Genomic DNA, 116,710 nt, shown 5'->3' with positions numbered 1-116,710 from the left:
TACCTTTAACTGTAAGTGCTGTATGAAATATCTTCATGTTATTCATGTGCAAGTATGTTTACAAGAGTTGATGCCAAATTGGAGCCCATTTTTAAGGTCCTATTCCATGGTTTGTTTTATTTGTGTTTTGTAAACTTAATATTTAAAAAAAAAAAAAAAAATTCTAAATGTTTACAGGCAGTTTTACTTTACATTTAGCCACACCCTGGTGTTTTGATGATTACTTAACTTGTCACCCAGCATTTTATACACAACAGATTCGAACCATCTTTGAGGATCATTTCTGCACCATGGCATTAAACCTCGGCCTTGTAGAACTGTTTGCTAACAAATGTAGCAAAATGCAGGAAAAAATAAGTCCTTCCTTATCGTTGATGGTACTTTTGTATGGGCAGCATTTAAACATTATTACTAAGCCTTATTTCGTACATGTAGGTACATTTAAAAGCACACTTAGGACTTAGTTACATACAGTTGAGGTCTGCCAGTAAGTGAAGTAGAACTTATTCTGGATACACCAGTTTTCTTCTCTCTTTTTTTGTTTTGTCTTTTAGTTCTGAACCAAGAGCTCAAGTGGCCTTTTTAATACTTTTTTGTCTGTCATGCATAACTTTCATATTTTTGACTTCTTCTCCAAAACCACTTGACCAATGCCAACCAAATTTTGAGGAAAGCTAAACAAGCACCCTAAGAATGTAGAAAACAAAATTGGTGAATTTGGTCATACCGACTCCGCCCAAAGGACTTGAACATCGGGACCCAAGATGGGAGAATTAAACAAATGTGTTTTAATTCTGTACTTCCAGAATTACTATAATAAACAGTCTTCATACATGTAAAGGTCAACAGATGGTTTATCTAATTTGTAAATGCAATTAATGCTGGGTCCCCATAGTTTACTGTCATTTTATTATTAAAAATGCATTTAAAAGTTATACTGTAATTTCTTCAGATTTTCTATACCATTTCCATCTAAATTTGATGGGTAGCTTTTTTGTCCTATTGAGAAACAAAATTGGGAAACAAACTAAGCCAGTTTTCAAAAATCTCTTCTATAAATGCCAAGCCTTATAGAGAAATAAATGTGTGAATTTAACCATTCTGACTCCTTCCATGAAGGTGTTTGTTTTTTCTTCTTCTGAAACTTTGAATCCATTTTCGAAACCGTCAGAGACTGCTTTGTATGTTAAACAGTTACTGAACATTGATTGAAACCTAGTTTTAATATAATTTGTGTAAGTCCCATGTCAACTGTTGAGTTGTTTTTGAAGGATAGATCTAATACTGGATTAACACAAACTGGGGTATGTATTTTGAGGTTCTATGCACTATTTTATCATTGTTATTGCTAGTAAGACTATGCATGTTTATTCCATACACTACTTTATTACTATATTATTATTGTTCAGGTTAGTGTATTACTTGTATAATAATTTGTTGTTTTGTGACCATGTACACATAACATGAAATAAAACATGAGCATATATGGTAGTCTTTATTGTTTGTTAAATTATTACCAATATAAAGTGAAAGTGCAGCATGTTAGTGTTTGGTTTCTGGGTGGGTTTCTCAAAAATGTATTTATTTTCATTGAACTGAAGACATATTGAAAGTTGTATCTGTGTACTCAACTACATGTATGCAAAACTGACGTGGAAGCACTCGTATGCCCCACACTTTTTGACAAACAAACCACAGGGATATTAGCATATAATTACAAAATTCATGCTGGTTTTAAAGACCGACATATAGTCCTGCTGGGCCCGTGCTTATAAATAATCTTAAATGACGTTACACGCATGCAATTTGTATGGCGTTGTCACGACGTTACTGTTTCAGACTGTTAAAGAGTCTAGACTCTAAATGTTTAATAAGCACCATACCGGGTAGACAATTTGTTTGATCAGGGTTATAGACATCTAAGGACGCCTGTAAGCCTCCAAGGCCTCAAACACTATGCTGAATCTATTTTGCAGCAAAGAAAACCTATTTTCGTAAAAACACTTAAAACTTGTTTTTAGCATTTATTTCCGATGTACGAAACTATCACACAGTAATGTTAATACACAAATTATTTTTACATACAACATGGTGCATCTACCAAGCTAGATATATACATTTTTTTATTATTGAAAAGAGCATTCTGATAGTACTGCTAAAGCAATGCATGTTCCCTACTGAGCCCCACGCATTTTTGCATCGCCTAAATTTAAAGGCCATAACTCTAAAAATGGATAAATCGCCATGAAAGTTAAACTTGATTTGTAACAGTACATGATAAAGTTATACACAACATTTTAATTTCAAGTTCAGTATCTTGAGGTATTGCAACAACATCAAAATTCGGAAAACAATATTTCATATTTCTTAAGTTCAAGGGCCATAACTCTGTCAAAAAATGGGTAAATTGTCTTGAATGTCAAACTTTATTTGTAACAGAATGTGATAAAGCTATACACAACATTTAAGCTCAATATCTAAAGACATTGTGAAAAAACATCCTGCTATATATGGGACAGACGGACAGAAGGATGGAAATAAAAGCAATAATCCCCTCCGGTTGGACCGTAGGGGACTAATAAAAATGTATTTACAATGAACAATTTTCACTTGTGTTAAGACTGATAGACCCTAATTTTTAAAAAACTACTGCATATTTTTCACTAGTAGATCTGGTTTTGAAAACTGAAATCGGACATTACTTAGATTTTACTGTTTAGATTATCACTTTCCGTATATCCGAGTGTTTCTGGTCATCCTGGTGGTTTAACACTGCGAAATGCATTTTTGCAGAATTCTAAAAATGCACGTACCTCAGAACTAGCTTTAGTTTATTTTGAGAGGGTATTTCCCCATTGTAATGTCAAAAACTCTTGTTTCATGTTATTGTAGCTTTATACAGACGTGTTACATGTTAGTAAATTAATTAAACATGTTCACGGGCTAAAACTAGGGTCTGCTACTTAACTACCCATTCTATAGTACGTTTGTGTCAAAAGAAAACCTATGGATTAGCATATAACTAAGCTAAACCCATACTAACTCTTGTAACTTTTTAAAACTGAAATTCTTAATGTAAATTAAGAAATTACCATCAAATTGCCTAGGTAAAATATCTTTTTTTGACAGGGTTATATGACGTCGCACATATGGTTAAGGACTACACAGATTTTGAGAGGAAACCCGCTGTTTGCCACTACATGGGCTACTCTTTCCGATTAGCAGCAAGGGATCATTTATTTGCATTTCCCACAGGCAGGATAGCACAAACCATGGCCTTTGTTGAACCAGTTATGGATCACTGGTCAGTGCAAGTGGTTTACACCTACCCATTGAGCCTTGCGGAGCACTCACTCAGGGTTTGGAGTCGGTATCTGGATTAAACATCCCATGCCTCGACTGGGATCCGAACCCAGTACCTACCAGCCTGCAGACCGATGGCCTAACCACGATGCCACCGAGGCCGGTGATGTATTTGTTGGAACAGCCAAAGTAAAGCAAGTGTCCATGCCGTTCTGTTTTAGTGCATATCGAATATTAACAATAATTCAGGTGTAACTTTCAAACACCCTTCTATTATAAATAAGATTTAATGTATAAAATTTGATGATAATTTGCTAAACGTTTTATTTAAACTGACATTTTTGTTTTTTTTAAAGTTTTTATTACGAGAATTTGTATGGGTTTAAAATATATGAGTTTTAGCATTATTTAGTATATAGCAGGCACATGTGGACAGGTGTGGTTTCGGGGGTCGAACTCTGTGACTCGACATCCTAACACATTGATCGCCATAACTTCCAGCACATGGGCCTGTATAGATGCTTGTCAGATCATCGGTTGCCTTTTGGCGCGGACGGACTAATATGCATGTAAATAGACTAGACTATTTGTAAAGTCACAACAAGTAAGCAATAAAATTCCAAGGTGAAAATCTTTTCTCTGCGCCATTTACAGGCCCGTCCACCGTAGGAACAATATTTGAAGCTATTTATGGGGGTACCCCACACAATTTTAAAGTAACCTAGTCCGTCTGCTACATTTGCTATCACCATTTCTTTTTTATTCTAGTTCAATTGGCCCGAATACTCTGACGGTAAGAGAGCTAGACGGACATTTTAGACAGTTATCAACGCTCTCTCCTGGGCCGTAGCTAGGATTTTTTTAATAATTTTTTTTTGGGGGAGGGGGGGGGGGGGGGGGGCAACTGAGTAGTTAATAGTCTAAAACTCCTTTTCTTTAAGTTTCTATAATGCTTTCCGAATTTTTGTCCATGCCCCCATGCTAGCTACGGCCCTGCTCTCCGCTCCACGTTGCCGGTAAAACTCAATTTGCGACTGCAAAACCAGCATTAACGTCTGAAAATGGTCAAATACAACATAGTTATCCCCTAAATAATTATAGTAAAATTATAAGATTGATTGAACTAGAAAATATTTCTGGCACTCATCCTTTCGTAGTTTTTCTGACTCGTCTCAAGAAAATCAGTCCTTGGAGATCACCAATATAAAGCTCGCCTCAAAGATTTATTTTCTTGAGATGAGTAAGAAAAACCATTTACAAAAGGACTCGTATAAAAATCTATTGATAAATATTTTCATGGCCTCAAAAACGACATCCTAACATCAGGATAACAAAATATTTTGGATGGCAATTTTCATCTCTTTTTCAGGTTATTTTTGTTTATGTAAAGTCGACTTTGTAGTGAAGGGGCACCCACCCTACCACTCGGTTCCTACTGGTCTGGTTTATTCATTTAATGAAGTCTTTCACCAAAAGTACAACGTCCAGTATCAGCACATATTGCACATCAGCACAGTGTCTTGGTCCCTTTCGAGTTCATCCATCCTGCGTTTCGAACAACCCTGAGCCTTCATAATTACATTAACTATATATTCACACGTATATACAACACGTGTTTAATTTATTAACTGACGATTAAAAGTCAAAGTGTATTTAACATTAATCATTCCATCAAATGGAACAGGCAGAACTATGAATAACTGATCTTAAAATGTTATTTACATAAGCAAACTCAGATACGGTGCAGCAACCATGATGATGTATCATGTACGTCACTGCGGCTCGCAACCATGATGATGTATCATGTACGTAACTGCGGCTCGCACGAGCACGGCAGCACTCTACTCAGCTTATACAGGACACCATTTGTAGCCAGCTTTTCTTTTGATTTAAAGCGATACTTCTTGTTGACGGTCAATCCGTGAGTCCTGTGAGTGAAGTCGACGGGGTCGCCTTGCCGTGAGTCGATGCTGTATATTATCTTGGGGTCCACGGAGCACTCCACAACCATTCGGTTGATGATGTGTCGCTCGAGAATCTGAAATGTATCATTAAAGCTACAGTGACAGTCTCGAGTATAGTTGAGCATTTATAATAGATCTCGTATTTCATCCAAGAAACGAATGAACGAGAAATAACCGACAGTTGTGGTCTACGCCATCACTTCAGAAAGTAGGCCCCTAGGACTGGTTTTCCTTCTTGTAGTTGATTTACAGCAACCAGGCTCTGGGTTTCGGTTGAGTCTAGGCATTTCATTTTGACATGCTGTTAAACACTTGTGTAAGATTTGGAGTCGGGGAACGCCTTTTTTTCATACTATGGAATTTAATACAAAATATTTATTTCTGAGCCAATTGTTTTTAAATTTTAAATAGCTTTTTTTTTCAAATTGTTATTTCCAAAACACTTACTTTTCTTCTTATGTCAAACCAAACTTTTTTTTTTTTTTTTTTTTTAAATGGTAGAAAAATGGGATAGATTATATTCATGGGTCGAATTTAAAATTATTTTTGGGAGGGGGTGGGGGGTGGGGGGCACGGCAAGCGTTGCCTTCGGTTTAATAACAAAAATTAGGGCACCAAGGCAAGTTGGAGGGGCACGAAGACAAACTTTTCCTTCAAAAGAGGGGCACGAAGGCAACTTACGTTCTGTCAAGTTTCTGAGACAAAAATTATGTAACCTTATATTCTTGGTATCCTTTGGTTAGTTTTGATACAGATGCATGCCATAATAATGTATTTTACAAGGTTAATAACATTTAGCATATATGCTACATTTTCCTTAAATGCCCAATGTGGCAGATATGCTACATTATTAAAAGTATATACAAATTTATGAAAATTCAAATGTCGACATGGGAATGTTCGATGTACACTAACATATGTATGTTGAATGAATATGATACCACTAGAGGGTTAAAATAAATGAATGCTTCAAATATGTGGGCACGACACAAGACTACTTCATCATTCCTGCACCGCCTATAGGAGGACTGCCACTATCTCAGGACCAGCTTGACAGAATAAAGCTTGTTCGTGACCGCGTCCCAATCATCTTGCAATGTCAAAAAGACATATTTTGGTTAATATGATATTTGAAATCACTACGGCAAGAAATTCGAACCTTGCCGTGATGTCGCGTCACGATTGTCTAACATGCATGTGTAATGTTAAACGTATTACTTGTCGTAATTTGGGAGGATCTTTCATGAGCTTCGCCAGACGCTTTCTACTGATGTATCGGAATGCTTGATTGGTTGGTGCCAGCATTGTATATTGTCCCGGACTGCTCAAAATCTCAGTTAAGCCAGTTGTTTCCAGGGCTTGGTGTAGTATACTATACAGAAAGTCAAAAACACGTCAGATAATTAAACTTATAAATATATCAGCTATAATTAAATCAACAGTTTGACTAACAAAAATACATGTAGTTGATAAATCATGCAAGATTCATACATATGTACCTTCTTGTTCTGCCCCCCCCCCTCCCTCTCTCTCTCCACTCTCCCCCCCCCCCCCCCCTCTCTCTCTCTCTCTCTCTCTCTCTCTCTCTCTCTCTCTCTCTCTCTCTCTCTCTCCATCCATCTACACATGTAAAAGTATTTTTTATTTAACCTTAGTTCATGATCTTTTGCTATGATTTCCATGATGGAATCTTGAGGAGGCATGAGAACCTTGTCAATTTTATGGACTACTCCATTCTCACAGGTATGGTCCATGGATGTGATCCTGGCATTGTTCACCACTAGTCCCTGTAGTAAAAAATTTAACTGTATTAAGACGACCATTCCATCACCACCGTAGCTGGTGTCACATAGCAAGTTCTGGCTAACTGTTTACAATAACTGAGGTAGTACTTTGACGACAGACTTTAGTTGACGTACACATAGCACGTTCTGGCTGTTTACAATAACTGACGTAGTACTTCGACGACAGACTTTGGTTGACGTACACATAGCAAGTTCTGGCTAACTGTTTACAATAACTGAGGTAGTACTTTGACGACAGACTTTGGTTGACGTACACATACTGACTGAAATACTAGTCAACTACTGTTGGAAATCGGTTGGAATTTCATCATTGATCATCGATTATAATAGGTTTGTACCAACCGACCAACTTTAACAATCATTTACAGTTATATAAACATAAGAAGGATTTGAATTATAAGGATCCTCTGTCGTGTTCGACGGAATACACCCTACAAATGGCAAATTTTACTTTCAATAATCGAACATTGATCGGTTGAGACCTACCGATGTGATGGTTGATTATGAAAGTTCTGAATCGATTGTTGCTATAATTGTTCCACTAGCTTAGAACGTGCAATTGGTATAAATATGTTGGAGATGAAGTCCGAGTTCGTGTATACTAGTATATAAATATAAAATATATTAAATAATTAATTATAATAGATCAATGGAACATCAATAATGATAACTTCCAAATCACAATGCATTGTCATTTGAAGCGAATGCACATATGCCTGTATGTTTTGTTGGCCCCAAACGACTAACACGACAGGGCGCCAATTCGTAGTACTTACACCTCTGTAGACATTAACGTGGATCTGCGCAGACAGTCTCGCCTCATCTAAATCGGACGTGATATCCGTGTCTCCGAGAAATTTGTCCGAAGTCAGTTCTCCATGAATCGTGTGATAGTTCATGAATTGTTTGGTCGCCAGCGGCTGTGTTCTCAGCGCCGCCAGATATCGAGGGTGTAAGTCTAGAATATCAAAGTACAATGTAATACTTGCAGCGCGATAGGACATGAGTAAATCACACGCAAACCTCTGGACACCCAGAAATTGAATGTCCTGGGCCTAGATCGTGTATGAAAAACAACAACTGAGTAACCACGTTTTACATACTAACAATTCTACAAATTGCCGAACTAAAGTTCTCCATAATTATATTAGATCCGCTATATTCAAAGATAAGATAACTTATGAGAGGAACACCCAATATAATATTAATGTGATAGTAAAAAATGTTAAAGGGACATTCCTGAGTTTTGCTGCATTGTAAGATGTTTCCAACTAATAAACTATTTCTACGATTAAACTTGCATATTAAATATATTTTCTTGTTTAGAATATCAGTGTCTGTATATTCAATGTGTTTCTGGTCGTCTTAATATTTGTAACAAGTCCAAACTGGGTTTTGTCTTCAAATAATTTCGTACGTACGAAAAGAAATATTTTAGGAAATAAAATGAAATTTAACCTAGTAGAAATATTAGAACGATCAGAAACACGTTTAATATACAATCGTTAAAAAGTCTGTTAGTGATAACATCTTAAACAATAAAAAAAACTCAGGAATGTCCCTTTAACATTTGGGAGAAGAAAAAGTAATTGAACTGTGCAATGCAACTTGAGCTAAACATTTTGTGCTTGACTAAAAAATCACTTTTACAGAAAGCAATGAGTAAGATATAATTCCATATGACAAAACGTTTTCACATAAAAACTCAAATAAAGTAGTGACAAAATAACTTACTCTTAAAGGCACGGTCTGTTGGAGCCAAAAGGGTGATGTTTTTAGAACCTTTGAAGAAACTTGTAAAGTTTGACTGCACCATTAAATCCGAAAATGTGTCGAGGTGTAGGTCTTTCACAAACTCGTCAACAGTTTTTACTGAAATACATATACAGACATATGTATATATAAAAACGATGTCAAGCGAAATGTTCACAACTCAGAAAAATTAATCTCACCGAAACTGGGTCATTTCTAATTAATTTTCGTAAATATATTTAACATCAGCCAATACCATGTTGTGTTAAAAGTGACCTTTTATCGCGAGAAAAAAAAAAAAGAAAAAAAATGTTTTATTTAACGACGCACTCAACACATTTTATTTACAGTTATATGGCGTTAGACATATGATTAAGGACCACGCAGATATTGAGAGAGGAAACTCGCTGTCACCACTTCAGGGGCTACTCTTTTCGATTAGCAGCAAGAGATCTTTTATATGCACCATCCCACAGAGAACAGGGTAGTACATACCACGGCCTTTGATATACCAGTCGTGGTGCACTGGCTGGAACGAAAAATAGCCAATCTAATTAAAATTAGCTCCACTATTACATGTGGATCTAAAGACAGCCAGTTGGAGCTCATGTCCACCAATCAAAACCTTACTTGCAGAATCCTGCCAGTGATTTAAAAATAATTTGAAAACATTCCGAATTATCCTGAGGGTATACGACATGTTTCGTGTGAATTACGAATGCCTTAAAACATGTTTTATTTTATAAAATAAATAATTTGTAATGTAAAACTGAAGACTGATTTAGTTTTGTTTTATTTTATAAATAAATAAATAATTTTTAATGTAAAACTGAAGACTGATAACCCACCCCGTACGTATTGGTATGGTTCGCTGTACTGCGGCCACTAAAATAGACTCGCCCGATATTTTTAGAATTTGTATGCTCCCAAATAACGTTATAAAAGGCGAAGTGTGATTGGTCGATATTTAAATTATTATTTACAGACGAAATATTACCTGGACATTGGGGACTACGCAGTGTTGTTAGTTTTAAATCACTGGCAGGATTCTGCAAGTAAAGTTTTGATTGGTGGAGCTCCAACTGGCTGTCTTTAGATCCACATGTAATAGTGGAGCTAATTTTAATTAGATTGGAAAAATAGCCCAATGGGCCCACCGACGGGGATCGATCCCTGATCGACCGCGCATCATGTGAGCTCTTTACCACTGAGCTACGTCCCGCCCCTTCATAGCGAGATGTAACTGCTCTAAATGCGTTAAATTTTGTCAAATTGTTTCAAGCAGATTTTGATTAGTCAAAATGAAAGGTCATCTTGACATGCTATAAAACTACCTTTGGCTACTTCTGTTGACGGAGATCTAAAGTCAGAGTTGAAAGTAAAATCTCATTTCAATCAAACTGACATTTTTATTTATAGTGGCACACATGCCACCAGATCCTGTTGGCAGAACATTTATCGGCATTATGCTTCATTAGGTTGTTCTGTTTATAATTCCGCTAATAGCAGAGTTATAAATAGAACAATCAAATGGAGGATTTTCCCCATTTACCTTTCGACCGACCGTTCAAAATTGCGCCAAATTTCCTCAACAAAACTGCGCACCTTTTCTCTTTGGCATTAACAGCTCCATTCAAATTCCATAGCACCACCACCACCCCCACCCGCCTGCTACCGATTCAATCGGGCTGCTTGTGCTCCCTTGCACCTGCCAGTGTAGGCGGTCCCTCCTCCCCCCCCCCACCTTTCCTGTCATGGATGGAGGAGCCGGTCAAGGCCGCCTCTTGTGCCCACGACAGGCATGCGCTACAACAGCTTGTTCTGAATGTGCACGTAAAACCGTATGACCTGACCTGACCTGAGGATTTTCAAAAATCTTTATCTTAGAATACTTTATTTTAAATCATCTTAATGTTCGTATTAATAATACATGATTCATTTTAAAATTCAAATGAATCTTCTATTAAGTTTCTGTTGAAAGCAAGAAAGCTTTACCTGAATCTGGAATCATAACTTTATCCACGGCGTGAATGACGCCATTTTCTGCAACGATGTCTCCTTCGACCACCTTGGAATCTCCGAAGTAAACGCCGTCACGCTTGCATCGCATCATTATGAAAGAATTGTCGAGAGTCTTCAGCCCCATGGCGATCACCACGGCGTCGTTGCAGTACACACCCTTTATGATATGGTGTTTGAGCACCTCTACAACAACAACAACAACAACACATTGACATCCAAGTATGTTGTAGTACACACCCTTTATGATATGGTGTTTGAGCACCTCTACAACAACAACAACACATTGACATCCAAGTATGTTGCAGTACACACCCTTTATGATATGGTGTTTGAGCACCTCTACAACAACAACAACAACACATTGACATCCAGGTATGTTGCAGTACACACCCTTTATGATATTGGGTTTGAGCACCTCTACAATAACAACAACAACACATTGACATCCAAGTATGTTGCAGTACACACCCTTTATGATATGGTGTTTGAGCACCTCTACAACAACAACAACACATTGACATCCAAGTATGTTGCAGTACACACCCTTTATGATATGGTGTTTGAGCACCTCTACAACAGTAACAACACATTGACATCCAGGTATGTTGCAGTACACACCCGCTATGATATGGGGTTTGAGCACCTCTACAACAGTAACAAATTGACATCCAGGTATGTTGCAGTACACACCCGTTATAATATGGGGTTTGAGCACCTCTACAATGTAACAGGGTGACATTTGAGTATGTTTGCAATAAGCATTAAGTTATATGTATTTGTCACAGATATATCAAAATTAAATAAAACCTGCAAGATGCACAAGTGTATCTGAATTCTGTAATAAGTTTCATTTAAGTGACAGTTTCTAGTTCAGTCAACTAGCAGAAAGGTGCCAGAAAGCCATCCTAGAAAAGCGTCTGACACACGTAAACTAGACGGTAATGCGTCCTTTTCATTGGTTAATCGTCATTGAGAGGTTTAAACGGGAACCCACCTGGGACAACCTCTTTGCCTATCGTATTGCTAAGGCAAAGGCCCGCAGAGAGATCAGACAAAGTAAGAAAACATCTTGGAGAAAATATGTCTTCAAGTTGAATTCCCAAACCTCTGTGAAATCTGTTTGGAATAGGATCCGTAAAATCAAGGGAAAAGAATCCAGTAGTACTGTCCATCATTTGTCTGTCAATGACACAAACGTCACATCTCAACGTGACATCGCCAATGCACTGGCAGACAACTTTTCTCATAACCCCTCTTCTGCGTTCAGCTCAGATGCTTTTACATCTGTCCGTACTAAAGCTGAAAAGCAACCTATTAATTTTTCATCTGAGAATGCTGAAGTATACAACAGGCCCTTCTCTTCGGAGGAGTTGCAGGATGCTCTTCGAAAAGCCCATGATACTTCGGTGGGACCAGATGAAATGCATTACCAACTACTAAAACACTTACCCAAATCTTCTCTTTTAGTTCTTTTGAAGATCTTTAATAAAATCTGGAGTTCTGGTGACTTTCCTTCTGATTGGAGGAAGGCTATTATAATTCCTATTCCAAAGCCTGGCAAGGATCCTACTGACCCTACCAGTTACCGCCCCATCGCTCTCACAAGCTGCATCTGCAAAACTATGGAACGAATGATCAATCGTAGACTTGTCTGGTTTCTCGAGTCCCACAAATTGCTTACTAACGTGCAATGTGGGTTTAGATCCAGTCGAGGTACGGTTGATCATCTCGTTCGATTTGAAACGTTTTGTCGCGAGGCCTTCGTCAATAATCAACACCTGGTTTCAGTGTTCTTTGATTTGGAAAAGGCCTACTATACCACATGGAAGTATGGGATTTTAAAAGACCTCCATGGCATGGGCCTAAGAGGTCTTCTTCCAAATTTTATTTCTAACTTTTTAAAAGATAGAATTTTTAAAGTGCGAGTGGGATCCACGTTTTCAGATTCCCACTCACAAGACATGGGGTTGCCCCAAGGTAGCATCCTGTCGGTTACCCTATTCTTAATTAAAATTAACAGCATCGCCCAGTGTTTAAAACCTGGTGTCGATTGCTCACTATACGTTGACGATTTTCAGATTTGTTACAGGTCGTCCAATATGAGTATCATTGAGCGTCAGTTGCAGCTTTGTTTGAATAAGCTTCAACAATGGACAACTGACAATGGCTTTCGATTCTCAAAGTCAAAAACGGTCTGTATGCACTTCTGCCTGAAAAGAGGTCACCACCTAGACCCTCAGCTGTTTCTGGACAAAAGCCCGATTCCCGTGGTCGAGGAGACCAAATTTCTGGGAATTATATTTGACAGGAAGCTATCTTTCATACCTCATTTAAAATATGTTAAAAAGAAAGGGCTAAAGGCCCTAAATATTCTCAAAGTTATTGCCAGCACAGAGTGGGGAGCAGACCGTAAGGTTATGCTCCGACTGTATCGATCTTTGATTAGATCTAAACTAGATTACGGCTCTATTGTGTATGGGTCGGCACGCAAGACTTACTTGCAGATGCTTGATCCAATACACAACCAGGGACTTAGGCTTTGTCTTGGTGCTTTCAGTACATCTCCTGTGGAAAGTTTGTACGTCGATGCACACGAACCTAGTTTGGGTGCTAGACGTGCAAAGCTGTCTCTGCAGTATGCTACCAAGATAAAGTCAATGCCAAAACACCCCACCCATAACGCTATCTTTGACAACCGATTTATGAAGTTGTTTGATGCGAAGCCAAATGCAATCTGCACATTTGGTCTTCGCATTAGGCAGCTTTTATCTGCTTCCAACATTGATCTTTCAGACATTTTGGAAACACCTTCATATTTTGTTTTGCCACCTTGGTGCATAAAACCACCTAAAATTGTGTTGGATCTCGTGCATCTGAAGAAAGATCGCACGGATCCAATTATTTATAACCAATATTTTATGGAAATAAAAGAGAAATACTGTGACTACATCCCTATTTACACGGATGGGTCACGGGATGGGAATTCTGTGGCTTGTGCCACAGTTTTTCCATCAGAGACAAAATAATCTCTATGAGATTGCCTGATTTGGCATCTATATTTAGTGCCGAAACTTGGGCAATTATTAAAGCCCTAGAGGAAATCAAAACCTCTAGCTCCTCTAAATTTATAATCTATACTGACTCACTTTCGTGTCTCCAGTCTTTACAATATATGAAGCTGGAACATCCCTTAATTGGGATGCTGATACGAAAGTGTGTCTTTTTATCTATTAACAATAAGAATATTGTGTTTTGTTGGGTACCCAGCCATGTTGGCATCAGAGGCAATGAAGAGGCAGATTGTGCTGCCAAGTCTGCTTTGACTTTGCCACGTGCCAATGCTGGTATTCCCTATAGTGATCTCAAACATCACGTAAATAATTATATCTTTTCTACTTGGCAAGATGATTGGAATGGTGCGGTCGCGAACAAGCTTCATTCTGTTAAGCCAGTCCTGAGAGAGTGGCAGTCCTCCTACAGGCGGTGCAGAAGGGATGAAATAGTCTTGTGTCGTGCTCGCATCGAACATACTTACATTACCCATTCATTTATTCTCAAGAAGGATCCTCCACCTCGGTGTGAGCATTGTCAGTGTACACTGACGGTGCACCATATTTTGGTGGAGTGTAATCATCTGATCCAGACTAGAAACGATATATTCGAAGCAAGGGATGTGGTGGAATCCTTTAGATTCCACCCTGAACTTGTACTAAAGTTTTTAAAAGAAACTGGATTTTATTCCAAATTTATATTTACTTTTGTGTAATATTTGATTTGTAACATGAATTTTACCTTTATAACAAATGTGATATGTATTATTTTGTACAGCTCTTTACACTGTCTTTGACTTAACATTTCAAATTTCATGTACCACCGCACAGCTCTATACACTGTTTTTAACCTAACCGATGTATTTTTATTTTTACCATTGTATGACACCCAATAGCCGATGTATTATTTGTGCTGGGGTGTCGTTAAACATCCATTCAATTCAATTTGTGCTGTATTGGCCATGGTTAATCGTAGAGCACGCGCCCCGTCGTTTAGAAGGCAGACGGCCGTTGTTAACTGTTCATTACGTCATTCCATAATCAAAGGTAATAAATAGAGGCTATTTCATGGGGTTTTTCGAATACGATTTTTATGTCAACGAGTGATGTGTGAAAACCATATTTTCACGAATTGCGATCGTATTCGGAAAAACACCATGAAATGGTCTATTTATTATATACAGATTTCATCATTTTTGACAATATCTTTCGCTTATCCTATGGAACTTTGCCAGAATATTTACTTGACCATAAACTTTTAAAATGAAATTTGAATAAAAATTCTCTTTATTAACATTTATTTAACAATACTGCGGTGCAAACATACCTGACAACGCGATCCTCTAAAAACTCCTACAAAAACAAAACGAGTCGAAAGCCGTTAAATTCTTACACTTACACTCGATGACACTACATTGTGTCATCATTATGCAGCTTCGTATTCAATTCGTTTTATATATTTTATCGTAATTGCACTTCGTATCCCATTTTTATAGGTGCAGTTGTTTAAATTACATTTTTTATTTTTTACATTCGGTCAGATGCATTGGTAATCATCAAATTTAAATACGAAGAAACGAGACAAAGGGAGATAATTTAATCATGCACTTTTACAAAAAAGTAAATACGATTTCTATATTTTCACTGTAGCTAAAATACAGTGAAAATATGACTTTTCACCGGATATGACTTTTATGGTTTCCGTAGATCTATATATTTCATTGCTATGTATATAATAAATGATGTTATGTAATATGTCACACTGCATGCATTCCTTCAAGTGATGTAATATATATCAGCTGTGAGCAGGGTCAAGATGTCACGGTACAAAATTAAAATGAAATTAATTTTATAATAATTATACGAAAATTATAAGTATTATTGAACAAGAAAATATTTCTGGCACTCGTCCTTTTGTAGAAGGTTTTTCTGATGATTTTTCGTCTCAAGAAAATCAATCCTCAAGTGGAGCTCGCTAAAGCTCTCTTCACTAATTGATTTTCTGAAGACTCGTGTCAGAAAAACCTTCTACAAAAGGACTTGTGCCACAAACTATTATTATTCTATAGGTGGTCTAAATAAGCAGAGACATGTTTTGCGCATCGTTGGTGACGTTTTCAAAATGGATACATGCTTTGTGCGGTGTCGGCGTCTGTAAGGATCCTGTCGAGCAAGTCGTTGGGTAGGCGCGCGAACGCCTCGTTGGTAGGTGCGAGCACCGTGTAGGGCCCACCGGCGCGCAGCTGGTTGGCCAGGTCAGACGTGAACAACGCCAGCTGGAACTGGGTGAACTCCATGTCACGGAATATCTTCTCGGCAAGGGAACCCTGTGAATCCAGCGGGTGGATGACCTGAAATCATATCATACCCCGTGTTCATACTCAACGTATCACCAGCTTTAGAATGTCTAAACACATATCAACAAGCTAGCCGTAAAGAAAACCCCAAACACCCTTCTATTTAATTAATTAACAGTTAGATGTTTTTCTTTTAATGTGTTATTAATATACCTTAGTAATTTTAGCTTCTGTATTTTGTATTTGGAGATGCGCTAATGTACTAGAACATGCCTGTTGATCATCATTTACTATAAAGGATTTGTGGTAATAAAAAAAGTTATATGGTTTGAATCAAAACGATTTTATATATATGTAATAAGAAAATAGATCTTGTATTCCCCGTTCCATCATTATTTCTTAATAAAATCTGAGCAAACTTGGTATCAAGCTGGAAGTAAGAAAGTCGTATAAACTGTGATTTATATTGAACTAATTGACCACCTTAATGGCCACCATTTTATTTTAAAAGATTTCTGTTAGTTAAATAATGTAATTAATGATTTCATTTCATTGCTTGTGTTCAAAAACCCGTGTTTGGACACGTTCTTTGCATTTCTACTAGGCCTATGCCTGGTTGCAGAGATTTGATAAAATAAATAGTGGCGACCATTTTGGACGCGATCGTGAATTCCCTAGTTAGCTATTCATGGATTTGCGAGAACTTTTGATAGAACTTTTCAAAACTGTCAGCTTGTTACCAATTTGTTCCAGGTCTGACCTAATGCCCTTGGTCTATCTATTAGGATTCTAAGTTTAAAAATTAAACAAATCAATTGCTAATAGTTTTAAGACAGATGAAACTAAAATAGCATTAATTTCGAAAATTAACTAAAACAAACCCTAAATTGTATCTTAGTACCACATCTATTAATATAAAGCTGGAACATAAGTATATAGGCTAAACGTTCACAGATGGCAAATACTCCCTAGGTCGGAGAATATGCAAGCAGATATACACAACTTACATTCTTCAAGCACACATGCATTTAGTTTGGGACGAATTTCGATGCTGAAAACCTCCAAACGTAACTTAAAATGGTTAATAACCTCTCTATCACTTTTTGTATCTAGAAACACATATAACTACATACAGGTTTTAACAACACACTTCGAAAGTAAAACAAAAGAAAAGTGAAATAGTATATAGCGCCTAGGGCAGAACAACATGTCATTGAGAATTAAAATGATCTATTCCATTTGCAAGAATACAATTATTAATATGTTATTCAGCAATTGATCTTTGGAATTGTGAACGTATAACATGTTTTTAAAAAGACAGTAGCATTAAATGAGTCGAAAATATCATCATTTCATTTACACTGAAATTGAAAACTATTTTACTAGATTCTGTGACATAATTATGTTTTCAACCGATTTGATACATTATTATCAGGATTCGGTTTGGAGGATATGCATGATTAAGGTTTCAACTAAGTCAAGTTCAACAGTTAAGACAATGTCAAAGGTTTCCTTACCACACTGACTGGGGATACGGGGGTTCAAAACCCGAAACCTTACAGAGAATGTGACAGTATCATAAATATAAAACAGATAGAATTCTTTCTATTATTGCATTGACAATATAGTTCTCGTTAAAAAAAGTAATGGAATTTGTTTCAGTTTGATTAATTCTAATGGGAAAAAACACACACCAAAAAGCAACATTTTCCAAACTTGGTTCCATCGATTTTTTTTTAACTCCCTCCCCAAGGGCGTCTTAGCTTTTAGAAAAGTCACGTTTGCAACTCCATAAGTCTCCTTCAAACAATCTGTTAAAGACCGGTATTTGAAACATGTGCACATTTGTAGCGTATCTTGTTATTTCTTTACGGTTTAACGAACAGAGACATTTTACACATACCAAGGAACGTTATTAGTAGTGCTGCCAGAAAACCGGCCTCGGTGGCGTCGTGGCAGGCCATCGGTCTACAGGCTGGTAGGTACTGGGTTCGGATCCCAGTCGAGGTATGGAATTTTTAATCCAGATACCGACTCCAAACCCTGAGTGAGTGCTCCGCAAGGCTCAATGGGTAGGTATAAACCACTTGCACCGACCAGTGATCCATAACTGGTTCAACAAAGGCCATGGTTTGTGCTCTCCCGCCTGTGGGAAGCGCAAATAAAAGATCCCTTGCTGCCTGTCGTAAAAAGAGTAGCCTATGTGGCGACAGCGGGTTTCTTGTAAAAAAATCTGTGTGGTCCTTAACCATATGTCTGACGCCATATAACTGTAAATAAAATGTGTTGAGTGCGTCGTTAAATAAAACACTTCTTTTTTGCCGCCAGAAAATAAACACGAACACCATTAAAAAAAGATTTGTTTACAAACATACATAGACACAAAGGAACACACACACACACACACACACACACACACACACACACAAACACACAAACACGTGTATATACATACACACACACACACACACACACACATATGTGTATATACATACATACACACACACACACGTGTATATACATACACACACACACACACACACACACACACACACACACACACACACACACACACGTGTATATACACACACACACATACTCAAACACACACTCACACTCATATGTGTATACACACACACACACACACACACACACACACACACACAAACTCATATGCATACATACATACATACATACATACATGAACGTAAGGATCGACCGCGTAACTTGTAGACCCCATGCATGTGGTTGAGTTAAAGAGCATCCTTTTTATGGATGCGTCAGTAGCTCAGAATTGTTATATTTATGTTGATCATCACATTGTTTTTCCATTTACCATAGTTTGACACCCAATAGCCGATATATTTTTCGTGCTGGGGTGTCGTTAAACATTCATTCATTCATTCATTCAATAGCTCCGAGCGCATCGTGGTTAGTCTTTCAATTTGCGGGCGATTCGGTGCTACAGGTTCGAGTCCCAGCAACGGCATGGGACAATTTGTGAGGCCAGAAAGGATTTAATTATCCCTTGCGCCAGTGCGTTAATATCTGTGTATGTATCAGTCAACCTCGACATACATACACTATATAGATATTCATACATACATACATTCATACATACATGCATAAACACTGACATAAACTGACACACGTACAATTGCGGTGTTGTGTGTTATTATTGTTTTGACTTGTTCACACTGGATTCTACGTACGTAGCTCTCTCTCTCTCTCTCTCTCTCTCTCTCTCTCTCTCTCTCTCTCTCTCTCTCTCTCTCTCTCTCTCTCTCTCTATATATATATATATATATATATATATACTCTGTCAAAAAAGAAACGCATAGGCGAAATATTCATGGAATTATCTCTTTAATACAAAGTGGCATAGTTTCGTTATCTATGATCGTATCACAGTCACATTTCACATGAGTATGTGGCAATGTTCTTGCTATGAACAGACGGTAGTGGAGGCGTTTTCTTCACCAAACAGCGTCGCACGAGGGCGCTGAAATCAGTACCTTGTGTGGCCACCAGCAGCAGCAATCACTGCGCGACATCTCCTTGGCATAGACTGAAAAAATCTCTGAATCCAGGCACGTGGAATCCTAGCCCATTCTTCCTGCAGTGCATGTGACAGTTGCGGAAGCGTCTGAGGCTCCGGGTCACGCTGACGTACACGTCTGTCCAGTTCGTCCCATAGATGTTCATTGGGGTCGAGATCTAGCGATCTTGATGGCCATGGCAGCACATTAATGTTCTCATTCTGTAGGAAATCCATTGTTACACGTGCCGTATGCGGTCTGGCATTGTCCTGCTGAAAGAGTTCTCTCTGTCGATCCAAAATGGGAAGCATGTGACGGCGAAGAATTTCATCTCGGTAGGGTACAGCTGTCAGGTTGCCTTGTGCGAACACAATTTCACTTCTGCCGGTGTATGAGATGGCTCCCCACATCATGACACTCCCTCCACCGATTCTGTCAACTTGGGCGACGCAGTTGTTGGCAAAACGTTTATTGCGGCGTCTGTAAACACGTTGTCGTCCATCACGTCGCTGTAGAAGGCAACGTGACTCGTCGCTGAACCATACTCGCCGCCAGTTTCCCAAGTTCCACCCCTGTACATTCGTGCACCAGCGAACACGTAAATGTCGATGTTGACGTCGTAGGACGGGGCCAACATACGGTCTCCTAGCCCATAAACTAGCTTCTCGAAGTCGGTTCCGAATGGTTTGTGCAGACACCCTTCTCAAACCAGGTATGCGTTCAGCAGTGTTCGTTGCTGTGGCAGTTCGGTGACTTCTGGGCCGGTCTTCAGCTGATTGAATCTGCTGGTACCTGTCCCAGAGACGTGAAATGGTGCTCCGATGGACGTTCATGTGGCGTGCGACTGCTGAGTGCGATTCACCTAACTGAAGGCAGACTATTGCAATGTTTCTATTCGGCAGGCGTCTTGTAACTCGTCTACGTCTACGTCGAAATGGAAATGAGGCATCACTGCGAGCATTGCAGCTTTAAATAACAATCACTACCCCAATCTTTTCCCCGAGTTTCACGTGCATTCGCCAAAATCTGACCATTTCACGCCGATTTCCTGCAATTGTCGCACAACGTGCGTTAAATTTGTTTTAGAGTGCATTTGGGCATGTTGTCCCATTCCAGGAACATTAACAAACATGGTCATTCAGTAACATTTTACAAAAAGACACGATATTTTGTCAAATCAAACACTTTTCTTCTTTCCCTATCACCTATACGTTTCTTTTTTGACAGAGTATATGTATATAGTATAACCGTGAGGAGTTTGACGAGCTAGTTGAACAGTTCCAACGCTTACACGGAATCAAAGCACACGCACATATTAACGTAGCGCAGTGGGGACAGACTGTGTAGTAAGGGGGTTGGGTGACGACGCATTGCTATCCATGGATATATTGTTGAAAAAATACCATACCACTTTGACACGCCCCCCCCCCCCCCCCCCCTCCTCCCACTTAATTTTAAGGTTCATTTCGCATGAGTTGTTTAATTGTAAACAAGGGGCTGGGAAATATATATTCTTTTAATAATAATAATAATAATAATAATAATAATAATGTTCACTTTTCCAAAAATAACAACAACAACAACAACAAACAATCATGCAGACATAGAGACAAAGAACACCAAACCTACCCCTTACTGATATTGCAATATACCGTCCTTTGTTTTAAACACACACTCAGGTGGTACGGAGTCTAGGATACATTACACAATCCTCGGATGTTGATAGACTAGAGAAAACCACGACATGTATATATGAATCTCTGAGACCTACAAACTCACTTTGTCAATAACATGAACGATTCCGTTGGTAGCAAGTTGGTCTGTGCGCTCCACCCTGGCACAGTTCACCGTGGTTACCTGTAATGGCATACATCAGCGTGTTACACTTGTAAACATATCACACAAGAGTGTGTTACACTTGTAAACATATCACACCAGAGCGTTACACCTGTAATGTCATACAGCAGTGTTTCACTTGTAAACATCTCACATCAGTGTTACCCTTGTAAACATGTCACATTAGAGTGTTACACGTGTAAATATCTCACATTAGAATGTTACACGTGTAAACATATCACATCATTGTGTTACACGTGTAAACATATCACATCAGTGTTACACGTGAAAACATATCACATCAGTTTTACACTTGTAAACATCTCACATCAGTGTTACACGTGTAAACATCTCACATCAGTGTTACACGTGTAAACATCTCACATCAGTGTTACACGTGTAAACATCTCACATCGGTGTTACACGTGTAAATATCTCACATCGGTGTTACACGTGTAAACATCTCACATCAATATTACACGTGTAAACATCTCACATCAGCGTGTTACACTTGTAAACATCTCACATTAGAGTGTTACACGTGTAAACATCTCACATTTGAGTGTTACACGTGTAAACATCTCACATTAGAGTGTTACACGTGTAAACATCTCACATCAGTGTTACACGTGTAAACATCTCACATCAGTGTTACACGTGTAAACATCTCAAATCAGAGTGTTACACGTGTAAATATCTCACATCGGTGTTACACGTGTAAACATCTCACATCAGTGTTACACGTGTAAACATCTCACATCAGTGTTACACGTGTAAACATCTCACATCAGCGTGTTACACTTGTAAACATCTCACATTTGAGTGTTACACGTGTAAACATCTCACATTAGAGTGTTACACGTGTAAACATCTCACATCAGTGTTACACGTGTAAACATCTCACATCAGTGTTACACGTGTAAACATCTCACATCAGAGTGTTACACGTGTAAATATCTTACATCGGTGTTACACGTGTAAACATCTCACATCAGTGTTACACGTGTAAACATCTCACATCAGTGTTACACGTGTAAACATCTCACATCAGCGTGTTACACTTGTAAACATCTCACATTTGAGTGTTACACGTGTAAACATCTCACATTAGAGTGTTACACGTGTAAACATCTCACATTACAGTGTTACACTTGTAAACATCTCACATTAGAGTGCTACACGTGTAAACATCTCACATTAGAGTGCTACACGTGTAAACATCTCACATTAGAGTGCTACACGTGTAAACATCTCACATTAGAGTGTTACACTTGTAAACATCTCACATTAGAGTGCTACACGTGTAAACATCTCACATTAGAGTGCTACACATGTAAACATCTCACACCAGAGCGTTACACTTGTAAACATCTCACATTAGAGTGTTACACTTGTAAAGATCTCACATTAGAATGCTACACGTGTAAACATCTCATATCTGTGTTACACGTGTAAACATCTCACATCAGTTTTACACGTGTAAACATCTCGCATTAGAGTGATACACGTGTAAACATCTCATATCAGAGTGTTACACTTGTAAACATCTCACATCAGAGTGTTACACTTATAAACATATCACACCAGTGTTACACGTGTAAACATCGTCCCTCATTCAACTGTAGACCTCGTCATCAAACCCGCTCGCCATCACTCCCCTGAGACTAGTTCAAGGGAGTAATTTTTAGTCCCCGCCCTCTAGCATGTGAATTTATATGGTATCATTATGGTAAACTCGTAAATGGCTTCTCATGATCTAAGTTATGGAAGCAATTGATGATTAGCCTCAATTAGGTTCACGGCAAGGTCAGCAATGTAACCTGTCTGACTAAAACGTCTCAACTAACAGTTTCTTGCTTACGATGTTATTTCTGCACATGAAATGTGGGTGGATGTTGGGTCTTTCTTTTTTTTTCTTTTCTTTTTTTATAAGAGCCCAAAACCATTTTCTTTTAACACGTCTTTAATAGTATGCATTATTTTTTAATCTAGTGAACCTCGCACGTGTCATCAATTTTATGATTTGTGCTGTTTACATGTTTCCTTTATGTTACTAAAAAAAAGTAAAGTTTGTTTTATTTAACGACGCAACTAGAGCACATTGATTTTTTTATCTTATCATCGGCTATTGGGCGTCAAACATATGGTCATTCTGACACTGTTTTTAGAGGAAACCCGCTGTCGCCACATAGGCTACTCTTTTTACGACAGGCAGCAAGGGATCTTTTATTTGCGCTTCCCACAGGCAGGATAGCACAAACCATGGCCTTTGTTGAACCAGTTATGGATCACTGGTCGGTGCAAGTGGTTTACACCTACCCAGTGAGCCTTGCGGAGCACTCACTTAGGGTTTGGAGTCGGTATCTGGATTAAAAATCCCATGCCTCGACTGGGATCCGAACCCAGTACCTACCAGCCTGTTTATGTTACTAAAGTGTATTACTTGTGACTGTGTTATGAGTGGTGTTCATTTTACGTTTTTGAGACGTCTGTTTAATTAACAGTTATTTTTAACTCCTTGTTATAATAAGGAAGGAAGAACATGTTTTATTTAACGACGCCCTCAATACATTTTATTTACAGTTATATAGCGTCGGACATACGGTTAATGTTCACATAGATATTGAGAGAGGAAACCCGCTGTCGCCACTTCATGGGCTACTCTTTTTCGATTAGCAGTAGGGGAGCTTTTATATGCACCATCCCACACACAGGATAGTACATACCACGGCCTTTGTTACACCAGTCGTGGAGCACTGGCTGGAACGAGATGTTATAATAAAGACCTATGTAACATTATAACCTTGTATCTTCGCTGATGTATTCATTCGAGATTCTTTGAAATCTCGTCCAAAAAAATGTGCCTAAGCAATTTATTTTATTTTTAAGTTATTCTATTACTATTCATACGTACTTACCCCGAAGGCATACTTATTTATCCTTAATTTCTTGTCTTTATAAAGAGTCGTCCTCTCAAAATTCCCACGCTTACTTTTGGTGATGTTAAAACGTCCGGGAATCATATGATACAAAAGTGCTGACGGCTCATTCAAATCCTTTGGTGTCAAAGCCTTCCTTAAATATTGAAAAGAAATATTGCCAATAATTTTAACCAATGGTTAATATGCCGCGTGGATATCGCAAACTACAATGGGGACATAATTATAAAATATATACAAATTTATTGGGCCGTGTATCCCTATAGATCGCATAGGTCTACATTGATAGGTATTAAAACAACTATTCGTAACTATTCTAATATACTGAAAATGACTAAGGTAATAGAATCGCGTTATTTTCCATCTAAAAGGTACAAAACATGACGAAGCTTTGTGCACACTGTTCTTTCTAAAGCAGTGAGTAACGGTATTTACTTTTCACAAATAAGAAACCCCACTAAATCACATTAGAGCATTGATAATTACAGTACTACTGCTACAAGTACTTTTGAGAATAATAATCAGTACTAAAAAAATATTATGTCCAAACAACTACATTTATGATAGCAGTTAACCCATCGGTGATTGACGAAGATGTAGAATAACGTGCTGAGTGTTGAGATACTGATGATGACGATGACTATGATGGTGATGATGATGATATGAAGATTGCACTGGTGATTATAGTGATGGTGAGTTAAGGTGGGTGCCACGAGAAGCAATCAACTCACTTTATATGCTTTGACGCCTCTTGGAATGCGTTGTTGGAGGGTGCAAACAATGTGTAGGCTCCCTGCTCGGACAGCTGTTTAACCAACCCAGCCTTCCGGACGTACTTGCTGAATTCAATGAGACCCACGCCGTGGGCTGTGCGGTACAAATTCTCTACCGGTAAACCTATGAGAGAATAAAACATTTAAAGCTAGATACAAATTAAAAGATGATATCCTTATGTTTATTATCCAGGTACGGCGGAGCAGGTGGGTGGGGGTGGGGGCTGGGGGGGGGGGGGGCTAAATAATTCTCAAGCAAAAATATTATTGGTAGTAAATCTTAAGGCAGAAATGAATTTTACTTGCAGAATGCAGGAAATAGCATTTCAGGACATCTAGTTTTCACAAATTTACGGGGGACCATACCCCCGAACCCCCTTAAAAACTTTACTTTGCACCATTGATGTCAGTCAGGCCCTCTCACCCTCCCAATGTCTATTTGCTTCCGCCGTGCCTGCCATCTTCTGATACCACTTACTAACCATAATATTACTAGCCATATTACTGCGTTTGTTATATCAGAAATAAGCGTCCCATAGACATGGGTGTACGACCCGGGGGGCAGGGTGGGGGGGGGGGGGGGAATTGCCCCCCCCCCCCAAATTCGGGCAAAACAGTGGGGGAAATTCGGGCAAATTTTATCTTGGTAAAATTTCGGGCAAATCAACCCCTCCAGCCCCCCTAAATCAAAGAGTCCCCATACGCCCATGCCCATAGAGCGTTCTGTAAACATTAGATAAAGTAGAACAATTTGATGAGTGTAATTATTTATATAGCAGAATATAAATAACTGATTCCTTTTCACCACCGTACATTAAAACGTCAAGATAACAAATTCTTTGATCATGTTTTAAAGCTTGTTTTCTGTTTATTTATTTTCTTGCTGTCATTCATTATTCATTGTCTTTATTTCATCTCCCTGAATATTTTTCTCTTATTTTATGTCTACTGAAACCTAAGAAACCTTGTACAGGCGTCATACGCCAACTCATTCCCTGTGTTAAGATTAACAGATTGTGAAAGTATGCACAGAACAAATTCAGAAAGTGCATTCGAACGAAAATGTAGCTCTCCTGTATCCTTGCAGATCGACATCTGGACGTTCGAGAATGAACGATGTCAAGACGCCATTTGCAGGTGTGTACACACGCACACACACACACACACAAGAATAGTCTGGAAGTGCCAGTTTGGCGGACTGCCAGCGTTAATTAAAAGCAAGGCAGGTATCAAAGGAAACCCCAGCACATTTTAAACAACCGGCTATTGGGTACGGCCATTACGACACTGGGTCTGCGTTCAGAGACAGAGAGTAAAGCTAACGTTGGCAAACGGTATGATCGGTCTTCGATGTGGCCATTCTGTTTTAACGGGAAGCAGTCTATTGAACATTTTACTCTCCGCCTGGCCGGACTCGGACCATGACAAGACAGTGAGAGAAAAAACCCGATACTGATTAGCAGAAGTGAATCTGCATTTTACATACACGGTCAGGATAGCACACACAATGGCCTTTTTTTTATACCAGTCGTGAACGGAATCTATCAAGTATTAAGATTTATTTTAGAGTTGTAAAACGCCAAAGCGCTTGTTTTTCTTCCACGTTTATGTAAACACTTTAAACATATCTTACTGAACAGTTAATACATTTCTAGTAGACTTTACAATTACAAATAAAACAAGATAAAACAATTTTACATGATGTCTTAATGCAGGCCGGTAGCCAGGTTTGTAACATCCTAACATTGTAACGCCGACTGGCCCTCTAATGATTTAGTTCCATAACATAATTATCATAAAATTTAATAATGCGTGTCGCTCCTTATTTACGCCAGTGGGTTGCATAAATAGTGGGGTATCTTAGGGAAATGTCGGGTCTAGCTGGCCAAAAACACCAAGTTTGGTACTTAGAACAGTCAACTTTTTTTTTAGCGGGGGATACCCATGTTCAACTAATAGTCCTGCCAAACCCTCAGTTGCCCTTTGTAGTTTTTGGATCTTTGGAAGGTTCTAATTGAGGATCCGATGTGTGCAAACATGGTACCATTAGACATTTTGAAATATTCAACATTGTGTCCAAAATGGCTGCAAAAACACAGAACTGGCACTATCTCGGATACTTTCTCAACTATGTCAAATTGTTAATGGGTTTTTGGAGTGGAAGAATTAATTTTAAGGTACCTCAGCTTATCAATACCACCATAATTCCGCAGCGAAGGGCAATGGCAACGGCCTGTTGGGCAAATCTTGAATTATTATCGTTTGAGAAAAAACGCAAAGCATCGCTCAATATGACAAAGTTTGTGAAGAATATGTTTCCCAAAGGCACTGTGAAGTTTGTATCGATATTTTCATTCAGGGGACAATATTTCGAAATGTGAGGGAACCGGAAGTCGGTTCACGTGGTTTTTGTCTAGGTAACCAATTGTTCGGTTACGTGAATTATATTTGCGTAAGCCGTGGGTTACCTGATCGGTTACCTCAAAATTACGTTGAAATTATATTTTAAATACATAGTTCTTAGCTGAAACAAAGTTAAAACAAATACAAAAGAAAACATTTTACAAAAAAAAAAAAAAAATTAAAGTTACATTCTCTGGTTACCATATTATAACATCATGCACAAATATGAAATACAAGCTCAAATGCACTTTTAAAAAACTCGTGTGTGTTCGCTATGAACGGAGATCGTCAAAAGTATACGCTTGATTTGTCGCCAGTGCCGCCATAGCTCGGCAAAGAAAAAACGACAGCCTGTTGTCAGTTTCAGTTAACACGTGCGTTTGCCGATTTCAAATTGTAGAGTTCGTCTCAAAAAATCAAAAGAGAAATCTTGCGCTGTACGAAGAACGTTTGGTTGAGGATACGGTACTAGAGTCTTTCGTTAAAACCGGTTTGATCTTGACAACGTATTATCGACAATCGTACCTTCCTATTTCAGAATTAATATTGTATATAGTGTTAGTAGAACTTTCAAAGTTTAGTTTGTATTCTAGTAACACATTGAACATGTATATATTTTTTTAAATAAAATATACTAAAGTAAACAATGAACGTTTTCACTTCTTAATTTTACGTGTTAAAATCGACAAATTCAAACAAATATTCTTTCGTTTGGAAAGGGTAAAGTTGGGGGGTTGGGTGGTTAACGACATCAAAGTTAGAGCATATTGATTTAATAATCATCCGACGCCATACAACCGTAAATAAGATGTGTTGAGTGCGTCGTTAAATAAAACATATCCTATCCTTCCTTCCATCTGCTGTTGGATGTCTAACATTTGGTAATTTTGACATATAATCTTAGAAAGGAATCGGGTGCATGTGCAGGGGGAGGGTATTGGAGGTCGAAACCCTTACTTGCCCAAGCTTAAAAAAATTGAAATGTATTTTCTGGGGAGCATGGCCCCATATAAACTTCGCTCAACACAGTCTGTAACCCCAACCCCGCTGAAATCCCTGCACACGCGCCTTGGAAACCCGCTACATTTTATTATTTTTTAGCAAGGGATCGTTTATATGTACCATCCCACAGACAGGATATCACATACCATGGCCTTTTATATACCCGCCGATGGGGATCGATCCTAAACTGACCGCGCATTTCCCCAAAACACCTTTTTAGGTTTAAGTAATGAATAAAAATAACATATAGTCTTGAAAAATGTTACGTAAATCGAACACAGTACCCTCTTCCTCTACCCCTAGAGCGTTACGTAATTAGTAACACCCCCTTACATGTAACGCGTATGCCAACAGCTGGCCACTGTCAAAATTTCAAGGCAGATCCCCCACCCACCGACCCCTGAAAAGGCGTTGTACCATACCTCTATGGATATAAATATGTTTTGGAGATATGAGACGACCCCTCAATCAAGACAGTTAAATTTGTTCAAAAATTGCGAAATCTCACATGATCTCTTGTTGGGGAATGGGATAAGCCAATGAAAACCGAGATCGGTAGGAGCCCGTCAAAAGTGTCCCACTTTTGAAATATTGGCTTTGTTTTTGACCTGGATAAGCCAGCGTAGTGAAACCAATGCGGACTGCGGCGTCATATATGCACCAAACGTAATTGGATTTTCTGTTCTATATGCTTAAATAATAAAAATATTCCGGATACTGCCGCTTTAATGCTTGCTAAAGTTATCAATATTATAAAAGAACTGAATATCAGCCCCAGTACTGAAACAAAATATAAGGGCGTAGCCAGAAATTTTCTTAGCATTACGCACGCCAAAGGCGTGCCCGAGTGGGGATATTCGGGGGGCCTCCCCCTGTGAAAAGTTTAAAACTCAGGACGCCTGTAGATGCAATCTGAGCCTTTTCGGAGGTTTTTTCTTTGTGTTTTTTTATGATCTATTTTTCGAGTCAATTTTAAGAGGATATTTTATATAACAATTACAGACAGCTTCGACCTATTCCCGGATTTGTTTTTGCATTATGCATATGCGTACTGTGCGTAATGGGCGCTACGCCTTTGAAATATATACATAATCATTTGGAGGGATTCCTTTTTGCGTTTTGGCTATGCTACTTTCACTTTATCGATGGTACTTCTATACTACAGTGACGTTCCAAATGTTTGTTTTTTAAAAGCTCATTATGCGATGTTAGTATTTTTAAATTTTTGTGACACTTTTGGATTCCTGTTTACGTTAAAACTGTTTTTAACATGTGTATAATTATAGGCAATCCAATATTATGTCTACATATATTCCTTTAGAGATAAAATAGCAGCAGATAATTTAGCCGTCCCCAGCGGTCTGAGCACATTTATTTAAAACGTTTGGCTCGACTCTATACTGAACATTTACTTCAACTGGTTGCAAATTACAACTGTTGAAATTTATATAACGTTGTTTACTGATTTGCTGCGCATCAAGTATCTAAAATTCAGCCTAAAACATTTGTCGAAATACTAGTATGTCTGCGTGAATAAACGTCCTGTAATCGTGAAGTTTGCAAGTTTTAATTTCTGAACGTTTACAGGTCATGACGTAACCAGTTTGCGGTTCGCGTAAATTTAACTTTGCGTAACCGACACGCGAACAGAATGGCGGTTCGCGTGAAATATTGTGCCCTGTTCATTGATGTTATTGTGTCTGTGCATCAGTTGAGTATGCCCCCCCCCCCCCACCCCGTTAAAAATTGAATGACACTCCTAAGTGACACCAGGTGGCTACAGCTGTATTCGGTACATAGTAATCACATGGGCTGCGCAACAGCTTGTTCTGAATGTGCACGTAAAACCCTACGACATGACATGACATGCGCAACAATAAATTAAAATAAGTTGGACTAACACTAATTATTATTTTTTAAAAGGTTATTTGAGATCAGACCTGCTTTAATATATACGTATTTGTGGAATTTTCTTTACAGCCGACTGTACATCGTTGTAAATAGGTGTTTTCGGTTCATAGGGTGAAGTCAGTGGTATCAATATGTCTAGATAAATACCATACACTTGTGTGTATTCCTAGTTTCCGTGGATATTTTGGGTGTGGTGAAGGAAGAAATTCTCACCATGTGTGTGGAGAATGGTAAAGTTGAATCTGGTATTAATAACTTACAGGGATTGTGGCTAGCATGTAGTCTAACAAAAATAAGATTTTGTTATCTGTCTGTGTGACATTAACTCCCAACAAACGCAATACAATGTCAGGTCTTAGTGACATTGCTTCAGTCTGTCAGCTGTCTAGAAGGTACGAACAGCTCGACTGTGTAGGAAAGTAACATGCCTCAGGGAAGTAGATCACATTTTCAAATGACTAATATTTACCTTTGCTCTTATCTTTGTTTTTTCTATCTCAAAATAAGACAAAGTTTCAATGTTTGATGAATGGCCGATTGAAGTTTTAATATCAAACAAAACAGATTACTTTACAGATGTTTTCACGTTGCCACCGATATTACGACTGTTCTTTTCTAACTTTACCGGAGTAACAAACAAACATACATACATACATACAATATATAAATATTCATACATACATACATACATACATATAATGCATACATATAATACATACAATACAATACAATGCATACATACATACATACATACATACATACATACATACCTACCTACCTACCTACCTACCTACCTACCTACCTACATACATACATACATACATACAATACATACATACAATACATACCTACATACCTGCATACATATATACATACATACATACATACATACATACATACATACATACATATATATAAACAATTAACACCCCCCAACCCCCATCCAAAAAAAATAAAAAAATAAAACCCAACAACCTTTCTCAAAATTCACCTTAATTCTGATTGGATAGTTTGCATTAAATTGATATATTTAAACATTACAGAAAATCAAAAAACATAATTATAAATTCTAATCATATTGGTGTTATCTGCATTTTCATGCTGTTAGCATTCGTTAAAATATATAGGACGAGACGCAGCCCAGTCGTAAAGCGCTCGCTTGATGTGCGGTCGGTCTGGGATCGATTCCAGTCGGTGGGGGCAATAGGGCTATTTCTAATTCAGTCAGTGCACCATGACTGGTATATCAAAGGCTGTGGTATGTGCTATCCTGTCTGTGGGATGGTGCATATAAAATATCCCTTGCTACTAATGGGAAAATGTAGCGAGTTTCCTCTCTAAGACCATATGTCAAAATTACCAAATGTTTAAAGGTAGACTAAACTCCAACAAGAGCCTTATGTGTTGGAAAGATGCATACCCGGACCACCAACACATACTGACACTTTAACAAATGAAAAACGCGTAAGTTTAGAATTAATAAAAAACCGTGATTATTCCTGCTAACTGGGAGCAGCCATTTTGTTTCGTTTTTGTGACGTCCGGTGGTATAGCTTGGGGCGAAGTGACGTCAGCTCAGGTCCAACTTCTCTATTATGCACAGTATAAACAAATGCTCTAATTTACGACAAGGCGCTTCGCTTTCATCAACCTGACTTGTAAAACAAGATAAATGACTTGATAGTATAATAAACTATTTAACTAAATATATTTCAATTTGCATCAGTTATAGCATTTTTTCTTTTAAAAAATGCAAATTATTAGGCCTATTGGTAGGGTACGTTCAAGCAAAAACGACCACTCACGATACCCAAGTGATAATTTTCTTTTCTCTGGGACTACGTAATTGGTCAGTTTTGTGATTTTAGATGGGAAAGTCTACTTAATCAAGGGTTTTACAGAATTACTTACAGTAATAAAGCTGGTAAAGTCCATTACGATTTGAGGTTATCACACAATACCCTGTGATCTTAATAAAAGAGGCACGTCTTTTTAGTGTGTCTAAGAGACCGTCTAAATATACACCTGCCAATCAAGAACCACAGGTACAGGCCACGGAACGAAAATACCAATTAAGCAAGAAAACACTCCGACTATTATTTCAGTACGTGGGTTAATTTATATACAAAATATAATACAGTTATTTCAACACTTTGACAATGGTGGTTTATTTTGTATTGAAAAATAAACCACATATACACGTTGCTGTGTTACTGGGATAGATATTATTACAGAACATTGCGATGCATCTGCAAAAACCAGGTACGTTTTGTTTCTTCAGTTCGAAGACTAATTCCTGACGTGACACGTTAGGTATTACGTAACCACCAGCTCGCCAGAGGGCGTATTCACTGGGATGGTACAAAATGGCTGCGCCCGTTATATATAATAGCCGTCATATTTAACCGTTTTATTAATTAACTATACGATTATACTTGTTGATATTAAGCAATAATGTGCATTATGTATCGTTGAATATGCACACCAGTCCAAAAGCCTTGCTTTAGCATTCCTTTAACATCCGATAGCCAATGATTAATAAATCAATGTGTTCTAGTGGTGTCGTTAAACAAAACATTTTTTTTTCATTAAAATATATTGTAGCCAATACGCTCGTTTAAAGAAAGAAAGAAATGTTTTATTTAACGACGCACTCAACACATTTTATTTACGGTTATAGGGCGTCAGACATATGGTTAAGGACCACACAGATTTTGAAAGAAAACGCGCTGTTGCCACTACATGGGATACTCTTTCCGATTAGCAGCAAGGGATCTTTTAGTTGCGCTTCCCACAGGCAGGATAGCACAAACCATGGCCTTTGTTGAACCAGTTATGGATCACTAGTCGGTGCAAGTGATTTACACCTACCCATTGAGCCTTGCGGTGCACTCACTCAGGGTTTGGAGTCGGTATCTGGATTAAAACTTCCATGCCTCGACTGGGATCCGAACCCATTACCTACCAGCCTGTAGACCGATGGCCTAACCACGTCGCCACCGAGGCCGGTACGCACTAAGCTCTGGTTTTCATGCTGTAATGCCAGTATGATAGAATTTCTTTGACAAGCACACGGTTGCCAACGGTTTAAAACGCCAGGCGAATGGCATTTTCTCACTGAGTTAAAACATGGACGCATACTTACTTTCTGGACATCCTCTCTGTCCTCGGACCTTCTTATAACCAGGACAGCACTGAAAGCTTATAAATCTGATGTAAAGAAGAAGAAACAGTTATCATCGAGTGTTCACTATTCGTGAAGATAAAGAGTACACGAAATTGTTATTACTCACCCTAACAAACATAATACATGGCGATGTCACGTTCCTACCCCCCCCCCCCCCCCCCCCCCCCCCCCCCCGTTTTTTGCTGACAATCCATTGACAAAAGAAATGTGGTCAATATTCACCCGAAAATAATCGTAATAAAGATATAGTTATGTCATCGTATGCCACTTGGGACGAGAATTAACGGGTCAAGAACACTCCAACAAAATTAAATATTAATTAGTACTTTTGGCATTTGATTCTTGTTTGTTAAAAAACCCTTTTATGTTCTTATAGCAATAATGTCGATGAATAAAAATACAGAAATATTATGAACAAAGGTATGAAACGTGCAAAGAGAAATGATTCCTTCATAGATTCAGCAGAGTGGTAGCAATAAAAACAATAATTTGGACTTCTATTGGAGCATATAGCATTAACTGTTTCAACAACAATGAATATAATGCGAAACAATGCAGGACTGTACTAGCGTCTATAAATGGCTAAAATAATCCTAAAGACAGGCTAAAAATTAGTTTTGGTATAATTTGAGTGATGTTCAGGTTAGAGAATAGATACATACTTTGGGAGTTACCAGTTACCTGTTACCTATATATTTATACTAAACAGCATATATATACGTGGAACGTTCATTGACAAATTGTACTTAATAAGTATTAAGTTAATAATTGCCAAAGAGGACAAGAAAGAAAGAAATGTTTTATTTAACGACGCACTCAACACATTTTATTCACGGTTATATGGCGTCAGATATATGGTTAAGGACCACACAGATTCTAAGAGGAAACCCGCTGTCGCCACTACATGGGCTACTCTTCCGATTAGCAGCAAGGGATCTTTTATTTGCGCTTCCCACAGGCAGGATAGCACAAACCATGGCCTTTGTTGAACCAGTTATGGATCACTGGTCGGTGCAAGTGGTTTACACCTACCCATTGAGCCTTGCGGAGCACTCACTCAGGGTTTGGAGTCGGTATCTGGATTAAAAATCCCATGCCTCGACTGGGATCCGAACCCAGTACCTACCAGCCTGTAGACTGATGGCCTGCCACGACGCCACCGAGGCCGGTAAGAGGACAATAAAACCCGAAACACATTTCAGTCACCGGAATAACTAATTATTTACATTTCAGTAACCTCGTTTTATAAATACAATTTTACAAATAAATATTATCTTAGTGCATTAAAAACAAAAACAAACAACACAAACAAAAAACAAACAAAACAACAACAAACAAGAACACCCCCCCCCCCCCCCCCGAAAACAATTTAGTTACAATATATCGTTGTAAAGTTTATTTCACTAGGGCAATCAGTGTACTTGTGTGTTCGAGGTTATGTTGTATATAGTGATTTGTGATATGGCGTTATGAAGTTTATTTCACTAAGGCAATCATTGTACTTGTGTGTTCGAGGTTATGTTTTATATGGTGATTTGTGATATGGCGTTATGAAGTTTATTTCACTAAGGCAATCATTGTACTTGTGTGTTCGAGGTTATGTTGTATATAGTGATTTGTGATATGGCGTTATAAAGTTTATTTCACTAAGGCAATCATTGTACTTGTGTGTTCGAGGTTATGTTTTATATAGTGATTTGTGATATGGCGTTATGAAGTTTATTTCACTAAGGCAATCATTGTACTTGTGTGTTCGAGGTTATGTTTTATATGGTGATTTGTGATATGGCGTTATAAAGTTCATTTCACTAAGGCAGTCATTGTACGTGTGTGTTCGAGGTTATGTTTTATATGGTGATTTGTGATATGGCGTTATAAAGTTCATTTCACTAAGGCAGTCATTGTACGTGTGTGTTCGAGGTTATGTTGTATATAGTGATTTGTGATATGGCGTTATAAAGTTCATTTCACTAAGGCAATCATTGTACTTGTGTGTTCGAGGTTATGTTTTATATGGTGATTTGTGATATGGCGTTATGAAGTTCATTTCACTAAGGCAATCATTGTACTTGTGTGTTCGAGGTTATGTTTTATATGGTGATTTGTGATATGGCGTTATGAAGTTTATTTCACTAAGGCAATCATTGTACTTGTGTGTTCGAGGTTATGTTTTATATGGTGCTTTGTGATATGGCGTTATGAAGTTTATTTCATTAAGGCAATCATTGTACTTGTGTGTTCGAGGTTATGTTGTATATAGTGATTTGTGATATGGCGTTATGAAGTTTATTTCACTAAGGCAATCATTGTACTTGTGTGTTCGAGGTTATGTTGTATATAGTGATTTGTGATATAGCGTTATGAAGGGCAATCAGTGTATTTGTATGTTCGAGGCTACGTTTTATATAGTGATTTGTAAAAAATAATTTAAGTGTCACTTGGCCACTATAAATATGTGTGAAAGCTAAAAAAAAAAAAAAAAAAAAAAAAGTAGACAATGATAGCGAATGGAGAAAGGAAGGTTTGTTCTGGAAGTGTACACCACCCAAGCGCTACAAATGCCCAAATACAACAGATGTACTTAATTTACTAAAAACAACAAAAGTATATTCTCTAATTTGGTCAAGCCCCACATAAATAGAAAAGTATATTATCCTCCCTCCACACTTGAAGACGAACATGTACGAGTTCTTGTCCCACTCTATCTAAATGCAAAAAAAATTCGGACTTATGCCCTCCCCAACAAAGACTCTGTACCACTACCAGAGCTTGTGCCCCCACCCACCCCCAACTCCCCATTTGACATGAAAAACATTTTCCTCATGAATTTCACCATGCTAAAAATAAGTCTTGACATAGAAATCCAGAAATGTCCAGATCACGCGAGGAAATCTGGTACCGGAAACACCCTCTGACGTTTAAGCCACAACTCTAAAACCTTGCACTATCAGACTCAAAGTTAGCCTTAATATGCGCACTGCACACTTTTTGAGGCATGTGAGTTAAATATCATCGCTGACACAATAGCATGATTTATTCTAAATAACCGTATATAAGTATTTACTATTTTAACAGGTGGTGTTCCTTAAGTTGCGAACATACTTAACGTGGAACAGCGCCGACAACCGTTTACAAATGTTAGCAGGTTTGTTTGTTTGTGTTTGTGTAATTACCTTGTGTTTGTCGACGCGCTGCATGCAAGTCTGATCAGACGTGGCAGGTAAAGAAAATATTTCTAATTACTACTGGAATCACGTAAATAGGTTAAATTAACAGTAAAGGTTCCACCCAGCCGCTATTTACAGCTCTGCTATTTGGACACCGGTGGAATTGTATATCGTTGCTACTTGCAGTTAAATCTGTAGGCCTACGAATGGTGTTTTTATTTTTTATTTTTTTTAAAGTTTGCACCTGTACAGTTGATATGGAGACGAACACCGAAAGAACTAAACCATCCAAGAAAGACGCCCATTAAAGTAACATGACCACGAGCATTAACGAACATAAACAATTGCTAAAAATAATAAAATTGTTTTAGAAAAGATTTTTCTTAATTGTGTAAAATTATCCTAAACTCAAAGAAAATAACCACAGACATAGCTGTGCTGTTAGAACTTGAAGTTCTATTTCTGTTCTTTGTAAATGGAGACTTACTGTAAAAGTTAAAATAGTTAACAATAAAATGTACAAAATACGCTATTAGCAAGGGTGCAGCATAGTATAAATGAATTGTTCAAAAGTCTTAACACCAATACTGAAAAGGCAGACTTAACAGTATCCCCCAAAGAACGACGTGTGTATTTGTAAATACTTGTCTGCCCTTTCTGTCGATATACTGGATGACGATTTTAAAGATGCATTATCGTACTTGGCCTTTTAACTACACATAATATTTGCACTTTTTTTTTACATTTATGTAATATGTAATGTGTACCATAATATACATTTTGCTAGATGTGTAGCATGTATGTGCATGCTGTACTTTCTATCTTTAATAAATGTCATTCTATAGTCCTTCCCAGCAGTAAATGCCCTTTTTTTCTTTACTGTGGTATGTACTACAATTTAATTATCTTTTAACTATTTGTTTTTAACATTGCACACAAAAATTATGGGTTTTGTTTGTTTTTTTCCAAAACAAAGCCTAGAGTATTTCTCCTATTTTATTTGTTAAATTATTATACTTACGTTGGTTTTTCACAAATTTGTCTGAACGACGTTCCAAGACAATCAGAATAATATTTGTCTTTGGTTCCAAACACTTGTTGAGCAACACATATATTTGGACTGAAACGAAAAAATTTATTTATTTACATTCAAGAAGTATAGAGACATTGGTGGTTTTAATAATATTAAATGCAGTTAATAAAACAATAATATCGTACAGAAACATTCCAAACTAAACGAGTTTAAGACGTGACTATTGTACAAATGAATAGTTGAGTTGTTCCTCGTCGTGGTGCGAACTAACAACATTCCCGTGGAGGTTTCCTACGACGATGGCGAGTACAGCACACAGTCATTGGTGTCTCTTTACAGTTTTAATGTGACTTCAGTAAAACCATTTTCTGTCATATTTAAACGTTTATCTTTTCTCCTTAGTTTGAGCGTTATAAATGCACACTACCCTGTACTGCAAATGTATTATGAAACATTCCGCACTAAACAATATTTAATATTTAATACGATGACAGCAGGACTTGTTCTGTCCTTTAATAGCTTAATTACAAAACGTAAATAAATCCATCTGTTTCGTAGATTTGAAACGTAGCATTATTTCACTGGTTTTCAAGACAACAGCCAGTTGTAGAGCATGAAATGTCATAGGTACATGAACAACTTGAGAATATTTGACATAACAAACTTCAAACGACCACGCCAACGCCTTGGCGTCGTTAACACCCACTTGCAAGATGTGTCGTCGAAAATGTGTTTGCAAAATAAGGAAAACCGTATCGTGTTTCCATATCCACGACACAAGATACAAAGTGTTTCAACCCAGCCTTTAAGTCATGTGGGAGTCATTCCCTCAACCATTGTAAACACGTGAATGCTGGTTAGCCTGACCTGTCTTGTTTACACTTCTGCTGTCAGTTCGTTTTAAACAGCTCATAACAATGTGACCGTGCAAAGACATACTTTATGCCAAGAAACTCCTTACAAAGAAATGGTTTTGGGATATTAGGATATTAACCTATTTATTTGAATTTCCTCTGCATTAATACGGCGGTGGCAGCCAACATAGATGCCGTATGTTCATAGAACTCTGCTTTGTGTAGAGGTAAGATGTTAGTCACAGCTACTGTAATAGTATTGATAGCTCTCCGATTACGTTTCAAAGATAACAATGATTGATAACTGAACCGTATTAGTGGAGTGGCTTAGGAGAATGATCGTGACTTGCTGGCCCAAAGCCCTAATTTGGCACAGTTGTACTTTAGGATAATACAAAATTATTTAGAGAGGCTACCCGACTTTAGAGGTCAAGATTGGATCAAAATCAATGGTTAAATTTAAACAATATTCAGGAAAGCTGTTTCAAAGTACTACATAAGATATATATTTACCCCAAAATTGTACAAAACTCCCCCAATTTAGGCGTCACGGTCCAGTCAATCAAAGGTCAAACTAAAATGGTATTCAAGAATGCAGAAAAAAGCACTACATTTCGCACAATTAAACTAGTACTTTGATTGCAAAACCCTCGATTTAACACAAAATGTGTTTTTTTTGCATCTTTGGAAGGTGAAGATTTGGAAAATACAAACTTGGCGCTCTTGAACATTTTGAAATATTTAAGATGGCATCCCAGATGGCCGTGAAAACAGAACTGGCAAAAGAACAGATATTGTATCACTAACTAGTATGACAAACCTTTGATGGCTATTGTCGGCTCCTAGGGACTCACAGAATTAATTTTGAACTATTTTCAGCTAATTAAGACATTGCAATATCACTTACATCCAAGATGGCCACTACAATATCAGTCACAACAAGGAAATTGTAATTTATCGCATTTTACATTAACAAGGGCATGATTTTTGTGATAGTGATAACGTTTTAGGTAACATGGAAATCATGTATCACAACGTTTTGTAACTGAGATATTGCATCATCATTTAAATGCAAGATCACCACAAAAATGAGTACCAACAGAAAGAAGTGACCATATCTTACATTCTGTTTTGGGTCCACCCCTGATTCTTATACCCAACACTCTCGTCTAGATTCGCCACTGAGAGTCTCTTCCTATCCAAATCCGGTTTTTGTTTCAAGATGAAGACATTTTTACCTTAGCTCTGCTAAAACGCCCATAACAGAATACTCGCGAGAACAAACCAACTCTTTCTCACCTCCTTTTCTTTCTTCTTTGTTTCCTCCTACAGGTGGAGCAGGAAGAGTGAAATTGTCTTGTGTCGAGCTTGCATCGGTCATACATACTTGAGGCATTCATTCGTTATAAAGAAGGATCTTCCACCTGAATGTAGTACTTAAGGAATCGGGCAAAAGAAAACCGGCTCCATGTGCCCAATTGCAATCATCCAGAGCTGGTCGGACAAAAGAATACCGACTCCCTCTACTCAACCCCTAAAAAACAGTACTTGCTGCTTTGTGGCGAGGAAGGATGAACATCAGATTGGAAGAGAATAAAAGAAAGAAAAGGAGACAGAAGGATATCGTCAAGAGCTTGCCGGCCTTACCTCCCGTGTAGATACACAATTGCAAACGAGTCTCCCATGGGTTGTCCTGGTGCAATCTAGGGAGACACCCAACAACAGCCATCGGTAGGCTAGGTTCCAATAACGAGCTACTCTCGGCATACTAAGTTCAAAATTATACGTAGCTCCCCTGTATATTTCGGCGAACCGTTCAAAAATGCGTCCAATTCCTTCATTAAAACTGCGCAACCTTTTCCTTTTGATTTAATCCTACGGGACATTCAAAATTCCATAGCACCGAAACTAGCCCCTGCCCGCTACCGACTGTGGTCGGGCTTCTGGTGCTCCCTTGCACCTGCCAGTGAGGGCGGTCCCCTCTCCCACCCACCCCAACCCTTTCCCTGTCCTGGACAGAGGAGTAGGCCAAGACCGGCACCTGTGCCCATGACAGGCGTACGCTACAACAGCTTACTCTGAATGTGCACGTAAAACCCTATGACCTGACCTGACCTGACCTGAGCGTGAACATTGTCAGTGTACACTAACGGTTCACCATATTCTGGTGGAGTGTAATCATCTTGGACAGACAAGGGAAGATATATTTGGTAGACAAAATGCGATAGAATCATTTCGATTCCACCCTGAACTTATCTCGAAGGTTTTACGAGATACTGATTTTTATTTGAAATTTCAATATAGGCCTACTAACCTGTGATACTTATGCCTTTGCACGGCTCTTATCACTGTGTTTTTTAAACTTGCTTTTATAATTGTTTATATTGATGTTTATCATCAATTCATGTCTACCATTTTTGGACACCCAATAGCCGATGTGTATTTTTGTGCTGGGGTGTTGTTGAACATTAATTAATTAATTAATTAATTAATTAATTAATTCACTTTATCTTTCGGTTGGTCTCTCATATTCTTTCCTCGATCAGTTTTCAATGTTTCCTGAGGTTATTAGGACCTGCGCCGATCTATTCTTTTTCTTCTGGGTTTTTTTCTGCATCGTTCTGATCTTATTCACCCTCGTGTTCCTTCTTAGGAGCGTTAGGGACATTATGACATTTTTGGTTTTATCCTTGTTCACTAATACTTCGTCACTTTGTGTTTCGCTCTCACGCTCAGCATCAATTGATCCTGCCTGTCTGACGGCGTTTCAACTGAGCCAGTCTGTAGACTTGTAATCTCCACCAGAGATGCTGGTGATCGCGACCCGAGGATCACTATTTGTACAAGGGACTAGCACGTTTTTCCAATTGGTCATCGATGTTGTTGTCATGACATACGCTTGAAAGGAGTTTCTCTTTCTCATTTGACTATAAACATCTTGTATTGTTTGACTGAATTGTTGTACAGTGGTGTGTGTTGTGAACAGACTGACAAGTATTCCATATCAACACCAGGTGGGTTCTGTCTATAGAGGACGCCATATAACCGTAAATAAAACGCGTCGTTAAATATAACATTTCCTTCCTTCCTGTCTATAGAGATTATGTAATCATTTCTTTAATCGTCGTAGCCCAGTAGTAAAGCGCTCGCTCGATGCGCGGTCGGTCTGGGATCGATTCCTGTCGATGGACCCATTGGGCTATTTTTCGCTCCAGCCAGTGCACTACGACTGGTATATCAAAAACCGTGGTATGTGTTATCCTGTCTGTGGGATGGTGCATATAAAAGATCTCTTGCTGCTAATCGAAAAGAGTAGCCCATGAAGTGGCGACAGCGGGTTTTCTATCTCAATATCTGTGTGGTCTTTAACCATATGTCTGACGCCATATAATTGTAAATAAAATGTGTTGAGTGCGTCGTTAAATAAAACATATCTTTCTTCCTTCTTTAATCGTATACCGTACCATATAGTATAGTATAGTACAGTAGAGTGCAGTACAGTAGAGTGCAGTACAGTACAGTACAGTACAGTACAGTCAGATACAGTGCAGTGCATTGCATTGCATTACATTACATTGCAGTGTAGACCGGCCTCGGTGGCGTCGTGGCAGGCCATCGGTCTACAGGCTGGTAGGTACTGGGTTCGGATCCCAGTCGAGGCATGGGATTTTTAATCGAGATACCGACTCCAAACCCTGAGTGAGTGCTCCGCAAGGCTCAATGGGTAGGTGTAAACCACTTGCACCGACCAGTGATCCATAACTGGTTCAACAAAGGCCATGGTTTGTGCTATCCTGCCTGTGGGAAGCGCAAATAAAAGATCCCTTGCTGCCTGTCGTAAAAAAGAGTAGCCTATGTGGCGACAGCGGGTTTCCTCTAAAAACAGTGTCAGAATGACCATATGTTTGACGTCCAATAGCCGATGATAAGATTAAAAATCAATGTGCTCTAGCGGCGTCGTTAAATAAAACAAACTTTACTCTTTTTTTACATTGCAGTGCATTGCATTACAGTGCAGTGTAGTGCAGTGCAGTGCAGTGCAGTGCAGTGCATTACTATATATATGCCACGCCAATCATGTGTTTTTACAAAAATTCAGTACGGTTTTTGATATACCAATTGAGGAGTATTAGTTGGAACGGGAAATAAGCCATCAAACCTCGAGCGAGCGATGATCGGCCACAGAGATATACCAGGTATTCGGTTTCCAGAGGGGTTTACGTCATCTTCACAAAGCGACATCTGGCTTCACACCAAAGTGCACTTTTTAAAATAGTTGTGAAAAAAGAACTGTACTAAGCAAACAGAAATAAATCTGTCATATCAGACAGAATGGAGGCAACAGGTTTGTTTTTCCAGTATCACCGATCGTGAGGGTAAACCAGTAGACTTGGAGTTCGAGGATGAAATTATTTCAGATGTATTTACAGTGTTCGGCTGAGTGCTTGCTTGAGCTGCTTGCGTCGCAGGATCGAACCACCTATGTGCATCCATTAACTGATTGGAATTTTTTTCTCCTTAAAACCAGTGCACCACAACTAGTCAAAGGCTGTGGTATGTGCTGTCTGTACTGTGTGAAAGTACATATAGCAGATCCCTTGCTGCATTAGGAAAAATGTAGCGGGTTTCCTCTGATGACTACGTGTCAGAATTATCTGAATTATTTGAAATCCAGTAGCCGATGATTAATAAATCAATGTGCTCTAGTTGTGTCGTTAAACAAATCAAACGAACGAAAAAAACAAAGTCGTATTTACGTTTCTCCGCTGCCGAGGCTTTTTCACATCCTGTACCCTACGTATCTAAACTGTATGAGCAGACTTGAGCAACTTATCTTTACAATTTAGACATCGATATACACATCTGACATATAGTCTTAGAAAGGAAACCCGCTACATTTTTCCATTAGTAGGACAGACAGAATAGTACATACCATATCCTTTGGTGCATTGGCTGGAACGAAAAACAGCCCAATGGACCCACCGACGGGGATGGATCCTAGACCGACCACGCATCAAGCGAGCGCTTTACCACTGGGCTACCACTGGGCTTTGTGTGGATGGACGTCAAACTACCGCAGTATTAAATCGACTGAGGTGTCATTAAACAAATGAAGTGCTTTTACAAAAACTTGTAAATTCCATGAGATGTCAATTAAAAAAAAACCCACAACAATATTTTTATTTCAAACTATTGTAACTCAGTGTATTTACCACTGGATCATATCTGCCTTATACGGGTATTTAATCCATTTTGGGATATATACTTTTCATTTTCCATAATTTTGGATGTACCTTTCGTTTCCAATGATGCATATGATAAGCACATCCTAACTTGACCTCATAAGCGTACGAACCCGCCCCCCCCCCCCCCCGACCCCCCACCCCGCCAAGTGCTGGAGAAAACCCTCAAATTCGGGCAAACACAATAGACAAATTCGGGCAATATGAGCTGGCCTCAAGACTTTTCACCATGTATTTTCATTATTCTAGCCAAACTATTAGTTGTAATCCATGTGAAATATGTGGCGATTCGTTTGCAACCCTATATATAGTGGGGTCATATTTCGCTTCACAATCGTTTTATGGGTCATTTTAAACAATGTGATGCCATTTTCACTTTTAAATCTAATATGGACGGCGTGCAGTTATATTGAAATAATGGAAAGCGCAATATATTTCAAAACAATTTAGTGAACAAATGTAAGGTACGATAGGTTGTAACTGAAACCTAGTCTATGTCACAAAACTGAACACATAAGATACTGATGCTGAACTGTCGACATCTGTTACTGCCTGTATACTGGACGGCGTGACATTTAAATATTTACCACTGGCCAAGGTCCAGTCAGGACCAACAGAAGAGGGGGGTGTAGGAAGGAACTGGAAGAGCTAGATAAAGGTACCTATGCAGTATTGTTCGAAAGAATCCCTGTATGGTGGAACGTCATTGTTTCTTTTTAATCTGTTAATGCCACTTTTATCCCAGATCTCTGCAAAGTTTGAGCTAGACATGTCACCATACACAAACTTCTTGACATACGTGTTAAGGACATTCATGGTTTCCTTGGAGATAAGAAGTGACGATCTAGGAAAGCTCGAGTATTCTTTTCATATTACATTTCTCGTATACTGCCCGTTTGCCATGACCAGAGATATGACAGTTACTACCAGATCCAGTCATTATGTATGAGATAGTTCGATGGTGTTAACTGGAGTCATTATTTCACTACAAAGTGATCTCCATGGACCTTTCCTTTAGATACAGTATCAGAGCCAGTCATACATGGACTGTCTGAGCTTGCTTTGACATTAAAATATAATTAGTGTCGATGATGCGGAGCTGTAAGTATGTAGTGATAAGGATATATCTTCGTCAGCCTGACGACATGTTGCCTTGATGGAATGTCATTTTCTGTCAGAAGATGTGTACAGGAGGGACCGGTAGATAATAAAATGAGTAGTCCATTGTCCAGGGCAAGTTTGATCAGTGATGCCTTCAAATGATGTTGAATTCTCAGTTATTAAACAAGCATACAACAGTTTTGACGTCTTTGGCCGAGAGAAAGGCGACCATCCTATTGATTAAAAATAATATGACTAAATAAAATAGTAGTAACTCTGGTCTTTCAGGTTCATGGAAAATGGACTACATTTGTGAAGTGCAGTGTGAGTATCGAAGGTCTAACTCTCCTGCGCCACTTATCATCATCACTTCCTATCTCCACTAAATTAATGAATGTCCTTAAAACATTTGTGTGTGGTGAAATGAAGAGATCAAATTTTGCAGAAGCCCAGGCTAAGATGTGGTATTAACAGAATAACAAAGGAACAATTAATATATCCCATCAGTCAGCGACTCTCTCAGATAACACTGCCTGTTACACCACCTTCATCAGCTCTGCCATTCCTTTGTCAAATATGTCTTTTTGTTGATCTTGATTAGAACGTGGTCAATGGAAATGCTGTGCCGTCTGCAACATTTGCCCAGTACTCTCATGAACCCTAACTGTGGATCACCAAGAACACATATTATAACACAGATGTTGACATCACATCATCAGAATTTGATTTGTCCTAGTTTGATTATAGTTATGACGAATGAAGTTCAAGTTTGTGAAACAGAGTAGGTATCAATTATGACTAATCGTACATTAGGAACCTTTGTTCATTTAATTTTCAGTTCCAGCATACATAAAATGATTCTGGAATATATTGCTCTAGTTAATATTTCAATAAAGCTGCCACGCCTTTCATATTATATCCCAAGGTCAAAACGATATCAAATTGCAAAACATGACGACACAAAAGTGATTATGAATCAACTGTTTGATGTAAATAGATGCTTCATTTATTATTTTAACCAAGTTAGTTCAAGGACTCCAGCATGTTATTGTTTTAAATACGGTGAACAACGGCCATCTTGAATTTGAAGACCAAAATGACTTGATTTTTCAAAAATAAAATCACCTAAATAGTGTACATTCTAATTTTGTGCAAATAGACACTTCATTTATGATTTAGCCCAAATATTTCAAGAGTTCAGCTGTTTTTTAAATTATCAATTTGGTGGACAACGGCCATCTTGGATTTGAATGTAAAGATGACCTCAAATTGCAAAAATAACCCCACCAGAAGATTAGGCACCCCAGTATAATGGAAATAGATACCTTTTCAGTGATTCTAACTCGAATTTTAAGTGATATATGACGATTTTCGATTTCCAGTATAGCCGCCGGCGGCCATCAAAGATTTGGCCCTCTGGTTGAGTTAGCCGGAACTTTCGCGAGGAACATGGGGGCTAAATTGTTTCTAAAGATTCCAAAGACTTGAAATCCACCGTCACACTTTGGTCCGCGACAAATGGTCACGGGGCGGCTAAATATGACCCCACTAATAGTTGTTTGGCAGTAATTCGAATATGATTAAATGTTGTAATCCAGTTTCGAGCACTTTTGTTTAATTCGGGCAAGACTCTGCCTGTTCCCCTTCAAAAATGTGAGCCCGTACACGGGTGCTGTTCTTCGTCGTGGTGCTGGGCTACTAAGATTCTTGTAATTTTCTGTGGGCGTGGCGAACACAGCACACTCTCCTATATATCGGAAACAGCTTAAAAGTAATTATATATCATCTCTAATGTTTTCAAATATGTTTAATATATATATAGATCGGTGCAGTATTGATTTGTGTTTACCACAGCTCCAAACACTGCCTCTGAGGTCCGGCCGTAGTGTTTGTCTTTTTGTCTTTTTGCACATTTTATTTTTTATTTGTTATATATGAAACATTCTGTCTTTTAGTGATTCATCGTCATATACCTTTGTCTGACACCCAATAGACAACATGTTCATTCATTCATTCATTCATTCATTCATTCATTCATTCATCCATGCGTTCATTCATTCATTCATTCACATTTGACGTACTATATTTAATTTGATGAAATACGAATTGTTTAGTATCACAAATTAAATCCTAAAAACGTTTGCAGGCAACATACTTGTTCATGGGTAAGTAATTCAAAAGCCATGGTATGCGCTGTCCTGTCTGTGGGAAAGCACATATTAAAAAAAAAAAACTACTCGGTTGGAGTAGCTCCAGTGACAGCAACGTGTTTCCTATTTCACTGATGGCCAACGATTGCAATAACCGTGTCGGAAACACGTAGCCGTAGTTTAAAAGTGCTAAGCTATCATTAAACAAACAGTTCCTTTTTAAATCCCTTGGTGAGGAAATTCTAAACTTATTTTTACAGAACAAGCAGAATCCATTGTCCGGGAGAAGACGGTTTGGGAGACTCGTAGAAGGCTTAAATGAAACAAATACTAATGTGCGTAGACGTAGGAATCCATCTGCACTGGTGGGAGATATATGAAGTATAAACAAAGAAAAATGACAACTTGGGAGTGTTCTTCACAACGAGGCCTTATCTCCGTTTGTCCAAGACACCGATGGCATCAGTGGGCAGTGTTTGTGTGAAACAGACTCGAGTGTCAGATGCCGTGATCAGCTGTGACGTGAACCTGCAACATTCACTACGGCAGTAAGACATGATGGAGGGGGGGGGGGGGGAGATTACGTGAATACTGGCGAATCTACATCAACTACGGCAGTAAGACATAATGGGGGGGGGGAGAGATTACGCGAACACTGGCGAACCTATATCATCAACTACGACAGTAAGACATGATTTGGGGGGGGGGGGATTACGTGAAGATATCCACTTCGGCAGTAAGACATGATGGAGGGGGTGGGTGGGATTACGTGAGCACTGGCGAACCTACAACATCCACTACGGCAGTAAGACATGTTGGAGGGGGGAGAGATTACGTGAGCACTGGCGAACCTATAACATCCACTACGACAGTGAGACATGATGGGGGGGGGGGGGTACGTGAACACATCCACTTTGGCAGTAAGACATGGAGGGGGGAGAGATTACGTGAGCACTGGCGAACCTATAACATCCACTACGACAGTGAGACATGATGGGGGGGGGGGGGGGGATTCGCGCACGCTTATACACATCTTCATAAATCAAGGCTAATATTCGTTCCTCGTATTCAGGGAACGAATACTAGCCTTGATTTATGAAGATGGCTTATACACATTAGAAGAAGTTTGCTGGCGTGGCGGTCTATTTTTAGATTAAAAAATCATTTATGACGCGCATCCGTCTAAATATAGACTAGTTATCTGACTGTCTGTGACCGAGCCGGACTAGACCATTACAGAGAAGGGGTGTAATCATACAATATTTACCTGTGCACTACAGGACAATACTACTGCACGTTGACACTCGTAGTTGATTGTTTGTGTAACAGGAACATTTTAATCTGTACATAATGTTTTATTTTGTTTATTTCAGTTTACAATTAGTTTGTTCTTTCTTTCAGACTGACATGCAAACTGAAATAATTATAGTTCACCTGACTCTTGCACACACTTCACTATCGTTCGCGTCACGGCAATCGGCACCTACGTTTTCAGCAATAACTTTACTTCTAAAAAACTCAACAAATTCGCTCCTATTTTTTTAATTTTTGAAATAATTTAATTTAAATTAAAAGAAACAATAGTTCTTTTTTTAAATTTCCAAAACTTTTTTCCTTTTTTGACTATGTCGACCCAAACTAAAATAATCAAGAAAAAAAACCGGATTTGTTTTTAACGAAATTTATAGTATAATCGTATATCTTTAATCCTTTGCAATTAATAAAGAATTCATACAACGTATTAAAATTTGTCAATTTAGGAGGACTGAGTTTCATGAATTTCACAGAAAATGTCAAATATCGCGTTTTCGTCAAAATCTTCAAAACACAACCACCTTAAATTGTAAGATGTCTACAAAATTGAATATTGTGTTTGCTATGTTTATGAAAATGACCGTGGAAAATTGCTCAAAAATCGAAAATTGTCTAAAAAAAACCAAAAAAAACAATTCTTTCGCTATTTTTTTTATTTTTGAAATAATTTTATTTAAATTCACAGAATTTTTAAAATTGTTTTTGTTATTTCAAAAACGTTGATCCAAACTAAAATAATAAAAGAAAAAATCCTACTCAGATTGCTAGCTGTTTGGGGTATAGGCCCACGAAATGCACAGAACACACAACTCATCCACACCTTGCATCAGCAGCAATGGTATAGCCCACGCATGTCAGATGTTTACCGGACAAAAGACACACAAAAAACACCTTCGTGTTGTTTATAAGACAAAAATTACAAATATTACACATTTAGCATAATCTACAATCAATCCCAAAGTCATAAGAGCCCATAAAATCGAGAAATTGATACATTTGTTTACAACATTTGACGTTTTCACAAAGTTCGCAACAGCAGCCATATGGAGTGCGCATGCGCTGAGAGTAAGAAAGTTCGTAAACTTCACTTTTTTCAATTAAAAAATGACGGATTATAATCTGCACCAATCAAAAAAATATTTACACTGATAGCTCGGCAAGTATCTCGGGCATTAATTGGCTAGCGAACTGGCATGAAACCGCCTCCTGTCAAAATGCTTGACACGGGAATCCCTTCGAGTCTCCGATTTTAGCAGGGAATCCTCAAGCTTTTCCATTAGGAATGAAATTTAAACGATTTAAAAACATGAAAAATTACGGTGGAAAAATCAATCAGAAAAATATAACAAAACTATTTTCGGGTAGAAAAATGGTTAAAGTTCCATATTCTGAGCGAAATGGCTCGCGATCGCCGTTTTATTCAAATAAAAATGGTGTTGACAGTGAAAAGGCCAGCGTTAAAACGTTACTTAACCATTGAATTTAATTAGGTCAGCTCTCAGTGAGCAAACGTCTTCTAATGTGAACACTAGCAAACCTACAACACCCACTACGGACGTAAGACATGATGAGGGGTGGGGGGAATTCACGCACGCTGTCCCGGACACAATCTTGTCTCAACAGGACAGGGTTAATAATAATGATTTATTGTTAGTAGTTGGTGAGAGAGAAGTTGCTTTAGTGGCCTTGTACCTCTGCACTGAGTCGTTAAAACTCACTCTAGATGGGAGCTAACAGGTTAACTAATGCACCATCCAGTGCGCCAAATCGTAAAATTGCGAAATAATTAAGTTAAATTTACCGAGAATACTACACGAATGACCGATAGATACTATTTATCTTACAAGTAGTTTAAAACCAATTTAACGAAAGAAAGCCAATTAGATGTTTTAAACAACGAGTCGTAAGATAAATGATATCTAACGGACAAGAGTGTAGTATTTTATTTCGTAATTAACCAGGACGCCTTTTTCAGTACATCTTACGCGAAATGTGTTAATCTACCAGGGTGTATCAATTAGATTTCTGTAAATAAAGAATACTCCATGGGTGTCAGTTAGATACCATTTATCTTACAACGAGATGGTCAAAAACGTAACTAATGAACCAAAGAAGCGAATTGGATACGTGTTTAAAAAAACCCCCAAAAAACAAAACAAAAAACGAGTTATAATATAAATGGTATCTAAAAAAACGAATGTAGTCTTCTGTTTCTTACATATTCAAAAAATCCAGGTTTAAAATAAATTTAATCATCTTTTCCATCTAAAACGTAATTACAGCGCTTGCGCTTGCAGTTGACGTATGCGTCACAGAGCAATCAATTTTAAAGCAACTTATACGTCACCGAGCAGTCAATTTCGATCGTGCTTATTCCATTACATGACAACCAGAAGCAGACAGTGGTAAGTCTTTAACTCCATAGCACACATATTATCATGTGATAACAAACAAATGCATGATTGTTTTCACCAACGGGCGTTCAAAAATAATATTATAGAAACTAGTATTTGGCAAAAGATTTTCTGACCAAATTCGTCAAATTGCCAGTAGGTTTGTTTTGTTGTCCAACAAAAAGTTGGCTAATGATACGTTTATGCCAGCGGTTATTTTGATTGGTCAAATGAAAAAGATCTGAACACGTAATAAAAATTGGCCTTATTTATATCTACTAATACATTAAGCTTTAAGAATCCCATTCAGAGACGGCACGGCATGGAATACACTACATCCATACTAACTGGTTACACATTGAACATTTAATTCTAAATAGGAAGGGTCGTTTTTGTAAATTGCTATTTTGTGTACATTTTAAAATGTATTCAATTTAGTTTACACTGGCTGTTTATATTCAATAACATTCGCTAAATTAATAACTTGTTGATAATTAAATGTTACTGCCGTTGTTTCCTTTTTTCACCATCATGATTATCAAATTAATGCCTGTTCGACTTCTATGTCTGTTTTTACCGTTTTTCTAAACAAGTATATTTAGCCTTCAGGAAATCATTTAATTCTAAATCACTGGCAGAATTGCAAGAGAGAAGAATTACATAAATAAAAATAGATACCCACAAATACGTCTAATGATTTTCTAATTAATAATACTACAATCTGAGTAAATAATAAAACACTCTGAGCAAAGGGTATTTTGATTAATTCTTACCCTGTTGTTCGACCACGAAACACATAATCATCCGGATTAAACGGAGGCATATCCTCCTTGCTTGCATAAGGTTCAAATGCCATAATGCCATCCAATGCGACTCCGATCATTAAGGCTACCCACAACATGTTGTCAAAATGACAATAGCTAAAGAACGACACGTTGTCTTCAAGAACGATTTAATAGTGCCGTGCGCCTACAAGAATCTCCAGGAACGTTGACGTAACCGTTCACCCCCGCTTAACGAGCAATATCGCATCACTCTCGCTGCCAAATTACTTCGACTTTTCTATTTATTTATTTTTTGTCAATAAAGGACGAACCGTATGTTGGTTTGTTGGCTTGTTTACTGAGCCATTTCCAAAGTTAGATTTAAAACATCCCGGAATTATTTTTAGAACATCTTCGTTTCAAAAGATTAAATAGCAGCATGAATCTCTCTGATCAACAACCCTGACGCTTACAGAATTCTATTTTCAGTATTAATAACTTTATAGATTTATATCGCCTGACGCTTACAACATTTTATTTTTAGTATTGGGAACTTTATATGTTTATGTTCTCTTTAGTCATCCACATGGGAAATGTTCTCATATCGGTCTGCTTCTAGATTTGGTTATTTTATTAAATAACTAGAAACAAACATTAACATAACACATGAGATGTAGACATTGATATATATAACATATGAGATGAAAACATTAACGTACATAACACATGATTTGAATAGATTAACATATATAACACAGAAGATGAAAAAAGTTTGTTTTGTTTAACGACACCACTAGAACACATTGATTTATTAATCATCGGCTATTGGATGTCAAACATTTGGAAATTTTGACATATAGTCTCAGAGAAGAAACCCACTACATGTTTCCATTAGTAGCATGGGATCTTTTATACGCACCATCCCATAGACAGGATAGCAAATAACACGGCCTTTGCTATACCAATCGTGGTGCACTGGCCGAAACAAGAAATAGCCTAAACGGCCCATCGACGTGAGTCGATCCCAAACCGACCGCGCATTAAGCAAGCCCCGCCCCGCACAGGAGATGAAGACATTAACATATGTAACACATGGGATGAAAGTTTAAAGTTTGTTTTGTTTAACGACACCACTAGATCACATTGATTTATTAATCATCGGCTGTTGGAAGTTAAACATTTGGTAATTTTTACATATAGTCTTAGAGAGGAAACCCGCTACATGTTTCCATTAGTAGCAAATGATCTTTTATAAGCACCACCCCACAGCCAGGTAGCACATACCATGGCCTTTGATATACCAGTCATGGTGCATTGGCTGGAACGAGAAATAGCCCAATGGGTCCACTGACTGGGATTGATCCTAGACCGACCGCGCCTCATGCGAACGCTTTACCAGTGGGCTACATCCCGCCACCAAACATGAGATGAAGACATTAAATGAAGAGATAACTACTCCACATGACTATCGACAATACTGGTCATATTATTTGTTCTGTGTTGGTGATAATCGACACATTCAGACAAAATAACATGTGTGATTATATTAAAAGGAATAACGCAAATTTTGATAGTCTAACCAGTGTTTTACAACAATAGTATTCATCCAAACGATAACCAGAGACTACCAAATCAGTGAAATAAGATTGTTGACAATGCATACCAGAACACAATATCTTAACGTGCCTGCGCGCTTCCCACGTTTCCTAGCACGTTTAACAAGTCGCAATGATAGAAACAGAAAAAGAGGCATGTGATCCCCACATCTCCAAGCAGAGGGAATATAAAACTAAGAAAACACAATGCTTGGCGAGCGCATTTCAACAAAATATGAACACGCCATAGTACTTCGTTTGCACTCCATTCATTCCATTTCAGTTTATTTTCTGATAAGTTCGATCACGATGTGTTAGGCTGTAAAACAGTGTAAATATATTAATTCGGTAAAAACTTGATGTTTGGACTAATCAGAACGTTACAGCAAAGACAGTTAATAATTGAATGGTAAATCTACACAGTTTCTTATCTTCTCTTCTTTAGCCCGGAGTCTGCATTTTATCTCATCCTTATCTGTCTGCATGGGCGTACGACCGGGGGGTGGGGGGGGGGGGGGGGGGTGGCAGGGGGGGGGGGTGGCAGGGGGGGGGGAATTCGGGCAAAACAGTGGGGAAAATTCGGGCAGTTTTTATCTGGGTAAAATTTCGGGCAAATCAACCCCTCCAGCCCCCCTAAATCAAAGAGTCCCCATACGACCATGTCTGTCTGTACTCAGTTTGGTTTTTGATCCTATAGAAACTGTCATAATAATTGTAAAGGTATTGTACTTTATTACGTTGTGTAAGCTAAGTAGCTCAGAGCTCTAACCCTAATATTGCCAAACATTTCTGGAGAAATAATCAATTATAAAAAAAACACGGCCTCTGTTGTGTTGAGAGATAGAATTGCACGTGATGACAAACCAAAGTGAGGGAGTATTTAGATTTTTAAAAACAACAAATTGTGTACACACCCATCAGTCTTGCCTCACTGAAAACATATTTTAACCGTGCTAGAAGTCACATTGAAAACTTTTCCCGGAATTCCAATTTGGTGTAATGTTCCAAGCTGGAATACGGTTGGGTTTTTTTTGTCTTAAAGAGAAGATTATTATTATTAAAAAAAAATATAATCCGGATGTAGGAAACATTACGCCATTTTATGAAATGTTAAATGCAGCTGTAACGTTTCTGCAATAATATCAACCATTGCACTGTATAGTCAGGGGGCCAGAGCCAATGATGATAAAATAAATGTCCGGAAAGATATATCTTTTATCATTATATTTTCTGAATCGGGAATATATTTAGTTTATGAAAAGTGATGATACCGACGTCAACTCTCTTGCCTTTGGATGCTACAAATCAAATTGTGACCCTACCCATAGGAGTTAATATAAATTTTCACCTAAAGCAAATAGGAACACAATTATTAGTATTTTTGGTACCAAAATGTTCTCTAAATGCTAAACAAAATACAAGTATCAAAAGAACTAATAAATTAATTTGGTGAGATAAAAAGAGTGATTTTATGAGAAATTTGAAGGTTATGCAGCTGTTATTATTATTATTATTATTATTATTATTATTAAGACTGAACAACCTCTACACTAAGAACTTACACAATGTTATGAGGAGGATAAAAATAAAGGATGAATATATGATCAAACGTTTACTATACATACATCACATACACCACAAACATACATACATACACACATACATACATACACACATACATACATTCATACTTACTTACTTACAGACAGACAGACAGATTGTAAACCAAGAAACACAACTCTTGATAAAAAAAATTCAGAATTGATGTAATTGTGTTAAAAACGCTAATAGTGATAACAAAACACAAAGTAGGTAGATCAAGGAGTAAAAATTAACCCAACTAGCGCCCACATCTCCCCACTCCACACCCACTCTGCCTCAACCCAGTATGTCCAGTTTAACAATTAGCCCCCCCAACATCCCCCCCCCCACTCCACCCACACCGTGCCTCAACCCAGTATGTCCAGTAGTATGTCCAGTTTAACTATTTGTCCCTCTACATCTCCCCAATCCATCAAACACCGTGCCTCAACTCAGTATGTCCAGTTTAACAATTAGTCCCTCTATATCTCCCCAATCCATCAAACACCGTGCCTCAACCCAGTATGTCCAGTTTAACAATTAGTCCCTCAACATCTCCCCACTCCATCAAACACCGTGCCTCAACCCAGTATGTCCAGTTTAACAATTAGCCCCACACCATCTCCCCACTCCACCCACACCGTGCCTCAACCCAGTATGTCCAGTTTAACAATTAGCCCCACATTTCCCCACTCCATCCCACACCCTGCCTCAACCCAGTATGTCCAGTTTAACAATTAGTCCCTCAACATCTCCCCACTCCATCAAACACCGTGCCTCAACCCAGTATGTCCAGTTTAACAACTAGTCCCTCAACATCTCCCCACTCTATTCCACACCCTGCCTCAACCCAGTATGTCCAATTTAACAATTAGCCCCCACAACATCTCCCCACTCCATCCCACACCGTGCCTCAATCCAGTATGTCCAGTTTAACAACTAGTCTCACAATATCGTCCCACTCCATCAAACACCGTGCCTCAACCCAGTATATCCAGTTTAACAATTAGTCCCTCTACATCTCCCCAATCCATCAAACACCGTGCCTCAACCCAGTATGTCCAGTTTAACAATTAGCCCCACACCATCTCCCCACTCCACCCACACCGTGCCTCAACCCAGTATGTCCAGTTTAACAATTAGCCCCACAACATTTCCCCACTCCATCCCACACCCTGCCTCAACCCAGTATGTCCAGTTTAACAATTAGTCCCTCAACATCTCCCCACTCCATCAAACACCGTGCCTCAACCCAGTATGTCCAGTTTAACAACTAGTCCCTCAACATCTCCCCACTCTATTCCACACCCTGCCTCAACCCAGTATGTCCAGTTTAACAATTAGCCCCCACAACATCTCCCCACTCCATCCCACAACCGTGCCTCAATCCAGTATGTCCAGTTTAACAACTAGTCTCACAATATCGTCCCACTCCATCAAACACCGTGCCTCAACCCAGTATATCCAGTTTAACAATTAGTCCCTCTACATCTCCCCAATCCATCAAACACCGTGCCTCAACCCAGTATGTCCAGTTTAACAATTAGTCCCTTTACATCTCCCCAATCCATCAAACACCGTGCCTCAACCCAGTATGTCCAGTTTAACAATTAGTCCCTCTACATCTCCCCAATCCATCAAACACCGTGCCTCAACCCAGTATGTCCAGTTTAACAATTAGTCCCACAATATAGTCCCACTCCATCAAACACCGTGCCTCAACTCAGTATGTACAGTTTAACAATTAGTCCCTCAACATCTCCCCAATCCATCAAACATCGTGCCTCAACCCAGTATGTCCAGTTTAACAATTAGCCCCACAACATCTCCCCACTCCATCCCACACCCTGCCTCAACCCAGTATGTCCAGTTTAACAACTAGTCCCTCAACATCTCCTCACTCCATCCTACACCCTGCCTCAACCCAGTAGGTCCAGTTTAACAATTAGCCCCCACAACATCTCCCCACTCCATCCCACACCGTGCCTCAATCGAGTATGTCCAGTTTAACAACTAGTCCCACAATATCGTCCCACTCCATCAAACACCGTGCCTCAACCCAGTATGTCCAGTTTAACAATTAGTCCCTCTACATCTCCCCAATCCATCAAACACCGTGCCTCAACCCAGTATGTCCAGTTTAACAATTAGTCCCTCTACATCTCCCCAATCCATCAAACACCGTGCCTCAACTCAGTATGTCCAGTTTAACAATTAGTCCCTCAACATCTCCCCAATCCATCCCACACCCTCTCTCAACCCAGTATGTCCAGTTTAACAATTATTCCCTCAACATCTCCCCACTCCATCAAACACCATGCCTCAACCCAGTATGTCCAGTTTAACAATTAGCAGGTCAAATAATCTCAGGTTCATACTCACCCTTGCGCATATTTTCGTAAATAGTTTGGTAAGTGCGTTCTCCTCGACGCAAAGACTGGACACAGCAGCGCAACGAGGAGTAGTACCAGTCGTGTCATTGTTCATCCACAATGTCAGTATTCCTGTCAGGTAAATATAGAGGATGGTATTGAATTAAACACATTAAATATTTTAATCTTACAAATAATAATAATAATAATAATAATAATAATAATAATAATAATAATTATAATTATAATAATAAGAACAAGAAGAACACTACTACTACTACGATGACGATGACGACTACCACCACCACTACCACCACTACTACTACTACTACTACCACTAATAATAATAATAACTAAAACAGCTGCATGACCTTCAAGGTAAAATATTGAGGTCGAAAGGTCACGTAAGGTCAAATATCACTTTTATCATCTGTGGACGTTATACTTTCTGACCGTGAAGTAGTCATCTCGATTCCATGTCACTGAAGTGACTTATGAGTCATGTACATTTTCATATAACATAAAATCACAAAAGATAACAAATTATTAGCTGTCCAATGTTATATCTTCGGGTATCTTCCTGACCCACAGCCGGAATGAATGAATGAATGAACACCACTAGAGCACATTGATTAATTAATCATCGGCTATGAGATGTCAAACATTTGGTAATTCTGACTCGTTGTGATCAGAAGAAACCCGCTACATTTTTCCATTAGCACAGGCAGGAAAACACATACCACGACCGCTTACCAATTGTAGTGCACTGGTTGGAACGGGGAAAAACCCAATCAGTTGAATGGATCCACCGAGGTGATTCGATCCTGCAACGCAAGCACCTCAGGCGAGCACTCCTACAATTGAGCTAAATCCCGCCCCGAATGAGTGAATGAATGAATGGATATCCAACGACGCCCCAGCACAAAGAATTCATCGGCCTACAGGCTGGTAGGTACTGGGTTCGGATCCCAGTCGAGGCATGGGATTGTTAATCCAGATACCGACTCCAAACCCTGAGTGAGTGCTCCGCAAGGCTCAATGGGTAGGTGTAAACCACTTGCACCGACCAGTGATCCATAACTGGTTCAACAAAGGCCATGGTTTGTGCTATCCTGCCTGTGGGAAGCACAAATAAAAGATCCCTTGCTGGTAATCGGAAGAGTAGCCCATGTAGTGGCGACAGCGGGTTTCCTCTCAAAATCTGTGTGGTCCTTAATCATATGTCTGACGCCATATAACCGTAAATAAAATGTGTTGAGTGCGTCGTTAAATAAAACATTTCTTTCTTTCATCGGCTATTTGGTATCAAAAGGAAGTACATGAATAAATTGAAGAGAAGCAGAGATATTAAAGGGACATTCCCGAGATTGCTGCATTGTAAGATGTTTCCGACTAATAAAATATTTCTACGATTAAACTTATATATTAAATATATTTTCTTGTTTAGAATATCAGTGTCTGTATATTTAATGTGTTTCTCGTCTTAATATCTGTAAGAAGCCCAAATTGGATTTTGTCTTCAAATAATTTCGTACGTACAAAAAAAATCTTTTTTTAGGAAATAAAATGAAATTTAACCTAGTACAAATATTAGAACGATCAGAAACACGTTTAATATACAGCCACTAATATTTAATGCAGAAAAATACATTTGGTATGTAATTACAGTCGTTAAAAAGTTTCTTTTAGTCGATAACATCTTAAAAATTGCAGCAAACTCAGGAATGCCCCTTTAAGAATACTTCTAATGACAACAAGAACTATAATGTGACAGTTTTAAAACATTTATTGTTATTGTTGCTAAGGTTTCAATGAATGACATGACTGCTTCTAAGCCAGCATATACTCCCATCCCTCACCCACCCCCCCCACCCCCAAAAAAAAAGAAGAAGAAAAAAACAAAAAAACAAAACACAAACAAAAACACAGACCCAATTTGTTGATACGCGTTTACATGTGCTATATTGTCACCGTTTCTGCCACATTGCCACCCTATCTCTGTCTGTCTGTCTGTCTGTCTCTGTCTCTCACTTTGTCTTTGTCTCTGTCTCCCTCCCTCCCTCTCTCTCTCTCTCTCTCTCTCTCTCTCGCGCGCGCGCGCACACACACACACACACACACACACACACACACACACACACACACACACACACGGACCAAATCAGAACCGAAACGCACCAAAACGGTGCTTTAACGAGATTAAAAAGATCAAAGGAAAAGATTGAACAGTTATATTAGACTTTGTCCATTCTGTGGCTCATTCAAAACTGTAATTGCATATGGTACAATAATAAACCATTTGAAATTAATATTTGTATCATTTGGATTGTATCTTGTACAAGCAGACATAAGGGGCATACACGCACACGCACGAACACACATTCATAAACACTTGCTTTGTAAGTTGTACAGTTCTTTGCACTGAATTAACCAGGATCTTACATTGGAAGGGTCACCCAAACAAACTCCACTCCATTGAGATCTGTTAGGATTAGGTCAGGTCAGGTCAGGTCAGGTCATAGATTTTAACGTGCACATTCATATCAAGCTGTTGTAGCACACGCCTATCATGGATGCAGGTGTCGACTTTCACTGGGTCCTCCGTCCAGGAAAAGAAAAAGGTTTGAGGTGGGTGAGAGAGCGGGGGGGGGGGGGGGGGGGGGGGGGGGGGGTGTTACCTGCGCTGATATGTCCAAATGAGCACAAGTAGCCCCACCAGGATTTTAAGGCAGGCTAATATATTAGGTGGAGGGAGGAGGTGTCGTTGAAGATGGCCACCACGCAATAGTAGAAAAGTCAACAAGACCGGAATTAGGTTTTAAAATGTGCCATGTTCTTCATATTATTCATATATAAAGAAATACAGATTGATTGATTGATTGATTCATTGATTAATTTTTACCGGTAGACCGAATGCAATTTGCTCAAAATGCACTAAATTATGTCAGAAGATCCTATGTTGATATACATTTCATGCTGGATAAGCAGAAGAAATATTGCTTGATTTAAATGCAGAGAGCTTTAAACGTACCGATAGTTTCTAAAAGGCTGTGTTTTGCAATATCCATATTAAAGTTACACTAGTAATAACCAGGCCCAGTAGCATAATGAAGATCAACACACACTTCTATTGAACGATTCAGTTCCAACTTCAGATTAGCCCAAAACGTTTTTTATTGAACTTCTATTTCAAATTACAGAATTTCTGTTAATGTCCTAGTTGTTAAACACTACGGTGCATTTCCCACACTAATACCCCCCCCCCCCCAAAAAAAAAGAAGAAGAAGAAAAAAAAAGATAAAAAAAACAAAAAAAACAACAACAAACAAAAACAAACAAAAACAAACAACAACAAAAAAAAGCCCCCCAAAAAACAACAACGTCGGTCTCTGGTCAGACGAAAGTTCCAAAATTGATGCGGCGATGTTTTTTTTTTTTTCTTTTTTCTTTTTTTAAAGCATGGATTGCACAGAAAAGGTGGGTATATTTGATACTGAAATAAGGAGCATACTTAAACTGAAATCTGAATGCACGTCCTAGTTCATGCGCGATGACATTTTGTCTCCAAATGCGGTTTTACATGATCAAAAGTCGACGTCATATTGCGGGAAGGAAAATTAAAAAAACAAAAACATGTTGAGCTTTGATGATTAAAATTAGACATTAGTTAGATGTTATTGTTTACATTATCCATTTTCGTACATCCGAAGTGTTTATGATCATCCTAGTGTTTCTAAAATCACGAAATGCTTTTCCCATATTAATTGTTTAGAAATACGCGTGTCTGTAACAAGAAACGCTTATGGAAACCACCTGTAGTCTATCTTTAAGGGTATTTTACCTTTTCTATGTCACACAGACTCACAGAATCTAGGGTCTGCGACATTAAACTACTGCGTTTCTAATATACTGTTACAGTTTAACTTTAAAAGTTTAAGTTTTTAAGATTTGTATGCATGAATGTATAAACATTGTTACGTGTATTGTTGAGTGTAGTATGTAACAAAGGACTGACCAAGTCCTGCAATGTGGTAAATCAGGATACCACGTATGTGTTTATTGAAAGTAGTCTTACCACACACATCAAACACACGTACGTATACACGCATATGCATACACACACACACGCACACACACACGCACACACTACAAAATGTTTGTGAACAGCTGCTGTTGAAGGCTATATCAACACAGAGAGCCGACATTCCATAAAATGTTATTCTTTTTTGCGATTGCCTTCCTGCATGGTAACGTTCAAAGCTTCCGTTGTCATCGGATAGATGTTAACACTTAGCCACCACGGTGACGTCTCGGTGAAAATTCCTATTTGATCTACCCGAGAAAAGACTGGGCAATATGTAAACAGGGCTATCTCATTCAGCAGACTGCTCTGTCTAAACCGCGCCTCTACCACCCAGAACAGGCCACGTACAAACGGAATACTTCACAGTTTTGTCACGACCCGCAACATTCTTCCCAAAGGTTAAGTCGTTATACATTTTTGCAAATGAGGCAGAAAGGGAAATGATGTCGTTTATACTCTGTATCGGGTGGGAAGGAAGAGTGCATGTGCTCCGTCTGCTGCTACAAAGATTACATTTTCACAAAAACACATGATAACTCGTCGTCTAATTAATGGAAAGTTCGATGTCTTAACTCTTGTCATTTCTGATAACTTTCGCATTGTTTGTCAATCTGATTGAAACTAGGGTTGCGTTCAGCCAGGCCGAGCAGAAAAAATGTCTGCTAGACTGGTTTATGCGCTTTGTGGTAAATCAAAATGGTCATGTCGGCAACCAATTAAATAGTTCGCGAAGGTTACCGAAACGTTGCTGGCTGAACTTGGATCAGTTCTACTCGTTTACCAGTGGAGCTGATTTTAACCAAATTGGGCTGTTTACCTACTTATATATATATATATATATATATATATATATATATATGAACAATGATGAAGAGTCAAAGACTCCTTTACAAGTCACAGTTGTTTTGTTTTTTTTTTCAAAGTTTCGCCTCTTTAGGTTACACACCACCATTAATTACTCCATGCAGTTCAATACAATTTCTATGTCAGAATATACTCTGCGAAAAATACAACACTGTCAAGCAGGGTCCTGTGACTACTATGTGTAATTTTAGGGAGTGCTCTCAACTGACATGTACCGTGTAAAAATACAAGCAAGAGGGTCCTGTGACTACTATGTGTAATTTTAGGGAGTGCTCTCAACTGACATGTACCGTGTAAAAATACAACACTGTCAAGAGGGTCCTGTGACTACTATGTGTAATTTTAGGGAGTGCTCTCAACTGACGTGTACCGTGTAAAAATACAACACTGTCAAGAAGGTCCTGTGACTACTATGTGTAATTTTAGGGAGTGCTCTCAACTGACGTGTACCGTGTAAAAATACAACACAGTCAAGAGGGTCCTGTGACTACTATGTGTAATTTTAGGGAGTGCTCTCAACTGACGTGTACCGTGTAAAAATACAACACTGTCAAGAGGGTCCTGTGACTACTATGTGTAATTTTAGGGAGTGCTCTCAACTGACATGTACCGTGTAAAAATACAACACTGTCAAGAGGGTCCTGTGACTACTATGTGTAATTTTAGGGAGTGCTCTCAACTGACATGTACCGTGTAAAAATACAACACTGTCAAGAGGGTCCTGTGACTACTATGTGTAATTTTAGGGAGTGCTCTCAACTGACGTGTACCGTGTAAAAATACAACACTGTCAAGAGGGTCCTGTGACTACTATGTGTAATTTTAGGGAGTGCTCTCAACTGACGTGTACCGTGTAAAAATACAACACTGTCAAGAGGGTCCTGTGACTACTATGTGTAATTTTAGGGAGTGCTCTCAACTGACATGTACCGTGTACAAAAATCAACATAGGTCGACAACGACATTTTTCAAATAATAATGCCCGACCACCTCCTGTTGCTGTTATACCATCTTCATAAATCAAGGCTAATATTCGGACATTCCCAGTCTGGAGCTCCACGCGGTAAGACGTGTTTGTTTCGCTTGTGCACACTGCACGTGCTTTCGTGTGCTCGACTTGGGGGTCCTTCATTTCGTAGTTTTTTCAGCGAAATGAAGTTTTCTACTGGGATGTATGCGGTCATTGGAACTGATTGAACGCTGGAACGCTTCTCGTTTCGACAGCCTGCACCACCAGGTTGGATTCTTTTTTAGCGAGATTCCTTGCCTCCACGTCATTTCTCCGTCTGACTGTCGACTTGTTTTTTTCGTGACTTGTATGACGGCCATTCTGCAGAACGCCCGGTTGTTCGCGTTTAGTTTCTACATGTCCGAGCCTGTCCTAGCAGCACTGGAAGATTGACCGCTCCACTCTAAGAAGAAATAGGAAGCGGGGTCGGCCCCTACTACTTTTTTTCTAAACTTTACCTTGCTTTATAGTGATACCATCTCGTATCCTCCGGAGTCAGGCCCGTCCGCACCACTATACCAACCCATGACGACTGGACTATACCCTAGTCTGATACTCTCTCTCGTTCAGACGGATCCGGCTTCTCAAGATCTGTATTTCAGCACAGCACTACACCTTCAACGTCTATCGACTGTCAATCTAGGGGTTTTCTTGACGGGATGCAACCCATCTCGTCCCTTTAAGCTGTGCACCCAAACGGCCTTAACGAGGCCACTCGCGTGGACATATCAATCGGACTTTAAACTTTTAGATCTGCGTTAAAAAATGTATGTCGAAATTACTTCTTTTTAAAAATATTATTAAATAGTCCGATCCTCTCTTCTTTCTGTTATTTAATTTTGGACTGTCCTTCTAAAATGCTCCAAATTATATAAATATTCGGCCGAGCAGTCAATTCTTTTTATTTTTGGCTTGTAACCTTTTTTTTTTTTTTTTTTTATTTATTCTATTAACTTTTTTACTAATTGCTATTTTCAAAATTCTGCCCCCCCCCCCCCCCCCCCCCCCCCCCCCCCCATCCCGAGTCAGGCCACCGATGTTATCGGAGGTAGGACTCGGGATGGGCATGTTCGAAACCCTAGCGGTATATGGGCACGTTAAACTAGTTATCATCATCATCAGCTAATATTCGTTCCTCGTATTCAGCCTTGATACATGTAGTCAAGATATTGATATCCACTACTAGCGCCCTCTATTGGAAGAAAATTTTGTAACACCGATTATGTCCCTTACACGATGACATCGCTGACCAATCACAGCATCGGTAACATGTGACAATCTTGAAAGCAATATCAAAAATTAACCGCCGGACGCTGACGCTGCCATCTTTGTTTACAATAACAAGGGAATCTATAAGGAGCGTTGCGATTCGTTACAATCAGATCTCATCGCATCCAATGAAATTTAAGCATTTTGTGGCACGATTTCTTGACATGTATCAAGGCTGAATACGAGGAACGAATATTAGCCTTGATTTATGAAGATGCTGTTATACAAGTGGCACCATACCATTTGCACAGTTGTTATCAGTTAGTACTACACATAACAAGTTACTTCAAACAAATGGGTTATTTAAATACTACAGAGGTCAACCTACGTGTAATCATCAAATAAAGGTTTCAAAAAGCATATCAGAATTTTGTAGTATTTTTGAGGAACTATTTCCTAAACCGGACTATATTAAGCTGCTACAGCAAGTAACGACACGACAAATAGGTGCAACTATAAACACGGTTTATGATGAACACCACCCGACGCCATATAACCGTAAATAAAATGTGTTGAGTGCGTCGTTAAATAAAACATTCCTTTCCTTGAACACCCATAGGTGCAACTTTAAACACAGTTTGTGATGAACACGCATAGGTGCAACTTTAAACACAGTTTGTGATGAACACCCATAGATGCAACTATAAACACAGTTTGTGATGAACACCCATAGGTGCAACTATAAACACAGTTTGTGATGAACACCCATAGGTGCAACTATAAACACAGTTTGTGGTGAATACCGATAGGTGCAACTATAAACACAGTTTGTGATGAACACCCATAGGTCCAACTATAAACACAGTCTGTGATGAACACCCATAGGTGCAACTATAAACACAGTCTGTGATGAACACGCATAGGTGCAACTATAAACACAGTTTGTGATGAACACCCATAGGTGCAACTATAAACAGCTGCATTGACTTCAGGTTTATAGTTTGTGCGAAACTAAATGTAAAGGCGAAACTTTAACGTTAAACTCCAACACAAAAGGTGACCCCGCCATTGGCCCCGTCGAAAAAGTAATCCTCAGCATCCAGCGAATAACTACACCTCTAGAAGTTGTGAACTACAGACAGTTGTGTTGTTGTTTTGACTACACCTCTAGAAGTTGTGAACTACAGACAGTTGTGTTGTTGTTTTGACTACACCTCTAGAAGTTGTGAACTACAGACAGTTGTGTTGTTTTGACTACACCTCTAGAAGTTGTGAACTACAGACAGTTGTGTTGTTTTGACTACACCTCTAGAAGTTGTGAACTACAGACAGTTGTGTTGTTGTTTTGACTACACCTCTAGAAGTTGTGAACTACAGACAGTTGTGTTGTTTTGACTACACCTCTAGAAGTTGTGAACTACAGACAGTCTGTCGTTGTTTGTTTTGACTACACCTCTAGCAGTTGTGAACTACAGACAGTTGTGTTGTTGTTTTGACTACACCTCTAGAAGTTGTGAACTACAGACATTTGTGTAATGAATTTTTTGACTACACCTCTAGAAGTTGTGAACTACAGACAGTTGTGTTGTTTTTTTAACTACACCTCTAGAAGTTGTGAACTACAGACAGTTGTGTTGTTGTTTTGACTACACCTCTAGAAGTTGTGAACTACAGACAGTTGTGTTGTTTTTTGACTACACCTCTAGAAGTTGTGAACTACAGACAGTTGTGTTGTTGTTTTGACTACACCTCTAGAAGTTGTGAACTACAGACAGTTTTTTTTTTTTTTTGACTACACATCTAGAAGTTGTGAACTACAAACAGTTGTGGGTTTTTATTTTACTACACATCTAGAAGTTGTGAACTACAGGCAGTTGTGTTATTACCTGCACTGAATGGGTTATAATTATGTTCTAGTGTTCTAATTTATATCACAGAGAACGACTGATCAATTTATCCAATCTATGTATGCTGTATTCAACAATTCTCCAAAATGTCTCTTATACAAATTCGTTGTTTATAATTATTGCTTACAACCTTACCTTCAGAAATCTATTGCCCTGAAATACAAACATATTTTGAGTAAATATAGATTATCTTCCCATAATCTCTTTATAGAAACCGACAGATACCACAATATTGACAGGAATAATAGAATTTGTAGTCTGTGCAATATGAATGTAGTAGACGACGAATATCACATTGTTCTAGTGTGTCCTTTGTACAGTCACATAAAAGATAAATATGTTAAAAAAAATTATTATAATAACAACCAACATTTAAATTAACGCCACTGCTGTCCAGCGACAATTTAAAAGAACTAATTAAATTGTGTAAGTATTTGAACACTGCTACCACGCATAGAACATACAACATTGATACATGACATATGTTATTATATTGTATATTATTGCTATGCATGTATTACCCATTTACTATAGACGTTTATTGATTGTAACCCGATGCTACATACCATTCCCCGCAATGTGCACAATATATTATTTTATATATAAATACGTATGTATGCCTACAAAATGTATATTTTTTGGCAAAAAATAAAAAGTGTTTAATAGTCCAAAACAAAGAGTAGTGAACACATCACACTCAGTCGAAAATGTAATTAATTCAGTCTCCTATGCAGAACCGGTTTATCCTAGTAGCACATATAGCTTCAGGAGGGTCCTCGGTGATGTGTACATTTATTTTCCCCAGGTAATTTTCCCCCTCTTCCCGAGGGGGTTGCAAAATATATCCCCTGGGAATGTTACGTTGATCGGAGCGCTGATTCAAAGAGTAATATTTATTTCTCAAACTTACGCATTTTTGGAGATTCGCACCACGCCCTGTGGTACGATATTTTTAATATCGATGTTCCCAGTAAGAGAAGGAAAAAAATTAAGCTCCGACATTAACCAGTCTGTGTACTTGTCAGTTACTAATTCTTGAACGTGACACATTATTTCATGACACACGATGTGACCTTTGAAGAAAGTTGTTCCCTTCACAGTACAGGTTACATACAACGTCAGAACTGAGGAGGACATTACAGTCAGTCCACATCAAACTGGCGTATTCCCATCACGACCAGCACAGTCGAGTCTAGTGGCAAATGGAAAGACTTCCGAACGTTCCAGCTTGTATACTAATACTATCACCAACCCTAACCCTAAACCTAAGCCTGGATGAACTGAATGCTGGAATGTTCTGAAGATTTGCCTCTCTAGGTACACATAAAGGGCTCCTCTGTATTACAAAAGGCACCTTTGTTTCTGGCAGTGCAACGGTCTCCCCTGCCACCACCCCCATCGGTACGACCCTGTTCAGGAAAGTTTACATAATACAGGTGATCGGAAGAGGTATTGTTTATTATAAATGACTGATTGTGACTTTCTCCTACTCACTGATCATGCGCTACACACTGGTTTGATCGCCTATCACACTTAAAGCTGATGTGATGACCACAACGCCGTCAACGGCAGTTCAGAAAGTACAGGCATGTATAAGGGCTACCAGTATAACAATAGCGTATACTTCTAAAGACGTCGATTTTAAAACTCTTAAATAAAAAAACTGGGTTTTTATAATACGTGTAGCTTTTTGTCTTTGCATAAACTCTACTACAATCAGAAATGAAAACGCATTCATTCAGTTTATTTCGGTGCTTTCATCCAATTCAAGTATGCCGTCCTGGCTATATGAGGTGTCTTTTATGAGCAGTTGTTAATAAAAGATACTTCTTATACATCCATCTGAGAAATTACCCGTTGTTGATAAAAAAACGTTCTTCAAGATTCGTTGGAAATCATTTCTGAGACATGTGATGTTGGTACACAGTAATAACCCGGTCGCCACAGTCATACCATCCAATCACATAAGCACAAACGAACTTCATTAAATGAACCAGAAACCTATTGCTATGTGACGCATGATGCAAATGTCATTAGTTACTTTTAGTAGGTACTGAAATAGCAAAAGTTTGTTTTGTTTAACGACACCATTGGATCACATTGATTAACTAACCATCGGCTATTGGATGTCAAACATTTGGTAATTCTGACTCGTAGTCATCAGAGAAAACTCGCTACATATTTTCATTAGCAGCAAGGATCTGTTATATGCAGTTTCCTATAGACAGGAAAGCACATACCACGGCCTTTGACCAGTTGTGGTACACTAGTTGGAACGAGAAAAACCCCAATCAGTTGAATGGATCGAGCGAGGTGATTCGAGCCTACGACGCAAGCACCTCGGGTGAGCACTCAACTGACTCCGCTAAATCCCGCCCCCTGTAATAGCAAATCAATTTTACCGAGCTGGGTACTAGTTCTGATTGGAGTCAGTTAGGAAATAACAATACAGCTTCATCGAGGATGGTAAAACGAAAATAATTTGTAGTCACAATTTTAGAAGAAAAAATCAAATTCAGTAAAATGTCCACTAAGACGGATGCCCCCCCCCCCCCCCCACCCCCCCACATACATCATTCAAAGCATTAAAAAACAGTCAGGGAAAACAATTTTAGTGGGTTAATGCATGCGCGCCCAGACTTTATAAAAAATAAAATAAAATAAAAATAAAATGAAATGAAATTATGCCACTGAAACAAAAGTTAAAGCCTAAAAAATAATTCAAATAAAACTTTTAGTGTTATTATTAGTAAGTATGTTTAAAATTTAATTATAAGTATTGTCTGTTATTTCTTTTACGTTCATCTCGGTATGAATAAAACAAAATTAATGAGTATATATCTGCTACATCTTGAGAATTTGCAGCTATTATTATTAGATATATATAATGTTGCTATATCTTCACTGTGGTTATAAGTAAAGTCTTTATATATTTTGTCTGAATCTACAACTAGCCAACGTGTTTGCTCTTTTAGGTCTTCTCTCTTCTGTATAATATATATTCACTCACTCACACCTTCAAACATTTATTGTGTACATTTTAATAACACTACTATTTACTGTACATTATTTTACTCGTGTACTTTCATTTATAATTAAGGATTGTATGTTACTTCTTTTTCTTTTCGTTGATCGGGGTATGAATAATAAAAAAAATCTTTAAAAAATCAGCCGCAACCTGTGTGAATCGACGAAGGCGTTCACGCATGCATAATTTAGCGGATGTTTTGTTTTTGTTCATACACAGATGAACGTAAAAAAACTGAAGATTAGATTAGATTAGATTAGATATGTTTTAAACGTGCTCACATACCTCTATGGTTTCGAGCACGCCCATCCCAGTCCGGCCTCCGATAAAATCGGTGGTCTGACTCGGGGCAGGAAAAACCTAACTATAATAAAATTTGGAAATTTTAAACTGGAGGTCAAAAAGAGTAAATATATTATGTCGACATTAATAATTTTTAATGCGTTCCCAAAAGAAATACAGAAATCCCTACTTTACACCTATATAATTATTTAAAATTAACGCAAATTTAGATGGGGAAGTCGAAAAATAAAAATACAAAAATTATAATTTATTATTTTTATTTTTTTTTTTTATTTAGTCCCCAGAGGCAAGGGAAAGGGTAAGGGGGTAAGCCCGGCCCACAGAAAAGTTATATTATATTTAATATTTATTTAAAAAGATTACCAGTCGTATTTCGGGCCTTGGTGTGACTAGGAGGAAGGGGGGGGGGGGGGGGGGGGGCGAGAAGGGGGGCCGGAACTTTCACAGAAACCTACGGCCAAACCGCCTACGCCCTATGGCCCCAAAAAACCTAACCACCGGCACCAAAAAAAAAAAAAAAGGGGGACAAAATCGTATTGCTACGACTAGACCAATGGGATGAGTTTAAATTGTAAATGAATGTAACGAAAATTTAATTATTATTTTTTACTCGAATCGGATGCCATTATATTACTGCATGAAACAACTTAGTAAATTGATAACTTGTACCCAATTAAAATAGTTTTAATGAATCAGCAGTTCGTATTAGCTGTGAGTACCATTCAAAACTCATCGTCCACATCATCAAATATCATTCCTATAATGTTTCTACAAATAAAATAAAATAAAATAAAACTGTTAGAATAATAAAACAACAGTAAAAAAAAACCGTCTTTGCAGCATACTTAAAGTATACTCTCGCAAAACAAATCTTACGAAAAGAATAAAATTAACCTGAAAGACTAGGCCTATTTACCGTATAAGTCTTTTTTCGTCAATTATTTTAGTTCGACTTGATGTGAAAAGAAAAGAAAAACTATTTTGAAAATAACAAACATGTTGTGTTTTATGTGCAACATTTATTTAGTCAAGTATTATTAAAACTGCAATACTCAAACATAGCGATAACATAGTCGTCTGCTCACGGACTTTGAAATGATAATTTCTCAATTATTTTACATGCAAAACGGATCTCCAACTAATGGAGACAGATTAACGGAAGAATAATCAAATATGAAGTACAAAGTTTAGTAGAATAAACTAATCAAACTCCATGAGTAGACAATGAGTAAGAATGAGTAAGTCTTCACTTCGAGTAAGAAATTAGTTTTTATTTATAGCATAGGGGCCTACTCATATTTTGACCTATGTTTTAAACAACAACAAAATAAAAAATATTGGAAAGGGGTATAGGCAATATATTGGCACACTCCCGAAATCGTTAGGAAACTGAGTTGAGGGGTCCACTATTTCATTAAGCATTTCGTATATTTTAATCTTGTAAAATGTATACGTGATTATCAGTAAAACACCATAATCTGTAACATTACATATGATTATTGTTGCTATGATAAATATGTCGTCATGTGGAGAACTGGCTGGGACGAGAAATATCCCAATGTGTCCACCGACGGGGGTCGATCCTAGACCGATCGCGCATCAAGCGAACGCTTTACCACTGGGCTACGTCCCGCCCCATCATCATCTGGATCGACCCCCGTCGGTGGACACATTGGGCTATTTCTCGTCCCAGCTAGTTTCACCACAACTGGTGTAACAAAGGCCGTGATATGTACTATTCTGTCTGTGGGATGGTGCTTATAAAATATCCCTTACTGCTAATCGAAAAGAGTAGCCCATGAAGTGGCGACAGCGGGTTTCCTCTCTCAGTATCTGTGTGGTTCTGTGTGGTCTGACGCCATATAACCGTAAATAAAATGTGTTGAGCGTCGTTAAATAAAACATTTCCTTCATAGCAATCATTTACTTAGAAACCACGCTTGGTAATTTTATCGGTTTTCATAATCCAGGGTTTTATTTTTCGTAAACGATTGTTTTCGTTGTTTTAATTCATACAGATTTGGTGGCTGTTTAACATCAGTTTCAACAATTACTGCTAAATGTCTACGTTGTCTGCCAACGTCCTGACTCCCACCTTTTATCTATAACGAAAATCAAGTTTCCAATAGCCCATGCACGAAATAACTTGACAAATATTTGATTTTCATTTCTAATGCGAACAAAACTGGACATTACGAAGTTGTATTTATTCTTTTACTCTTTTATATCAACATGCACAAACAGCTAATCCTGATTTTATTGCTTTAAATTCACATCTGTGAATTACCATTGATAAAAATCCAGTTTGAACTAGCCTATGCGTGATTGGAATAAAACGTGGAACGAACGGTCTGAAAAGATAAACTGAAAGAGAAATCAAACAAGTTGCAAATATTCACCTCATTTTTCTAGTACATAAATATAAACTGTGTCCACATGTCGCCTGCTTAACAAGAGCTTACCTTGTACCGTGTGTTGTTACTCACTTTGACAGAATGACGAGTTATTGCAAGCGGCGATGTTTGATCAGAAGTCTACTGTTTTAACCTTAGTCCCAGTCATTAAATATGATCAAACATCTAGATAGACACTGTGTGACATTCTGTCTCGTTGTGTACAGTTTGCAATAGTCAACTACTCCATACATCATAAGATAGGTTTTTGATCAGAATGTATCACACTCTATAAAGATTACTTATAAAAGAATAGGTACGTCCCATTTGTACAGCAGGGGATGCAGTCTGTTGTAGCCGGTGGCCACTCTGGTTTGGGATACTATTGCAAAACGCAATAGGGTTGAAATTCCACATTGTACAAATGCAATACATCCATGTAAGCTAAATCAAACTAGAACTACAACCCACAAATGAGTTTAATTATCTGTATGTTTGTTTGTTTGTGCGTGTTAATATGCAATATACTGTTTGTCATTGCTTCTATGCTCGTTTCACCTTTATAAGGTTACGTTGACCTAAACGCAGATGTAGATTCTATAACAAAAGAAACTCACAGGAAAAGTTTATTAAATGTAATACAAGGAACCATATACAAAGTGGTACGCACAGAGGGGGCAGGGGCTAGGATGGTTTTAATGAACTTACATGAGGGGTGGGCGGTACAACGGTTAAGGCGGACGTATACCTGTAAGGCGGACGTATACCTGTATGTATGTAAGTAAAAAAAAAAAATGTTTTATTTAATGACACCACTAGAGCACATTGATTAATTAATCATCAGCTATTGGATGTCAAACATTTGGTTATTCTGACATAGTCTTAGAGAGGAAACCCGCTACATCTTTCCATTAGTAGCAAGGGATCTTTTATATGCACCATCCCACAGACAGGACAGCACATACCACGGCCTTTGATATACGAGTATTGGTGCACTGGCTGAAACGAGAAATAGCCCAATGGGCCAACCGACGGGGATCGATCCCAAACCGACCGCGCATCAAGCGAGCGCTTTACCACTGAGCTGTACAAGTGTGTGTGTGTGTGTGTGTGTGTGTGCGTGCGTGTGTGTGTGTGTTGTGTTTGTTAAAACAGTCCCTAAAATGTTAATGTTTTATGTGCAAAAAACATTCGCCAAGATATAAGTAAAACAATTTTCTTATCCATAGTGAAGAAAGACGTCTGCTCCATAAAGAAGTATATTTTATCGATTGATTTATCAAACTAAAATCTATATTTGAACAGGGCTATGGCAGTATTCGTAACGTAACAAAGAAATTATCATAACAAGGTTTTTTTTGGTTAACATTTACCAATATTTGTTTTTCTTCGTACTGGCTGGCTGTTACTCCATATACAATGTATTTTTAAATTGTAATGCATGAAAACACGACCAGGCCCATTTAGTTTTTGCTGTAATATATATATATATATATATATATATATATATATACTCTCTCAAAAAAGTAACGCAAAAGTAGATTTTGTTTACACTGGAAGGTGTATTTCACGGAAAACATCAGAATGTTCACATGTTACACACATATTCGCAGTTGACAGTAGTCGATGACGTGACATTTTAAAAATTAAAGTTCAAAGACATAACGGTATACAGTCAATATATTGTGTGCCCACCATGAGAGTCCAGAACTGCCTGACATCTTCCCATGGAAGCAATAAAAATTACGAATTACACCTTGTGGAATGGTGGCCCACTCTACCTGTAGTGACAATGCCAACTGTGGAAATTTATCTGGCTGTATTTGATGCTGTCTCAGTCGTCTATCCAACTCATCCCATAAATGTTCTTTGGGGTTCAAATCTGGAGATCCAGCAGGCCAGGGCAGGGTTTGAATAATGATGTTGTGTATGTATGCTGCTGTTAGTCTAGCTGTATGTGGTCTGGCATTGTCGTGCTGGAATACAACGTTGGCGTTATTTATAATTGGAACGACGTGTGGCTGCAAAACTTCATTTCAGTATTTCTGTGTCGTTAAGTCGCCTTGGGTGTGAACCAGGTTCATCCGGCCAGTGTGTGAAATTACTGCCCACATCATCACACTACCACCACCGAATCTGTCCACTTCCTGTATGCAGTTTGCAGCATAACGTCACGGCGACGACTGTACACTCAGCATCTTCAGTCAGCGTGACAAAGCAAAATTCGAGACTAGTCACGTTATAGGCACTCGTTGTCGCCCAGTGTGTCCACGAACGGTTAGGAATCGGTTGCGGGAATTCAACTTAAGGTCACGACCTTACGTTGCTCCGCAACTTACACCCAGGCGACGTCAGCGTCAATTGCAATGGCTGCGTACATATGCACCAAACCAGTTTCACTTGTCTCACTGGAGACGTGTGTTATTCATTGATGAGTCTCAGTTCTCGCTTTACAGGTCAGATGGACGACAACGTGTCTATCGACGTCGAGGTGAGCGATATTCAGACGCCTGCGTTAAGGAAAATGACAGATTTTGGTTATGGTTTGGGGGGAATTTATCATGGCGTGAAAACACCTCTCGTGGTCATCCAGGGCGATCTTACGGCCATAAGATATCAGGATCAGGTAATCAGGCCTCACGTTCTTCCACTTGTAACATAACGTTGCAGCAGGATAATGCGAGACCGTACGTTGCGAGGGTTTGTCTTAACTTCCTCAACCAAAACAATGTCTCAGTGCGCGATTGGCCACACTACAGTCCAGATTTGAACCCGATCGAGCATGACAGGAGGGTCAGGAAGCGCGTCAACGTCCTAAACAACGTTGCTCAGTTCACACAGGCCCTTCTTCATGAGTGGGATAACATATCACAAAGGACCATAAACAACTTGATTGGATTAATAGTAAGGATAGTTAGAGCAGCGATTCCAGCCCGGGGTGGGCACAAACAAATTGATTTGGATCAGGAAATGGCGTAGGTTACCCATATTTCAACGTTATCCACGCAAACGCAGTCTGTGATAACACAACAAAACTTGTCAACGTTTATTCAGTAATGAAGACATAACCTAAAAATCCAAACAATGAAATACTAGTAATCATTATTAAACGATTTGAAATATTTAACACCAAAAAAAAAAATTGCATTTGTCTTTTCCGTCGGTATATATATACATGTATATATGTGTATGTGTATATGTATGTGTATGTGTATGTGTATGTGTATATGTATGTATGTATGTATGTATGTAGTATGTATGTATGTATGTATGTATATATATATATATATATATATATATATATATATATATATATATATATATATATATATATATATGTGGGAACTGGTTTACGTGCTTAATTTAAATTAAGGTCCAAACACGTTCGTTGTGTACCCAAAACTTAAGGGGAATGGGAGGGCATTAATGGCAGATTGTTGACAATTTGGGATAACACTTAGTAAAAAAAAAAAGCCTGGATAAATATAACAGGCCAAAATAAAATGAATAGTAATAATATAGAATAGACAATTTATATAATTTGGGAAGGAGAATTAAAAAATAAATGTAACAATGTGAAAAAAAACAGACAAAACATTTTGAACGAAAGCCTAAAAGTTAAAAGTCAGGAGCCAATTTCACAAAACATCGGAAGTTTACGTGTGTGAGTAGCAGTTATACTAGCTCCGTATTCATAAACGTACTTAAGTCAATGTATGATACCTAAATGCATACTTAAAGTACATAAATAAGTATCATACATTGACTTAAGTACGTTTATGTATACGGAGCCTGATCTCTATGTCCACGTGTGTGGCTTCGTTAAGGCCGGTAAGGTACACAGCCGGTTGAGATAAGATGGGTAACAGCTCGTCAAGGAAACCCCTAGAGTCAATAGATGTGGAAGGTATAGTGCTGTGCAGAAGTTTTTGAGAAACCTTATTCGTTCGAACAAGAAAGAATCAGACTATATTCCAGTCATTATGGTTTGTATAGTGGTACGGACGGTCCCGGTTCCGTAAAGTACAATATGGTATTAATGTGGGGAAAACGAAGATAAAGTCAAGAAAACAATAATAGGGGTCGATCTCGTTTCCCATTTTGTCTTAGGCCCAAAACACACTGAAAGCTTAGTCTGCGTCTTGGCCTGGTGGGTGTGGCATAGACACCGTGTCTGGTGCATTTTGACGTCCGGATCTGTAACGTCTTGGTCTGGTGGGTGTGGCATAGACACCGTGTCTGGTACATTTTGACGTCTGGATCTGTAACATCTTGGTCTGGTGAGTGTGGCATAGACACCATGTCTAGTGCATTTTGACCTTTGGATCTGTAACATCTTGGTCTGGTGAGTGTGCAATCTGATTAAAATTAGCTCTACTGGTCTACCATACATTTTCATCCTCAAGTGGGGAAGGGTGCACATTCCCTCCGTCCCCCGGCTCCTACAGGACCAGGACAAATATAGAAATTAAATGCGAACAACTGTGGCGTTCTTCGAGAGCTTATTTTGTTTAACGACACCACTAGCGCACATTGATTTATTAATCATCATACATCGTCAGCACAAAACTCCATTTCATTGACAAAAACAGTAAAATGGAGGACCCCGATTCAAGTAGTGAGACATACGTGCAGAGGCACAGGCGGAACAAACACAACCCAATGTGCCCGCTTTTGTCTCAAGTAAAAACCCGGTGCACGAATACCGAGCCTCATTAACGCCAAAACATTTTCACTCCTGGTGACAAATAATACAAATGTAATCTTAAAAATTAACTTCTTAGCTGTCACTAACCCTAAGAATCTATATCATATTCCCAATAATTAACCTTCAAAGATGGATCTATGTAAGAAGACAAGTGAACTCTTTTTTCCGCGAAAGGGTACGCAGGGGAGCTAACTGTATACTGCTACTTTAAGGTTGTCATGGAAACCAAAACACATTTTTTTAAAGTGCTGCTTTGGGGGCTTTTTAAAAAACTTTATTCTTCTGAAGAATAAAATGACACTAATAATTTCCTCATGAAATAATAAATGCATGTTCATTGGATATAAACAATTGACAGGTGAAGCTAAACCACTGTGCGGTGTACAGACATGGCGCACTGCTCCTATCCAGTGAGCTCAGACAGGAAGGGTGGGTCGAGATATTGGAAAACAAGCTCTTTGTGTGAAACGTGGTACGTTAAATTACAGCAATGTAAATAGACCTATTATGTGGTCTGTTATTTGCGCCCAGAGTGAAGCAAAATTAAAGGTTATCACTCGTGAACGTGTGCACTGGATCATTGTAGTAACATGGTTTTCCTGCAATTTCGTTAAACTGAATGCATGTTATGTAATTTTCAGGCTTTAGACAGGTCTTCTAATCTGAGGACACGTCAGTTAATTTTGTGTGTTTTCGATTTTAAAAGTTCAAATACAATGAGTAGAATGCACCATGCTAGTGATGGGTAACGACTCTCTTCTTTCTTTCTTTTTTGTTTTTGTTTTTTGTTTGTTGTTGTTGTTGTTGTTGTTGTTGTTGTTTTTTGGGGGGAGGGGAGGATGAGGGTGGTTAAGTTACAGTTTCACAGTTTGTGGAGTCTTTATCAGATATTTGCATTGATTGCATGCTACAGCAGCTACCTTTCTTCAATACAGTGTTAACTATAAATGTTTTAAATTATTATTAATTGTTCTGCACATATTAACTGATCAAGGACACAACATAATTCTTACGAATACCACTACTCTTCGTCCAAGAGAAGGAAGGAAGGAAATGTTTTATTTAACGACGTACTCAACACATTTTATTTACGGTTATATGGCGTCGGACATATATTATGGTTAAGGACCACACACAGATACTGAGAGAGGAAACCCGCTGTCGCCACTTCATGGGCTACTCTTTCCGATTAGCAGCATGGGATCTTTTATATGCACCATCCCACAGACAGGATAACACATACCACGGCATATACCAGTCGTGGTGCACTGGCTGGAGCGAGAAATAGCCCAGTGGACCCACCGACGGGGATCGATCCCAGACCGACTGCGCATCAAGTGAATGCTTTACCACTGGGCTACGTCCCGCCCCTCCGTCCAAGAGAAGGCCACTGACATGATGTAGTGTGTGTCTGTCCTAACATCTTTATTTCAGGACTCGATTCACTCAAATAAGCCATATACAATACGGGGTCCATATTTTCGAAGCTCTCTTAGTAATACGAAATAGTAAAACCATCGTAGGGTGTGACGTCACTACAGCACACGCCATAGTGACGTCATAGCTTACGATAATTTTACGATTTCGTAGGCTAAGATTGCTTCGAAAATATGGGCCCTGATTTCCTATGAGACACAAACTGGGTGGCTGCCTTGGCCATTGCAGATTTTGTTTTACATAATAACAAGTTTGAATGGCCGTTTCTTTAAACGAATTTCAACTATGGGGACTTTATTTGCAGTCGCATATATACGCAAATATTTATATAATTTACTGGACTTGTAAATATTGGGACACCATACCCAAATAGGCCAGACATGCATTTACAGCTTATCGATCATATTTAAGCTTGGGGTAAGGCTTCTCCATAGAAAATCCATTATTTATTTATTTTATTTTTTTAGGGGGAGGGGGGATACCTAAAACAAGAAACGCCTTCAGATAAAATTTACTTTATACACGAGTTTACCATTTTTTAATGTTAGTAATATCAGCCGCTCACAGATACGTAACACTTGGCCACCCAGACAGGTATTCCATGCAAACCCACACATTATAACAGTGGTGCTCTCTGGATCCTAACAATTTGCTTTAGACCTGAGTAGGCAGACCAACGCATATTCCAACAGTCCTGTGTATGTGGTTAATTACAACAAAGGTAAAGTTACTAACATTTTCAATAAAGCTAAACAACAAACTACAGATAAAACAACGCTTCCTTTGGGGTTTTATTACATTCGAGCCATGCCAGACCCAACATTGGTTGCAGACACCAACATTCTCACCACTGGCAACAGAATGACTCAGGTGCTGGAGGAAACCAGAATGGTAATTGCGGGGAAACGCGATGCTGCCATTGGTAACATCTTGAGGGCTAACATAAACTAAAACTTTCCACTTCAGATAAAACCACTTGGAGTTTTCCACAAACCCAGATGTAAAACTTGTGGAAACATTACATCACCAACATATTACTAGCAAAAACAATATAAAGTGTACTGTACCAAATTGCTATATATAGTCAGAAAATATTCAGAAAATCCATCTTGTCATCCAGTGCAAAGACTTTTTAAAAATATTCTTTTAAAGTAAATTATGGAAAGATTATGCGTGGGATCGATTCATTTGTAGTTATTTATTAATTAGTTAAATAACGAAATATTGTAGTTTCAACTTTGACATAGGTCCTTTAAGCACCGCTTTTATAGTCTACTATTTGACATATAAATTGCAGAAAACAATCTAAATTATGTGGGACAACTATTCAACAAGTAGTACCTGTTTTAATAATCAAACACAACATTCTGTACAATAACAATCTAAATTAGTACCTCCTTAATAATCACACACAACATTCTGTACAATAACAATCTAAATTAGTACCTCCTTAATAATCACACACAACATTCTGTACAATAACAATCTAAATTAGAACCTCCTTAATAATCACACACAGCATTCTGTACAATAACAATCTAAATTAGTACCTCCTTAATAATCACACACAACATTCTGTACAGTAACAATCTAATTAATAATCATACACAGTATTTAGCATAAAGTTAAATTTAAAGTTTGTTTTGTTTAACGACACCACTAGAGCACATTGATTTTTAATGATCGGCTATTGGATATCAAACATTTGGCAATTTGATATATAGTCTTAGAGAGGAAACCCGCTACAATTTTCTACAGACAGGATCGCACATACCACGGTCTTTATATACCAGTAGTGGTGTACTGGTTAGAATGACAAATATCCCAAATGGGCCCACTGTCGGGGATCGATCCTAGACCAACCGCGCAACAGGCGAGCGCTTTACCGCTGCGCTACGCCCCATTCCACACTGTGTACAATAAACAATCTAAAGCGCCCGATGTGGACTCTCATTTCAACAAACCGGCCTCGGTGGCGTCGTGGTTAGGCCATCGGTGTACAGGCTGGTAGGTACTGGGTTCGGATCCCAGTCGAGGCATGGGATTTTTAATCCAGATACCGACTCCACACCCTGAGTGAGTTCTCCGCAAGGCTCAATGGGTAGGTGTAAACCACTTGCACCGACCAGTGATCCATAACTGGTTCAACAAAGGCCATGGTTTGTGCTATCCTGCCTGTGGGAAGCGCAAATAAAAGATCCCTTGCTGCTAATCGGAAAGAGTAGCCCATGTAGTGGCGACAGCGGGTTTCCTCTCAAAATCTGTGTGGTCTTTTTTAACGATTGTAATTACATATCAAATATATTTTCCTGCATAACATATTAGTGGCTGTATATTAAACGTGTTTCTGATCGATCTAATATTTGTACTAGCGTAAATTTCATTTTATTTCCTAAAATATTTTTTTTCGTACGTACAAAATTATTTGAAGACAAAATCAAGTTTGGGCTTCTTACAAATATTAAGACGACCAGAAACACATTGAATATACAGACACTGACATTCTAAACAAGAATATATATTTAATATTTAAGTTTAATCGTAGAAATATTTTTATTAGTCAGAAACATTTTACAATGCAGCAAACTCAGGAATGTCCCTTTAAACCTTGTGAGTGCTGAAAGACTCCGTATGGCCTGAGCAGTAATTAACGTTTCTTTGGCTATTCCACCAAGTCAGCTTATCTTGTGATGTGATTATTTGGTTTTTCATTTCAGCTGTTTTACTACTCTTGGGTCGGCCTCGGTGGTGTCATGGTTAAGCCATCGAACATAAGGCTGGTAGGTACAGGGTTCGAACCCAAAGCGAGTTTTAACGACTCAATAAGTAGGTGTAAGACCACTACACCCTCATCTCTCTCACTGACATCTAACAACTAATTCACTGTCCTGGACAGACATTCCAGATAGCTGAAGTGTGTGTCCAGAATAGCATGCTTGAACCTTAATTGGATATAAGCGCTCGTGTTTTTATATTTAGTTTTTTCCTGAAGATGTTAACATTTGGTTAATGAATCTTTTTTGTGTCATATAAATTATTATTATCATGTTTGTTACTTAGAGATAACTGAGTATGTGCAGGTGAAAATCATACATTTCAAATAATTGTACTGCATGTAACTTTTAACTGTTTTGTTTTTATGTCATTATTTGATAAACATTTATAGAATACTATATTAATACTTATTATATATTACCTAGTGAAAATGGATTTTTTTTAAAGACCGGAAGGTTTTATAAGATTCATGTTTTGCAATGTGTAGAGTAATACAGTTTAGATGTAACTATTTCATAGTTTATCTTATTTATATTGTTAATAGCAAAAACAAAAACAATCCGAAACCATGACACCTTTCAATGTAAAGAAACAATTAGCATACATTTTTGCTATTTCCAAAACGTTTTTCACATGTTGAGTCAAACTAAAGTAATTGACAAAACACAATCTTGGCTGGCTAAAAAACACATATATTTTCATATTATGTGGGCTTTTTTCAAATGCATAAACTTAATTTTTGGAAGACGTTTACAAGTGCATAAAAGAAAGGAAGAAACAAAAAGGAGAAAAGACTGCAATTGCTAAATCAGCTTGTTAGTGTAAATTCAAACCAAATTATCTAGCTATGTCGTCGGGCAACCGGTGTGTGCTTTCGGGTTAGGTAGTATAGATTGTTATAAGATATCTGTCTTTGTATTCCTTGCTTGGGTATCGGATGCAACGCAACTCTCGTGTTTACTAGTATATTAAGTTAATATGTAAACGGCACGTACACATAGGTACGACAATCTCTCCCCCCCCCCCCCCCCCCACCTTTTTTTTTACACCGTCAAAGCACAGTAGCCCCATTGTCAAATTGGAATGCGAAAAATATCACTGAGCACAAAGCATAAACTTTTTAATGCTATATTTGTTATTTTGGCACATCACAATTGTTTATTATTATTATTATTATTATTATTATTATTAATTTTATTTATTGAAAACAATTTTTTGGGGGGTGGGGGGTTGGGGGTGTTGAGGAAAGGTTGAGAATTTTACTTTGTGGTTCTAGACACACCAAAGCTTTATTTTTATTGTATAAATCATTATTATCATAAGTTTCTTACATGTGTATTTCGAGATAACTGAGCATGTGAAAACCACACATTTTAAATAACGGTGCTGCATTTTGTTTTAAGTATGTCGTAAAAGTGGATTGATTCATTGTTTTGCTGGTAATGTTTGAGACATTATTGCGATCAGTAAACTATAAATATATCCATCGTTGTTAGACTATTGAGTAAGGTCGTTTTAGAACAGATGCGTGATCGGCATTCGTGGCGTATGTTTGGCAGGTTCTTGTACAATTATCAAATGGTTTTCATTGTTGTTATGTCCCCGAATCAAAGCAGGATGAAACACACAAATAAATGTCCTGGCTTGTGTGTAGGTTGTTTGCAATATAAACAGATCAGTATGTCCGAGCTACCAAAAACAAACATCTCACTGAAAACAGGTTATCTTTACATTTACAGCAGCGCGCAGTTATTGGAGCAGTCGGTCCCACATGTGATAAACACGTTTTACGCCGAGCTGTATCCGCACATACCTGCAGGTTTTACGCCGAGCTGTATCCGCATATACCTGCAGGTTTTACATACATGGTCATGCATCCGCAAAATATGAGGAAACTGCGTTAATAAGGGCGTACGAACAAATCAACCGATAAGCATTTGTGCATATTAAATGTAATGTCCGACCATGGGCGTATGGGGACTCTTTGATTTAGGGGGGGCTGGAGGGGTTGATTTGCCCGAAATTTTACCCAGATAAAATTTGCCCGATTTTCTCCCACTGTTTTCCCACTGTTTTGCCCGAATTTGGGGGGGGGGGGGGGGGGGGGGGGGGGCGGGCAATTGCCGTGTCGTGGAATGAAGAAGGAAGAAAGGAAATAAATATTTTCTTAAAGGAACTATCAGGTCAAATATGAGGCACATGTGTTGGAAAGATACATATCCGGATCACCAACATATACCGACTGTTTAACAAATAAAAAACTCGTAATTTTATAACTAATTAAAAAGAAAAAGAAAAAAACGATTATTGATCTCACTACACAGTTGACTTCCGGGTGAGAGTTCATTCATCACGTCCACTATAGTTCCTAATTGTGACACTTCTAGGAAATGGTCAAGAATTAAAATAATATGTATGTTTAATGGTAAGCCTTGTGGCTGTATTTTGCCCATGCTATTTTGTAATATTGTGCACTGACCTTTTGGGACATGGGTGTATAGCGCAAGAGACAACTGGTGTGAATCGGTTAATGAACCATCTGTTCGGACCAGTATTACAGCCAGATGCGGTCATATAGCAAAAAAAAAAAAAAAAAAAAAAAAAAAAAACGGAAACGGAAATGTTTTCAAGTTTGGAGTGGAAATAAATAGTTATATAATGTATGTTCGCAATGCTAACTGGTGGCAGCCATTTAACGACGCACTCACTACTTTTCAATTAATTTGATATGACGTTGAACATATGGTTAAGGACAACACGAATGATGAGATGGAATGCCACTGCTGCCACCTCATATGCACCATTCCACAGACAGGATACCAGAAACACGAGGATAAATGAAAAAGGTAAAAGCAATTTATTTCTTTATTAAAACACGAAAATTTATATATATACAAACATTTCAATATTATTTTCACTGTTGCCTCTTGCTTCTCCAAACACTTCTCACATTGGTCCACAACCTTCATAATGCCCTGCAGCAGAACACCTTGCTTTGTGTTATTTTAAGATTGGAAATAATACATTAGAACATGTGAAAGAATATAAATACTTAGGAATTACTTTTACAAAATTAAACAACTTTCGAGTTACAAAGAACAGACTTAAACAACAGGCTACCAAGGCCATGTACTTTGTACTATCAAACTCAAAGGACAACTATCTATCAACCGAATGTAAACTTAAAATGTTTGACTCAATGGTTCTGCCAGTTTTATTATATGGATGTGAAATATGGGGATATGAAAAAGTTGATTTATTTAATTCTGTACAAATAAACTTCTAAGACACATCATACCCGTTAAGAACGCAACACCAATATTTATGCTTTATGGAGAGTTAGGGAGAACGCCTGTCGAGTTAATTATAAAAAGAAGAATGGTATGTTACTGGGCGCGACTGATATCAGGAAAACAATCAAAATTGTCTACTCTTTTATACAAAATTATGTTAAATGACCACCCTACTAACGGAACTAACTATAACTGGATTAATACTGTTAAAAACACACTGAATAACTTGGGAATGGGTGATATCTGGATAAGACAATCTTTCATATCAGTAAATTGTCTCTCACAACAAATTAAACAAAGACAATGCGATCAGTATTTACAAACATGAAAAAATAACATATCACTGTCATCGAGAGGCAACACTTACCGATTATACAAAGAACAACTATTTTTCGAAAGCTATATCAATAAACTACCAGAAAAACTGTGGACAGCACTCTTAAAATTTAGAACGTCTAACCATTACCTACCCGTTGAAATTGGACGTTGGAATAATAAACTCATAGAAGATAGAATTTGCACATTATGTAATGAAATAGACATTGGCGACGAGTTCCATTATCTTTTTATTTGCAATTTTTTCCATAATTCAAGAGTCCAGTTGCTACACCCATATTATTATACGCGACCAAGTACTTATAAATTTAGAGAACTAATGGAGAATAAACGAATTAGTACCCTAAAGAAATTATCATATTTCATAAATATAATAACTAATGAATTCAAATACCCTTGACTACAAACACCATCAAAACCAAACATAATTAACAAAATACTATCATTATCCACTGCACCATATATAAGTTTAACAATCTATTCGTTTATAAGTACTTGGATACCCGTATATTTGTATTAAATATTTGTATTATTACATAATATATTGATGTGCGTGATTGTATATATTTGTATATGTGTTTGTGTATGTATTGTTATTAATGTATTTACTGTCAACCATCTTGTCACGTGTATATAACAAAATGTTTATGTATATATTCCTCATATGCCGTTGCGTAACGGCCCGAGTGTAAATAAAGTCTTGTCTTGTCTTGTCTTGTTGCAGGTACATGTATAAGTTTCTCTTCCAACATGGCACAATATATATTCACAGTCTCCGTGTTCCTGATAATGATCGAGAATAGGCGGCGGCCCATTCACATCCCAAAACGTCAACGTAGACCAAATAGTATCTGTGTGGGTCAAAGTTCCCACAGTTGAGACTACCAGTCCTGCCATTGGTGATAAATGTGACAGTGTTTGTTGTGATAAAATGTTGTTTCATCTGGCCAGTAAATTCCTGTAATTTATTTTGAACTAGTGTCAATGTACGAACTGTCATTGTGCTTGAAACATGTGCGGGGTCTTATTAAAACTAGCATGACAATTTTTGTGCGGAACTAGGGTAGTCATAGACGCTACCCGTTAAGTCTGGGTTCACTTCTGAAGACTGGCTTGTGGTACTGGGCATCCATCCTAGATTACGGTGTATGGAAATACAATGTACATTAGACCTCAGAAACGTATATAGGGTCCCTGAAAACTTAAAACAATTATATATTATAAGTCGTTTCAAATAGGACTGTCCACCATATTTAATTTTATGCCGCCATCTTGAATTTCTACCATATTGGATTTTCTACTGTGAAATCAGCGACCACAAAACCCCTATAAATGATATTATAAAACACATTCCAAGTAAAAGAATTATCACGAATAAAAAATCCACATCTTTTATACTTTGTTATGTACAGAATGGTGGTGGTGGTATGTGCATTGTGTGTGTGTGTGTGTGTGTGTGTGTGTGTGTGTGTGTGTGTTTAAATTATGAGAATGTGTAGTTGTTTCACAATTATGAAAGGTAATCCCATATTTTGAAAAAGTACAGGCTAAAATGATTAACCCCTTCCCATTCTGTAGACTATGCAATGGAAAGGTTTTTATCATACAACAGAAAAGTACACTTAACTGTAGGATGGCATTTGACATATAAAGTATATTAATTTTTAATATGAAGCACTTCCAGTTGGATCAACCCAGAAAAAGTAGTTTATCTGCACAAAAGGTAGATAATTTCCGAATTCACAGGAATTTTTTGGACTCATTTTGGTTGTAAACTATCATTTGAATTTAAAAAAAAAAAAAAAAAAAAACCCAAAAGAAAACTGGGTTTAATAACTGATACTTAATTGGAACAATACAGTAGCTATAGCGATCTTCTGGATGACATTAGTTGTTGAATATCGAACAGTATAACATTTATTTTGCGTGGGAAAAGTATACTGAAACACAATGAAAACGCAAAAACAATTTTTCATTGCAAATAACGACAAACTATTGATAAATTGATGGATAATGTAATATGACATTAATGACTGGTATTCATGAGATACATTCACATGGAAACATGGCCAGTTATCATCAGCATTAGAAGAAGTTTGCTCACTGAGCGCTGACCTAATTAAATTCAATGGTTAAGTAACGTTTTAACACTGGCTTTTTCACTGACAACACCATTTTTATTTTAATAAAACGGCGATCGCGAGTCAGTTCGCTCAGAATATGGAACTTTAACCATTTTTCTACCCGAAAATAGTTTTGTTATATTTTTCTGATTGATTTTTCCACCGTCATTTTTCATGTTTTTAAATCGTTTAAATTTCATTCCTAATGGAAAAGCTTGAGGATTCCCTGCTAAAATCGTGGACTCGACGGGATTCCCCGTGTCAAGCATTTTGACAGGAGGCGGTTTCATCCCAGTTCGCTAGCCAATTCATGCCTGAGATACCTGCCGAGCTATCAGTGTAAATAATTTTTTGATTGGTGCAGATTATAATCCGTCATTTTTTAATTGAAAAAAGTGAACTTTCTTACTCTCAGCGCATGCGCACTCCATATGTCTGCTTTTGCGAACTTGGTGAAAACGTCAAAGTTTGTAAACAAATGTATAAATTTCTCGATTTTATGGGCTCTTGTGACTTTGGGATTGATTGTAGATTATGCTAAATGTGTAATATTTGTAATTTTTGTCTTATAAACGACACGAAGGTGTTTTTTGTGTGTCTTTTATCCGGTAAACATCTGACATGCGTGGGCTGTACCATTGCTGCTGATGCAAGGTGTAGATGAGTTGTGTGTTCTGTGCATTTCGTGGGCCTATACCACAAACAGCTAGCAGTCTTGAGTAGGTTTTTTTCCTTTATTATTTTAGTTTGGATCGACGTTTTGGAAATAACAAAAACAATTTTAAAAAATCTGTGAATTTAAATAAAATTATTTCAAAAAAAAAAAAAAGGGCGAAAGAAAAAATAATTTTTAGACAATTTTCGATTTTTGAGCAATTTTCCACGGTAATTTTCATAACCATAGCAACCACAAACTTCAATTAAAATTACTATATATGTTGTAGACATAAGGTGGTTGTGTTTTGGAGATTTTGACGAAAACGCGATATTTGACATTTTGTGTGAAATTCATGAAACAACCCTCCTAAAGTGACAAATTTTAATACGTTGTATGAATTCTTTATTTATTGCAAAGGAGTAAAGATATACTTATTATACTATAAAATTTTTTTTACAAAAAATCCGTTTTTTTTTTTTTTACCTCGATTATTTTAGTTTGGGACGACATATAAGTGAAAAAATGAAAAAAGTTTTGGAAATTTTAAAAAAGAACTATTGTTTCTTTTAATTTAAATTAAATTATTTCAAAAATTAAAAAAATAGCGAAAGTAAAGTTATTGCTGAAAACGTAGGTGTCGATTGCCATGACGCGAACGATAGTGAAGTGTGTGCAAGAGTCAGGTGAACTATAATTATTTCAGTTTGCATGTCAGTCTGAAAGAAAGAACAAACTAATTGTAAACTGAAATAAACAAAATAAAACATTATGTACAGATTAAAATATCCCTGTTACACAAACGGTGTCGGCCCGGGACGTAGAAAATTCTATTTTGTATTGTACCGGTTTGCCAAATTATGAATGTCCCGGGAAGTAGAAGGAACTAATTGGTTTACATGTTCTGCATTGCAGTGTGAGCCGTGGTTTCTTTACCAATGAAATGAGAAGCGTTTATAGTCTAGCATTACTGTTCAGGGTAGCAATTGAGCAGACGATTGTATGTGTTTTCTTTTCTTTTATTGTTATTTCTTCTTTTTCTCCTCAGTTTTGTTTTATTTTGCTCCTATTGGTCTCTACTGTTTTAAAGGATTACTGTCCTGGGTAGTATTTTATAGCTGCTCACAACTACGGAAAATGTTTTGCGTTCAAAATGAATCGTGGAACTGAATTATGGAAACAATTAATGTGTTACTGAAGTTTGAATAAAAATGTTATGCTACTTTTAAATTGGATAGTTTGTTGTATTAACATATAAAAATTAACAAACAGACAGACATAGATACAGAGAGACAGACAAACAGACAAATTTACACCAGAGCCGTTAAAACTTAGGTTGGAGCCGATATTATTGTATATCATTTTAAAATGTATTTTATTTTATTTATTTGTAATACCTACAACATAATCACAATCTAATTAAATTAGCTCCACTATTACACGTGGATCTAACAGCAGCCCGTTGGAACTCATGTCCAGTTGACCTTTCATTCGACCAATCAAAACCTTACTTGCAAAATCATGCCAGTGATTTGAAAACAATTTGAAAACATTCGGGGTTATGCCGAGGGTATACGAAATGATTCGGTTGAATTATTACGAAGTATGCCAGAAACTAATTTCAATATAAAAGTTTATATAAAATTCATTTCCAGACGAAAAAACTCCAAAAAACTGTGATGGTATAGCCATAAAATCTATTTATACTAGTATACAATCCAAAGTTTATTACTGCACTTTTCCCCCTCTTCTTTCAATGTTGAAATAGACCAACAAGTTCGCCTATTGCATAAATAATCTCGCCCGATATTTTTAGAATTTGTATGCTCCCAAATAACGCTATAAAAAGCGAAATGTAATGGATCGATATTTAAATTGTTATTTATAGATGAAATGTCACCTGGGAGTCTACGCAATGCTGTTAGATCTACTGGTAGACCAGTAGAGCTAATTTTAATCGGATTGAACATAACCAGTGACTAAAGCGCTCACTTGATGCACGGTCGGTTTAGGATCGATCCCCATCGGTGGCCCTATTGGGCTATTTCTCGTTCCAGCCAGTGCTCCACAACTGGTGTAACAAAGGCCGTGGTATGTACTATCCTGTCTGTGGGAGGGTGCATATAAAAGATCCCTTGCTGCTAATCGAAAAGAGTAGCTTATGAAGTGGCGACAGCGGGTTTCTTCTCTATATCTGTATGGTCCATAACCATACGTCTGACGCCATATAACCGTAAATAAAATGTGCTGAGTGCGTCGTTAAATAAAACATTTCCTTCCATAACCAGAGACATGGATTCTTAGTGGTAATAAATGCACTGTGAATTAGTTCGTTTCTGCCTTTTGACTGCACACACCGTCAACCAGGTAAAATGGCAATTAAGGAGTACCGGGACGTAGATAGATCCTAATTAGTACACATCAACAAGTCCCGCGACGTAGAACTCCAATATAATTAAAATTAGCTCCAGTATTACATGTGGATCTAACACCAGCCAGTTGGAGCTCGTGTCCACCAATCAAAACCGTACTTGCAGAATCCTGCCAGTGATTTAAAACTAACAACACTGCGTAGTCCCCAATGTCCAGGTAACATTTCGTCTGTGAATAATAATTTATGGAATGGAATGGAAACTGTATTTACGTGTCCCTATCCACAAGGGTTCAGGCACGCCCACCCCGGATTTAGCCTTCGCCAGTGACCAATTCCGGGGCGGGGGGGAATAATAATTTAAATGTTGACCAATCACACTTCGCCTTTTATAACGTTATTTGGGAGCATACAAATTCTAAAAATATCGGGCGAGTCTATTTTAGTGGCCGCAGTACAGCGAACCATACCAATACGTACGGGGTGGGTTATCAGTCTTCAATTTTACATTAAAAATTATTTATTTATTTATAAAAAAACCCAACTAAATCAGTCTTCAGTTTTACATTACAAATTGTTTATTTTATAAAATAAAACCAGTTTTAAGGCATTCGTAATTCACACGAAACATGTCGTATACCCTCAGGATAATTCGGAATGTTTTCAAATTATTTTTAAATCACTGGCAGGATTCTGCAAGTAAGGTTTTGATTGGTGGACATGAGCTCCAACTGGCTGGTGTTAGATCCACATGTAATAGTGGAGCTAATTTTAATTAGATTGGTAGAATTCATTTTAGGACCATTTATACAAGTTTATCTACTTTCCGGGCCATAACCACACAAAAAATCAATTCCGAGCGCAGCAGTATTGTCCTGTAGTGCACAGGTAAATATTGTATGATTACACCCCTTCTCTGTAATGGTCTAGTCCGGCTCGGTCACAGACAGTCAGATAACTAGTCTATATTTAGACGGATGCGCGTCATAAATGATTTTTTAATCTAAAAATAGACCGCCACGTCAGCAAACTTCTTCTAATGTAATCGAGTTGCATTCGTAATAGAAAAGTTCATCCCCCCCCCCCCCCCCCCCCCGCCATATCAAGGTCAGTGTCCACCATTGGCCCGTGAGTATGCGTGAAGACGACGGGGAAAGGATTGGCACAAACATCTCAAATAAACCACAGGAATGTTCCTCCACTCCTGCAACGCCTGTGCAAGCTCAGCGACGTTACGCGGTGGTGGCTGGCGGTGACGTACACGACGTCCTAACTCATCCCACATGTGTTCAATTGGGTTCAAATCCGGTGAAAAGGCGGGCCAGTTCATAACGGTGATATCGGCTTGTTGCAGGAATGCCTGGGTAATTCTTGCAATATGTGGACGGGCATTGTTTTGTTGAAACAGAAGGGGACCTCCTGGTCTTCGGTGACGGCGCAAAAGTGGCTGGAGAACTGGTCTTAGAATAACGTCAACATAACGCTGGGCTGTAATGGCATCGTGGACAATGATGAGATCACTCCTGAAATCACAGTTGATTGCCCCCCATACCATCAGACAACCGCCGCCAAACCGATCACGTTCCCTCGCACATCCGTCAACGTACCGTTCATGGAGTCTCCTGTACACACGTGCTCTTCCATCGGCAAAGGAGATAGAGAAACAGGACTCATCTGAGAAAACAATGCTCCGGTAAAAGGCTGGTGGATGATTACCATTCTGGAGAGCAAACTGTAGTCTCGCAGCACGATGTTGCGGTGTCATGATGTTACCGTTGTACGGGCGTCTGCATCTGAGTCCAGTCGTTCTGAGTCGACGGATGACCGTCATCGGATAGATAGGCCTTCCGTGACATCCTATCGTGTTGCTTGCTGTCATCATCGCAGTTCTGAACCAGTCACGGAGGTGGTGTCGTCGAATCTGCCGATCTTGGCGTGGGGTCTTAACGGGACGATGACCAGGTCGAGGTCGATCACGGACACTCCTGGTCTGTTGATGACGTTCAACAAGTCGTCCAACACTTGATGGATGGACTCTGAAGGTCCTAGCAACTTGGCTTTGCGAAGTACCCCCTTGAACCATGCCCAGCGTTCGCTCCCTTTGTTCTTCTCCGAGTCGTGGCATTCTTAATGTGACGAGGTATATGACACCGTTACGTGACCTTTATGTGTCCACATACTGGCATTTCACGTGCATTGCATGCAGCATGATTGAGCATGTAGTGAACGCATTTCACACCAGTTTGTGTTTTTCTGCTATTGTATGTGTAACGAGAACAAAACCAGGATTAAAACCCAGACAAAAGTACCAATCAATGGCTTCCTCTCATAAATTGTTATTTTAAGTCCAATAAATATATTTTTCATTAATCACAACAAAATATTGAAAAATATCTGTTTTGCGTTTTCATTGTGTGTCAGTATGTAATACATGAAACTGCACGTCAGGAAAGGGATAATATCAGTTGGTATTCTCCGAGTCTAATCTTACATCGTGTGGGTCTAGATACATATCCAGACATCAACATTGCCTGACCTGGGCGTAGATATGACGTGAACAAATTTATAGCTCTGCTTCGACAATCGAAAATTAAATCGCGTTATGAAAAGTCAAAGCAAATATTAGATGTTTACAAACTGGAGGCATGTCATCCCCCTCCCTGCCAGACCCCCCACTCGACTCCCCACTTAACGTAAATATATTGACACGAGTAAACTGATGCATGCACTGGCATTAGCGTCGATCAGGTTTTAAAAGTGTGGGAGTGAGGTGGGGGTGGGGCGGCTGTTGTGTGTGTGTGTGTGTGTGTGAAATCCTACTATAATTTAGAATCTCTTCCCTTATATGGTAGTGCGAAATACTGTCTACAATCTTAACACGAGTTTCAAAGTAATGTTTGACAAATATATGGCATTAGGTTTGCAAACTGAAGACCCCCCCCCCCCTTCCCCCAAACATACGTTTAACCCATGATTGCGCGTTTCTATTACGACTTGTACGTTTGGACTTGCTCTCTGCATACCACACAAGGATCTTCTGTAGGCGTTCCCTGTGGACAATTGGACTTGCTCTGACTAACACACACACAGACACACACACATATATATACTCTTCAAAAAAAGAAACGCAAAAGGGTACAAATGGGTTATAACTCCGATTTTATGTTTCCTACCGGTTCATGCTTTGTGAATATAAGGTCATTGCATGTCCCAAACACATTCCCACGGTTACATTCGATAAAACGCAGCTACTGTACAATAAAGTTCCAAAATGTGAATATTCGCAAAAACGCAGCCACGTGCAAACCATGTCACCACTGCACGTGCGTTGTCTGCACGTGCAACATGAACACCGACAGTATAAAAGTGCAGTGTATTCGCTTGCCTGGCCTCTGTATCTGGCCGACAGTTGACAATCCAGGACATGCCACGTCTCAGTGAACCGCAGAGAAACAATGCCATCGGCCGACTAGACGCAGGCGAATCCAGAACGGCCGTTGCCAGGGCATTCCATGTGTCCCCAAGCACCATCTCCAGACTGTGGGACCGTTACCAGCAACATGGATCAACACGTGACCTCCCTAGATCCGGTCGACCACGGGTCACTACCCCCGGGCAGGACCGCTACATCCGGGTACGCCACCTTCGGGAACGATTGACTACTGCCACCTCCACAGCCGCAGCAATACCAGGTTTGCGCAGGATATCCGACCAGACCGTACGGAACCGCCTACGTGAGGTAGGAATTCGTGCCAGACGTCCAGTTCGAGGTGTTATCTTAACACCACAACACCGTCGACTCCGACTGCAGTGGTGCCAGATTCATCGACAATGGCATCAACTGCGATGGAGACAGGTGTGGTTCAGTGACGAGTCCCGATTTCTGCTCCGACGTCATGATGGAAGATGTCGCGTGTATAGGCGTCGTGGTGAACGTTATGCGGCAAACTGCGTGCAGGAAGTGGACAGATTCGGCGGGGGTAGTGTCATGGTGTGGGCAGCCATCTCACACACTGGCAGAACTGACCTGGTCCACGTGCAGGGCAACCTGAATGCACAGGGCTACATTGACCAGATCCTCCGGCCACACATCGTTCCAGTTATGGCCAACGCCAACGCAGTGTTCCAACATGACAACGCCAGGCCTCACACAGCACGTCTCACAACGGCTTTCCTACAGAACAACAACATTAATGTCCTTCCTTGGCCATCGATATCACCGGATTTGAACCCAATTGAGCATCTATGGGACGAGTTGGACCGACGCCTCCGACAGCGACAACCACAGCCCCAGACCCTGCCCGAGCTGGCAGCAGCCTTGCAGGCCGAGTGGGCCACCATCCCCCGGGACGTCATCCGTACTCTGGTTACTTCAATGGGCAGGCGGTGCCAGGCAGTTGTCAACACACGCGGAGGCCACACCCGGTATTGACTCCAGATGACCTTGACCTTGGTGGTGTGTCCTATCACTTACTCACAATGGACTAGAGTGAATTGTGAACAATCCTGCAACGTTTGGTAATTATCGGACTCACCATTCAATAATTAAATCAATTCTCCAAATGTTACGACAATGTGGTTTTGCGTTTCTTCTTTTGAAGAGTATATATGCTTCCCTCTCCTGTCGCTCGTATCCATCTTGTTTTGTTTAGTTTCATTTCAGTATCGAAGTTCTGTTTCTCAAACTCAGTGAAGGAAAGAATGAAGGAACGACGCACTCAACACATTTTATTTACGGTTATATGGCGTCAGACATATGGTTACGACCACACAGATTTTGAGAGGAAACCCGCGGTCGCCACTTCATGGGCTACGCTTTCCGATTAGCAGCAAGGGATCTTTTATTTGCGCTTCCCAGTGGCAGGATAGCACAAACCATGGCCTTTGTTGAACCAGTTATGGATCACTGGGTTTGGAGTCGGTATCTGGATTAAAAATCCCATGCCTCGAACCCAGTACCTACCAGCCTGTAGACCGATGGCCTATCACGACACCACCGAGGCCGGTCGGTACTTAAAACGTCAGTATCGATAACCACTAAAAATTATTTGGGGGAGGGGGGGCAGCCCCCTCTGCTAGTTACAGCCCTGCATGTGTGGTTTTTAATCATTAAATACTTCAATTTACTCATGTAAGCAAATCTGTTCGCATATACATGTACGTATACGTACTCAAACAACATATTTTCCTGCCAATAAATATACTTATTCCAGGAAACGGGTGCATGCGTTTTGGCTATTTGATCACTCAATACTAGCAGGATAACAGATTACCTTCCAAAATAAGCCATTTCTCCACTCCCGACAGATTAAAGGCACCAAACAAAGCTGTATTATAAAGGTGCCTACTTCAGTTTTTCCCCCCAAGGATCAATATTTCCTCGAGGTGAGCAAAATACCTACGTTTCTAGCTTTTGGCAACTGGCAACATGCAAAATAAAACGTAGGACATGCTCATTATATTCCCATTAAAAAAAAAATCATTCATATTATCATATTCCAGTTCCCTCCCTAAAGTCAGACGTCCCACAACACAGACATGCCATTTGATAGACAAAACTCTTTATTGCGTTATGTAATGTTTCCTGTACACCCCCGTCTGCTTTAATGGTACTGCTCCAGTCTGTTCAGCAAGCTACCTCCTGCAGTGGGTCAGCAGTGTTAATCAATTAGCTGACGGACATTACCACAGTTTCGGTTGGATTACACAGTACCTATTTAAAGTATTTTCTTATATCTACTGCTTCCACACAAGCAACAGCGAGATTAATTGTAATCTAGTAAATGGAATTAATAAATGTAAAGATACCGTTCTTTTTAAGGTCCATGTTTTTTTTTTTTAGAGATGAACTTTTCAGAACTTTTATTTCTCCTAGGCCGTTACACAACGGCATGTGGGGAATATGCAATAACAATATTCGACGGTAACAAGATGGGTTTTACAGGAGATACTGCAACATCTCCATTCAATTCATTTCACTTCAGATAAACATTGTTTTATATACCACTGGCCCCAGAACAAACAATAATCTGGGTTTTCATTCCAGAATGAACGGGTCAATTAAAACTTCACCATCCATGTGTACAAATTTGTAGGACTAGAAACATCAGAACGTGCTCGGTCGTGTCGTGGTTAAGCCATTGGACATAATGCTGGTATGTACAGGGTTCGCAGCCCGGTACTGGCTCACACCCAGAGCGAGTTTTAACGACCCAATGGGTAGGTGTAAAGCCACTACACCTTCTCTCTCACTAACCACTAACAATTAACCCACTGTCCTGGACGGACAGCCCAGAGAGCAGAGGTGTGTGCCCAGGACAGCGTACTTGAACCTTAATTGGATACAAATGGGATGGGAATTGGTTAACTGTAAAAAAAAAAAAAGGAGAGGAAATCTAGAGGGGTCAGAGGGCAAGGACGATTAAAATGCGAGAAAACGCAATGTTACAAGAGAGGAAAACTGCAGATCCGAGGAGAATTCCCACCCCTGATATAAGCAAATGAAAGAACCTGCTAAACTGAGACAGATAAAGTTTGGAACTGCCCCTCCACCAAGAAAGGAGTCTACAAACAGACGAAAAATGGAATCGTGTGACTGAAGTAACAGCCAACACTCAGCCAGAAACATCCATTCAGTTCTTAGATGCAATTTTGACATCTTTTAAAAATTAGGATAAAAATGCGTCAAATGGACACACGTGTTACAGTATCAATAAATCTTAATTTTATATAGTAATTATGTTCTCTATTTAGTTGTATCAAGACTATTCCATTTTTCACTACATTTCATTAGTAATGCGATCAACAATTGTCTGGCATCAGCGTTATAGGACGTCAGACTTTTGGGAGGACACCCCAAATCCTGAAAGCTTTTAGACCATTTTACGGTACATTCTCATTCCTGTATATATAAAAGAAAAACTACATAAGCTTATGGTTAAGAATAAAAATGGGAGTCTTGATTTTGCACCGACTAACGTTTTCAACTACTCCACTAATTTAAGAAATATATTTTCTTGTTTAAAATGTCAATGTCTATAAGTATATTCAATGCGTTACTCATTATTTTACCTCCAAATGATTTCATATATATATATTGTATTATAAAGTGAAATGAAATTAAAAGATTAGGACAACCATAAACAAATTTAATATATTCTAAACATTAAACTGTATTCGAAATGCAACTTTAATTATTATTTGGAAATGTTTCAATGGTTGAAAACTGGGAATAGTTCCTTTTATCAAGGGGAGCTAAGTAGTTACATTTATAAATTGATCATTCCGCTTGTACTACATAAAACATATATTTTGTCAAAAAAATACTTTGACCATGCAATCCAACAAAGTGCGAGAATTTTTTTTTTTCTTCCTGTATTTTGATACTGATCGCATGTGGCATGAACATGCGAAAAAAAAAGTGTCCACGGCAATTTTGTCTGAAAGTCTGGATTTTAAGTAAATTTGAAGGATTAGTTTATCCGTGTTTGCCAGTATGCTGTGAGATTCAATTTCTTTTAAAAAAAACATTAAAATTTTAGTTATAAATGTTATTTTATGAACTTTGACCTGTTAAAATTCTATTTAACACATAAGTGTAGGATCTAATCACCCCATTCCAACTGACTGGCTTTTTTTCGTTCCAACCATTCCAACTGACTGGCTTTTTTTCATTCCAACCAGTGCACAACTGATCGAAGGCTGTGGTATATGCTTTCTTGTCTGTGGGAAAGTGCATATAAAAGATACCTTGCTGCATTAGGAAAAATGTAGCGAGTTTCCTCCGATGACTAATTAATCAATGTTCTCTAGTGGCATCATTAAACAAAACAAACTTTTCTTCTTTTAAACAAAAAAACAATTTTGACCTTTGTCCCAGATCAAAATTTCTATAACCCAAGTGTGTACCTTTTCTATCCCACAAGTAATTCTGACACATGGTTGTACTGTTGGTCAATTTCACCCAATTGTTAATAGTAATTGTTTCCTTATTCAATTTTAACCACCAAAGCAAACCCACTTATGATTTGTATACTGCATTATTCCTTCCATACCTGAAACAAATTCCGCACTTTTAAATAATTTAACAATAAAAATTAATAAACAATTACCAACTTAAGGCAGACAAGCAAGAAAACAGACTATGGTTTAGTCCACTCGATAGTTTTATTGTCTTTTTTTCATGTCATTTATTCCTGATCAACTATGGTCTTTTCAGACACATAAATCCCATCCAGAAATTTTCTGATATCTTTATCCTTCACCATGGTCGACTGCTGAATAAGAGCAGCTAAAAAAGAAGAAGAAATTAATTTTAAAAGTATTAAATAAGCCTTTACCAAGAAATTTTATGTTCTTATGTCCATTAATAAATTAAATTTCAGCAACTTTAGACATCTGGATTAGCTCAAAAAGTTGATGTAGGTAATTTTTTTTTCACTGTCTTTATTTGGCCAATAGGTCTACTTGGGAATAGAGTATGCAAATCAAGTGAACACAATCAATGTTTGTCAGGAATTATAACCCCATCAAGAAATAAAGTTGATTTTTCAAGATTATGCAAACAATGGAATTCAGTAACTAAAAAGTAAAACAAAATTCCTCATCCTTGTTATTAGTTTTTACTATAAAAACATTATTTTATTTTAATTTCAAATATACACATATTCCAATTTAGTGTTGCTTGCACACCATAAATCCATGATAAACTTTCAGTTTGGTTGACTTCAAACTCAAATATTCGAAACTTTTGAAGAATATTTCAAATAAAATATTGCAAAATCCAAATGAAAATTTGCCAAAATTAGAAACAGAAAACCTACCCCTCTACAAACAAAGGTAAGCCAAAAAATGCTATCAGTGACATTATTAACTTTGAGCCCTGCAGAAACCAAGCTTCACTGATCTAGCACTATAGGTTTCGAGTACTGGACCTCAATGCTGAAACTTAACATCAAGTTAAGTATTGATCCCACTAAGTTTATTAAAAACAAACCAATATACCTGATCTGGAAACCAGTTCAATATCATTTCCCTGCAACAGGAACTCATCCTTGAGGTTTTTTGAGGTGGTGAATGTGACACCTGGCAACATGTTAACATGTCTCGTGAACTTTTCACCCAAGAAATTTCTGATTTCTACCTGTTTGCTGTCATCAGAAATGGCTATATTGATCGGGAAATGGGCATAAACTGCACGCATTTTGTACATAAATCCCTGAAAATAGATGAGAAATGATGTTAGTTGCCAGAATTTAGATGCTAATACAGTGAAACCTCTCAAAACAGGACCCTCTGTAAACCGGAATTCCCTCAAAACCAGACATTTTTCATGATCCCCTTTTAAATATCAGTACATAGCTTAAACTCTCTAATCAGGATACCTCTTAAAACCGGACATTTTACGGTTTAGAGGGGTTTCACTGTAGGAGAAATGTTCAAACCCAAAACAACCACAGGTACAAACTAACCCACCAAAACAAAACAATACTTTCAAAGCAATAAACTCAATGTTGTAGAAAGGAAGTTAAAGCCGCACACCCTAGTTCCATCCAGCGAAAATAAATTATAATTTGGTAAATCTACAAACCTGTAACACACTTAGATCACGTTTTTATCAAATGGAGTGAAAAAGCAGGTTTTATATCGATAAATACCATGGGAATCCCCATATTCCAATTGCTTGAAATAATTTTGGAAGTTAGTATTCTGATGTCACCGGTAGATGTCGCTCGAAGCACAACAATGCCTACGTCACGACAAATTTCACAGAGTGCGCACAGACTTGGGGTGCGTTCTTTTCACCTCTCCTGGTTTTTTTCCCGGTTTTTTCACCTCTCCAACTGTTCTGTCCTGGTTGTATCCCCTCTCCAGATATCGTAAGACTTAGCAAAATTATTGGTTTTAAGGGTTTGTAACGTTTTGTATTGAGACACTTACTTGTCTGAACTTTATTGTTACTGAAAATGTTCACGAACTGTGAAGAAAAATCTCACAAATGAACAACAACAAATCGGATGTTGATTGCGCGAACCGTGCACGAGAAAACAAACCAAACCAAAATGATAACGGTCACGTGGTATACCAACATCTGTGACGTTTACACAGGAAGATTCCCTCTAAAAATAGATTGGACCTCACTTGCTTAACGTTTTTTTATCGACAGCACGTCTTGTGAAAAAATGCATTTCGTGGTTTTACAAACATCAGAATTACCAAAAAGCACTTCAGGTGAATGGAAATGTGTATTCTAAATAATAAAATGTAAGTAAAGTGCAATTTTATTTGTGAAAAATGGGGTTTAATAGCGAAAAACAACGCCGTAATGGTTAACAAATAGATGTAACTAGGATGTGTCCCTTTAACGCACCACCACATTGCTTAATTGGTGGCTTTTTGATATAGATATATATATATATAAAAAAAAATCCAATGTGTGTAACTAAAAATAAACAATTTAATGAAAATATATAATCAGTTGCAAGTTTTAAAGAGATTCTGTCAGGACCAACCAATTAATTTTATTTATTTATTTGTAGTGATAACAGTTGTTGGTGGTGTAGTAATTATTGGGGAAGTAGGGCAGACAAATTTTCAATGCAGTTTCAGTAACTAGTATAAACATTGTTAAAATGAATATAGTCCAGGACAGGATCAAATTCTCTTTCGTTTTTATTACAATCTTGACTTTTTTTTCTTTCTTTTTTAACCCGTCCCCATTCTTTTTATGCCACTCGCATTAATTTCACCAACATAATATTATTAGATTTTTTGTAATGCCATATGAGCATTACAATACCAGTCATAAGACTAATTCTCTGTATGCATTATGCTTGCAGTGTAATACTGTAAAAGCGAAACCAATACCAGTCAACTGACCAATTCTAACCGGAACCAGTTCAGGACTTATGCTTCCAGACCATGATCGGATTTACCAATTTAAGAATTATACATTTTATGACAATTTTATCTTCGGGCGTCTTTTTTTTAATTTTAGGGTGGAGTGAGGGGTGGACACAATATTAGGATTTTCTATCACTTTTTATTGAAAATCAGTTTACCAGACCTAGATTTTTAAATCTCAAATTCCATGACTTTCCAAGTTTTCTACAATGCATGCAAACCCTGTCTATACTTCCTTTTCAAATTACTTTTAATTAAAAATTTTTACATTATTAAAAAAATAATTAACATTATCATTGAAATACAGTTAACCACCACCAACCACCCCAGTTCTATGACCACCCCAATATAAAGACCAATATTTTAAAAACTGCAATATATCATTATTTTATTGTAAAATTACCCCGGTATTACTGATTATTACCAATAAAGTCAAACCCAATTGTCGTTTTCAGAGCATTTTGATCCCACAAAAGTGACCACAGCATTTACCCATCATGTCACATAAGCGACAAATGCATAACGTGGTAAAATCTTGCTTAGTTGTCAAACACCATGGTGTTGAAATTAATTACATGATGTACACGTGTTGCTCAAATAGTCTTATGTTTAGAACTAGCAAAAAGTTGGTCTGCAAATGAGCGAGTCATGGTTATTTCAGGAATGTATGGTGCAGTCCTTTTTTTGTATAACCTGCACACAATAATGTTGAAAATTAAGTTACACCGAGCACAGAGTTTTATGAAAGCAAATGTCATACCATTTTATTACTTTTTCACCAAAAATGTCAACAAATTCAACGATTAGCTGCACCGTAAGTCATGTGAGCCAGAAGTCACGTGTTTGCATTACCTATGGGGGCAATGGATGTCCTTAAACATTGGAAAGGTGTCATTTGACCACAGTTGTTAATCTCTATTTTGTAATATTTATGAAGAACAGGTCCAAGATCACAAATAACTGAATCAAGTCTTGACACTTGATTATTCTTGCAGTTCAGTGTAAATGCCAGTACATCATCATCACGCATTAATCCTGTCAAGACATTGTCGACGACAACCAGAAAGGAGGGTGGGATGTAAAATTAACAATCAAAATTTACCAAACAATCATTATTTTGAATGTTAGTAATTTGGTATTAGAATCACCCCACTATTAAGACCAATCTTAATAAATCACGCTATTGGTCGCAATTGCGGAGTTTTATTGTACATCTTTAAATATATATTTCTGCAAGTGTACGTAACACCCATATGTACTTCAGAATGCATCTAAAAGCAATCGTGGTTTTTTTTTTAGAATATGGGAGAGCATGTCCATGAACAACCATAGCATTTTCGCCCTCCTTCTGGAACTCATTTTACATCCAACTATTCTGCCAAACCTCTGAACAAAACTCCTGGGGGAAACATTGAAAGCATAATATCCTGAAGACAAGCATGTGATTACCTTTGTGACTCCCTTGATCATGTTTTCAACATGAGAACATACAGTCTTTGTTGCTGCAAGTTCCTTGTGCTTGCCAAACCACTTGTCAACTTTTAACGTCTTCTTGCCAACTATCTGCATTTCAACTGGCAAGTGTCTGAAACTTCTTACAAGTGTCCCTCGTCGACCGGTCACAGTCACCCTTCGTGCCTTCACCTTTACAGTTACTGAAAAAATAATAAAAACCGCTTAATGAGGTGAGAGAAACAAGATAAGAGACAATAAAGTCAAACGAATGAGAGAGAGAGAGAGAGAGAGAGAGAGAGAGAGAGAGAGAGAGAGAGAGAGAGAGAGAGAGAGAGAGAGAGAGAGAGAGAAAGAGTTTTTAAATTGGCAAAGTAAATAAATAAATAAAAATCTTGTCGCTGTTATTTTCACATCCTGATGCATGGACAAGATTACACCAAACACTTACACCGTAACCAAAGGGGACATACAGCTGGCATCAGATATAATACTCATAGTAGAGAATTAATCATGTTAATAAATGCAACATATCCTTTTTGCATGAAGTGCATGAAGAACAAAACAAACTATTTGTAACAAACTGTTAAATTACCTCCTTTAGGAATCGAAACAGTCTCGGTGGAGATTATAGTCTTCATGGCTAAAAATAAAAGAAGTTATTTAGTAACATAACTTTGTAGTAAATATGCCATTTATATACCAGGCAAGCAATCGCATGAAGTTTCAAAAGAAATTCATTAATATTTGTATTACAAGGTGATGAATTTGCAGCTCTATTAGTAAAACTTTATTAAAAAAGAAACTTTTTGGACACGTCATTTTCGCTGAACATTTTTTCCGTTTCCAGGCTTAATTTTCTATCCACTGTTATAGGGGTGCAGAAAGCACTCACCTGCTCGCCAAATTCTGATGGACGAATTAAAAAATGAACTACCAGTCCGATGGGGTAATCTATCTTTTTCTGACTGACTGTATTAGTGTTCTCGCTGCTCCATTTAAGCGGGGCGCCCCGCCCCGCTATTCCATTTTGCCGCCCTCCTTTCACGTTCCCCGCCCTTCTTTATTTTTGAGCTCCCCTCTTTATTTTCTAGCACCTATCTCCGCTATTTCCAAATGCACTTTTTTTCACACAAAAAACAGCGATCAGCTGCACACTGGACATCAAAGGAAACAAGCCGCGTTGTGTATAAAAAAGCAATTGACGAAACATTTACGACAGTTACCGTAACGTAATTTAACAGTATTTTTTAACAGCCTCTATTTTGTCCAATATCTGTATCCATTTGTATGTTTGATAGACAAAATAAGTGTTATATTTTATGTAAGCAATGAAAACATTTTATTTTTTACGGATTCGGCAATCTCCGATTGAAAAAAAACCTTATTTGGTGCCAAATTTGTCACGTGATCAGAACGGTCATTCTGTCTTTTGTTTCCACTAACTATCATTTGATATTTTGTCCCCAGTTGCAGATATAATTGGTTGAAACTGATGATTTTTACTTTCTGTTATTCTGTTTATTCAGCAGTTCTTTATAAAATATTGTAAACTTTTAATTTCGAGGGGATATGAATGCTTATAAAAACAACGGAAGTGGTAGTGTTTATAATTAAAATCATTTATCTAGAGTGCCAAATAATATATACACCGCGATAATATTTTATCACAGCGATCGATTAATTCGATGAAGATGGAAATAACAAAAATGTATCTGACATTAGGAGATCACTTTACAAACATCTTTATTATTTTTTGTATATCTTGAAATCTTTATTAAAAATAATAATATTAAAACTTTGATCGGTCCAGCAAAACCAGAACTGCCCGTGAATGTCAGACCGATATCATCTTCGGTTCAATTAAAAGACGAGTTTTTTTTATAAACTCATTTGCACTTTTTTGTAGGCAAAATAAGGAGTATGTCTTTTCTCAAAGTCTACCAACACAGCAATATGATAACCAAACTACCCCCCCCCCCCCCTTTTTTTTTGCTTATCGTTTATTGGTGGGGTTTTTTCGAAGGGTGTGGTGCCGACCTCAGCGAGAACAGTGTATTATAATTTTATTTATTATTATTATTATTTTTGCATTGAATCTGCGACTATGCATCAGTCATGCCAGAATTCCAAAACACAATAATACATGCGCTGTATTGCCAATAAACTTAAGAGCTCCGAACTGCTCAAGCGCGACATTCCAGAAACGGGTTATATTGAAAACAGAACCATGCCAAAACAGCCCCAAACGAAAATGAAACAAAATAGAACCTAGCACTGATTGAAATGGCACCCCACAATCTATATACAGATGTACAAGATATTATTTTTTGCTATTACAATGAGGTGCCTTTAATAGCTAAATGTTTTCGCCAACAAAAATGGTTCCATTTTGATAGTGGTTCTGATTTAGCCCAATTCCCAGGAAACAGGACCCGTCAAAGGCCAGTAGTTCCTAAAAAATAATAACATGTATACATATGCAGGGTTTCTGCCAGTGGGTAAAATGGGTATGGCGCTATACCCAATTTTTTGGCATATATACATTTTTTAAGTTAACCTTTTCACAAAATTAATTAATTTTATCATTACTGTGTGATTTTCTTAACCCTAACCCTAAACTTAAACCATTTTCTTTCTGGGGGAGGTCCCTCATACCCCCTTGTTAACTGTGGTTGCATTCAATTCCATAGCACCATATCCAAAAATTTCTTTCGGGCAGAAACACTGATATGCAGTAGTGCCACTCAAGAAAACGATTCCAAAACTGATCATGAGATGGGTCATGTGTGATCATTCATTTTTATAGTAATATTTTTAATAAGTCAAAACAAAAAAGTACTAAAATAATTCTGGGACAAAGTGTAGCGTTTATATGTTAAAAGTGAGGTCATGGGCGGTCTATAAATTGCGGGGTCAACGATCCAAATCTACTGCGTTGAATCACCGGACATGCAAATTGTTTTGAATACAAGGAGGTGCCTATATTTATGCACCATTTTAAAATGTTTATTTATAAAACAATCTGTAGTGTATTTCAGATTATGCACTGCTTCATTGGTGTGAGACACATTTTATTAAGTCAGTCCTTGGTTTTTGAAAATTGTAGGCGAGTAGAAAATCGCACACCTCAATATGCTAAGCGAGTGGAAAAATCATTCTCCAAAATAAATAAAATAGGCAGCGTACCTCTGATTGGATTTTGATTAGTACGTCTACAAAATTGTCTATTAAACCAATATTTCCCCATTTGTTCAACAAAAAAAACAACCATTTTAACTGCATGGAAGCCACTGCCATGTTTTAAATTTGTTATTGTTTTAATAAAAGGACCTTCCTATCAGCTAAATGAGCTATGAAAACTGTTGATTTTTGTAAACAGTGGAAATAAATATATCGTCAACGTCCCCAACTGCGTTATGCTTCCAACTCCGTTCACTTTATTTTCTCGTGTACGGTTCGCGCAATCAACATCCGATTTGTTTTCATCAGCATGTCAATCATTTCAGAGGTTTTTCTTCACAGTTCAGAAACATTTTCATTAACAATAAAGTTCAGAAAAGTAAGTATCTAAATACAAAACTTTACAAACCCCTAACACCATTAATTTTACTTAGTCGTTTTTGTTATTCCTTAAAATTACCGATATCGGGTCCACATGACTCGTAGAAATTGACGTAACCTTCAGAGTACTGCAGGCGACATACTGTACACTGTATACAGTGCATTCCCCAATTCATATTTCCCGCCGTTTTGCACACGACACTCACTGGAAACGGAAATATAATAAAAGAAAAAAGATTTTTTTTTCAAAATTGTGGCTTTTGTTTTGATTTTTTTCAATTGAAAATACGTTGAAATTTTTAGTTCAAAAAATTGTTTTCGGCAAGTATTTTCGCTTAACAACAATGGCGGCACGTCACGGTCATTTTCAGGGATCGATAGCTAACTCTGACAGCTAATTTGATAATAAATTTGATCGTTTTACCAACAACGAAAATTACCAAATATTGCAATATGAATCGTAGTTCTGGTTTTTAAAAAAATTCTGGTCAGAAAACCAGTTATCAGGAATAATGGACATAAATACTGGACAGCTGGCCACAAATGCCCGTAAGTAAACGCAACTTTTTTGATTTTTTTTGCCTAATTTTAATCACCATTAGCTTATCTAAAAATAATAAAAATTACAAAAAAAAGACACGAAAATAATACCGATTCATATATGAACTTTATTTCATGTATTTATAAAACATTTAAGTGAATATATGTGAGTAAAAATTATAAACTTGTACCCACTCAACGTGGTTTTTGTTAAAAATTAATCCAGTAGTCTAAAGGTTAAACTGGAGAAAGATGAATTAACATTCGGTGCATATCACATCTCACACGTGCCAGATCAACAAGGCCAAAGCATTAAAATTTTACGATTTTTAAGACCCCTCCTGTTAGAATTTGTTTTCAATTATTATATTCGATCTGCAAAAGGTATGCTACATTTTTGTGCCGCTGTTGTAGTGAATAGTTTTTATAATCCATTTATAACAATTTTAAATAATTTTGTGTGTATAAATTGTGTTAATTAAGAATCAATTCGTTAATTTTTTTGGAACTATTCACTGGTATAAACGTAATGCCTATCATTAATGACATTAAGTGTTAGTGATGTGTGTTGATAAAACGCGGACCAGAACACAACGCTTGACAAATTGAATTTTTCCTTTTAAAAACATATTAAACTAAGTGTTCGACAACTGTGCATAGTTAAGACAAATATTTTGTTCATATAGTGGCATTAAAAATGGAAAATGACGAATCGCACATGCGCGCTACGACACTTTTTGCAAACGCATACGCCTGAAAGCAGTTACAAACGTCGCACTCTTTCCTGTTTACCGGAGGGTGTTTCACTTTTCTTTACTAGAATATATTTGCTGTATGTCCACATTGTTGATTTTTCACGTTGATTGATTGCAATCTATTTTGTTTCACGTATCGTAGCTCAAAAATGTAGAATAGTATTTCCGTAAATATCTTATTCGTATTTTTGTCGTTAGGTGAACGCAGTTTGGGACGTTGATGGTACACATCTATTTTATGTGCACCGTTTGTTGAATGTAACATGCGCTGTTTTTCACTCGTCAGATTGAAATTACATGCGCTGTACGAACACCTTAAAAAGCAAGGTCTGTTAAGTATTTCACAGTGTTCACATAGAAAATAATCCTTGAATGCTTAGGTGCGCCAATACACCGCACAACACTATCAAAGATCACACGTGCGCAGATTAGTAATAATCAAGTCGTACGTAAAATAGGACGGCTTTCGATATTTAATGACATATAATAGCCATCACATTTAACCGTATTATTAATTAACTATACTTGTTGATATTAAACAATAACGTGCATTATAATTTATATATACTCATGTCACCTTAGTCTGCGCACGTTAATAACGTTACATTACGTCTTGAAACAAGTGTCGGGGTACGTTTGTAAACAAACAAACAACGTTAACTTAATTCACAAAACCGTGGTTAAAACAACACATCTTAATTGTGAATATATGTATAAAACTGGTCGATAACACTTTTACTGAAAAAAACTTTGAATTAATGCATTAAAAGTATACTTTTGCCAGCCTCGATCGTGTTTTTCTATCACCTGTCAACACGTGTCTGCCAACGTTTAATGATCAACCTTGCATATCAACTTACATAAATTTACATAGAAGCTTCAATACATACCTTATTGTAATTTATGAATCCATAAATGAAATGAATGTCTTATTTTATCTGTTGACGTAAATATCCAAGAATACTTTGAATTTCCCTCCGAGTGACACAATGCAAAATGGCTGCATACAGACTTTGAAGATTGTAGCATGGCCTATTTTAGCTATAGTCTGTTTCAAAATTATCACTGATTGTCTTATATGTCTAACGGACACTATTTGTGCTCATTTACAGTTAATAACAGACAATTTTTGTTGAATAATGATCAAATATGTTTACATTGGCTTTTTTTATATTGTCATTTTGTGTTGTCCAAACTAAGGAGCATGGAACACCATTTATATTTATCTCATTTGCACAATCTAAATGTTTCTGAAACAGAGGCAACAGGAAGTGTTTGTTATATGGAACTTATATAAGTCGGATCCATTGTTTGTTGCTGTTTTATGTAAACATTAGCGACAGAAGTGGTTGTTTTACTGTTTGCTGCGCAGACTGTTTAAAAAACATTAAAATTAAAATAACTTTCGTTGTAACACGTTTATTGTTCCATTGTACTGTGGCGGTGAAACAAATATTTTTAAATAAATATTTTAACTTTAAAATATAACACAAATGCTTAGGTGCGGACTTAGGTGCCACCAGTGTATCGTTGACGGTATCAGGTCATTTCGTAACCATACCGTTTCGTACCCAAAAGCATACCAGTTCGTATCCACATTTGTACATGTTATTTAATGAAAAACAAAACAACAAAAATCCAAGCCAACTGCATTTTAATAATTAGCGATTAGAAATTGTCACAAAGAATCATGTCAAGCGAAGTCAGCTTATTTGTTGATATATTTCAAACACACATTTTTCTTTTTACATGACAAAAAACATTTTATGTACAAACATATTTACAAACAGTAATATTAACATAATTATATAATTATATATATAGAAACCCAGTACATTCATACAATTGTATTTATGGTAAAGGTAAATGTGAAATTAATAAAAACTTATATGTTGGTATATTTCTCAAAACTTTCAAAATGTGACTTATTCCCTATTTAGCACTGAGTCCTTCAATTATTGACAGGTGAAAGTAGCATTATGAACTTTTAAATTTGCATATGACATGAAATTTGCATACCGTTATTACAGGGTTAATACAATCAAATATTAAATGGGTTTATGACAAAAGAATTGCTCTTTGGCTATGATAAAGGTATGCTTTGTGGTTACGAAACGGCATGCTTCAGTGATGCACAGCACACAATTGCTCATTTAATGCGAATCCAGGTCGCTTCGCCCTTATTCCCGTTCGCCCCAAGTCATTTCGTCCTCCATTATGAGTCGTTTCATCCTCCATTATGAGTCGTTTCGCCCCTATGTATTGGGGTGGTCCGAAACAAATTGTGGACTACAATAAATTTATTTTTCGTTAGATTTTACCCACATTTTGTCCAGACAGAAATCTTGAAAAAAACAATGGCATGGATTCCACATACTAGATGATATCCATGTCACCTGCATCGACTTCGCCGAGATCGCATAGGGCAAAAAGCATGTAATTTTGTGCCGGCTGCCATTTTGACTTTTTATGGAATATTCTACAAGAGGGGTGAAAGGATATGACTTAATCTAACAACCGCTGAATGTAATAACATGTTATAATATAAATGCAAATGTGATGACGTCATATTATTTTATTATTAATAATATTATTCGATTGTTTAAAGATACCACTAGAGATCATTGATTTTTATATTAATATTTTAGAGTCTTTCAACCCTCTTGAAGAGTATTCCATAAAAAAACAAAATGGCAGATAGCAGAAAACTGCTGCATGTATTTTGCCCTAAACTGGCTGTAATGGGTGACATTACCCCGCCTTGACGGACATTAAACTTACAGGAAATATATGCACCCCATTTTACACTAAACAATTGGGTTAAATACCATGCTTTGAGAAAGCGAACTACAAAAGTAGGCACGCCTTTTTTCAAAAGTGTCATATATAATGTCCAGTCAAAGGCTTTTTTTGCATCCAAAAAGCAAACATACACAGGACTACCTTGTGAAATGTAAAAGTTAACAACTTCCTTAAAAGCAAATAAACACATATCGGTGGATGTCCCACTTTTAAAACCAAACTGATAGTCCGATGTACCCAGGTCTGTTCGTGATAACAGTACATGTTCCATAACTTTTGATATCGCTCAATGATTACATCTGTATGTGATTTTCTAAGGGGAACTCTTAGTTTGTACCTAAAACGAGTATATTCTCACAAAATCTTTAACCCCCCCCCCCCCAAAACATGCTTTATTTTAAAACATTTTAATAACAAAATAGGCATTATTTTAACAAAAATGCCATATATATAGCATACAACAAACATTTTTTTAAACATATCTTTTTAATGACTTTTTTAATGTAAACTGAAGCAAATGGACCTAAGTAGAAGAAAAACACAAAATGTAATAATATTTCAGACTCGCTCTATGATTACATCTGTATGTGATTTTCAAACGGGAACTCTTAGTTAAAACCTATTTAAAAAAGCACAAAACACTCATTATTTTAAAACATTTTAATAACAAAATACGCATTATTTTAATAACAAGGACAACAACAATGCCATATATAGCATACAGCAAGCATTTTTTAAATGTAAACTGAAGCAAATGACCTTTTAATATTTCATCAGCATAGATGTAAACATGACATGTCAATTTTGCTAAAAAGCGGCCCCCCCCCCCCCCCCCCCCCCCCCCACCAAAGCACTTTATAACTAATATGTCCTATCTACAATATCATTGTGTAGGCTAGTCTTTGTACTTATTAATATAAAATACATCAGGCCCGTAGGAACTGGGATGGTGTGAGGTTCTTTAAAATATTGAACATAATAACATATGTACATATAAATGGTGTTTATGGTTGATAAAGGGTTACAAATTGATAATCTATATCCGATTTGCAAGTAGAGTCACGTAAACAAATTTATTCATCATTCACAAACAAACACGAGGGCGAGACGACCCTGTATAGAGGGCGATCGGGAATAAGGGCGAAACGACCTGATACCATTTAATGCTTATAATAGGTACCAGCAACAGCACTGTAAACCCTGTGGCCCTGGTTAAATTACAATAAATAGACCATTTTTAATTGCTTATATCTTGGTTTGTAAAGTACTTACTGGAATAAATTATATACTGTAATGTACATGCATTATTGCTCTTTTATGTTGTATTTCTTATTTGTTAGTTAATGCAATATATATGTGATATATTGTGTTTGAAAAAGACCATGTATCACACGTCTTCAAGCCTTTTGTTTCACACACCGCCCGTTGAGATTTGACTATCCTAAAAGTTGCGAGTGCATTCAATAGTCTCTAGCATTTTCCCTATTCAACCGAGAAAAAATCTAAAAATAGCACTGTACAGAGCAGAGCTTCTTCTTTATTTTCGTACTAAATACGCATAATTTTCATTTTTTTAAATTATAGTAATTAGTTTTTATAAATTAAAAAATAGTTTAAATCGTTATTATAACAAAACTATTTGTAAAAATCGCGATACATTGGGTATTAATACAATCATCATCCATTTATCTTTCTAAAACATCTACGAAACTGTGGCTGTGTACAGTGGGGCAAATACGCGAAGCTATTTTTGAAACCCTATTCATCGAGCACGTGGTGACCAAACCCGCGAAACTTGACTTGTGTGATGGCCAGCAAAGAAAAATTTTCAAAAGAAAAAATATACAGTAAAATAGGTAAGTACAGTATTGACTATTCATATTAATGTGAGAATGAGGTATTAATGAATATATTTGTTTTTTGTAAAATTATTGATGGTTGGTATTTACATCTGTATGTCCATTTGAAAAATTTATTTTCTCAGTGACGCGACATGATGCATACAAAAAAAATGTCAACAAACCCACGTGCTTTATATTATAAACAGGCCGATTTTCCACTAACCAATGCAAAAAATAATACAAGTTATAATAAGTATAAACGTTAAAGGACATGGCGATTTATTGTTAACTATGGTTCAGCTGTTGTCGTGGATATTTTTACGAAGTAAAATTTGTGAATATTTCGGCATTGGCACTTCAGATCAAAGATGGCGGATTACGTTGTCGAAATTAGCTGCTCATTAAAAAATTACGATTTTGTGTTGATCTGTGCATACACTCGATTTTATTCGTTTCTTTTGTAATAATGAAATATTAAATGAAATATTAAATGATATTTTAAATGGTTTTAGGGTGGAAACTTGTGTTATTTTTGTCATAAAACTTGTGTTATTTTTGTCATTTTTTTTTTTTCCTTTCTTTTTTTCTTTTTTAATGACTAATTCACTATTATTATTATTATATAATGGTTATTTTATTGTTAATTAGAACGTGTATGCTACATTAAAAATAAAACTTTTTGAGTAATAAAACAATCTGCAAATATTAAGTGTCAAGACAAGTGGGATTCAAATTAAAAGTAATAAACACTAAACTTTTTAGTTTTTATTTATTTAACAACACCACTAGAGCACACTGATTAACTAATCATCAAATACTGATGTCAGATATTTGTTAATTTTGACAGACAGGAAACCCGCTACATTTTTTCATTAGTACTAGTAGCAAGGTATATTTTATATGCGCCATCCCACGGACAGGGTAGTACATACCATAACCTGGCTTGATCATTTTCCAGTTCGCCGATAACAAATATTTGACATATTAACCAATGATATACACACTATAGGAAGAAACCGGACAGTATTCCCTTTCTATAATGTTCTCTTTTTTTTTTTTAACAGTTAATGAAGATTTTGATAAGCTGTCTACCACCTTTCTGTCAACTGGTCGCGGCAGACGTCCGAACCTTCCACAGCTGAAGACAACATGTAGACTACTGTTGCAACTTTACTATTGCAAAAATGACAAGTCGTGGGACGAACTGACAGGGTTTGCACAAAAAATCATAAACTTATCCAAAGAGAGATTACGATATGTTATTGAAACAACGTTTAAACGTGCATGTGCATTAATTGATGGTGAGGAAGAGCATTTCACACTTTTTCTCGAGGAAGAATTGGCCTTTATAGGAATTCAGCTAAAGTCGGCTGGAGTAACCAGAGAACAGCTGCTCAATGTGCCTGTTCCAGTTCCGGTACCTATTGGCCTTACCAATGGGATTCTTATTGAACTTGACAAGTTTAGAAAAGATGAGGATTTATCTTCCTCCTGGATGCATGAAGCTGTGCAAGCACTTACCGGTAATATCCAATGTGACAGAAAGACACTGACAAAAGACTTAACCAAGATACTATGTGAATTCAAAAAGAAATCAAAAAATAAATCCAGGGACAGATGTCAGTTAGAAAATTTCCTGCTTGTTGATTATGTTTGCCCGAAACAGGTTTCTGTATTAGAAACATTGGTGCAAGATATTAATGGTGATGTTTGCCAAGTATCGGTACAAGAAAGTGTTGTTGACAATCCTAAGAAACGGTTTCGGGAAAATTCTGCAATTTCGTGTGACACTCCTCATACTGAAGCTGTGAAACTCAGAAAATTAAGGGGTGATATAGAAGCACTAGAGAAGTCCCTTACTGCAGAAAAGGCCACTGGACATACTTTGCAACAGCTTGTTGAAGAAAAGAATGTAAAGATTGCATCTTTAACAGAAAGAAAAGATGTTGAAATTTGTGAACTGCTAGCATCAAAACATAAAATTCAAGCTTCACTTGATGAAACAAAAAAAACAACTGAATGAATTGAAATGCTCGTCACAAAAACATGTTGATACTCTATCAAAGCTCAGACATTCAGCCTACTACAAAAGACTTAAACGCAAAGAATGCAAACTTCAGAAGGATGAACTCGATTTACAAAAGCGGGTGAATGATGAAGTAAGTGAGGCTAACAAATCGAAAAGGGCGAAAATTCGCTCTTTGCAATCACAGTTATCGAATGCCACAGTACAGCTGAAGCTAGAAAGAAAAGAGAAGAAAACGCTTAAACAAAAAATTGAACAGCTGAAAAGAGAGTTGTTAGATATTCAAGTACAGCAGCAAGATATCAAGTGTGTCCTCAAAACAAGAGAAGATAATAAGAAGTTTACTAAAGATGTAGTGAAGTGTGTAATTTCATTGATAGGTGATGCAGAAGTTTCTGCAAAGAACTGTGCGCATGTTATACAAGTTGTATGCAAACATCTTTTTGACATCCAGGTGACAGACATTGAATTGCCTTCAGAGCGATCATCGCTGAGATTTGCAGACCAAGGCCACATCTTGGCAAAACATCAGGTGGCAGAATCCCTTCTGAAATCAACCAATGCTGATCTGCATAGTGATGGGACCACAAAAGACCATCAAAAATATGTTGGCCATCAGTTGACAACAGACAGTGGACAATCTCTCTCTTGTGGTTTTGTCCCAGTATGCCATGAAGATACATCTACTTTAGTAGATATTGCATTTGGACTGTTGCAGGAATTAGCTGATATTTACGATACAAAAGAGGCAGACCAAATATTTAAGACCATGCTGAAGAATCTCTCGGGTTTGATGAGTGATCGAGCCAGTGTCATGAAATCGTTCGACAAGTCATTCAACGAGAAAAGGAAAAACCATCATTGGCACGGAAGAAGAAATGGAATTCTTGCACTGTAATGCCCATTTCCTTTTGGGATTAAGCAGTGCCAGTGACAAGGTCCTAAAAGAATGGGAAGATGGAAAAGAGAAAAAAATCGGGAGAAATGCTTCAACAAAATTTTTAACGTGGGCCTCAACAGGTGAAAATTCAGCTGGGAGATATATTCGCACTGCTTGCGATATTTTGGGTCCAAGAGGAGATGAAAAAAATGGCTGTAGGGATTCGTGGGATGCTTTCTGTCATCTAGAAGAAATCACTTCTACGATAACAAGCTTCAGAGGAAACCGGTTCAACAATTACTTCCAGTCAGCAGCATCACTGCATTTCCATCGGACAGATATTATTAATTTCCTTGAGAACTTTTCATCATCTCTAAATCGAAAACAAGACAGTGTCCTTCTCGATGCTAAATGTGAGAGTTTAGATTGTGCCATCATAGCTCTTGGACTGGTGTATGAAAAGATAACTGGTCCCTACTGGATTTTAATGGGCAAACAGGTGAAGTATCTGGACTTCTTCAGTCATGTTTGTGAACTTCATGCAGCACTAAGTCAGTGGTCAGAGGATCCAACACCGTTAACAGACCAGGAAATACCACCACTCTTTGGACTTAATGTTAACACTAACATATTTCCCTCACTGTGTAAACTTTCAGATGAGAAGAAGATAGAAGTCAATTCCATCCTTCAAAATCTGTGTACCAAATTCAAGGCTGTAACTGAACGACAGCTATCAGATTTTCTTCCAGGTGGTCGTTACCATGATGTTAAGTGTGAGAAAATGCGACAGAAAATGCAACACAGCCAAATCACAAATTTGCTTGGTGAAGCTTGTTTTGGTGACCTCGACTTCAGTATCTTTAAAAGAAGAAATTCATCACTGCATCATCACTCTACAATCAATATGTTGAAGCGGAACAACACATCAGCATGGTTTTCAGCAAAGTCAGACCTTGATCAAGAGCTTCTTCTTTCGACAGCAGCAAAAAAAGTCAGAAGGAATGAGAGACAAACACAGGGAAATGCAGAAGCAGGTGGTTGAAAGAAGAAAGGCAATACTTTGCGAAAATAAGCGAGTTAGAGAGGCAAAAGCAGAACAACAACTTCAAAAAAGAAAAGCCATAATGTCAGCTGTTAAACAGAATGGAGGACCATGCCTACACGCAAAAGAATTGAAAAAACATTCTGGCAGCAATTCCAACTCAAAAGCTCAAGACTGAGGCATTGAAGAATGAAATTCGGTACCAGAAGGTGGTTCTTGGGGTTAAACATTCTTCACTCAAACTGACAGGTAATTTTGAAGCATTGCTCAACAACTTGAACCAGTTTCTTGAAACAAACACCACAGAAGTGACCTCCTATGAAGACTGCGATGACGAGTGTGCTGATGCTGAATGTCAACAGGTTGAGGAAGTTCAAGATGCCATCGGATCTACAGACACTGCAGCGTTCGGCAGTTACCAATTCACAAAACAAGGCCAAAATGTAGCAGTGTATTTTGACAATGATTTCTATGTTGGACAAGTTGTCAACTTGAGAAACCCGGATGAAGGCGAAATAAAATTCATGGACAAATGTGGTGTAAAAAAGAATGTTTTTAAATGGCCTAGACTGGATTCCATAGAAAGAATTAGTTCAGTGTATGTTTTTGATTGGGACTTTAATTTGCAAACTTCAAATGGGAGAATGTGGAATTTAAGTTCAGAAATCTATGCCATGTTGGAAAGAAAGTATAAATGCTACAAAGAAATTTACTGTTAAAGAGACTTGTTGTTTAGACCCCCCAACTCCCCAAAATATTAATTGTTTGAAAATATTGCAAAATACACTGCCTACTGTATAAGTTACTATACATGACACTTGTAAATAACTGCAAACAATGTATGTATGTCTGTGATTCACTTTGTTTTCGGAAGAATGGATTATTTGGTCGTAACGCGAAAGAAAATCTGTTCATAAAGGTACAATCTGAGGGTAAGTTATTATAATAAATAATATACCTACAGCATTGATACTAATACATGTGTTAGTTTTGTATGTGTTGCACCAGCATGCAAAGATTCATGGAAATATCTTTAATAGATTTCAAAATACAGTCTGCTG

The 116,710-nt window shown here is 37.8% G+C and overlaps 3 protein-coding genes across 4 annotated transcripts; 1 reads left to right on the top strand and 2 right to left on the bottom strand.

Moving 5' to 3' along the window:
* Positions 1–4,907: 4,907 nt before the first annotated feature.
* Positions 4,908–72,389, bottom strand: LOC121375771 (transforming growth factor-beta-induced protein ig-h3-like). Of its 2 annotated transcripts, XM_041503397.1 has the most exons (14): positions 72,217–72,389; positions 57,361–57,482; positions 37,972–38,070; positions 33,742–33,806; positions 25,239–25,404; positions 24,487–24,643; positions 21,512–21,589; positions 16,031–16,247; positions 10,820–11,029; positions 8,807–8,944; positions 7,849–8,030; positions 6,918–7,054; positions 6,486–6,639; positions 4,908–5,341 (listed from the first exon to the last, which is right to left on the bottom strand). In XM_041503397.1, exons 2-14 carry the CDS (start codon positions 57,456–57,458, stop codon positions 5,105–5,107), a joined length of 1,938 nt encoding a protein of 645 aa, XP_041359331.1. In that variant the 5' UTR covers positions 57,459–57,482; positions 72,217–72,389; the 3' UTR covers positions 4,908–5,104. The 2 variants fall into 2 exon arrangements, with proteins under 2 accessions (XP_041359331.1, XP_041359330.1); XM_041503396.1 differs by lacking the exons at positions 57,361–57,482; positions 72,217–72,389 and adding an exon at positions 51,812–51,991.
* A 25,608-nt stretch (positions 72,390–97,997) lies between these two features.
* On the bottom strand, positions 97,998–102,948 carry LOC121375552 (60S ribosomal protein L9-like). Its single transcript, XM_041503055.1, has 4 exons — positions 102,795–102,948; positions 102,197–102,402; positions 98,849–99,062; positions 97,998–98,135 (listed from the first exon to the last, which is right to left on the bottom strand). The coding sequence occupies exons 1-4, from the start codon at positions 102,838–102,840 to the stop codon at positions 98,035–98,037; spliced, it is 567 nt and encodes a 188-aa protein (XP_041358989.1). The 5' UTR covers positions 102,841–102,948; the 3' UTR covers positions 97,998–98,034.
* An 8,578-nt stretch (positions 102,949–111,526) lies between these two features.
* Positions 111,527–114,504, top strand: LOC121376400. The gene is made up of 2 exons (XM_041504258.1): positions 111,527–111,716; positions 112,766–114,504. The coding sequence occupies exons 1-2, from the start codon at positions 111,668–111,670 to the stop codon at positions 113,722–113,724; spliced, it is 1,008 nt and encodes a 335-aa protein (XP_041360192.1). The 5' UTR covers positions 111,527–111,667; the 3' UTR covers positions 113,725–114,504.
* The last annotated feature ends 2,206 nt before the right edge of the window (positions 114,505–116,710 follow it).

The sequence above is a fragment of the Gigantopelta aegis genome, chromosome 6, assembly GCF_016097555.1.
Source record: "Gigantopelta aegis isolate Gae_Host chromosome 6, Gae_host_genome, whole genome shotgun sequence".
Lineage (NCBI taxonomy): Eukaryota > Metazoa > Mollusca > Gastropoda > Neomphalida > Peltospiridae > Gigantopelta > Gigantopelta aegis.
Note: the sequence above shows the minus strand (reverse complement) of the source record. Positions and strands in the feature narration are given on the sequence as shown.

Coding starts and splice junctions, on each gene's coding strand:
- LOC121376400 (XM_041504258.1), top strand. CDS start 111,668: ATGGCCAGCAAAGAAAAATTTTCAAAAGAAAAAATATACAGTAAAATA. Junction 111,717..112,765: donor AAAAATATACAGTAAAATAG/GTAAGTACAGTA, acceptor TTTTTTTAACAG/TTAATGAAGATTTTGATAAG.
- LOC121375771 (XM_041503396.1), bottom strand. CDS start 51,939: ATGTTGTGGGTAGCCTTAATGATCGGAGTCGCATTGGATGGCATTATG. Junction 16,248..21,511: donor TCGTTCATGTTATTGACAAA/GTGAGTTTGTAG, acceptor ATATGATTTCAG/GTCATCCACCCGCTGGATTC. Junction 11,030..16,030: donor AGACGCCGACACCGCACAAA/GCATGTATCCAT, acceptor TTGTTGTTGTAG/AGGTGCTCAAACACCATATC.
- LOC121375552 (XM_041503055.1), bottom strand. CDS start 102,840: ATGAAGACTATAATCTCCACCGAGACTGTTTCGATTCCTAAAGGAG. Junction 102,403..102,794: donor TGTTTCGATTCCTAAAGGAG/GTAATTTAACAG, acceptor TTATTTTTTCAG/TAACTGTAAAGGTGAAGGCA. Junction 99,063..102,196: donor TGATCAAGGGAGTCACAAAG/GTAATCACATGC, acceptor ATCTATTTTCAG/GGATTTATGTACAAAATGCG.